General features: G+C 38.1%; 2 protein-coding genes across 11 annotated transcripts; both read left to right on the top strand.

Moving 5' to 3' along the window:
* Positions 1-29,987: 29,987 nt before the first annotated feature.
* LOC134220506 (transient receptor potential cation channel protein painless) lies at positions 29,988-34,061 on the top strand. 4 transcript variants are annotated; one of them, XM_062699580.1, is made up of 7 exons: positions 29,988-30,176; positions 30,259-30,377; positions 30,531-30,716; positions 30,928-32,794; positions 32,866-32,996; positions 33,055-33,155; positions 33,222-34,061. In XM_062699580.1, exons 2-7 carry the CDS (start codon positions 30,330-30,332, stop codon positions 33,634-33,636), a joined length of 2,748 nt encoding a protein of 915 aa, XP_062555564.1. In that variant the 5' UTR covers positions 29,988-30,176; positions 30,259-30,329; the 3' UTR covers positions 33,637-34,061. The 4 variants fall into 4 exon arrangements, with proteins under 4 accessions (XP_062555564.1, XP_062555565.1, XP_062555566.1 ...); XM_062699581.1 differs by having other exon boundaries at positions 29,989-30,120; XM_062699582.1 differs by having other exon boundaries at positions 30,013-30,120; positions 30,191-30,377.
* Positions 34,062-43,453: 9,392 nt separating this feature from the next.
* LOC134220505 (voltage-dependent T-type calcium channel subunit alpha-1G) lies at positions 43,454-111,514 on the top strand. Of its 7 annotated transcripts, XM_062699578.1 has the most exons (28): positions 43,454-43,577; positions 47,348-47,809; positions 52,500-52,609; positions 52,676-52,907; positions 53,934-54,105; positions 54,731-54,790; positions 61,586-61,707; positions 61,773-61,927; positions 61,990-62,082; positions 62,461-62,702; positions 63,970-64,324; positions 64,378-64,417; positions 64,484-64,554; positions 65,362-66,065; positions 66,128-66,331; positions 70,572-70,737; positions 92,428-92,583; positions 92,645-92,830; positions 92,889-93,023; positions 93,086-93,539; positions 94,361-94,907; positions 94,968-95,160; positions 95,220-95,369; positions 95,436-95,597; positions 95,658-95,876; positions 95,948-96,140; positions 104,854-105,317; positions 105,383-111,514. In XM_062699578.1, exons 2-28 carry the CDS (start codon positions 47,398-47,400, stop codon positions 106,748-106,750), a joined length of 7,365 nt encoding a protein of 2,454 aa, XP_062555562.1. In that variant the 5' UTR covers positions 43,454-43,577; positions 47,348-47,397; the 3' UTR covers positions 106,751-111,514. The 7 variants fall into 7 exon arrangements, with proteins under 7 accessions (XP_062555562.1, XP_062555558.1, XP_062555556.1 ...); XM_062699574.1 differs by having other exon boundaries at positions 62,461-62,687; positions 64,378-64,554; XM_062699572.1 differs by having other exon boundaries at positions 64,378-64,554.
* Positions 111,515-117,575: the final 6,061 nt, after the last annotated feature.

The raw sequence follows: 117,575 nt of genomic DNA, 5'->3' as shown, positions 1-117,575 counted from the left end.
TACCCCTAAACAACCCAATTGAGGAATCTACTGTATATTGTCGCAAATTGGTACTTGGGATTAGTACCTTTTCCCATAGAGTAGAGTGGGGCAAGAGTACGCACTTAGTTTTCAATCGATCATGTCCCGCATAATTACAAACTGTACATGGATATTTTCCCGTGCGGTCGACAACAGTATCCTTTACTGTTGACAACTGTAAATGAACAATCTCATATAATGTTTTAACAGTTTGTGGTACGGTTATTTGACAAATAACAATATTGTCGCGCTCTTCTCAAACGCTCAGTTCTTCGCGGTGATAACGCGCAAGCAAAGATTGCGCAGCAGCGCGCCCATAAGCTTTTACACAGGGTGCGAGTCTGAGCTGTTAAATTTAATAAGCCGCCGAATGGGGTTGCCATAGTTGAATATCCGCCGTGTGTAAAGTAAATGGGTGCGCTCCGGCGCAATTCAACGGAGGCTGATTGAGATGATCACGATCTGAGTGTTTATCTTGGGATACATAATATGTTGAATGGGTTGTTAAGTTATATGTCACCATAAAAAATCGCCTGTTTTCGCGTGCAAAATTTTCGCTCAACAGTATGATAAAATGTTGACATATAATGCAGGAAATAAAGAACATTTTAGAGACAGCATGTTATATGTTGACATTTATACTAAGGACACACCTGTGGTACTTGTACCATGGTACAAGAGAACAAGAAAATTATTCCAAGACTATCTTTAATAAAGACAATAATTGGTATGGTACTCATTTCAAGATTCTTGTACCATGGTACTTGTACCACCAGTGTGTCATTAGTATTAGTGATGATGTCGAGCAGTTATGGTTGAATCGATCGAAAAGTATTCGATAACCGCAACGTAAACTGTGAAGCTATATCTTACATCGTAGTAATGATTCTGACCATATAACATGTTGTTTTTTATTATGCGGGGTGGCCTTTATGAAGCAAGCTTCTGCATATCAAATCAATGTCGATGATTCATGTACTCTTCCCATATGCTACCCAAGGGAAAAAATATTGAAATTATTGAGATTCGTTTTTGTAGAACCCTTATTGCAAGACAAGTGAAAAACGCACTCTTACCCCACCGGTGGGGCAAGAGTGCGCATCGGGTGGGGTAAGGGTACGAATTTATCCAATCATGTGCTTTAAGTAAATATTAACACAAATAAGAATGAATCGCCTACTTTGAGCGTGCCTACAGCGGCACACTAGGAGTTAACTTTCTGAAATCATTATGGCGAAAGGCATCTAAGGTTCGATTTCTCAAAATTCAGCGAAAAAATATTTGGTAGGCGTAGTAGCAGACACCTTCCTACGTAACCGGTACCAAATAGTTTTTCATGAAAAGTTTCTATTTTCGAGAAAACCCGCGTTAGATGTCTTTCACCATACAAATTTCTGGTGGTTAACTCATGCCGGCTATTTTGCGCATATACTATAGCGCCTAGATGTGGCAGCGGCGAGTAGAAAATCAGTCACTGCCAATAATTCATTAATAACATTTAATAGATTATAATGAAAGTATATTAGCGAATATTTAAAGATTACGTAACTCTTAAAGGAGGAGGGAGTCAAAGAAATATGATCTTTCATACGAAAAACCATTGTTATTTTTATAGAAAAAAAAACTGCAAAGGTAAAAATATATTAGGTTTCGCGTGGCGTAAACAAAGGAATTTTCCCTAAAGAAAGTCCACCAATCACGTAACGTAAAATTTGGCCATTTCATCACCCCTCCCTCCTATCTTACACTTTTTGTATGAATCTTCTAAAAATTGTATGGATCGTCATACATCTCGCAACCCCTCCCAGCTAAACGTTGCGTAATTTATGGGTAATTATTTTGATTCAATGAAATTATCATTTAGATTAAATTGTGTTTTCGCACTATACTCGGGTGTACAACAATCCTAATACAATTTCATTATTTCGCTTCAGTGCTTTGTTCGCTAAGTCCTTTCTAACATCAAATAACTTCAACTTATCCTTAAAACTTGTGATAATGTTCGATGTATGTCCTTTTTTTTTTAGTTGAGGATCTTTACGCTTTAGAAGTAGTCTTATTTCGGCGGGAGATACGGGTTTGACATCAGAACTTGAAGATTCACATGCGTACTCTTGCCCCACCCGTGCCTGCGTACTTTTACCCCACAGCCCCAAAATCTATTCAGGTAATGGTTTTGACTTCTTGGCAAACCAACCGGATTGGTGTTCTGCACCATAAAGTACTTTATACAATAGGTTATCGAAGTGGTATAATGTTCACCTGATTGAACGTATATATGGTAATGGAATACTAGTTGCGCAAACACAATTATTTTTAGCAAAATTACCAAAAAGTTATCTGTCGGAGGCCTCCATTTTTGTTTCACGCTAAATTTTTATAAGCTGAACTGCTTCTCACAACTTCTGTTTCAAAACTGAGCTCTCGTCACTTCTTCGTTCGTCAACACACGTTATGTCGACAGTATCGACTCGACAATACAATTACAATCCTTCAAGAATTGCTCTTAGAGTTCCTCAAATAATTCCTCTGATAACTCTTTCAGAGGAAGGTCTCCATGCAGCAAATTTATTTACTTTCATCAACCAAGGTCGGTGGCTTGCGCATCAATTTGACCACCGCCATTGTCTACGATTCGGATTGAAGTTCTCACTACAATATATATATAAAATGTAATATATGTCGGAGGCCTCCATTTTTGTTTCACGCTAAATTTTTATAAGCTGAACTGCTACTCACAACTTCTGTTTCAAAACTGAGCTCTCGTCACTTCTTCGTTCGTCAACACACGTTATGTCCCAGGTTATGTCGACAATATCGACTCGACAATACAATTACTCTCTCGAGAGAGAGAAAGAGATCTCACTCATTCTTTTCTTCTTGCTTCAAACCGATGAATGTAAAAGCTCAATTATAAGCTTTTCATTTCAACCAAACCAATGATATAACGTACTAGAGCACATTGGTTCATTTGAACTTTTACTACACTAGAAATATGTCCGTTTTTGTATTATAACAATTTTGATGTATTTGCTATTATTTCCTTGTTGTTTATTCAAATCGTTCACAATTACACATGATTAATAGTTGGCCAGAATACCTGTTAAACTGATGCAGTGCTGCTAGTTTATCTTTTTTTATTACTTCAAAAAATCGAAAACGTACTCTTACCCCACGCGCACTCTTGCCCCACTCTACTCTACAGTAGCAGTTGTAAACCTGGCCACGTACTTACAATCACGGAAGGAAGGGAAGGAATGTTAGTTGAAATCACCGTGAACGTCCACCCGTTCTGGGGTGTTGGCGTCCACACGCCTGGGCCAGCTCACCTTGGTGTTATCTCAGGGTCGGCTTTAGACCACGGAAAACTGGACAACCCTATACTCACCTGCCAACCGATCGAGCGAACAATGGATAGGCCTCTACCTAGATGAGGTGTAGGGTCTTGCCCTAATAGTATCAGAGATCAAAGTAGGGACTGATATAGATGATGAGGAGGCAGTTAGTTTCCGACACCGAGAGCGAGTAGGTGGTTTGTGACAGGCTGTGTGAAGTGAAATAAAGCCAAGTGAAATCCCTATCCGAGTGATATAAATATCCTGTTTCATCATCCGAATATCCTACAATTGGCGACGAGGATAACGGTAAGGAGTAAATTCGTTTAAATAATGAAAAAAAAAATGAATTGTGAAGAAAGACACAGAGAAAGAAATGTGTATATTAATGGTAAATTGGATGATGCGCTAATGAATTACAAAATTGGAAATCAACATCTTTTCGTATCGTAAAGCATTATAGTACATTGCATTTTCTGTGTGCTTAACCTTGCTTAACTAAGTGTAAAAATTTATTTTTCGACTAGCATTGGAATATGCCTATGGAATATAATTCCCGATGAAATCAGTTCGTTTTATGAATTATTAAATCGTTTCCATAACGACACGTTTTGCTACAACGGAATTCTGATGTTACCATAGCGACACGTGTTACTGCACGGCATGCTTTGATAAAATCAACAAAGTTCAAATTTAAAATTGGTATGCCTCTCTCGCGTATTCGTTCCACTCAGAAAGCTTTCTTTATTCCATGGTTGCCATGCATTGCGATGCGTATGTTTAATACGCGACAGTTACTAGCGCGCGGGGTGCTGTTTGTTAGTGAGATACCATGACGGTGACGGTTCTATGGAGAGTGAGTGATTGGGAAAATAGCAGGACGGTCGCGGTGATGGCATATACGTACCGACGCTGCTCTAACCACATGTTGAGAAGCTGGTACTTTCAATATGGTGCACGAACTTTTGCGTGGGAGGGAACTCCAGTCCAGCTAGGCAAATAAGTACACGTTTCATTGAGAAACAGCGGGAGCTCAAATAAAAGGTTTATGTTTGTATGTGTTTACATGTAAGACCGTTAGGTGAGTTAAAAAAAAGGTAAGTGATTTGAGGATTGCTGTGTGTCATCAAATGAATGAAAAAAGCAAGAAGTTGAGGTATGGCGAATTTATTATTTGGATGATAATAAAGATTATTGAAGGATTATTAGATATGGTATTCTATGGAATAATATACGAAAGATTCTAATTGAATAATTGATCAAGTGTGTAATAATATAATAATCATACTCCTATGAAAATCGTAGTTAGTACATGTATCTACTCCTACTGTAAATAAAATGAGTATAAAAGGACATTGAATAAATTATAAATTGATAAATAAAGTTTTAAACGAGTTATTTTTTGACGTAAACTACGTCTAAGGGATCGTTCAAAAATTACGTCCATCGTTTTTCGGCATTTTCAACCCCCCCCCCCCCCTCCTGTCACAAACTGTCACAAATAATTGACCCCCTCCCTCCCCCCTGTACGTACATGTCTCATTTTTATTTTAGCGATTACTGTGGTTTATCTTTTTCGTACACTATTTTCACAATAACATAGTGAGTTATGTCCCTTACTAACAGTTTGAATGTTTTTAAAATGCAAGTTGTTTCTAAAATGCTTTCAGTATTTTTTTCTTGTGGACGGACGTCACATAAGACGAACCCCCCTCCCTCCCCCTGTCACAAACTGTCACAAAACTCTGACCCCCCTCCCCCCCTCAAACCTTGGACGTAATTTTTGAACGGCCCCTAAGGGGAAGACTCTGATACAGGGTGACAAATGAAAATTTCCAAATCCGAGACCGTCACGAAATCATGTAAGATTTTGAACGTTAATAGCGCATTCATCTTTCGATGGATTTTTGAGATTTATATATCAATCGACTCGGAAACTCTCCACCAATTTTCCAGTTATATTGAAACATTTTATTATCAACGTTAAAGTAGGGTATTGGACCATTTTAGCAGCACGTCTTTTTCCCGTTCGCAACGTGAGTCTCATTCGGCCGTCGTTCAGTGTAGTTGGTTTTTGGGCTCTTCTTTTTGTGCGGTGCTTCGCACCAGTTTGCCAGGGCCAAAGGGCCAAAGCAGTGACCGCAGTCGGCGATATACATGCAAGCGCATATTGTCGGCGTAGCACCAACTTAGAATTCGGAAGTCCGGACTTCCGAACCGAACTTTCTTCCGAAGTTTTATCTGTCAAACTAATGGATGCGTTGTTTAGCGCATCTTTAGGGGAATCCAGCGCACTACTTCCGAAGTTGGGAAACTTGCCTGTATCTGGAGAAAAATTCAACTTCGGTATAAAAAGCGGTATAAATTTATTCCGGATACACAATATTTGTGCAAAGATAGGATGATCGATTGTTAGCAAAGGCAATGCAATGTCATAATGCGATAATCGCAATGCAAATGAACAAACATGTTCGATTCAAAGATAACTTAGGAAAATGGTAAGCCATTTTATGATAAACTGCAAATTGTGAATTATATGTTTATTATTAAATATGCGCCAAAATCAAAAGATTTCAATTTTAATTCAGGAAGTTTGAATGCACTTCAGATACTCTGTGGGTACAATCGTGCGGGGCTTATTGTATACGGCTATAGCTTCGGAACGCATACTTTATTGAAACAAGCTATAGGTTACAATAGAACTATTACTTTCTTGCTCCCGGATCTAAGATTCTTGCAATCATATTGATAATATGGTTGCACGAATATGTTATCCATAATGCCATTGCCTGATAGTGGGAGTTAGATTGTAATAAAATAGCACAAATACCCTATTCCCGTCCGCAGCGTTTACTACTCTGGCGCATCTCAACCGAATGGCTTGGTTTTTGGTACCGTTCTGACTCAAATCCCGAATATGACTCATATTCCGAATACTGACGTTTTAGCGCCCTAAAACTAAAACTGTCATTGGTTTTCCGCACTGAGGATCAAGATAACAAACGAATTCAAACTCCTGTGGAGAAAATTACACGAATGAAGTTAAAATGGGCTTTTAAAAGCTAAAGTTCGGAATATGAGTCATGTTCAGATTTTTTTTTGTCAAAACGGTACATGGCTAGTATTTATTGATTTCTAGTTGACGCAACCGGGTTTTATCGACTCGCGCTTCTTTGTCGGACTCAACAATACGACTATCCCTTCTCTGCCAACTATTCCTGGTCACTCCAAATAACAGAAGGCGGAGATTCTGCCAAAGGTCCAAGGCTCGTATTCTTCCACCAGTGACGACTCGATGCTCTGACTACCATTGGACAGAGGTACCTGTTTGTCCGTAGCCAGAGCAGAGATTCTTCTGTCTGTCGTAAAATCGCTAAATCGTGGCACACGCACTCACCAGTATACACCCCCAGCAACAAACATATTGCACATAGATCACAGTAACTTATATATGCCCGAATTCTCTCACAATATGGTTACTTCAACAAGATTGGCTCAACGTGTGCTGCTTGGGATATCATAACCAAGTAACGCTAGTGAGTTATTTTTGTTTCAGAATAGTATTATTTAATAAACATACTCCACTATATCTACCTATATATTACTACAAATAAACTAGAATAGTGGGCGAAAATTTGGAATGAAACTGAATCCCTACTAATTTTACTCTAAGTCGAATGCAACAGTTGGAATTGCGAAAAGCATTATTACCACTTGGGGTTTTAAAGTTAAAATTTTAAGTTATCGTACCGTCGTCGGGGATACAACGGGTCAAATGGGGGTGAGAATGGGTCACTGTTTCAACTACATAGAATGCTTGTAGAATAGATTTAATGTATCTGAGAACAATAAAACTGAGTGACCTTTTTGAACGATTTTGTTATCCGACCTCTAGACTGTCGGTGATGGCTCGGACGTCACCCCTGACTACGGTATCCAACATTTTTTTATATTTTAAGTTATGGTAATTTTGTTCTAAACCAGTGACATAAGTAATCGAATAAATTATCTTAAAATATGACTACATTCCTCAATGCACCAGACTGTTCTACGTAGTTTACGTTGGGCGGTCGTGTCTTGTACATAACCTTTCAGATTTTTTTTTTAAGCTTCGAAGAACATTTAGTGTTCTAAGGTGCTTGAACCAGTAGCGTCCTGAGAACCAGTAGCGTTCTAGGATTATAGTTGGAACTAGTAAGAGTACAGGATTGTGTTCTTGAACCAGTAGCGTTCTGAGAATAGGAGTGACTGGCGTTCAAGAATTGCGTATGAAGTTAATTTGGCAATAGCCAGAAACGTTTCAAAGATTCGGGACCAGGGTGCTAAGAGTGGAGAACCAATAGCAACCCAAGATTGTGTTTATGACATCGAGAACCAGTAGCGTTCTAAGGATTTAGAACCAGTAGCGTTCTAAGGATTAAGAACCAGTAGCGTTCTAAGGATTTAGAACCAGTAGCGTTCTAAGCATTTAGAACCAGTAGCGTTCTAAGGATTAAGAACCAGTAGCGTTCTAAGGATTTAGAACCAGTAGCGTTCTAAGGATTTAGAACCAGTAGCGTTCTAAGGATTTAGAACCAGTAGCGTTCTAAGGATTAAGAACCAGTAGCGTTCTAAGGATTTAGAACCAGTAGCGTTCTAAGCATTTAGAACCAGTAGCGTTCTAAGGATTTAGAACCAGTAGCGTTCTAAGGATTTAGAACCAGTAGCATTCTAAGGATTTAGAACCAGTAGCGTTTTAAGGATTTAAAACCAGTAGCGTTCTAAGTATTTTAGTATTATACGTATTCAGAACCAGTATCGTTCTAGAAATATGAAACAGAGGATTAAGAACCAGTATCGTTCTAAGGAGTGTTGAAAAAAAATGTTTGGAACCAGTAGCGTTCTAGCAGTAAACATTTTTTGGCATTAAGAGGAATGAGAACAAATCACGTTCTTGGAATATAGAACCAGTACACTGAGAGCAGCTTTACAGTTAAAATTACCATTTTGTAGGGTTAAATTAAATACACAACGCCACTAGATTTGTGCAGACTACATGCCACGTTTGTATCAACTTAAATAAGTTTTTGTTTTTACCATGGCCTCAAAAGCAATTACAGCAGGGAAAATTACCATGCTTCATATTTATTTCAACTATAACTCATTTTTAAAAGAGACATGGTTAATCGTTTACAATAAAAATAACTTGTAGTCGTTTGAACTAATTTGGGATGGTATATACGAAATAATGTTTGAATTCAGCCACATAATAATTAGTTTATTTGCATTCAGTTTTTTAGTTACAAGTTGCATTTCATTGAACGGAGGGGAATGACACAAGTTTTTTTGTTCCGATCCGAAGATTCCAAAAAATACGGCATAATCCGGAAGCAAAAACGTTTTTCACTTAATTTCTGGAAGAAGTAACGGCAACTTCACCGGCAAAGTACCGCCACCAGGAATGTAAGAGGCGACTAGCTCAAGGGTCAGGGTCGACGCACCATGCTTCGGAGGAGTCACGATGTCTCTTTAACTAGGGAAACTTAGGCGGACCTTTAGTAGTTACTAAGGGTATCTCTCAGCATAAAATGGAATATGGGAAAAAGATTTACTTAGGCATACGTATATTTAAAGAGATAAGATACATTTAAAGGGGGGGTTTGTAAAGGGGGGTTCGTTGCGGCCGTTCGGGAACTGATGGAGCTCATGCAGCATAGTCAGGAGAGAGAGAGAGAGAATCCAGAAGCTTCGTACCTTGAATCACCGGCATACATTTTTCCTCGATCCAAATGGACATAATTCGGTCAATTTCCCGACGTTCCACGCGCTCGCATACGGGGAAAAATCGCAACCATGAAAAATAGTGTGTGAAGTAGACCTGTTGTTTCCAAGTTGTTGGTAACAGGAACTAACGCATGCAGGGTCAGATTTTGGTGATGCTTATGTCCTTTTCAACCTTGGAAAATTGGTCGGGATTGTCGATTCTCAGCTGCATTTCTGTTAAAACAGCGACATCGTCATCGATGAGAAGCAAAATTGGTTTCGGGAAGCTCAATCTGTAATCAAGTCCAAAATGAAAACAATATAGTTTTCATCACTTTATAAATACTTACCATTGATTAAGCACAAACCTAGTTAGTGTTTCCAGGATATTTAGAATATGAGATTCATTATTTCGCGCATTATTAATAAACAAACTGTCGCTTAGTTAATTTGCTCCCAAAACATAGCACAGCACCACAGCACAAAATATGGCTGCTTTGACGACCAACATCGAGAAAATTTTCTTCACCATGCTGTGTTATTATTTTGAACATGCGCGTGGTAAAATTAACAACAGTGATGTTATTTTGTCAAAATAATCATTTATCATGACAACATTTAGAAATAGTAATTTTGAATAGAATATCATGGTTAAAACTACCCCAACATTTATTTCAGTGTAGCGTTCTAGAAATATAGAACCAGAGGCGTTCTAAGGATTTGGAACTAGGAGGGAAAAAAAAGTATTTCGAACCAGTAGCGTTCTAGAAATATAGAACCAAAGGAGTCTAAGGATTTGGAACTAGGAGGGGAAAAAAAAGTATTTCGAACCAGTAGCGTTCTTGGAATAAACAAATTTTGGCATTAAGAAGATTGAGAACAAGTAGCGTGCTTTGAATATGGAACCAGTAGCGTTCTAAGGGTTTAAGAACCAGTAGCGTTCTAAGCATATATAAAAGACTAGTACCGTTTTAGAAAAAAATAACTGTTGTGAAACATAAAGACTACGATTGGGGTTTGCTAACTTTTCTAATGAAGCAATGTTTTCAGTCTGTTTTTTGTTTATCACATTTCAGTCATTGCATTGGAGTTAAGCCATTTCAAAGACTATTTCCAAAGCAACAACTATATTTCGGACAGGTTTCAAGAACCATCTGTGGGCTTATATCAAGGATTTAGAGATTAAATGGGACTTTGAAAATAAAGTATTTGGTTTTCTTCATTGCAATTTTATTACCCAGTTATACCTGAGACACAATATATAAACGATTTCTGAAAAAAAAAAACAGTATTAAGAATCTAGAATCTAAATTGTAGTAGTCATCATCCGATACCATTTCATACAACATAAAACAAGAATAGCGCAATACGAAGTTTTGATTTTCCAGTTGAAGGTCGACCACATGTTTCAAATAAAGAGTAGATGATACATATGTAACATAGTGGAAATTTTTGTGTATAATACTGTTACAGATGGAAGAAGCGCGTCAAATACCTGCGTTCCGCTGGGAAATTATCGATAAAAACAAACTTTCTCGAGAATGGGAGGCTTGGAAGTGGTCTCTGGAGTGTTATTACGAAGCCTATAAGCCTTATAAGGTATAAATGACCAGAAAATGAAACGAGCCAAACTGCTTCATTTGGGTGGGGTCGAGCTGCAGAGAATTTTCCGTAGTATCCCTGGGCATGCTAAAACACCATTGGTAGCATTAGAGCCAAAGGTGTATGATTTGGCGATCGAACTACTGGATGCGTACTTTCAAGCAGGTAGACAGGATGTGATTGAGCGTCGAAAGCTCCGCAAGCTAAAGCAAGAAGAAAACGAAAAGTTTTCGCACTATGTCATACGCGTGCGCTACAGGCATTGAATTGTGGTTTCGATAAGCATTCAGCGGAGGTCACAATTTATCTCATCTATGTCATAGTGGGGAATTGCCGTTCCGATGAGCTCCGAAAGTCTATACTCAAGCGAGATCGTACCATCAGTGAAATTGAGAAAATTGCTGCAACAATTGAAGATACGGATCAACAGATGAAGGAGCTAAAGGACGGTGAAAAGGCAACTCGAGCTGTATATGAAGTACTGAGAGCAGAACCATCTAGACCAGCACAGGAGAGGGTCCCAGAAATCGACCGTAGAACGTATCGTGGACAACCATCCGGGACATCATATAAGCGTAAACGGCCAGGACAACTTTTTTCGAGGACACTTTGCAGTTCTTGTGGAAAGGTGGGACATTCAGCTAAATCACAGGACTGTCCAGCACGTGGTCGAATGTGTCGTCGATGTCGTGAGTTGGGTCATTTCGAATCTGTCTATAAGCGTCAGAAACCAACATCAGGAACTACAAGGAAACCAGGAAGGATCTACAATGTCGAAAATGGGACAACATCGAATAGAGGAGAGTACGGAAGAGAAGGAGACCATTCCAGCACAAACGAAAGTATATTACGCATTCTATGGAGGAAATGACAGCAATGTATTGAGTGGAACTATTGGAGGTGTTGCGGTGAACGTTTTGATTGACTCTGGTGCCGAGGAAAACCTGATTCGGCTGGAAACATGGGAGATTCTAAAGAGGATGAAGGTGACGGTATTGGCTTCGACAGAGGCATCGTCACGTGTTTTGAAAGGGTACGGAAGCGATAAGCCCCTTGATGTGGTTGGTACGTTCAAGGCTGAAGTATCAATTGGACGTAGAAAGGCTATGGCGGAGTTTTTCGTCGTTAAAGGAGGACAGAAAGATATCTTAGGTGATGCGACTGCTAAAAAGCTGGGAATGTTGAAATTCGGAATAGAGGTCAACAACGTGAGGGCAGAAAGTAAGCCGTTCAGTAAAATTAATGGTGTCAAAGCGTATATCACATTGAATCCAGAGGCACGGCCGGTATTTCAGCCACTACGTAGGGTACCAATACCAATGGAGGAAGCAGTAAATCGAAAGCTGGAAGATTTACTAAAGCGCGACATCATCGAAGTCAAACAAGGTCCGGCCACCTGGGTTTCTCCTTTAGTGATAGTGGGACAAGCCTCAGGGGAACCTAGGATTTGTTTGGACCTGAGAAGAGTCAATGAAGCGGTAGTTCGGGAGCACTTTCCAATGCCAGTAGTAGACGAGTATCTAGCAAGATTGGGCAAGGGAAAGATATGGAGCAAACTAGATATCCGTGAAGCGTTTCACCAGATTGAGCTGGATGAAGATTCTCGAGATGTGACAACTTTTATCACTAACAAAGGATTATTCAGATTCAAACGATTGGCGTTTGGACTTGTCACAGCTCCCGAGATATTCCAAAGAATAATGGAGGAAATACTCTCAGGCTGCGTAGGGACATACTGGTACCTGGATGACGTGATTTATGAAGGAGAAAGGGAAGGTGTATGCGGATTCGAAACGAAAGGCGAACGAAAGTGCAATCCAAACTGATGACAGAGTCATAATGAAAAGAAAGAAGAAGAATAACAAGTTGGATACAGATTTCTCAGCAGAAGAGTTCAAAATCATAAGGAAAGTAGGAGGGGATGTAACTGTTGAATCCGTTGAATCAGGGAAGGAAAATAGGCGTAACGTAGCTCATTTAAAATAAGATTGCATCAGCGAAGAAGAAAACAGAGGAAAGTCAAGGAAATCACGATAAACGTACTAGAGTAGAACCAAGTAGATTTAAAGATTTTATCCCATATTAAGCAAATAAAGGTTAAGGGGGGTTGTAGGGTCTTGCCCTAATAGTATCAGAGATCAAAGTAGGGACTGATATAGATGATGAGGAGGCAGTTAGTTTCCGACACCGAGACCGAGAGCGAGTGGGTGGTTTGTGACAGGCTGTGTGAAGTGAAATAAAGGGCAGCCCTTACTTTGCACCGTTCAATGTGGAAAAACGATCCATAAAAGAATGAAAAACGATCCATAAATAACATCTGAATGTTCCATAAAACGCTACCATAAATCCATAAAATAGTTCGAGAGATTCCATAAAAAATATTTTTATGATCCATAAAACTTTGAAAAATGATCCATAAAAACTATAAATTGATCCATAAAATTTCAAATTTGCGCAATTTATATCCTGATGATGATCCATAATTTCAGCCATATGATCCATAATTTTGGTCATATGATCCATAATTTTGATAATGTGATCCATAATACTTGGAAAGAAGGCCAATGAAACTATATTAATTGATCCACACATTTTATAAAATCTATGGATCATTTATCAAAATTTATGGATCATATCACCAAAACTATGGATCATTTGAACAAAGTTATGTATCAAATGGCCAGAATTATGGATCATATGACTAAAATTATGGATCATATTATTGAAATTATGGATCATCATCACGATAAAAAAAATGCGCAAATTTGAAGTTTTATGGATCAAAATATAGTTTTTTATGGATCATTTGTCATATTTTCATGGGAAATTGTAGAGAATTGTATTGTTTTGCTTGACCATGTTAATGGAACATATTTCCCAATTAATTGCTAAATTTTAGCTTAGTTATGGATCGAAAAATTATTCTTTATGGAATCTCATTAACTATTTTATGGATTTATGGTAGCATTTTAAGGAACATTCAGATGTTATTTATGGATCGTTTTCCAGTTTTTTATGGATCCGTCTTTATCGTTTATATGCAAAAGTATGTTTTGCCGAAATAAAGCCAAGTGAAATCCCTATCCGAGTTATATAAATATCCTGTTTCATCATCCGAATATCCTACATGAGGGTTGCATTTGTTTTATAACCAAGCTAAGAACAAAAGGGGTTTATTTTTGTATTTTAAATTTATTAATTTCTAATGAGACTGGGGAGATTACTACTTGGTGTTGATTGTCGTTGGGGCCCGTTCTGTTGCGTCAGATGTTGGAAGGAAGGGGAGGGTTATTGCATACCTTGCATACTTGGAGCACGTGTTAGAGCGTTGAGATGGTATAAGCGTCGCGTCACTCGGGAACCGACGCCGACTCCGATGCTCGTTGCTGACGGTGCTGCGGCGACGTTGCTCAGATGACTTCCCCTCAAATTTGGAATCTCGCCGCCGAGTGACCAATTGGGAATTGTGACCGTTCTTGGGTACGTCTCCACTGAAGAGATGTGTACCGCCGCGAGGGGTGTATGCTTACTTGATACTTGATACTTGATGGGCTACAGCTCTTCGATGAGCCTACGCCGAATGGAGTATCCTTCTCCACTGGACTCGATCCTGGGCCAATCGCTTCCAGTCGCCCTGAACATTGAGCGCCCTCAGGTCCTCTTCAACTGCAAAAAGCCATCGTGTCCACGAAGCCTGCGGCCTCTTCCGGGTTCTCTACTAAATATTATCTTCGCTTGACGTTCTTCCGGCATACGAACAACGTGACCAGCCCACCGTAGTCTGCCGTGTTGTATAAGCTTAATAATATCCAGCCCTTTATACACCTGGTACAATTCGTGATTCATGCGACGCCGCCAGATACCGTTCTCCTGTTTACCGCCGAGTATTGTCCGCAGCACCTTACGCTCAAACACTCCGAGAGCTCTCCGATCAGCCTCCTTTAACGTCCATGTCTCATGGCCGTATAAAGCCACCGGAAGAATCAGAGTAGTATACAGCGCGAGTTTTGTTTTCGTTTGCAGACTACGGGACTTAAGCTGGTTACGAAGTCCGTAATAAGCCCCTTTTGCAGCTACAATACGCCTTTTACCTCGCGGGTAACATCATTATCGCACGTCACTAATGTTCCAAGATACACAAATTCTTCTACCACTTCAAATTTTTCACCATCCAGCACTATTTCGCTACCACCACCACTAATGAACCCACGTTGATTGCCAGCGACCATGTACTTCGTTTTGCTGGTATTGATCGTGAGTCCAATCCTCGCTGTCTCCCTCTTAAAAGGCGCAAAAGCCTCTTCCACGGCACGGCGATCAATTCCGATAATATCGATATCGTCCGCAAATCCCAGGAGCATATGCGATTTTGTGATAATGGTACCGCTTCTTTGCACACCAGCTCTCCTAATCGCTCCCTCGAGCGCTATATTGAACAGTAGGTTCGAGAGTGCATCACCCTGCTTTAATCCATCTAAGGTAACAAATGACGTCGATATTTCATCCGCAACCCTTACACTTGATTTCGATCCGTCCAACGTTATACGAATCAGCCGTATCAGTTTCGCCGGAAAACCATGTTCAAGCATAATTTGCCATAATTCATTCCGTTTCACTGAATCGTACGCCGCCTTGAAATCAATAAACAGATGATGTGTCTGCAAGTTGTACTCCCGGAATTTATCAAGGATTTGTCTCAGGGTAAACATTTGATCCGTCGTTGATCGGCCCTCACGAAAACCTGCTTGGTATTCGCCGACGAAGGACTCTTCAAGGGGTCTCAATCTGTTGAACAGAATACGGGACATAATTTTGTACGCCGAATTAAGGAGGGTTATTCCTCGGTAATTGGCGCACTCCAGTCTGTGCCCTTTCTTAAAGAGAGGGCAAATGAGGCCGTCCAACCAGCTAGCAGGCATTTTCTCGTCTTCCCATATTTTCGACATTATATGGTGCAGAACTTCATAAAGCTGCTCACTGCCATGTTTGAGAAGTTCAGCCGGGAGCTGGTTCTTCCCCGCAGCCTTATTGTTTTTTAGCTCTTTGACAGCTTTTTTAGTCTCATCTAGTGTAGGTGACTCCACAGCTTGTCCATCGTCGCTAATATTTATTCTGTTCACCGATGCACCCTCACTTCCTCCATTCAACAAAGTCTCGAAGTGTTGCTTCCACCTGGCAGCCACTTCAGTTTTATCTGTCAGCAAATTCCCTTGTTGGTCGTTGCACATGACGGGAGATGGCGCTGTCTTTCTCCGCACGCCATTGACAGACTCATAAAACCTCCGCATATCGTTCTGCTCCATTTTTTTCTGCGCCTCACTAATAACTTGTTCTTCGTACTCTTTTTTCTTCCTGCGGTGGGTTCGTTTTTCGGCTGCTCTTGCTTCCTTGTACCGATCTCTATTCGATCGGGTACCTGACACCAACATCCGGCTTCTGGCAACGTTCTTCTCGTCTGTCACTCTCTGACACTCCACATCGAACCAACCCGCCCTGCGTCGCCTCTGTGCAGTGCCTACCACTTCTCGTGCTGTTGTGCCCACCGCTCCATGGATCGACTCCCATAGATCGTTGATGTTGTCGCTAACGTTGATTGCACTTATCCGTTCGTCGAGCTTCTGGGTACTCAGCCGATACTCCTTCCGCCGACAATCGCTGGATATTGTAACGCATCGTTCGCTGTGATCTTTCGTTCGATACAGTTGACAACCGTGATCGAATTTTACTTACAACGAGGTAGTGATCAGAGTCAATGTTCGGCCCTCTGAATGTCCGCACATCGATAACATCCGAGAAATGGCGCCCATCCACCAGAACATGGTCTATCTGGTTGCAAGTTTCACCATTTGGGTGTCTCCAGGTGTGCTTTCGGATGTTCTTTCGTGCAAAGTAGGTGCTACTGATGGCCATCCCTCTGGCAGCAGCAAAATTTTCTAGCCGTAGGCCGTTGTCATTGGTAGCGGAGTGAAGGCTCTCCCTACCGATTATGGGACGGAAAAAGACCTCTCTACCGACCTGAGCGTTAGCGTCTCCGATAACAATTTTCACGTCATGCTTTGGGCACTCTCCATAGGCTTTATCAAGACATTCATAAAACGTGTCCTTCACGTCGTCGGATTTATCGTTTGTCGGTGCGTAAACGTTGATTAGGCTGTAATTGAAGAATTTGCCCCGTATCCTCAACACACAGATTCGTTCGCTAATGGGTTTCCACCGCATCACTCGCTTCATCTGCTTGCCCATCACTACGAAACCAACTCCATGCTCTGCTTTTTCACCGCCGCTGTGATAGATGTTATACTTGAATGCAGTATTGGTCGTGGGGTCCACGGATCGGAATTCACGTTCTCCGGATCTAGGCCATCGAACTTCTGGAATAGCAGCCACGTTCACTCCAACCTTCTGCAGTTCACGAGCCAGAAGGCTCACTCGTCCAGGTTCATTTAGGGTCCTGACATTCCAGGTACCGAGTTTCCAATCATAGTCCTTATTTCGTTGCCGAGTCGGTTGCCAAAAATAACGTTCTCTTTTTCTTCTATCTCCATTTTTCGTGGTATTTGAGAGGCTTCAGTAAGCTACCTTACCGGGGTCGCGTTACCTACATCGCGATGATGGGGCTGCCACCTTAGGTATTGCTGACGCGATACAGCATTTCGTTAATCAGCCGCTGGGTACCAGGCAGACGCTGTTTGAGCCGCAACAGACGCTCGAGGCGTACCTTCTCACTCTAGCTGATGTCAGAAGGACAACAGTGCCCAGGCTGCACTACCAGCTAAGTACACAACCCTTGGCTGGCGGTCTTTTGTCATCGGACGACCCGTGGAAGCGTGAGATAGGGACTTGTGGGGACCAGAGCTCTGTTGGGCGCTCCTTCCTTGATGTTAACCCACCATTTTGCAGCCAGGTGTATGCACCTTGTGCAATTTGGTCGAGAGCGAAATCCCAGTAGTCGTTTGCGGTAGACTACGGAATCGGTTTTGTCGGGATGTTGAAAAACCGGGGGCACGCTAGGAAGCGACGTGGCGTGTACCGGAGCGTCCCGTCCCGTTGAGCTTACACGTAGAAACCGCGGTTCTGCACTATTTTGACGTGTGGCAGACCGCGGACCTCGTACATCGAGTACTAAAAGCTTCACTCGGCACTTTTTGAGGAATTCTCCTCCGAAAATCTACGCGCTCAACTTTTTTTGAAATGCCACCTGGCAAAAACCGAATATCACTTGGACCAACTACGAGGAACATTTTTTTTTAAATTACGTTATGTTGCTTCCTTATCCCGAACAATGCTGATCCTCTCCCTTCGAAGTAGAGCTACTCATCCCATCCATTCCAAAAAACTTTTCTTCTCCCATTCTCCACCATGCTCCCCCTCTCCCTGAGTCCTTCGTTTCACTATTCTCCCGGATCTGGTGTTGCAGCATCCCCAGTTTGCTCCCTTTTTGCGAGGGGTCTAACAAAGTCTCCATGGGTGAATTTAAATTTTCGTGCTGCTGATGAGGGTAAAGGAGCTTTAAACCAAGACCAAATGTAAACTCGTAAAATAAAAGCACACATTACTGGAATTTTTCGCCTTTCATCATCGGTCATGTAAAATTGTCCTCTAAACAGCCATATTTTATGACAATATATTGCTTTCGCCATCCATCTGGCATTGCTATGTGCTCCTGGTGGCGAAAATTTAATTCTTTTCACACCAAGAAATGCTAAAGATAAATTTAGCAACTCTTTATAGTCTTGTCGTTGCTGTTGAATATTGAGTTGGTTTTTCAAAAATTCAATCAAATGTTGTGTTTCATCACCAAGGATCTCAATAATGTTTTCGTCTACCATATTTTCATCAAAGGATTGATCCATAGTAGGCCATGTCGATTTAAATTTTATAAAAATACTTGAAGAGGGGCCTTTTGAAGGAAATAGTTTTTCCCAAGCTGCTGTCATCAAAACTTCGGCAATATGATGCCTACACGCCAGCCATAAAAGATCTCTGCCAATCCGCTTCTCGATTAGGGTACAAGCGCCTTTTTTGATTCCTGTATCTGCTGCTGTTGTATCAAATCCCATTGCACAGATGCGATCGCTTAGTTCCCATGCATTCATCAATTTGCAAACTTCGTTTGCCTGTCTTTCACCAGTTCCAGAAGACAATTTTGGGACTCTAAGCAGCTGAACATTTGCTCCAGACAGTGGCGTAGCCAGAAAATTGGTCTAGGGGGGGTTTTCCGAACGGAAAAAAAATTTCTTCTGAAAATTTTGTCTCTGGGGGGGGTTTTATGTCCAAAACCACCCCCGTGGCTACGCCACTGGCTCCAGAAGATACCAAAACTGGCAATCTTTCTACTTTGTCAGTACCTGAAAAGAAAAAAAATCAGATAGATTCTTTAAAAAAAAAAGTTAAAAATATGTTACAAATAGCTTCTTTAAAAAAAAAACAAATATTACCAAATGTAATCTAAAATTGTAGGAAAGAAATTTCAAATAACAAAAAAAAAAACAATCGATTACTTCAAATCATGCTTAGTTAGAAGATATCAAAAAATCATAACACAGAATAACACATTTCAATGCTATAAAAAATACTCAAATATATTACCTGTGAGATCTTTTTTTTTTTTACCAGTTCATTTATTTGGTAGGCTCAGTCGTGTGTGACACTTTGCGGAGCCGCAATTCTCAAGTATGATATTTTTACATGGTACAGTCGACTCTCTACATCTCGATGTTCTATATCTCGATATCTCTCCCTATGTCGATGGTTTTCTCGGTCCCTTCAATCTACATACCTTTGGGCATTCTACATCTCGATAATCTCCCTATCTCCATATCCCTCTATCTCGATGTGTTCTGATCATATTTTGTTCTGGATTCACTCTCCTTATGTCGATATGTTCAAATTTTTAGCTACTAGACCATCTTTGGACAATAACAAACAGATCAACAACAAGAAATAACATTTGTTTTATTGTCGTTTTTCATAGCAACGAGCTTTTTTGAATCTAGTATCCATTCCAATTTTCCTTCCATTCCTCGATCTCTCCCTATCTCGATGGTCCCTTGAATATCGAGATGTGGAGAGGCGACTGTATATCATCTTATCTTAACAGTTAGTTGGGAGGGACATAGACCATAATACTCGTGGCGACTCAAGGTTAAAAAACTTAATACAGGACGGACGGGGTAGGGACTTGGGTTTAGGCTATTTCAGCTGCTCATCCGGGCGTTTGACGTTGAACGTTGAAAACGATTTTGCGTGGCGTCGTGCTCGATTTTGGTTCGTCAGGGAGCATCTTCCGGATGGCCAGAGCTTCGGGGACATGATACAGAGAAACAGAATCGGACAAGAAAAAAAAACTGAGAAAGAGAAGAATATAGGCATTAAACTTTGATGTCAGCCAAGCAAAGGAAGGCATAGATGGCCTGCATATATATCACACCGCGATCTCCCAAAAAACCTCTTATATCCCGGAAGGGTTGTTTACCTCGGGCCACAAGGGTATCCAATAGCTGCTCTCTGGAGGCGTCATTTTCCGAGCAATACCAAACTACGTGATCGATGTCATCGTAACCGGCTCCGCACCTACATAGGTTGCTATCGACCAGGTTTATTCTGTAGAGATGTGTGTTTAGTGAATAGTGATTGGACATAAGCCTCGACATCGTGCGAATGAAGCCTCGACTTAAGTCCTCACCTCTGAACCACGCTCGCGCAGAAACTTTAGGAACTATGGAAAATAGCCACCGTCCAAGTTCATTGTGTGACCAAATCATTTGCCAATTTTGAAGCGTACTCTGACGGACTAATGGGAAAAACTCGTTATTCGAGATTTGTCTATCATAAACTTCACCTTCCTGTGCGCCCACCTTTGCTAGCGAGTTCGCCTTGATTAGGCAATGGGATGGGACCCATACAAGGGTAATCTTGAATGATCTTTCGACCAAATCACGCATCTGCTCTCTTATAGTTGTAAGAAAGTAAGATGCGTGCTTAACAGGTTTCATCGACCGGAGTGCCTCGATAGAACTAAGACTATCCGAGAAGATGAAATAATGGTCTACGGGCTGATTGGAAATTATCCCCAAAGCGAAGTTAATTGCTGCCAGCTCAGCAACATAAACCGAACACGGTTCCTGAAGTTTTCGGAAGGTGGTGGAACTTACGTTGAAAACACCGAAGCCAGTGGATCCGTTAATGCGAGAACCATCAGTGAAATATCTGTTATTGCAATTGACATGTTCATATTTTTCAGAAAAAATGGAAGGGATAGATATTTGTCGAAGATGATCTGGTATTCCTTGAATAGCGTGTTTCATGGACAGATCGTATTCAATTGAGGAACTGTCGTTGACGAAGTGAACTCGAGGTGGATTATAACATGGAAGACAGAGATCTGACGATATGTAGTTGAGATAGACTCGCAGGTATCTTGAACGATGAGCCAGTTCAAGCATATTATCGAAGTTTTCTAATACAAGTGTGTTACTTGTTCCACATTTGATCAGTATTCTAAGTGAGAGCTCCCAGTAACGCTGCTAGGAGTGACTCCAGCAAGCACCTCCAGGCTCATGTTATGCGTTGAATGCATACAGCCAAGAGCAATACGCAAACAGCGATATTGAATTCGTTCCAATTTGATTAGGTGGAACTCAGCTGCTGAGAGGAAGCAGAAAGAGCCATACTGTAAAACAGAGAGAATAGTCGTTTTATATAGTTTGATGAGGTCTTCCGGGTGAGCGCCCCACCAAGTTCCGGAGATAGAACGGAGAAAATGGATCCTTTTTCGGCATTTCTCTAACAAATAATCAATATGGGTTTTCCAGGTACACTTGGAATCAAACCAGACCCCAAGGTATTTAGAAGATAAAGATTGGTTTTTGTCATCATTCAACAGCTTTAGTTTCAGTTGAGCTGGGTACCGCTTCTTAGTAAACACTACCAATTGAGTTTTTTTGCGGAGAGAACTCGATCCCTAAATGTCTGGCCCAAACAGTCAGGTTATTTAGGGAATTTCGCAATGGTCTTTGCAGGACATTTGCACATGAACCTCATAGGGAGATCACGGCATCATCTGCAAGTTGTCTAAGCGTGCATTGTCCTTCCAAAAAATTGCCAATATCTTTAACATAGAAATTGTAAGGCAAGGGACTTAAACATGAACCTTGGGGAAGGCCCATGTACCTATTTCTGGAAGTTGTCAGAGTGCCGAGAGTAAAGTTCATATGTTTTACTGACAACAAATTGTACAAGAAATTATTCAAAATAACGGGTAATCCACTACTGTGCAAATTTTCCGACAGTACTTCTATGGAAACTGAATCAAAAGCGCCCTCAATATCCAAAAATACTGAAGCCAGTTGTTCCTTGTGCGCATAGGCCAGCTGTATATCTGAACAGAGCAACGCTAGACAGTCATTTGTTCCTTTACCTTTTCGAAAACCGAATTGAGTATTTGAAAGGATCATTTTCTCCAATAATTTCCTCATGCACGATAGCATGGCAATCGGTCGGTATGAATTGTGATCAGACACTGGTTTCCCAGGCTTTTGAATAGCTATTACTTTGACCTGTCGCCTTTCTGGGGGCACAATGTTGTACTCCATGAAACAGTTGTACAGGTCAAGTAATCGTCTTTTAGCGATAGCTGGGAGGCTTTTAAGAAGATTGATTTTGATATTATCGCATCCCGGAGAAGAATTGCTTGATGAAAGAAGAGACATAGAAAGTTCCAGCATTGAGAATGGTCCACCCAAAGAACCGGGATCAGTGACTGATTCTCGAAATAGCGGTTCTGCTGGTACGGAATCTGGGCAGACCTTTTTTGCGAAGTTGAATATCCATCGATTGGAGTATTCTTCACTCTCATTGGTGGAAATTCGGTTCCGCATGTTGCGGGCCGTTTTCCAAAGTGTTGTCATTGAGGTTTCTCGCGATAGTCCCTCGACAAAACATCGCCAGTAGCTACGCTTTTTAGCCTTGAGAAGATTTTTGAGCTTTTTTTCAAGCCTCAAATACTCTTCGAAAAGCTCAGACCTTCCGTGTTTACGGAAAGCCTTGAAGGCATCAGATTTCTCGGAATACAACTTAGTACATTCATCATCCCATCCAGGAGTGGCTGGTCTTCTTATGACAGATGTACTTGGAACGCGTCGTTTCTGAGCTTCTAGTGCGCTTTTATGAATCAATTACCAATTTTTTCCACCGATGCAAATTTTTGCCAGTCAATGTTTTTCGTGAGGTCGAAAGGAACATTAACTGGCACTGATCGTTGATAGCCGCTTTTGATTGAGGTGACTATCGGCATGTGGTCACTACCATGGGGATCTAGGATTACCTTCCACGTGCAATCTAATGATAGTGAATTAGAGCATAAAGACAGATCTATTCGACTTTCCTGACCTTGAGGTCCTATTCGAGTTACTTCGCCTGTGTTCAAAATATTCAAGTTGAAATCGTCACACAAATCATAGAAAATAGGCGCTCTGTTATCGTCTCTAGTTTCGCCCCATGCAATACCATGTGCATTCATATCACCCAGTATTAAAACTGGGGATGATAAAAGAGAGACTGCTCTCCAAAGATGCCGACGATTAAGTGAGGCATTTGGGGGAATATACACTGAAGCTATGCAAAGGTCTTTATTCTTTACATTTACTTGGCAAGCGACGATTTCTAAACCATTAACAGTCGGAATGGGAATTCTGTAGAAAGTGTGACATTTTTGATTCCCAAAAGAACGCCACCATAATGATCATTCCGATCTTGGCGAAAATGTTAAAATCGTGGAAGTTGATTTCATCTTCAGAAGAAAGCCATGTTTCACAGAGTGCAAATATATCGCAATCGGAGTTGCGAATTAAAAACTTAAACACGTCCAATTTATGTTTCAGACTGTGACAGTTCCACTGCAGCACAGTGATTGTATCTTGTATGGCCGTATTATCCATCGAAAGATACAAGTCCTGCAAGAAGGGCCATGTAACAGTCAATTGCTTCAGATAACTTTCAACTGTTGGAATAAAGAGGTCAATGATTGGCCTCAATGAATTCGGAATATTGAATAAGTTCAAAATACGATCCACAAGGTCCTTAAAGGATATCAATCCTCGCTTGGACGAGATTCTTTTCTTGGAAGTGCGAGTAGCAGTTTTCTGCTCAGAGATATTCCTTGACTGATGTTTCTTTGTAACATCAGTTTTAGGCAATGGCGGGAATGTCTTACTGCAACATGGGTCAAAAGGAGCAGTATAGACAGGTTGCTTCGGAATTTTAAATAATCCCCCATTACCATCAGATTTAGGCAAGCTTCTAGGGATGATTTTTGTTTTCTTACGGCGCAATCCCGGGGAAGACAGTTTCTTCCTCTTTTCGGGTACGTGTACCTCCGCAGAATCATCTATATCGGCTACGTCAGAGTCCGATTCGTCTATGGAAATGACATCATAAAAATCACTTACTTGAACGGCAGCTGAAATAGCAGCCGTTGCGGATGTGTCTTGCGACTTCACCATTTCTGCATACGACTGCTTAGAGCGCTGTACTAACGAGCGCTTAACTTTTTGGGTGCGCTTTTTGTACACCGGGCATTCTTGCAAACCATGGGGAGGGTCCATGCCACAATAAGCGCACTTTGTAACTTGTTGTTGGCAGGACTCCTCCCTATGCTTTTCAAAACATTTGCCACAACGGGGCTTGTTGTCGCAAAACTCGGCAGTGTGCCCCAACTGTTTGCAGTTGGTACAATTGAAAACTCTGGGTACAAACAGACACACCGGAAACAACATATTTTCGATATCTACGTATTTTGGGAGTATCGAACCGGCAAACGTTACCCGTAGCGAACCTGACTTCGAAAATACTTTTTTACCATCTACCATAGCTGCTGAATGCAATTCCTTGCAGTCCAGAATATCCACGGTAGATTGCAGGGCATTCTTTAAACGGCCTTTTCCTGCAAGTACATCCTTGCAAGTCAGGCTCGCTGCGTTAATTACGCCTTCAATCTCGACCTCCCGCGAGGGGACGTAAACAAAATATTCCACATTATAGTTCTGGTCTTTTGCGATAGCATTTGCATCCTGGTATGTAGGTGCGGTGACACGTAGTTTGTTCCGATTGATCTGATGAAAATCAGTTTTCGGAAAACGACGCGTCAAGTCACGTTTGATTCCTAAAAAATCAATACTTTTCACTTTCTGCCGAAAGTAAACAACCCAGGGACCAGGTGATGTGGCCTGGTAAAATCGCGTGCGAACGACATTGTCTTTGGGAGGCGTTCCGCCTCCACTCACTTCGTCCATGTATCAAAGATAAAAAAAAACTTAAATAAATTTATTTAAGAAATTTTTTTTTTGGACCAGGCTAATGCCCACTCTTTCTGCACTGTCCGATTCTTTCTGTCGAGAAAAAAGTGTACCCAACTCCACCGCATGCAAACAATACAAAGCGAATAGGTACTTAGGGTCTGTCTCATTTGGAGAATTAAACTTAAAAGTGACAGTTCGAAAATTAAAAAATCACCCCGTTATAAGAATGGCTGGTGCTACCCAACAATTCCAATAGGACATCGATGGAAAATGATTCGATATCTGTCAAAAGTAATCTTGCTCTGCGAGCAGGGTTATTTGGTAATTATTGAAATGTTACTTTTAAGTTTAATTTCAGTTTAATTATCCAATTGAGACAGACCTTAGCCGTTTTGTTGCTGCCTTTGTAGGTGCCGTCGTACGGGGATGGATGATGCTCTGTCCGAATGCTGATATTCACGGCGCTGTAATGATTACCGGTTGGTAATTTACCAATTACAGCCCGCTTCCTTCTGGTCGCCAGGAATTCACCTTGCAACTTCGGTGCCGTTTATTTGGCAAAGTAAACTTAAAAAAGCACTTGATTGAGTTCCCGTGAGAGATCCAAACTAAATGCGTCTGACTCGGTCCGATGCGACACAGGGAATGACCTGTGAGATCTTGAAGCAGCTTTTCATCCCAATGTACAACAAGTGGTCCATTTAGATCAAAATTGCTTTGGATATTTTGAGTAATCTCTTCGCGATATTCTGCACGGGCCCTTGAGATTGTTTGTCTGCTAACGGTAAAATCGCCTGAAAAACAGATAAAGTTGATAAAGATTTTGTTTTAGTTGCAAGATACTATCAATATAATAAAATTAAACTCAAGGAGAAAGAACAATGCAATGAAAGTACTGTTAAGGAGAACTTACCTAAGTTTAGTCCAGCACTTGTTAAAACCGCAGAAATAACATACATTGCATTTCGGTCGCTTAGTCCAATACGGTCTAGGGTGGCAGTAAGTATAGGAGTCATTATTTTGATTTACTTCGCTCGTAAAACGCTCTACTAGTGGAGGGTTTCTCATCTGGAAGCAAGACATAAAAATATTGACATATAGTAGACGTTACCATCTTATTTGATTATATTCTTACCTCCTCCATCAATAGTAAAAACGCTGGTAGCTGATTGAGATTCCAAGGAAGGCTCTGGTTCCGTTGTTGGTTCTTTTTCGATTTTGCCTTTTTTAACTCTCGCAAAGGCAGATCCAGGCCATCCAACTTCCCTGTTTATCTGTTTATCCTTATCGTTTTTAATCAAATTTAATGCATTTCGTCGAGCAATCCCGGGCAGAAGCCATGAACAAAATAACAAAACATGATATGGACTTGATTGATATAAGAGATAAAAGAACAGGCAACAATATCAAAAGTTTTCACCGAAATATCATTTAAATATCAAGATATGCTATGGATAAGAACAAACTAATGGCACTTGATATCGATCACTTTATTACAAATAGCATATCTTGATATCCTCATGATATTTTAGTGCAAAATATTGATATTGTCGTCTGATCTTTTACCTCTTATATCAATCATGTCCATATCTCATTTTGCTATCTTATCAACATTTGATATTATTGAGCTATTTTCGTCTACTCGGGATGTCCAACAATCGATCCAAATTATTAATGAAACTAGACTCTTGCTCTTTCTGTATATCTCCCGCGTGAGAATATTTTTGATAATTGCTCGCATTTTGTTAAATAATTTTAGGAGCTCAACAACAGCATTGTAGTGTTGCATTAGAGAATTCTATATTTCTCCCAAAAAATTTGAAGTTCAGTTACTACAGTTCTAGCAGCTGGTTTTATACTCAAGTGTTGATTTTTCATTATAAAACGCATCCGACCAAGCACATCACCGTTTGAAGGCAACTTTACACCTTTAAAACTTTCAATTGGGACAACAAGTTCCATACTTAATTCTTCCTTAGATTTTGAATCCATTTTATGTATTCCACTTGCACGATCAAATATCACTTCACAAAAGCAAGAAGCACATTTTTCTTGCAGGACCAGTGATTTTGGAGATACAACGATTTGAAGAGTGAAAAATTAGTTACGTTATATCGAGGTATACCTGTAGAAATAAAGAGCTTTTATTTGATTTGTTAATACAACAAATAGGCCTAATGATTTGGGAGTTACAATTTTATGAAAAATAAAATTCCTGAAATGATCGATTTTTCTGAATACCCTATATTGAAATTGGTCACCATAGAGGGGAAATAATAAAATGGGTCCAATATTATTCTATAAGGAACGATCCTACCAAATATAAGGTAATTTTGAGGAATCATATCAATAATGTTGGGACTGGGTGGCTGTATATTTTTATTTGACGCTAACAAAATAAATGGAAGAAGTACTTAATTTATTTCGTGTATTTACATTCACGCTTCGAAAATTGCAGGGAGAGAAGGCGGAGCACTGAATCCCTACCCCAACATAAAAGGACATCTGGATTTGGTTCTAAACTGTAAACAACAGTGTTAATTCTCTACCACATTTTTGATATGGCGAGGCAATTTTTATACACACTTTTGTTTTCGATATTTTATCAAAATTAAACACTCAATCATGCAGCAATATAACGATGTGGTATGCTTGAGATATCTGCTTGATTAAAGGGACTCGAAAAAGAATTTATTTGCAGTAACTAACCGAATATAAAAATGTTCACATTAACGAATGCGCCCTAACACCGGTTCTAAGCTTCGATGCAGAGTACACGAGCTTTGTTCGCCAGTGACAGGCGTATGAGGCCCTTGGAAAATTGAACTCTAAACTATAGCATAAACCAAACTTGACCAAATTTTGAGTTCTTCAATTTATGTCAATTTTGAGTAAATTTTTTTAACGTGTTAGCTCGAAGATAAAACGACGCCAGAAAATTGCGAGATTAAACATCGAACAATATCCCGGATGTGTTTTTCTACTGAAAAAAAGATCCCCCCCCCCCCGTTATTCACCCCCTCCCTCTCTAGCTACACTACTGTACATAGTACGGAAAGTATTTACCAATCGGATAAAAATTCGCGAGATTGCGTGATAATCATGCACACTAACTTTTTCTATTTCAAGCTCGGCAAAATTGGGCACCGCTGTAGCTCAGTTAATTTCAAAACTGAACTTCGGCAGAAAATTTCGTTTATTACTGATTCTCAACAAAATATTTACTGTATCTCGGCAATTTAAACGTCACTTTTACTGAGATCTCGGCAAAAATCATGTTTGCTGAATCATGGCGGTGCCCACCTCGGGAAAATAAACAAAAAATGCTGAGATCTCGGCGAAAGAAATTAAGTGTGTGCATTTAATTTCGCACGGCACCGAATACGCCTGCATCGCCGCCGCAATGGTCGGTGGTACGTTGCTCTCATTTTAAACACCCCTGGGAGACACGCTCGACACCCTCGACTTTGAATGCTTATAACTTGGCCAATTTCAAAGGGATTTACATCCGGTCTTCACCAGTCGCTTCCTTATATAAAAAAAGGCTCTACATTTTGTCCACAACAGGAATCCATCGACTACAGCGCCATCTAGAAGCAAAAAACTGAAACGGTTGCGTTTCCCCATACATTTGGATCAATTTTTCCATACAAACTTTGAGCCATTTGCGCACGCCAACCACTGGACCGAACGAGCTGAAATTTTCAGGGAAGCTTCTGGGACCCCCAAACTGTCATTTAAGGGTGCAAGGTTTGAAATTCAGGATTTCATGCATTTTGGGCCAGTCTACTGGTCCAGACCACCATCATCGATGTGAAGTCACAGGGACTTCACAGCCTGCGGGCTATCCAGGGAAGGAGTCAGCTAGCACTCCTGCTCCCACCTGTCTCCGTCACTGCGGGACGCGAGCAACAATCCCTGTCAATAGATCTGCTTCCACAATCCGCCATCCAAAGAATCGCCTATACAGTCCACTTTTGAAAGATCCAACACAATGGAATAATGTATCTTGTGTCGATTGATATGCAACAGTTGGCCTTCCACGCCTTTAAAAAAAAATGGTTTTGCAGTGAACCCTTCGTTTTGCAGTGAACTGCTACTACTACAGTCTCTTTAAAACATTCCAATTTGAATCAAAATATCTCTCATAAGGGGTCTCAAGTAGCCTTGCGAGCAAAGGCGTAGCATTGCCAATCCGGAGATAGCGAGTTCGATTCGCGGTCCGGTCTAGGATGTTTTCGGGTTGGGCATAGTGTATCCATATTGTAATTGCCACACAAGATGCATACCAAAGATTTTAAAGTACAAGATAGTCCACTCTTCATTTTTTTCATACGAGTCGCTGGCGAACAACCTTTCCGTAGTGCAGCGCCAACTGGTGAATAGAAGTCTAACTATTTTAGTAAAAATGATCAATGTAACCTTGAATTTAACTGTCCTATTGTCAACAACAAACATGTTGATTATAGACAGAACTCGAATAGATAAAGATTTATCAACGATTCTGATTCATCGATGTATTTCGGTAACGAGCTAATAATTAAAGCAAATGGAACAGATGCCAGGACCTCAGACAAGGATCGGCTCTGAAGACCCTCTGAATTGCCCTTACAAGTGTTCGACTGTTGCCACTTTCCACTATATGCAGAGCTTCAACCTCCCCTAAAATAACCCGAATGTTACATTAAAACATTGTATTCCCTCTATGTGGCATCCAAATAATATAATCTAGTAAACAACGGTTTGAAATTAGTTTTGGCAAAATTTTGTATTTTTCTGACCATTGTGCACTGCTTTCGATTCATCAAAAAATGTTGCCTGATACCAAACACAGCACTATCAACTATAGTTTTCTACATGTAGTGCAAAGCGTGAAGGGAAGCAAGCCGTACTTCCGAATTAATGAATGAATGGCCAGTATATGTTATCCATGTGGGTCGAACTCATACCAACTCGCGTGCTCATACAAGTGACAACATTCACAGTTTTAGTATAGCATGGACAGAGACACGAAGTACATTTAGTAGCTTGCGTTGTCGTACTGCAATCGCCAGCTTAAGTCCAGATTTAATCTCCAGATTGTTAAGTCACAGTCTGATCTATTTTTGCCTTAATACAACTGTGTGAGTCGAAAAATAAGTTATTTCATTAGCATTTTGTGACTTACGTCTCTGAGTTGGTAATTAATTACAGTGCATTCTGTTTGGAACCCTGATTGCCGCGTCATGACTCATAGAAAACATTTCGATCTTCTTTGGTAGGCTTCCGGACCAGAGGTGTAAATCGTTCCAAACCGGTTTTTCCGCGTCAATTGTGAGACTTTCAGGCTATAATGAACGCAGCAAATAACATCCACCTTTTGTGCATTGCTGATCCACAGGTATGATTGATAACCGCTAATCTAAACTGAGGGTAGACCCTCACTAATAATGTTTACTATGAGGAAAACTATTTCTATTTCGAAGAAGACACGCCCCATCCCAAGCGACTCACTTTGCTTTTATGGCGTATCATCGTTTTCCCTTCTTTTCAGCGGGCACTGGCTGCTAGTCTATCCGAGGGAAACATTAAACATTTTCAGTACGCTCTGAGCTGCGGAGCTGATCCAAATTTGACGGACGAACGCACGGGATTCTCAGTATTCGAACAAGCTTGCCAGCGAAGCGGTAGTGCAGAATTCATTCAGGAATGTATCAACAATGGAGCAGATGAGCTAGTGGTAATTTTTTTTCTCACGTCGGATTACTAAGAACATAATGATCTCACTTCTGACCTCACGTATGCATGTGTATAAAGGTAAACCTATCTGTTTGTAAACGATCATAGCGATAAACTACACTTTGTTTAGATTAGTATTTGATTATGTTCTTAAAATAGAATTTAAATAGTTCATGCAATGCACTGGCAAAGATTCATTTATGTCGTTTCAGCAAAATAAAAATGGCAAATATCCGATTCACTTTGCAGTATCATCGCTAGATCCCAGCAATATCCAAACATTATTGCGCTCTTCTGCCAGAACCATTGACCTATCATACCAAGACCAAACGCCACTACATATGCTCTTTGAAGTGATTGATCAAAACAATTGGAGCAATACTTTTGAATGCGTTAAAGTTTTGTTGAAGAACGGAGCAGATATCAATATTTGCAATGACGATAATCGTTCACCGATTGGTGTATTTGTGAAAAACTCTAAGAATTGGAGAACCAAATCTGAATTTTGGAGAAAGGATATACTTGAATATTGCTTAAAACAAACCAACGTGGACGTCGATACTTTTCGAAAAGGAGAATTAAGAAAAAAGATAGAAAATTTGTTTCCTGAAACAAAGATACCATCCTACATCATGGAATCTAATTTGGCTGTTCTCATTTCACTGCTGAAGTCACACAAAGATGCGAAATTTGAAGCTGTATACAAACAATATAAAGAAGAAAATCAACATGACCTAATCTCGTGGAAGAAGGATAAAACTGAGCTGGTAAAAGCTGCTGTTCACTCGGGAACCTTAGAATCTGTGAAGAAACTAGTGGAAGATGATTTCGTTTTCGATGCAGATTCTGAACTATCAGATTTGTTGGCTAGATGCTGTAGTTATGGAAATTATGACATTTTAGAGTATTTGTTCACCAAAATTGGGCACACGGACCGGGAGGTTAAACAGATTAATACAAACCCGTTGATAGCATTGGTAGTAAAAGAGATCAATATTCTGAAGGATAAGGACAAGTGTCCGTATTTCAAGTGCCTCAAATGTTTGCTGGCAGATGGCCGTATTGAGATCGATACAACAGACGATAAAGGATTTAGTGCGCTGCATTATGCTGTAAAATATAAAGTAGATGATGCAGTAGATATGTTATTGAAAAATGCTGCATACATTGGCAAACAAAATATGTTCAAGGAGTTGCCAATTTGCGAAATGAGTGCGGAGGTACTTGAGAAGTATCTTGATTCGTGCCTTACTACCAACGAAAAGCGGCCAGGAGACGACGATTATGAAATCAGTATTGACTATTCTTGTCTGGTTCCACCTGAGTACAAGGCCAATTATACCGGTGATAAAACAACGAATGCTAACGCATTTTCAGATGAAATGTTACCAATTGTATATATGTCAAAGTCATCTGATTTAAAACATTTGCTGAAACATCCAGTGATTTCCAGTTTTATTCTCATTAAATGGTTAAGGCTTAGCTTATACTTCTACATCAACTTTGTGATATGCACACTATTCTTCCTATGTTTCACCTGGTACGTTGTGGGATGTTATGGACAAGACAACGTTGATCGATTTCTCAAAGAATCGCTTAGAATACTGTCGTTGGCGGGTACGACTTACATGGCTTTACGCGAACTCGGACAAATGATGTTACATGCAAGGCAGTACTTCACTTCATTGGAAAATTGGATGGAAATTGTTCTAATCGTTGCATCATACACTGTTCTGCTGAAGGAATTTGGAGATGACTTCCGACGAGTCATATCTGCAGTAGTTATTCTTCTGTCGGCAGTCGAATTCACCTTACTGGTTGGATCCCTTCCTGTGCTCTCAATATCAACACATATGGTGATGCTGAAAACGGTGTCTAAAAATTTTCTCAAAAGTTTGATTCTATACTCCATTGTGTTGATTTCTTTTGCATTCTGCTTTTACACTTTATTCAATGTAAGTAGCGCAAAGAATAATACTGGGACATATTCCACCGCTACTGAGAAAGAATCTGAAGACAAGTTCAATAAATTTGCTGACATCAGAACATCATTACTGAAAACTGTTGTGATGTTAACAGGTAAAATAAAACAAAAGGCAAATCCGATATTAATAATTCAATAACATGAATACGTTTCTTGCCATTTTTAGGAGAATTCGAAGCTGCAAACATAGAATTTGACACCAACAGTACCAGCTACCTCATTTTCGTACTATTTATATTCTTCGTAGCCATTGTGATCTTCAATCTAATGAACGGTTTGGCTGTTAGTGATACTGCGGTAAGTTCATAATCCAAATGTAAATTAGCTTCATAAACTAGAAAATTATCAATTACAGGCAATCAAAGCTGAGGCGGAACTGATAGGACTGTCGCAGAAAGTAGAAGTAATTTATAAGTATGAGAACGCGCTAAAAACAAATGGAATCGACGGATTCATGTATGTGTTAATTTTTGTAAATGATGTTTAGAAAATATTTACTCTAACAAAAATGTTTCATTTCAGTACAAAATCCATATTCAGCATTTTCCCAACGACATTCCTCCAGTTATTCCCGGAGTATCTTCCCATGCACTATGTGATAGTGACACCTAATCAATCGAATGCTATTTTCATTCCACGACCGTTTCATAACATTGATTCAGCATCCCGTATTGACGTGGAAAGCCATATCGAACTGTTACCCCTCAACAAACAGCCGGAGGAAAAGATTCGCCTCACTATTGGATGCTGCGTTTTACCCGCGTGCTCCCGCATGGACGCCAAAATCATGAAATATGCCAAGGAAATTTTACACTCCCGCAATAGGAAAAGCCGTACCGTGGATAGGATGCAACCTATGGAGGCTCGTTTAAACAAGATAGAGCGAGACGTAGGAAAAATATTGGAATATTTGAGTCAATCGCAAACTATGAAATAGTAGTTGAATCCTAAATGATTTGATTAGTTTAACCAACTGCTAGAATTTCATGCTTTCCCGAGTAGGTCAAATTAATAGATTCACATCATGTTATGTTATTGAGTTCAATAATTTTCCTAACAAAGGCTGTTTTGAACTTGATTCAGAGTGCTGTTAGAGTAACTAAGATTTCTAACAAAATTTCGAAACAGTATCAGTGTTGTTATATTTTTGTGAAGAAAAAAAGTCGAATCGAATTATTATAATTCAGTTATATCAATGGTTGTAATTAATAACCGAAGCGGTTACAATTGTGTTACAATTTTGTTTAGCATCCTCACTGAGATTAATTACACGTTATTCTAACTATTTCAACTAATTTTGTTAAGATGATTTTAAATTTTATTTAAAAAATATTTACACATAAAGCAATTCTAAATTCACAACACTGTTCTATGAATTAAATCATTATCACATTCAATATTAAACTAAACTTCTCTAACTGTTCCTGGTGGCTGACTCAGTAAACATAAGTTCAATTTCAGCGTGAATTCCAGTTCATGACTCAGTATTCGATAATTATTCAATGTAAATTTCGTACTAAGACGTATGAATCAGGTAATTAACTCTATTCTGCGCTTTTAGCGCTTCGCACTAACTAATACACAATAATACACGCAAATGCTGTGGAGAGACGACACGAGACTCTCACAAAGCAGCAAACAGTTTGCGGCAGAAGAAGACTTGTTGAAAAACGTTGTGGTTTGTTCGGTGCTTTCAATTCGACTGGGTAAAACGGGTAACCCCTGAATTACAACGGAAAATTGTTGGGAATTTGTTTAGATTTTCCTTTAAGGTATACTTGCGAAAATCCACAGAAATATGCGAAATCCAAAAGAAATTCTTCGGAATTTCCAGAAAAAACTTTGGATTTTTTTTTTAATTTTCAATATTTTCTTTAGGAATTTTTTTCGATCAAAGGGAAATTCTTTTAAATTTTCATGAAAAATTGATTAGAATTTTCATGGAAAATAGTTCGAAATTGCCATGACAAATTCTTCGGTATGTACCGTACTGTGCCCTTTTTCAGTCAGCGTAAATTCCGTTCACGAAAAACCAAATATATATCTACATACATCATAAATCTAATAGCCCTGTTTGTCTGTCCGGTAACTAGTCAACCAGACGCAACACGCGGGGAAATTCTCACAAAAACTAAAATATTCGACACTTCAATTCTTTTTTTCAATCAGTTGCAGAAAACAAAAACAACCATAGACAACCAGACACAGCATTTGATGAAAAAACACAGACAACAGACGTTGAAAATTTTTATTGAAAAGAAAAACACTTGCCACGGGCGCTGCTGCGTCCACAATTATTTAAACTAGTCTATACATAAACATGAATTTCTGCTTGTCATAAGACGAGTTTGTACAATCCCATTGAATTCCACCACTTAATTGTATCTTGACAGATGCGTATTTCGACCTCAACAGTAAGGCCGTCTTCAGTGTCTCGTACTTGACTTAGTGACGACTTAGTTGACTAAGTTGACGACTTAGTCGAGTCAAGTACGAGACACTGAAGACGGCCTTACTGTTGAGGTCGAAATACGTATCTGTCTAGATACAATTAAGTGGTGGAATTCAATGGGATTGTACAAACTCGTCTTATGACAAGTGAATACATTCCACTGAAAAGCTCAAAATAATTTTCTTAAATGAATTTCTGTCTGTCTAAACCTTATAGACTTGGAAACCACTGAACCGATCGGCGCGAAAATTTGTATGGGGTCGTTCAAAAATGATGTCACAGGTTGTAGGGGGGAGGGAGTCTAAGATTTTGTGACAGTGCATGTACTAGGTATACAAAAAAGCGTGACAGAGGGGGGGGAGGGGGTCTAGAAATCCCAAAAAGCAGTGGAAGTCATATTTGAATCGCCCCTATGCAATGGTTTTTGGGGTTGGGGAAGTTTCTTAAGATGGTCCGAGACCCCTCCCCGCTGTAGAAGGGTCCATACAAATTTCTGCATAACTCGAGAATTAATCAAGCTAATGAAATCAAATTTGGCATGTGGAGGTTTTTAAAGCCAAGATTTTTTTCTACACGAACAGAAAATTGATTAGGGGGAATGACGGCTTTGGCAGGTTTTGTTCTATTATTGTTAGAGGGTTTTTTTATGACTGATTATGCTCAAATTTGGCCTAAACATTCTTTGTATATCAAAGAATATTGTGGCCAAATTTCATAAAATTTGGTCGACAAAAACTCCCCTGACAATAATAGAACAAAACCTGCCAAAGCCGTCTTTTCCCCTGTTTTAAACCAAAAAAAAAATGATTGTTGCTTTAAAAACGCTATATTTTATTGAATACAAGCTGTATGTACCCGGCCTTGCTCGGAATTGCCAGTTTGATTCGCAGTTTTATTCACAATCGGAAAATGAATAAAACAATTGGTCAACAGGATAATTGTGTCTTCTTATTGATACTTCATCATTTGATTAAAAAAGGCAGATTACATTTGAAAACATTGACTGATTTTGAAGTAGGTATCTAACGCATAATCGCTTTATTCCGGGCAAACGTATATTTCTAGAAGGAAAAACATCCACCGATGTCTTAATGCGGGCAAACGTCTATTTTTAAAGAAGGCATCACATTCACCATCCAGGAGGAAGAAGAAGATTAATCATTGCTTTTCACTGGACAAACCATGATTTCGATGAAGGGTTGAGTTAATCGATAACTAAACAAAACCTCCCCCCCATACCCTCTTCATTTCTATCCCTAACCCACTATCGTCGTCTCCTTAATATAAAGAATGTGTGTTCTAAATTTGGTTGAAATTGGGCCAAGGGGTTTAGAAGTTACACTGAGTTGATCAATCACTAAGCAATATCCTTCCCCCTTTTTGAGCATCCCCAACCCCCCATCGTCTTCTCCTTAAAACAAAGATTATGTGTTTCGAATTTGGTGGAAATCGGTCAAGGGGTTTAAAAGTTAAACTAAATTGCCCTGACACCAAACCCCCTAATTTTTCAGAGGACCATTCCTCCTTATTCCCGGTGGACCATGGTGCACAGTTTCACTTAGAGTCCCGCGCTGGCACTCGGACGATGATCAGCCGCTCCTAAGGTGCCTGCCAGAGTAGACGCGTCTACGCGACGCCGCGCGAAAATTGCACGCAAAGGAATAACAGTCAATAATAAGGAGCTGTCAAATCGTATGGACGCTTCGTTTCGCTTCGCACTTCGCGTCTACTCTGGCCGCACCCTAACATGGAGAACAGACGCTGTTGTGAGCCGATCCTGACATGGAGAACAAACGCTCAGTAAGATATGCATCTCCAGAGGAGCAAACCTTCCCTGTCAGCATACGACCATAGTTCCCACCGGGATTGGTTACCCGATCTTCCCTAAGGTTGCTCGTATCCCGGCCAGCACCACCCAGCATTTGCCGTGCCAATAAAGTAAAGTATGTGTGTTCCAAATTTGGATGAAATCGGTCAACGGGTTCAGAAGTTATGCTGGAACATACATACAAACATCAGGGTTTGAATCTATAGGAGAATGAGGAAATCTCTCACTTATCATGTCTGTATACACTCTCGATAGGTAGTATACCGTGAGGGATGTCTTTTAGTATTGTCTATCCGGAATAAATTTATACCGCTTTTTATACCGAACGCATCAACCAACGCATCAATTAGTTTGACAAATAAAACTTCGGAAGAAAGTTCGGTTCGGAAGTCCCGACTTCCGAATACTAATTTGGTGCTACGCCGACAATAGCTATTACGGTAATGAACGGATTGGGGGGGCTACAACCCATGATTTTTTTTTTTTTTTTTTTTTTTTTTTTTAATAGGGCCCTTTTGCGGGGGGGGGGTGGTTCACCGGTTCTGATGATGCATTTCAACTTGTTTTACACAACTGTGCAAATATGGTCCCCAACATGAAATGTACAAGAACAACGCGTTTTATCAAACTCCATCGGTAGGGCCGCCTATCCGAATAAGTTTTTTTTTTCAACTTGTATACAAATGCGATAGTTTTGTTCTCATGACTTGTAATGATTTGAAAGGTTTTTGCCTCTCTTTTATCGTTGTTCGTTATCTATTGAGAGCGATTTCTGCAATCCTCGACAAACGCACAATCTTCTACTGCAATCTTCTAAAAAGATTAAGGCCCAAATTACCGTAATCCAGTCATTGACAAGAAAACAGCCACGTGCTTGTACCACCCCCAGGAAAAAATCCGCCCACTGAGGAGAAAATGTATTCCCCAGCTGAATCGGGGAAGCACTCTTGATTTAAAACTACATCAACATATAGTGGTGACTTCAATACATCCGTGGGATGCTTCATTTGGATGAATTTCGTAATATTATTTGAAAAAACTGCCTTTTGCAGAAAATATTGCAAAGTTGAAAAAATATTTTCCAGGAGGGGAAACCGTCGATTTACTCTCACGCTCTCTTATACTTTGCAGATACTCGAAAATCATCGTTCAGTGTTGCGTGTTGATTTGTTCTATATGTTATGCTTGTTTTCTCGAATATGTCCGTAAACATCAAGCAATAATCTATGAAAATGATGTTTTTCATGCTATATATTGACACTAAATATTAGATGTGAGCTAGAACTGTAAAAACGCAAGCATTCATAAGCAACGCAGGTTATTTATTTTTTCATAATTCAAGTGTTGATAATGTAATGTAATGCTAAAATAATAATGTAATGTTAAAACGGCATCACTTTTCATGTACACAGAGAGAAGACCGATCATATGGTCATGTAAACAATCCATTGAATCTGGACGAACATTTGAGAAGGTAGTCAACTGCATCATAATTTTACATTCATGTAAAATGCATGTAGGAAATTGTGTAATTAGGAGAAGGATGCACAACAAATCAATCTCAGATACATGTTTGAGGTTGTTTATGCGTATCACTATAATCTGTGCGCTGTACATGTATTGAAAAGGACATTAATATTTTGTGGAAATATATAGAGTTTTATACCTTTTGAAATGTTTGTGTACTTTGTACAAAATCAGATCTAAGCGAATGAGTAGGCTCTCCGCAAAAAAAAGAAGCGAACAGCAAGAAAAAGAAGTCGATTTGATGTATGACATTTGAACCTTAAGCAGAACTATCAACGAATTCACCCGACGTAAAAATATTTGAAATGAAAACCATTTGAGGCTTGCTCATGACTTTAAACTACCGGGAAAAGATATTAGGTTTATTTTAATTCAATGGATTTCCAGCAAAATAGTCGTTTCTAAATTTATCATTAAAGTGGAAAGTGAATATTTTGAGCAATTAAATAATTGTGTGACATTGAAAACGATTTAAATGTATCAAATAAACCCAAAATTTGTGATTTTCACTTGCCTTTGAGATTTAATATACATTAGGAAAGTGGGACATTTTTGTACAACATTTTCGATAGAGCCATTTCAACTAATTTTAGAATGTTGTCTAGTGAAAAATAACTTCGACACTTACATAACATTGATTTCATTGTAAAAAGTATTGTACGGTTAATTCCCTAAAGGTGTATTTTACATTCTGAAATTTATCTCCCGCATGAAAAAGAGCAATGGTTATAACGTTTGTGGTTATAACTATGGGGTATTTTTCCGTTTACAGTGCAAATAATCTATTTGTTCTACAACAGGACAAGTGGTTCTGTCTTGTGTTTGGTTATTTTCAAACTTCGCATCAGATTTACAGATTTTCAGATGAATAAAGTGCCCATTCCGTTCTATTACAAATATACAACACTGCGCATATAAAAACGTTTCGTTCGAAGTACTGATTTATGGAATCATTTGTGTTCTAAACAGAGAAATATTCATTCGAAAAGTGAATAAAGATTTGGCAATCTTCTGGAATCGACAACAAAATTCCTATAGTTTTGGGAACCGAGGACAATGTTTGTGGAACGACCATGGTTTTGGATATATTTCGGGAAGTACTGGGGTAACCTCCCTCCTGGAAGAATTGATCACTTACAGATCGGTTTCAAAATTCATCTTGCGACATGTCAAACTTCAGGATTTTGCAAAACAAGTACACTGGGGTACATTTAGGTGATTTTAGATCGAATTGCCCAGGGGGCAGCAGGGACAGCAGGAACAGCATGATGTCCAAGGGCTTGACGACCCCTCCCCAGCTGTCTGCGAGTCAGGGAGAACTGCCTAGGGCGTGGTGGGATTTAGCAGTGGGCTCTGCTAAAATCCCTCCCAAAAAACCACAAGTGCCCGTAAGCGGACTCTATCAAAGCGACTGTGTGCCGCTTCAAAAGCACAAGCCCAGGGAGGGAGTGCCAACTGGCATGTGGAGTGTCCCTACTTCGGTAGGGTAGTGCGTGAGCTGCTTCGGCAGGGAGTGAGTGATCTGTTTGTGCTGAGGCAGGAGTGTCATAGCGAGTCGCCGCCGCTATGGCCACCTCGAAGCGCAGCAGAAGTCTGAGTATGGACTGCACATGCTAAGGTAAGAGTGTCGTAGCGTAGTATCGTTGATTAGTCCCCACATACCGCTATCGACACCTGCACGGCATGGCAGTGGAGTGTTAGAATAAGTTGTGGAGTGTACCTACTTCGGTAGGGTAGCGCGTGAGCTGCTTCGGCAGGGAGTGAGTGATCTGGTTGTGCTGAGGCAGGAGTGTCATAGCGTGTCTCCGCCGCTATTGTCACCTCAAAGCGCAGCAGAAGTCTGAGTATGGACTGCACATGCTGAGGCAGGAGTCGAGGTATCCCATCGACACCTCGAGGCATTGCAGTGGAGTGTTAGAGTGAGCACCCGAAAAAGGGTCACATGGAGCGAATGGTCTTTGGAGAAGCTGCTTCGGCGGCAGGGTAGCAGTGGGTTGTACCCACACACCTACAGTTGTGCACATGTGGTGCATGGGGAGTGTCCCTGCTTCGGCAGGGTAGCGTATGGTCTGCTTCGGCAGTGGTGTGATTGATCTGCTTGTGCTGAGGCAGAGTGTCGTAGCGCAATATCTGTAGGCCCAGGCAGTTACCGCTATTGACACCTCGAGGCATGGCAGCGGAGCGTCCGGGAGAGCATCCAAGTAAGACTCAAATGGAGTGAATGGGGTGCGAGCACCCAAGTCAGTCTCGCGTGGGACGAGTGCCTGTGTGAGCGATAATGAGTGAGTACGCTTAGTACTGCCGTCCCCCCAGAAGTAGTACTGCGAGGTAGTTCCTGGGGGAAACGATGGTGGAGCCCAAGGGAGTTTAGTCGGTATTACCGGTATGGTCGAGTCCGACACTCCAGTACACTTCCGTGTGGTAGTTTGGCAACTACAATGCACGTGTACTGGGTTAGTGTGTAAATGCATTCTCCCTTGTAAAAAAAAAAAAAAAAGATCGAATTGCCCACCCTCCGGGTACTTCCAGGGCCTGGTTCCCTTGCGAAAGTGGTCACTTTTCGTTCAATCTTGGAACCCATCTTGCGACATGTCGAACTCCATGATTTTGCAAAACAAGTACACTGGAGTACATTTTAGCGGTTCCACCGGAGAGTACCCTTCTCGTTGTTGCCAGTACGGTTTCGTTCGTGGTCTGTCGATTGCGTCAATGAAAGCCCCGCCAAAGGTACATTGATAATCTTCCAAAAGCCTAGTACCGTCAACTGGGGGGAAGATGATCATTGAGGTGAGGATGATCATTTGATGTGTCAGTCAAAAGTGCCAGATTTTTATATGAAACGGTAGTCAACAATATTCTCCGTTCAAGTAATGTTACGGCTAGGTAGAAATCCGAGTTTTTGATTATAATCATGAAAATGTATTTTGTGGAAGAAAGAGAGAGATAGTCAAAAAATGACGCTATTTTCGTTTCAAATATTGACTTCGTAGACTTCTTTACGTAGTAAATTCAACATTCATACAAATAACCTAGCGTATTTTGACTACTAGGTCATAATGATTTTAGTAGAGCTGTCTTGATCAACTTCACCCCAAACCAGATTACACAAAAAATGTGTGATAATTAATTTATTTTAATAAATGCGAACGCATTTCAGAAAACTAAAGTTGTTGATTATTGCAACGGTATAGCAGTACATGTTTTGAAAATATTTGTTTCGATTTAAAATGTAAACACACATTGTTATTGCATGTTTTGTCTTAAAAATGATCATCTTCCCCCCAGTTGACGGTACCTAATATGCTGCTCGTTCAACTAGAGCAGTCCAGGAAAATTTGATGCAATTACTGAAAAAAACTATCAAACAATGCACGCCAGAGCCACACTAGCGCGCGCACTGAAAATACGTCGGCCTCCTGTTCATGTAGCTCTGGCATGCATTTTTTGACAGTTTGACATGACATTTAGAAAATTCAAATATCCCTCTATTGATCGCACTTACTAAACTAATATTCTAAAGATTAGATGGTGTAAAATCAAATAGCAGAATTCTGTTTTGCAAAAAGTGTATTACAACACTGATCGGAAGGAATATTTTTCCGTAAGAAAAAGTGACAGTTACATTTACTTTATATACCAAAAAAACGTCATTAACGTTGCAAAACTTGCATTACTTGCCAGCTCCAGGAATAACAGAAGCGAAATCATTCCTTTGCCATTCTTCCTATCTATTTGCACAGTACTTTAGAAGTCCGTTTGTTTGAGAAATTGCATATGTGACATTTTTGGCTAAACTGAGATTTTTATATATTCTGAATCCTCGTTCAAAAATACGTATTCTGGCAAAAATAAGAAAAAAAATGTTTAGGAAGTAAAATGGATATATGCAGTTTCTTAAACAAATAATTCATATATAGATTTGAAGCTTTCCCCATTACAAAATGCACGTTCTAGCGAATAACAATAACCGCCTCATTTCGCCACGTGGCTACCAAATTCTTAAAATAGATTACGGTAGCATTTTTATGGCTGTTTGTTTTCCCTATGCGGCTATCTGATACTCACTTCTGTTGCAAATACACATAATCGCATGAGCAATACCTTTATTTTTTATTGAATTATTTCTTATAATTTTCATTAACTTCATGACATTAAAAGATTGCCTCAAATTTTGTTCCGAATTGCTCAGCGCGATATTTTGAATTTTTTGCCCGGTATTTTCATAGTCCTTAATGCACTTGAAAAAAGATGAGCTTTACAAAAAACAGAAACAGCGTTTTTAATAAATAACTTTAGTCCTGCAAAAATATCGGGGTGCTGTTTACAAAATACGTAACGCTGTAGGGGAGGGAGTCAGATCATGCGTTTCGGTTCATACAAATAAAATCAAAAAGTTGAAAGGTGCGAAACGAAACTGCCGATCCTTTCAAATTAATTGCAAAAACTTGGCTGAATCTCCCGCTGAATGCAACTTGCAACGGACATCATCCCCATTCATCAAAATTCTTTAAAATGAGTGCCACACGATAAAGGGGGCTTCAGAGGTTCGTGTACGTAAAAACAAAAAATCTAACTGACCTCAACAGAGAAACTAAAATATGTGGAATCAATAAATGGTTTAATGAAAAACGGTATGAAATCGGAAATATTAGGATTGCAAAAATTATAGGCTAATGAGAAATAGATATAGCACATACCCACTGAACACCGGCCACGTGCTATGAGAGCTAAGTACTAGACATGCATTCCCCGCTCATCATATGGTGAGTAATATAAACGGCTGGACACATGTAAACAAACCCCTCAAATATTGCGAACCAGTCGCTTCGGCATTCAGCTGTTGCTTCCTTTCGGCAAAAAACACGTTTGTTTATATTTATTACGCATGCGTTCCGATTAATCGGAAAAATTCGTCTATAATTCGTCTTTTGCATTTTCCAGTCTACTTTCAGTGTTCAGGTTTTATGCAGCATCAGAAACCAAGTCCAAAATTGAAGCCTCAAAATTATTTAACTTATTCAACTAGAACTACAATTTATAGTGCCCTAACAATATTTTATCGTCTATGCAGGTGAGAGCATGTGAAAACTGATTACGAGAAGCAAAATCTATCCTTTAAATTTGGATTTGAAAAATGCAATTGAACGCCCAAGGTGAGAGCCATCTTGGATTTCCCAATCAAGTTCAATTTTCCACAATTATCTCATGACTACCAGCGAAGATTATATTTCTCTGGTTACCTGAAGAAAAAAATGGTTAGCTCAAGTTCAACGGATCCCTTGTGATTAAAATATTAATAAAAATGTATCAATTACAATTACAAAATGTAGAAAATTCAATTGAAGGATTAATATTCTCGATCGGGACGCTACACAAGGAAATAGCTTCACAAAGATCAACAATCAGATGGGGTGGTTTGATTTGCATGCAATGGGCAATGAAAAATCCAGCAGTACGTGGCCTTGAAAATTAGCTTAACAATCCAATCAAAATGAAAGCTGATGGGACTGAAAAAAATGTTGATAAACGTTAAATCATTGGTTAGTGGGTCGGTTCTCAGAAGCACATAGCAATTTTAAAATGGTCACGACTTTTTTTGTCGCTTGAAATTGTAATCTATGCAACAAGTTGAAAATAGGTGAGTTTTTTCAGCACGAGTAGATTTATTTCGCTGAAATCGAGCACTTTTTTCTTTGATGTGTTTCCATACGGAAAAGTAGGTCGTTTTAATACTCAAATCTCGCACTGTAGAACCAGGTACATATTATGACATGGAATTGCAAAATAGTTGTTTGCGCAACACATATTGTACTATGGAGAACTTGTGAAATGCTTATCGGACTATTGTTTCTACATGAATAACGTTATTTTTTAAATAACTATAAATATATGACTAAAATACATACACTGGAGTCGGTTTTCACGCGGGAGATACCTACCGCGTCAAAAGTTAATTTTTTGCAGTTTTTACGTCTTTTCCGTCCTCTAATAAACGTGTAATGAAAACTTTTTGAAAATTCCGCGTAAAAAAACGACTGCATTGAACAACTCCTTCAGCCGCTACACCAGGTGCAGTGTGGCACTTCCGACGGCAATGTGCTAATTGGTGGACTAGGCCACAACGTTGGAGCTAGAAAAAAATCGATATTTTTTACATGTTGGGTACCGAACTGTCAAATCGTTATGTATTTTCCTACATTGACATTTAGCACCCTATCCTCCTTGGAAACTTCTTAGGAAACGAAATGCGTATCTGCTTGTTGATACATAAAAAAGTTAATAGTGGAAGTAAATGGAAGAATAATAGTCTTTTAACCTTGTAGCATTTCCCCTAAGACGCTCTAAAATAATTAATCACCCTATCCTCGCCAGCAAAAGGTGGTCCGGATAGCGACAATCTTTATCTTGTAACTAAAATATCTTTTGGCAATAGGGTATCTGTACCCTTAGTGGTTTTAATGAGATTTATCATAAACTAGTTTATTTGTGGACGCAGTAGCGCCCGTGGCATTATATATATATATATATATATATATATATATAAACGGTTCATTAACTCATGTTTTAAAAATATCAAAATTTTCAACGTCTATTGTCTGTGATTTTTTCTTTAAATGCTGTATCTGGTTGTCTTAGGTTGTTACTGGTTTTGTTTTCTGCATCTGATAGTAAAAAGAATAGTAGTGTCAAATAGGGACACGGCAGATATCTTCGTCTGTTCGTCATAGTCTCGAAAACCAATAAAAGAGACGCTTTTTTGTAAAACTCATACGTACCAAATCGTAAGCTCAGGAGAAACGTACTGCTATAGTGGAGTTCTAGCGAATGTATGTTGCTTTCGTTGGTTTTAGCCCCTACGACGATGGACGGAAATACCTGCCGTGTCCCTATTTTGTTTTTTGTGAGAATTTCCTTGCGTGCTGCGTCTGGTTGGCTAGTCACCGGACAGACAAACAGGGCCATTATATATACCATTTACGATGGTTTCAGTTGGTGCGTCGTGCTTTAGTTTAGTTTTTGTAGTCTTCATTAACGAGACTTTCAGCCCGAGGCTGGCACGCCTCGAGGTATTAAGGACATAGTTGGAAGAGTACCACGATGGCCGCCAATATGGCACCGGACCTTCCACGGACCAACCCCACACCTCCCGCACTCCTCTCCCATCAACATTCGAATGCATCGAACAGCATCGAACGAAAGTTTAATATTCAAATTACTAACCTGCTCACAGCATATTTATTCACTTCCCGTGATAATGAACATGTTTATCCAAAGAGTCCCATGCATTTCGGCTCGAATAATATCATAAATCAGCAGTTTCGTGCCAATTTATTAGCCGTTCGCGATTTGGTGGGCTTATCACTGCACTTCACTTCTTCTCAAAGGGCACTGAAAAAATCAAGTTTTCACTCACTTCTCCGTACATGAGGAGCCCGAAATGTTGATGGAATGCAAATTAAACATCACTTTTCGAAATCAGTCACTTGTTTAAACCGAAAACTTAATATAAACTGCTATTTTTGCCCGAAAAAAAAACGATTAAATCTCGGGTACCACAGCCAGATAGGGGAAGCCTTCGGCTACCTGTTGGTGGTGTTGGTTTGCGTGGGAGTGCTATCAGATTGGACAAATCGACGTTTGAATCTTTGTTTACAAAATCACATACGTCCTTTTGAATAAGTACCCGAGAAATACTGATCGCGGAGCGAATGTAAACAACGGCACCGGCAGCAGCAAACTAATAATTAGGGTGGCTCAAAAAATAATTTTGCTCCCGCTCAGTCGATTGTGATTTATAATTTGGGTGTCATCCGATGGTTTGGGCTAGTTTGAATAGAGGCTTACCGTGCACAAGTCGTTTCAGGCTTGTATGACAGTTTATATGGCGAGATTGAATTTAACATTATTCTGATTGTGGTGCTTCGTCATTGGGCCCTGGCGAGGGGGGAGACCATATGACTGGGTGAAATATTCAAGAGCTTCAACTCCATAGACAATCCATATTGAATGGTCGTTCCAATAGTTGCGAGTCGATTTTAATCGAGGTTGCGAATCTTTAGCATGATAATTAGGCTTCTCAGAAGGCATCAGTGAAACGTGCAATTCAACAAAATACCCAGAATTTGTCTGTGATATCTATCTCACCAGGGGCAGATACTGCTAGTCTAGTCTAGTCTACACTATCGCACCAGGGGCAGATGCTTCATACAAAAAGGGTGACATGGGGGTGAATGGGGTATAAAATGCTATTTTTGCGTTACGTAATTAATGAATCTTTTCTGCGGTGCGGTTTTCTTTCAGGGAAGTCTCTGGAATGTTGCTTTCAGCTATGTGGATTCTCTTTTCGCCAGCGTATGGAGGGGAGGCACTGTAGCCAGTGTAATAAAAGGTTTAGTTTCCATACTAGTTTTCATACAAACTTGAACCGGCATGCGCTCAACCACTTTTTGTTCAAATCGGTTTTTGGAGGACACTCGGAGCATGGGACGGAATCGAGTGAGCGTGGTGGTGCTGGGTCGTTTTTTGAACCACCCTACTAATATTCTTTGTTTTTTTAATACGACACCAATACTACTACAGTATATGACAGTTTTTATTGTACAAATACTTTCAAAGCTTTGTTTTGGTACTCAACCCACCTTCACCTTAAAGTTATTTTTTACCACCATTAAAGGAACAGTGTACCTTATTGGACTTTATTGCAAATCAAGATTCCGGAAATGTTTGATCTATGAAAAACTACCCGCAAATGAAATACATAATTAGACAAAAACTTTGTCGCCCTGCTCTTGATTCTTAGATAAAAATTAGGATCTCATACATATTCTTCTTTTTCTACAGAACAACTCTCGACTATGTGACTGATAACAAAGCAGTGAAAGCCTATCAGAATGTTGAACGCCTATTCCGAATCACAATCGGATATTGATAATGAACAAACTATCGGAACTAAACAAAACCCACGACAAACCATCAACCGCCGCCCGGACAAGCGCAGCTCGCTGGTTAGGCGAAATGCTTCCGAGAAGAACAATAGAAGGCAAAGCGTCAACAGCGTGTACAACGAGGGTCAGTTCAGCGAGTCTTGCAGCATGCGAAAGAAGGGAAACAAGTCCGTTGGGTCGGCTTCCTCCTCGACCGGAACGGTGGAATCTTCAGGGAGCAGCTGTAGCGATGGTGACACGTCATCGTCCTACGGTGAACCCAACCTTCCCTATCCCGGATTTGCGGAATACTCGCTCAAGTATCTCAGCCAGGACACGAAACCGAGAATATGGTGCCTGCAGTTGATAACCAATCCATATCCTTTTCAATATTCTCTACTAAGCAAAGGTTAAATTACTGATTTTGGCATAATCAAATCTTATGTTTGCACAAGAAAGGCGAAGAAGGAAAGAAGACACAAGAGTACCTATAAGGTTTCTTATTTGAAAGTACATATTGTACGGAAAATACCAAAACACATTTATCATTTTGCCAAATGACTTCATTACCACAATGAATACAATCCATTTCTTTGGTATATATGATAATGATATATTAGGGTGATGTTATTTTTTAGAAATTTCCAATGTTGAGGCTACCGGACGTCTAGGACTATACTGCGAAGGACTTTCATCTTTCAAAGCACCTTTCCTCCTCGCCCTCCTTAGCCGTGCGGTAAGACGCGCGGCTTTAAAGCAAGCCCATGCTGAGGGTGGCTGGGTTCGATTCCCGGTGCCGGTCTAGGCAATTTTCGGATTGGAAATTGTCTCGACCTCCCTGGGCATAAAAGTATTGTCGTGTTAGCCATGATATACGAATGCAAAAATGGTAACCTGGCTTAGAAACCTCGCAGTTAATAACTGTGGAAGTGCTTAATGAACACTAAGCTGAAAGGTGGCTCTGTCCCAGTTTGGGGATGTAATTCCAATAAGAAAAAGAAGAAGCACATTTCCTCCATAATAACAGCTACAATATGAAAGTGTTGGTAAAAAATGGCAGGTTATTTTTTATTATTTCTCTAGATAAAAATCTATATACATATCTATATCTTCTCTCTTTTTCTATATACATAAAAATTAATGTCTGTCTGTCTGACCCTTATAGTCTCGGAACCTACTGAACCGATCGGCGTAAAAATTTGTATGCAGAGGTTTTCGGGCCGGGGAAGATTCTTAAGATGGTTCGAGACCCCTTCCCTCTTTGGAAAGGTGTGGCTCCCATACAAATGAAACACCAATTTCATCATAACTCGAGAAAAATTCTTTGCTTCATTAGCAAATGGAACCAAATCTGGCATGTGGAGGTTTTTGTTGACATAGAAAGGTGAGGGACCCTTATACAAATGACACAACCATTTCTGCATAACTCGAGAACTAATTAAGCAAATGGATTCAAGATTCAAAATTCGGTATGTGGAGGTTTTTAAAGACAAGAAATATATATATATCATGGTTCGAAACCCCTCTCTGCTCTAGAAGTTTTGACGTTTACTCTGCCTTTCTAATCGCAAACATTCAAACTCATATTGTGAATACAAAATTAATGTTTGTGATAACTAATTAATTTTGGGCGACCCTATCAAAAAATGGCAGGTTATTCTTTATTATTTCTCTAGATCAAAATCTATATACATATCCATATCTTCTATCTTCTTCTATATACATAAAAATGAATTTCTGTCTGTCTGACCCTTAGGGAAGATCCATAAAGTACGTCACGCAAAAAATGGCGATTTTCAACCCCCCCTCCCCCCTTCGTCACGTTTTTTGTAACAAACCCCTAAAATTTTTGTATGGATCGTCACGCTGCTCAAAACCCCCCCTCCCCCCTAGAGGCGTGACGTACTTTGTGGACGGCCCCTTATAGTCTCGGAAACTACTGAACCGATCGGCTTAAAAATTGATATGCAGAGGTTTTCGGGGCTGGGGAAGATTCTTAAGATGGTTCGAGACCCCTTCCCTCTTTGGAAAGGTGTGGCTCCCATACAAATGAAACACCAATTTCATCATAACTCGAGAAAAAATCTTTGCTTCATTAGCAAATGGAACCAAATCTGGCATGTGGAGGTTTTTGTTGACAAGATGGGCTCACACCTCTCCCGCCATAGAAAGGGGAGGGACCCTTATACAAATGACACAACCATTTCTGCATAACTCGAGAACGAATTGAGCAAATGGATTCAAATTCGGTATGTGGAGGTTTTTAAAGACAAGAAATAAATATATATCATGGTTCGAGACCCCTCTCTGCTCTAGAAGTTTTGACGTTTACTCTGCCTTTCTAATCGCAAACATTCAAACTCATATTGTGAATACAAAATTAATGTTTGTTATAACTTGGAAGGGATCAATGGTGCGAACGTTTAGAGGTAAACTAATTGATTTCGCCGCCTCCAAGAATATGGCCATTCGCAGCACCTACTTCCAACACAGCCTCCCGTATCGGTACACCTGGAGATCACCACTGCAGACAGAATCACAAATCGACCACGTTCTGATTGTTGGACGGCACTTCTCCGACATTATCGACGTCAGGACATATCGTGGCGCTAACATCGACTCTGACCACTGTCTGGTGATGGTTAAACTGCGCCCAAAACTATCCGTCATCAACAATGTTCGGTACCGACGACCGCCGCGGTACGACCTAGAGCGACTGAAGCAACCTGATGTCGCCACTGCATACGCGCAGCATCTCGAGGCAGCGTTGCCGGAAGAGGGTGAGCTCGATGGGGCCCCTCTTGAGGACTGCTGGAATACAGTCAAAGCAGCCATTAACGACGCAGCGGAGAACAACGTCGGGTATGTGGGACGAAGTCGACGAAACGATTGGTTCGACGAAGAATGCAGACAGATTCTGGAGCAGAAGGACGCAGCACGGGCGGTCGCGCTGCAGCAAGGTACCCGGCAGAACGTGGAACGTTATAGACGGAAGCGGAGACAGCAGACCCGCCTTTTTCAGGAGAAGAAACGCCGCCTGGAAGAAGCGGAGTGTGAGGAGATGGAACAGCTGTGCCGTTCTCAAGATACACGCAAGTTCTATCAGAAGCTCAATGCATCCCGCAAAGGCTTCGTGCCGCGAGCCGAAATGTGCCGGGATAAGGATGGGAGCATCTTGACGGACGAACGTGTGATGATCGAAAGGTGGAAGCAGCACTACGAGGAACATCTGAATGGCGCTGAGAGTACAGGCAGTGAAAGTCAAGGCAGCGGAGGAGATGACTACGTCAGTTCAGTGGACGTAGGGAAGGGAAGTTAAGGAAGCCATCCAACAGCTAAAGACCAATAAAGCAGCTGGTAAGGATGGTATCGGAGCTGAGCTCATCAATATGGCCCCGGTGCTGGCCACTTGCCTGCACAAACTGATAGTCAGAATCTGGGAAACCGAACAGCTTCCGGAGGAGTGGAAGGAAGGGGTTATATGCCCCATCTACAAGAAAGGCGGCAAACTGGAGTGTGAGAACTATCGAGCGATCACCATCCTTAATGCCGCCTACAAAGTGATATCCCAGATCATCTTCCGTCGTCTGTCACCATTAGTGAACGAGTTCGTGGGAAGTTATCAAGCCGGCTTCGTTGACGGCCGCTCGACAACGGACCAGATCTTTACTGTACGGCAAATCCTCCAAAAATGCCGTGAATACCAGGTCCCAACGCACCATCTGTTCGTTGATTTCAAGGCGGCATACGACAGTATAGACCGCGTAGAGCTATGGAAAATTATGGACGAGAACAGCTTCCCTGGGAAGCTTACCAGACTGATCAAAGCAACGGTGGATGGTGTGCAAAACTGTGTGAAGATTTCGGGCGAACACTCCAGTTCGTTCGAATCGCGCCGGGGACTTAATCAAGGTGATGGACTTTCGTGCCTGTTGTTCAACATTGCGCTAGAAGGTGTCATGCGGAGAGCCAGTGTAACAGCCGGGGTACGATTTTCAACAGATCCAGTCAATTTATTTGCTTCGCGGATGACATGGACATTGTCGGCCGAACATTTGCAAAGGTGGCAGAACTGTACACCCGCCTGAAACGTGAAGCAACAAAAGTTGGACTGGTGGTGAATGCGTCAAAGACAAAGTACATGCTTGTCGGCGGAACCGAGCGCGACAGCGCCCGCCTGGGAAGCAGTGTTACGATAGACAGGGATACCTTCGAGGTGGTCGAGGAATTCGTCTACCTCGGATCCTTGCTAACGGCTGACAACAACGTTAGTCGTGAAATACGAAGGCGCATCATCTGTTGAAGTCGGGCCGCCTAATACGGGCTCCAGAAGAAACTGCGGTCGAAAAAGATTCGCCACCGCACCAAATGTGTCATGTACAAGACGCTTATAAGACCGGTTGTCCTCTACGGACATGAAACATGGACAATGCTCGAGGAGGACTTGCAAGCACTTGGAGTATTCGAGAGACGGGTGCTTAGGACCATCTTTGGCGGTGTGCAAGAAGACGGTGTGTGGCGGCGAAGAATGAACCATGAGCTCGCCCAGCTCTACGGCGAACCCAGTATTCAGAAGGTAGCTAAAGCCGGAAGGGTACGATGGGCAGGACATGTTGCAAGAATGCCGGACAGCAACCCTGCAAAGATGGTGTTCGCTTCCGATCCGGCAGGTACGAGACGGCGTGGAGCGCAGCGAGCGAGATGGGCAGACCAGGTGCAAAACGACTTGGCGAGCGTGGGGCGTATCCGAGGATGGAGAGATGCGGCCTCGAACCGTGCATTGTGGCGTCAAATTGTTGATTCAGTGTTATCTGTTTAGATGTTAACTAAATAAATGAAAATGAACTAATTAATTTTGGGCGAGACGAAGTTCGACGGGTCTGTCAGTAACTTATAAGAATATACTGACTTATCTTTGAGATTAATAAAACAGAATTTTCAGGAAACATTTGGAACGAAAAAATGATCTTTCGCTCATATTGCAAAAGCCTTGTGTGTAATTTAAACTCGCCTCAATAAAAGGGAAAAAATGGTTATTTTCCTAATTATCCTTAACCTGATGTATACATGGTTTGAACGAGTCTCTATGCTGGTTATCCTGCTAAACTGTGTGACGCTGGGAATGTATCAACCATGCGTAGATGATGCCTGTGTAACAAATCGTTGTAAGATATTACAGGTAAGAGCAGCTTCAATGCCAAATGCTTCAATAATTGACTTATTTTTTTTTTTCTAAATATTCTAGATATTCGATGATATCATATTCGCCTTCTTTTCCCTCGAAATGACAATCAAAATCGTAGCGATGGGCGCATGGGGGAAAGGAACCTATCTGGCTGATTCCTGGAACAGGCTGGATTTCTTCATTGTTTTGGCTGGAGCTTTGGAATACTGTCTTCAAGTGGAAAACTTGAATTTAACTGCTATTAGAACTATCCGTGTACTTAGGCCATTGCGGGCAATCAATCGAATACCGAGTGAGTATCCTCCTACAATCATGAGTCGCACACAACCATTAATCGCATTGGTAAAGAAAGAGCTCCAGCTGGCAAAATAGTATTCTGTCTTAGAAAAAGTACTGCTTTTATTGAAGTAGGGCGCTGCATTGAACATCATAGAAAACAACGTTGAAAACGAGTTTCATATTATTTTGAAATTTTGTTCATTTTTTAAATCTGCACCATTGGGCGCCCTCAAATATTTTGGCTCCGAGCCCCCACCATTCTTGTAGACAATCATAAAAAATGCACTTTAATTGTATCTATGCCTGTAGCAAATAGTACTCTAACGATGAATTCGCAAACTACGCTCCGTAAAATAAAAATTTTACCCATTAGTATGGGCTAGTAAATGGATTCTAAAAAGCATAAATATTATATTTTAATTAGGCCGTTACAAGTATTTTTATAAAAATATGTTCTGGTGCTCGTCGAAAATTAAAAAAAAATTAACAATTTAATCAAATCCGGAATCTCAACAAAATTGTTAAAAGATGTTTTGTCACTTTTGGTTTTTGTAATATATGCTACCGTAATGTATTGTATCAAGATTTTTTGATCAAGGGGGAGGAATAATTTTATGAAAATATTTGCATCTGCTTTACTGAATAATTTTGAAGCCTATTATAATAATAATAATAATAATAATATCAAAAGTAAATTTTAAACAGTAGGGTAATGAACACCCACCATTTGTCTAGTCCGATTATATATGACGATTCCAAATTTTAAAGATTTTTAGTTCAGACAACCGCGTTATAACATTTTGTACGAATTATCGACAACCCGAGTAGCACATTTGCCATTGACATGTTTCTCAAATCTATTCAAGGTAATTTTCAGATGTATTAATCGCTGGAACCAGATCCGTCAAAATTATGCTACTAAGAAATGTGATATGACAAATCACAAACCCATAATATAAACTTAGTATAAACATCGACTAAGTGCAACGCGACAATTTTTGGCATAGCTAACTAATGCTTTCATTCTATTGTTCTGCAGGTATGCGAATACTTGTCATGCTATTGCTAGACACCTTGCCTATGCTCGGTAATGTATTGCTATTGTGTTTTTTCGTATTCTTCATCTTTGGGATAGTGGGTGTACAGCTGTGGGAGGGTATCTTGCGCCAGCGCTGTGTCATAAAGCTTCCAGATAATGTATCGGCCCCAGAGTAAGTAGAGCACATGTATTGTTTTCCTCCCTAGAACGTTAGTCGATGTTTTTATTTCCTTTTCTGGTTCAGAACTGTACATTTTTGCTTCCACAAAAAAATCTATATTCCATATAAACAGAATGAATCTGAATTTTTGAAATGTATAATAGGTTTGTTCATTATATACTATGCTTGTTTCCCTTGTTTGAGTATACGATAAAGATCTACATTCGTGGTATTGTAGATAGAATAACTATGCGCTTCGTCTTCATTCAACTACACTGAAATTTAGAGATTCCACCGGGTAGAGACAAGTAGCAACTCAAAACCATTAAATTTTTGCCATAAATAATTGTTCAAACTCAAAAATCCAGATTTTACTGCATGATTACTTTTAAATCATGTATAGTATTGTAATCAGAAATCTTAGTTCAAATAGATAGCTAGTTTGAGCTAATTATGCAGGATTAACAGGTTTGAAAATCGTGTATGCAAATGAGAAGAATATGATAAGAGTTTTTGAGTATTTGATTAGTGGTTTAAAGTTAGCTATTTTTCATGCTTGAAATATTCTGCGCTGAAAGTCTTATCTTTTCATTATTAAATTTTGTACATAGTTTGTATTCTTGAAATTTCTTTGTAGCACATTTACACAACGTAACCTTTACTATAGAATTGAGACCCAAAGTGAAAGGAGATCTGAGTAACGATTTGTTTCTTGCCTAATAGATCTGACAAAAGCTTAGTTAATTAATTTAATAAGTCTTTATTAACCAATGCAGTGAATGATGCTTAACTAATAGTATTCGTTAACGATCGGGCATCCTTTTCTATCACTTCATAATATTCACTTTATCAACTCGCACTGTTATTGATAGCAACATAGTAACTGTTAAAATGTTGTAAGTTCAAAAAAGAGGTTCTCTTGGTTCACCCTCTCTTAGCTTGCCTAGTTTGACAATTTTTTTGGATTTCTGCCAAGAGGTCTGAAGTAATCGCTTTTCAGTGATGGAAATCTAATCCCTCCGAGCGGGAAGAAGACAAATTAATACTCGCGAACACAGCAAGTTCTTCGTACCCGCGAACACGAGTTCACGAGAGGAGGACCATTTGGACAGTACCCCCATTCCCGTCTTCAACGCTTATTATTCGGAATTATTTCAACCAAATCACTTGGCTTTCAGCACATGATTAGTATCCAAGATTTTGTAGCATGTATAGATGGGCAATCCGCCATTGGTAGCAACCGCTGCACTAGGCACGGTGCCCCCGGATCAGAGAAACTACTGGTATGACGGCGAATGTGAGCAGTTAGTGGAAGAGAAGAATGCAGCATGGGCGAGATTGCTGCAACACCGCACGAGGGCGAACGAGGCACGATATAAACAGGCGCGGAACAGACAAAACTCGATTTTCCGGAGGAAAAAGCGCCAGCAGGAAGATCGAGACCGCGAAGAAACGGAGCAACTGTACCGCGCTAATAACACACGAAAGTTCTATGAGAAGTTAAACCGTTCACGTAAGGGCCACGTACCACAGCCTGATATGTGTAAGGACATAAACGGGAACCTTCTTACGAACAAGCGTGAGGTGATCCAAAGGTGGCGGCAGCACTACGAAGAGCACCTGAATGGCGATGTGGCAGACGAAGATGGCGGTATGGTGATGGACCTGGGAGAACGCGCGCAGGACATAATTCTACCGGCTCCGGATTTCCAGGAAATCCAGGAGGAGATTGGCCGGCTGAAGAACAACAAAGCCCCTGGGGTTGACCAACTACCAGGAGAGCTATTTAAACACGGTGGTGAGGCACTGGCTAGAGCGCTGCACTGGGTCATTACCAAGATTTGGGAGGAGGAAGTTTTGCCGCAGGAGTGGATGGAAGGTGTCGTGTGTCCCATCTACAAAAAGGGCGATAAGCTGGATTGTAGCAACTACCGCGCAATCACATTTCTGAACGCCGCCTACAAGGTACTCTCCCAAATTTTATGCCGTCGACTAGCACCAACTGCAAGGGAGTTCGTGGGGCAGTACCAGGCGGGTTTTATGGGCGAACGCTTCACCACGGACCAGGTGTTCGCCATTCGCCAAGTACTGCAAAAATGCCGCGAATACAACGTGCCCACACATCATCTGTTCATCGACTTCAAAGCCGCATATGATACAATCGATCGGGACCAGCTATGGCAGCTAATGCACGAACACGGTTTTCCGGATAAACTGACACGATTGATCAAAGCGACGATGGATCGGGTGATGTGCGTAGTTCGAGTTTCAGGGGCATTCTCGAGTCCCTTCGAAACCCGCAGAGGGTTACGGCAAGGTGATGGTCTTTCGTGTTTGCTATTCAACATCGCTTTGGAAGGGGTAATACGAAGAGCAGGGATTAACACGAGTGGTACAATTTTCAATAAGTCCGTCCAGCTATTTGGTTTCGCCGACGACATAGATATTATGGCACGTAACTTTGAGAAGATGGAGGAAGCCTTCATCAGACTGAAGAGGGAAGCTAAGCGGATCGGACTAGTCATCAACACGTCGAAGACGAAGTACATGATAGGCAGAGGTTCAAGGGAAGACAATGTGAGCCACCCACCGCGAGTTTGCATCGGTGGTGACGAAATCGAGGTGGTAGAAGAATTTGTGTACTTGGGCTCACTGGTGACTGCCGAAAATGACACCAGCAGAGAAATTCGGAGACGCATAGTGGCTGGAAATCGTACGTACTTTGGACTCCGCAAGACGCTCCGATCGAATAGAGTTCGCCGCCGTACCAAACTGACAATCTACAAAACGCTAATTAGACCGGTAGTCCTCTACGGACACGAGACCTGGACGATGCTCGTGGAGGACCAACGCGCACTGGGACCATCCATCCATCCCAACCATCCATCCATCCATCGTTCACACCGCGAAAATCGGACGACTGCGATGGGCCGGGCACGTAGTCAGAATGTCGGACAGTAACCCGGTGAAAATGGTTCTCGACAACGATCCGACGGGCACAAGAAGGCGAGGTGCGCAGCGGGAAAGGTGGATCGATCAGGTGGAAGATGACTTGCGGACCCTCCGTAGACTGCGTGGTAGGCGACGTGTAGCCATGGACCGAGCCGAATGGAGAAGACTCTTAAATACCGCACAGGCCACTTCGGCCTTAGTCTGAATAAATAAATAAATAAATAGATGGGCAAAACGGATCACATTGTTGAGCGAATCAGATCTGGGTCATTCAGTCTCCGGATCTTTCATACGGAACGGATCTTTGGAGCAAAACTTAAGGAACAGGGTCCGTAATGTTAACTCAATCTCAGAAGCACAGGATGCTCTCTCACGAACATTTTCGGGGAGAAATCCCTTTTCGGGAAAGAAAAACAGCCTGGAGAGTGATTTTTCGCTCACTTCGATTGCCGCCAAACGTTGGTTTGCTCTTTTTCTTTTATATTCTCGTGAAAAGTGACTGAGTGGTAAAAGTGAGTGTCCTTGTACGATCAAAATATCACAAGTCAGTCGAAAAGCCGCTTGGTGCGGTTTGGCTGAACCCCGACCATTTGAAAGTCTGACTGAATTTTCCCTATAGCAGACCCCGATGTGCTTTACTACAGGTGTGGCCCAAACCCTCAAGTAGTATTTGTTCAACGAAAATTCGCTCTTTTGAGAGAGAAACTCTCAGCTGGGTTGCCGAAGATGGCCGAAAGCAACCGAATGTGACGTCACGTCTGGCATACTCAGTACAATTTTTATAACAGACGTGACGTTTCACTCCGCCTGCCCACTGTGGGTGGCATTGTTTACATTATTTTTCCGACTACTACAGACTTAGAGGACTTTGGCCCACACCTTTACTGAAGCACATCGAGTAGACCCCCTGTGGTCTCCAGATATCCTTTCGAGCAAAGGCGTAGAATTGCCAGTTCCTTGTTAGTTAGTTCGATTCTCGGTCCTGTCTTGTTTTCGGGTGGGAAACATTCTTTACTCTATGTTTACATACTAATTTCCAATGCATGTAATCAAATTATCAGTTAAGTTAGGTTATCCCGATGGAATTTCATAGAAAAATGCAAATATGGGAGGAGGGTTCACTAGATAATTAGCTTATCTGGTGAGCTGTTTCTTTGAAAAAGTGAGCTACGAATCATTCACTCGCTTCAAAGATCTGGATCTTTTCAACGGTTACGGATCTGAACGCCATATTTAGTAGCATTTGGTTGGAACGTGGGTGAGTAATAAACGTTGGGGACATTGATGGGGGTGCTATCTAATTGGTCCTTCTTCCTATGCTGCGTTAGTGGTAGTGGTCTAATAAGTGTAGACGTGTGGCAATTATTTCCAACCCTGATATGTCATTATTGCAAGAGAAAGTAAGCAAAGAGAGCCACACTTCATCCTCTTAGTTCTCTTTTTTTAAACGTGCAATATATTTAAAGAACATGCAAGAATTGTATGACCCAATCAATGAGTAGCAATATTTTTATAATATTTCTTGGAAAACAAATTAAATTAAATATAGACAGCCGTGACAAAAAACTTTTTTTTGCAAAGTTGCTTAATTTGGCATGATTCGATGATTTTAAAATTTTGAATTGAAATCTTATTTTAGAAGAAACGCAACCATCGTGTAAAAATGATCGACTGAATATTGTTGTTTTACGCATACTTGTTCCAAATTCAATTAAAAACAAATGCCAGGACTTTTAGAAACAATTCATCACTAGACTATTCAGATTTTTTAAATATACTAATGTTCCTTTCTCAAATAGAATTCATGAAACTCATTATTGAAAATTAAATGATTGTTTGTTGTTTTTAACGCAAATCACTACCGCTATGTACCGTAGGGTATCGAAATCCGTATTATACTATATGTATGTGAAATACTTTATTATTCCGTTAATGTTTTCTACGATCGATATATGTTTCTCCACGCGATTGAAGTGGTTGGATCGAAGTGCAATCGTTCATAATGAAGAGGCTAGGTTTAAAAGATCGAAGCAGAAATTATTATTCCATTAAATGCACCAGGAAAGAGCCAAATTTACACAACGTTCCAAATTAGAAGTTAAACAACGGATCAAACAGACTTGATGTAGTTTTTAATGATTTTCCAAACAAAGTTGAGTATCTTTAAGAGTTATCGAAAAATATACATCAATATTATGGACAATTATGCGTAAACACAAAAGTGGTAGCTAAAAAAGTAGTGACACACCTTCAGTTCATAAGTAACACGGTTTCAATTGCTAGAAAAAAAGTGAATATTTCGAAGTGTTTTATTGATACCGCTAGAGGCTCAAATATAATTAGTTATATGTCATGTTATTGTTTAACTAAAAATTATTTAAATGTCGAAATTCTTATTACTCAATTGTAAACTCAGCGACATTCTGTACCGCTATTTCTTGACAATTAGAAAGAAAAAAACTACCCAATCACTACAAATCATTAGGCTGTTTTCCAGACAACACAAAAAAGGCATCCATGAACAAATGAATATTATTCAACATGGAACACGTACAGCACATACTAATCAATTACAGAAAGCCATATTCGATGTGAAACTTGTTGAACCTTACGATTTGATCGATGACGAGCTTTCCTTTTCAATGTAAAGAAAGCATAACTTCAAAACGGCCATTTAATGGGAGGACTTTACTTTGGTTATTTAAATACTTTTGATTTGAAGAATATTCTATTCTTTTATTGATCAAAAGCTTCGCTGTAACGTTACGTAAACATTACTTACTTTATTCAGTTTTTATTTCTATTCGTAACTGTTATCTGGATCGAAAAAAAGTAATAGTACTACTCAAATTCACCAAACAATCCCAATAATTGCCGTCTATTGCAGGATAATTCCAGATGAATACAGAGTCCGAGTTCGTGTTAATTCGTAAGAATTCAATATTACATTCGTCGGTGACATTTTTCTTGTAACAGTGTCTTCTTAGATACAATGTTTAGATGTGTTCTACCAACTATCATAATTCTTTTTCGTACGTCTTCAGACCATCTATAAAGTAGTTTTTTAAATTCAAATTCAACGCATTCAACTAGTGTAGAAACAGTAAATGTCGTATTGTTGTGAACGAATTTTAGTTGTTTCTATTGTATCAACCATCAGGCATAATTCGAACCTTGACTGTTATTTTTTATTTTGTTTACATTTTTGTTTCTCATGAGGATTTGGTCCGCTATGTATTTTGAAGGTACAACAAGGATGGCTCACGCATGGTAACACTTTCAGGAAACACTGTCAATTCATATTTCAAACTTCCAAATAGCTTCAACTCGATATTATTTAAAATACATATACTTTAGTACACTTCTGAATAAGTTACTTATATTTGTTTGAGTGAGAAAATTATGTAAGATTAAGAAAAAAAATCAATTCTGCGAGTTATACTTCATGCAATGGCAGTTTTTGTTAGATCTGGTTGATGTGCTTACCTAGGCTCAACGAAAATCATCGTGTGCTTCAGAGTCACGATCAGTAGAGACTATCATCAGCATCATACAGCTTCTATCTAAAATACAAGAAAGGCAAAAAAGAACACTAATTCACATTATCACTGTTAACCAGATTTCTATTTCGTCGATACATAAGATTCATATTTTAGTTGTATCGATTTACTACTGTATGTACAAAGCTTCATTAGAATTATTCAACATATGTACTATGTTAAATTTTTATGATCAGGCAAAGGTTGATTTATTTGTAATCCTTGTGATACTTTCTCACGGTCTGATCATTCTGATTCTGATACTTCTTAATTTAATCACCGGATGTTATTCTATACCATAAACAAAAAGTCTTACTTTCCGAATTTGATAGAAATTTTATGAAAAACGTAGTTGATTGTATATAGAAAACTTTTTCTCCATTTACTCAACTCCTGAAAATTGGTCTTCGATATTCCGCATTTCAATAGAAACGAAAATACTTAACACACCGCTGAAAACTTTGGAGTAAATGTTTTTGGAACTTGTTTAGACAAATGTCTGCACCTGTCATGAGACGAATCGAATTCTGCTTTACAAATTAATGTTGGCGAGGGAGCGTTTACTAGAACTAGATAATGGTGAAGGAATGTTTTCACTGAGACTAAATTTTCAAATAGATAATTTTATGTAAAATTTTGTTTAAATTATTTTCAATTACGTGATATAGTTGTTTTTTTTTCGTCAAGTTTATTAACTGCAATGTGTTCTTGTCAGAGTATACTAAATATCTTATTAATACATCCTTACACTCTAATACGGTGTTCATTATTTCTAAAACTAGACTTATTTTATTGGAAACTGAATTCCTGTAAAACTTTTGCTGGTATACGACTAGCTACAGCTGAAACTAACCGCTTCAGATCTGGAATGTCCATACTATTACATTTACTATCTACCATTTAGACTAAACCTCAATTGCATGGCAGAACAATTTTTGCCTTAGTGTTTAGGTGTGTAATAAAGGGATAGAACATTGAGCTCATGATTTATTTATCAACAGCATATCATTTTATTACGAGTTTTCGAAGGAACAAGACTACATCTGCTCGAAGCCCGACGACTCTGGTATGCATCTGTGCAACAACCTTCCACCATATAGGATAGGACCACTTGTTTGCAATGGTGAAAATCGAACATCCCAGTTAATTCCATTTCCACTTGATAGCAACATATGCTTTCTTTTACAGCCTCTGCCATGCCATTTTCAAACAATATACCTTCGTCAAGATCTTGTGTTAATTGGAATCAGTATTACACCAATTGTACGCAGCTAGGAAACAATCCATTCCAAGGAACGATCTCCTTCGACAACATTGGACTGGCCTGGGTTGCTATATTTTTGGTACTTTTGGGCACTTTGAAATTGATTTTATTGTGGAAATATCATGCGTTCTTCTTTGGTAGGTTATTTCACTGGAAGGCTGGACTGACATAATGTACTATGTTCAAGATGCTCACAGTTTTTGGGATTGGATATATTTCGTTTTGCTAATTGTGGTAAGTGATTAAATAACATTTTGTTATATACTCAATTGCAACTTCTCCAAAGTGAATGAATTCAATAATATTAGTTTAATTGATAAATCCCTTTTGAGACTTTTAGATTAAGCCCGCAGTACACTGTTTGTCGTGTTGACAAATATTTGTCAAGTTTATCCGGACATCCATCAGACTGATTGGAAATCGACTTGGATTTCAGGCTGACTAGACAAATATTTGTCATTATGACAAACAGTGTACTGAGGGCTTTAGTGTTTTTTGCTCAGACAAATGAATGAAATAGAAATGCCACAAATTGAAAGCTTTCCAAATTACTAAATATTAAAACCCAGATTAAATTGGAACGATAGGCAAACACAAAAATCTCTCTTTCAGATTGGATCATTCTTCATGATAAACCTCTGCCTAGTCGTAATTGCAACACAATTTTCCGAAACCAAAAAACGTGAAATGGAGCGTATGCGCCAGGAAAGAGCCAGATTTACATCAACGTCCACTTTGGCATCCAGTACGAATAACTCCGAACCGACAACTTGCTACGCAGAAATCGTCAAATACATTGCCCATCTGTATCGGAGACTAAAGCGCCGCATCATTAAGAAGTTACGACAGTATAAGTATGAATGTCTCGTTGTTATTACATTTCTCGCACTTTCCTGACCTATCCATAGCATGACTAATTTGATCTCGTAGCTCAGTCAGTGACTGTTCGATTTAGTATGAAGCGTATTTACTAAAACACAGTTTTATCAAAAACTATAAAGGCATTTAAATCATTACATTCATAAACATGCGACGAAAATAGATCTACATAATAACTGGTCGCAGTGGCAAACCCGAAAAAGAATTAAAACAAAAATGCGACTAAAACAATCATCAATTTTCATTTTTACACATCGTAGCAAATTGATATTAACATTGGATGAACCAGATTAAACCCATACTTTAGGCGCAGTCCATTAATAATTCCGTTGCTTGCAATAAGCTTTAAGATCATAGATTAAAGTATATTTAAAGTGAGAATTATGTGCTTACTTGCCGTAATCTAAAAAACCTAAAATATGTCATTACTATAGTTTGACATTTATAATTGACAATGAAGTAAAAAAAAATCGACAAAAGCGAAGATTTTTCCATCTAGCGGTATTGATACTAGACTTGATAAAAAAAACCCAACCAGAGAGGTGAATGACAAATTTCAATACAACTCTGCATAAAAACCTTACAGAAACTGTAATAATAATTTGGCATATACATTTTTGGAAGATTTTAATACAATCGTTGTATTGAATTTTACAGTTTTGTATTATTTTAATACGGTAACTGCATAAAAATATTTATTTATTGTATTAAAATGTTGCAGTTGCTTTAATTCTATTAAGATCTGTTTTTTTTTTGTGTGAGAGAAGACAAACATGAGAAGGGTCTAATCCAACGTTTATGGGTCACATCATCTGTGTACAATGCTTAACATCACAAACTAACACCCAACACTCATTCATCGTAGTAACGTTGAGAAGCGTATGCAAACAGATAGACCATGCAGAAGATGGTTGGGTTTAAATCCCTATCCGGCCTTATTAGCATTCGCGGAAAAATCTTATTATTTATCTCCCTTATCAATAACTCATAAACTGATTCAAAAACTCTACCAGAAATAGATCAGCTATAATGTGTTTCGATCTGCTACGTTATTATTCTCATTAATAGTTATTAGATATTTCGTCATTCTGGTTTGTGTTAAAGCATGCAAGTTACATTCAAATATTTCATCAAAAAAGCTAATTTCTGACAACCGTTGTTCCTCAACCTCTGATTCGCACTTTTCGATTGACAAAATGGGCCGGCTCACCGCAACATTCACATTAAACCATTTATTTCCAGATATCAATACCAACATCGGAAAGAAGGATTGTTACCCCATACTCCGGAAACCCTAACATTGTCTCCAAACAAAATTAAAGCTCACCATCCCAAATGTCCGAAACTGAATTCATTGGCCACCACTGCTGTTCAAAAAAACAATCAAGATTCAAATACTTCTTGTGCCATAATTCCAAGGCTGCCAAGAAGCTCACCCTGCACTGTTGGAACTGACAAGCAAATGTCGTCACCCGACGTATCGGAAATGGTTTCCGTTGAAAACATCAAAAATAACGCTCTTAATAACTGCTCAAATTATGTGAACCCTGATGAAAAGCAGAAAATTGTTTTACTGAAGATCCCTAATAGTGAAAACGTATGTACGCGCCACAAATTGATTAGTTTCTATCTAAATAACAATACTTTCAGAATCAGTCATCTTCGAATTCCTTGAGTCCAACGTCCTCAGGTAGAAGAAGATCATCTGTTATGTTTAATGAATATGTTATACATCATACGCCTCCAACTATTCCAGCACCAACCACAGATAAAAATGTATATTGCTTGGAAAAAATGACCCAAACTAGCGATAGTGGAATTTGGCAGGTGACTTAAAAAAGATTTTGATTTGCATGTTCATAGATTAGTGCTAATTAAAATTATTGTTTTCTATTTTCAAATTTGACCTCCCTAGCAACAATTTTGTTTCTGTAGCAATTATTACCATAATTAGGTATACAACACTGCAATAAAACCAGTATGAAATTATAATGCTAGAGTAAATGATCCAATAGTGGAGGAACTAAGCACGTTCCAACATTTATTGTGTCCTAAAATGACAACTCCAATTATTGGTACATTGTTCCAATAGTTGCGGATTTTTTTTTAATTCGTGTTGCGAATCCCATTGTTTTCTAACGGGACTCACAACTATAAGAACACTACAACAACTATTGGAGAACAGGTATTTTGTAAGGTATTTTGAAGCTATTAATGCTGTTTTCACTTGGTATGTATTTTGACATATCAATTTATTATTGGGTTGCTGTGTTTGTTTTTTTTTTCCGCATTCTGTATTACCGCAACTATACAAACACCCTTGACTTTCGGATCATTTGCCCTATTGGAGCAAGAAATAGATTTTATTATGAAAATATTTTTTTTGTTACACATGTGTCAGAAAATCAAAAATGCAGCGTCTCAGACATATTGTACGTTTCAGCGTTCTATGGAATCATTTCCGTTGTAAAACAAATAACTAATATTTTATATTTAGATTTTTATTAAAGAGATGTTGTACGAAGATAGTTCAGTGGATTGAATTAAATTTAATAATATTAAATTCCAAACAATCTATTGTTACTCTAGTAGAGTCAAGTTCTATAAAAATAGTGACTAAACCATACATTCCAGGTCAGCCTACCACAATCCATCCAAACCATGGCAACGGTTTTCAACGACTACTCAGAACTGTGCATGACGGACGCTATGACATGCCAAGAGCTGCTAGCGTTTTCGGTTGCTTTCTCGGCGGCTTTACCGACCGGACACACTACGCTGGAATCATTCTATTCGACTCTAACTAGAAATCGAACAGGCCAAAGCAATAACAAAAATTCGTCAATTACAAACTTACGTGGATACAGCGCAGAAAACGTTTCCCAGAAATCTCCACCGAATGTAGCAAGAAACTTGTCGCAAAATGTATCCAATATCAATAACATTAACAATGAGGAATTCGCCTGTTGCTACGATCTTTACCAAAACATTGGATTAGAAGAGCCTAAGCCAAAGCGCTCAAGACCTTTCAGATGTGTGACTGGAACCTACAAGGCGGTCAGGAGATTTCTGCACTGCATCAGGGTATACATCAAACGATTGGTGGAACATAAATATTTTCAGCAAGGCATATTGCTGGCAATTTTAATTAACACACTATCAATGGGCATCGAATACCACAATCAACCAGAAGAGCTGACGGCCATTGTGGAGACAAGTAATATAGCTTTCTCTGCCATATTCGCTGTTGAAATGGTACTAAAAGTGATTGCAGAGGGACCATTTGGTTATGTTGCAAACGGTTTCAACGTTTTCGATGGAGTCATTGTTATACTGAGGTGAGCAAACTCTGGAGGAATCAAACAGAATCGAATCATTATGCTATATTTTCTCATTACAGTGTTGTAGAACTTGGCCAGGCATACCTAGGCGAAGGTCAAGGTAGTTCAGGGTTGAGTGTGCTACGGACATTTCGTCTGCTTCGCATCTTAAAGTTAGTACGTTTCATGCCGAACCTTCGACGCCAACTGTTTGTAATGTTAAGAACTATGGACAATGTCGCCATCTTCTTCTCCCTACTGATATTGTTCATATTCATATTCAGGTAAGATTGCATTGTGTACCGATATCAACGAAACATATTAAATACCGTACTAAAACAAAACCAGATAAATAGAATCCTAATATTTAGAAACACTTAACAAACACGATAACATGAAAGAAGAAATTACAAACATTTAGCTTCAAACTTCACTGGAAAATTAACACATCAAAACATGCAATTGGTAGATGTTCAAGCATTTTAATATACCATCAATTCCAAACGCCCAAGCAACATAATTTCCACGACTGTCTATTCCAATTGACAACAAATTTTCAAACAAAACATCTCTATCAATATTTTCTAAGTATCCTTGGAATGAACCTATTTGGCTGCAAATTCTGCGAACAAAATGACGCGGCCAATGGTGAAGTCGAGTGTGATAGGAAAAATTTTGACAGCTTATTATGGGCCTTGGTGACAGTTTTTCAGGTACAACAATTGACGTTTCCAACTCTAATTTGATATGTTTCGCTTCCATTGTACATGCTCATGTATTATATAACAATTCCTATTGAAATGCACCAGTTCAATTTCAACAATTTCATGGTTGAAAAGTTATGTTAAACTCCAGTCATTTACAGTATGCCACCACCTTGATTTGTTGCATTATTTTATGTTGTCTACCCGATCGAAATTGTAGCCATACAAATTTAACAAAATTTGAATTCATTCTCGCATAGAAAGGTTGCGTTTTATACAATGTGTGACGTTTGAAAACACATATTCATACTTCTTGTGTTTTGTAATGGTTTAATCCTTAGTTCGACGTGCTTGTTTCCCTTATCATTATTTATTCTTGATTATTTATGGTTGTTTGTTATATTGAACATATGGGAAATGCTTCGTTACTGTCACGTTTTATTTTTAATGTTTACCTGACTAAAATGAATGGGAGCGCATACGTATGACATATGATTGCAAAATTGGCTTCTCAAAAATTAAACTTTATTTACTGTTTACTAATATCTTCATGAATTCGCTATTCAATTCTTATATAATAAGGTTTCAAATTTAAATATTTTCTGAAGGTAAGTTATGGAAACGGCTACCGTTAACCGGTGTAATTCTTGTTTTACAAAATGCTCAATTGTACTTCAAAGCAACGTTGAATTATAAAACCACTATGACAACTTTCACAGGACAAAATACATTGATACTAACAGTAACAAATAAAACAAGGGAAGCAAACAAGCTTTTCCTAATTAGAAAAACGTCACAAATAATCCTATCGTCAATGAATGGTTTTTAATATGTCTGCGAAAGTAAAAATGCCCATAAACCAAGTATATAATTGGTAAACCATACCTGCCCTATTATACCCAACATAAGTGATATATTTGATGCATTTATCATAAAATCAAATATTGCAGTTCCACAGTACTGTTTTTTAACTATGTTAGTTGAGAAATTTTACGAAGGTTTGGCCTATTAAATTTTGAAAACAACTACTTTGTTCTGTTTTATGTTTTAATTTAATATTACGGCTCTTTTTGGGCTTCTTTCTATTTGGGTAACCTATTATGGAAAAACTAAGCGTCATGCCTAAGCCACAACATTTTTTCAAAGGTTACTGAATATGCTATCTTGTTTTTAAGTAGGCAAATAGCTGAAGAACATTGTTACGGTATTGCGTTAACTCATTATAAGAAAAGTAATGCCAAAGACAAATAAGGCTTCGACAATGGTTGTTACAGCTAAGAAATGTTATGATTATATACTTGGATCGAACAACTGTTTTCTTATAAAAGATTCTTTATCCTGAATCGATTATTTTCGTACTATTACAACAATAATTTTTTAACCTAGTATACGATAGGAATCCAATAAAGATTTTTTTTTTTAATATTTATTAAAACTTTATTTTATTTTAAATTTTTCCATTTCAGCGAAGCGTTTGTCAGTCGAATTTTAACAAAATAATTTCCATCTCTTGGCAATGAAAAATCATTCTAGTTTGATCTCGATACAGGTCTATATGTTGGAAATTGTTGGTCCCCGTCTCAATATTTTTTCAAATTCGAAAACGATGATTTTGCTGAGTCATTTGAAAATCGATATAGAAGGGGTTTGTAAAATTGTTAGAAGATACAGCACTCTCCAGGAATTCTATTGCCCAACGCTCACATATCACAGCTAAGCTAAGCGCCGGGTTTGGCCATAGCTCTTAATTTAGCCAATTTTGCCAAAAATTTAAAAGCAAAAGTCTCCCAAACATCCTGGAACGGACCGAGAATTAAACTCATCATCGCCAGATAGGCAATCCTACGCCTTTGCTCGCAAGGCTAACTGGAGACCCAATGAACTACCAGAACTGTAAACAAAGTTATAATACAATCATTGGATTACTTACTTTATACCTTGTAATTTGGGAAATTTGTTATTCAAAAATCTACGGTCTTGCGTATTGGTTTACTAAATTCAAGCCTTTGAAAAAAAGACAAAAGCACGTGGTTTCAATGAGGCTATGAGGCTCTGTTATACACAGATAAAAAAATGATTTTTTTTCTGTGTTCCGAAATTTATCAAATAAGTCCAATCAAGGAGTGCATTCGAATTGTTTTTTTTTGGGTATTGAAATTATTACATATCTTAAATCTCGCTTAACTTTTCAAAAGGACCTAAGTAACATTTTTTTAATGATTTAATTTGAGTACTGCAATCAAAAGCTTTCATGTTGTTCTGTTGATTGCGCTATTCAAATTAATTCATGAAATAAATGTTACTTAGGTCCTTTTGAAAAGTTAAGCGAGAAATCTCGCTTAACTTTTCAAAAGGTCCTAAGTAACATTTTTTTCATGAATTAATTTAAGTACTGCAACCAAAAGCTTTTATGTTGTTCTATTGATTGCGCTATTCAAATTAATTCATGAAAAAAATGTTACTTAGGACCTTTTGAAAAGTTAAGCGAGAAATCTATTATAAAAACTGAGCCTGGATCCAAAACTTCATGAATTTCGGTTTTCGGAAACTAATTTGAATCAATTTCGAAAAAAAAAACTCAAAAATTTCGCGTGTTGAGCACCCTAACTTGATTTTTTTATGGGACGAGCTGTCAACCTATGTATGAGCTAACTGCCAAGCAGTCAAATTTCCAGAAAGTTTTAAAATAGATTTTAAACATCGAATTTAGGGTCTGTGAGTGGGAAAAAAATAAATAAAAATCAACATGTTTTTAAACCTAAAAACCCAATTGGAAACATATTCCTTGTCGTTATACGATTAACAATATAGATACATAGGAGTCCCAACAAATATGCGTATGACGGCAGTAGAGGGGGCAAAATCCAAATCCAAATTAGCATAACTTTGCTTAAAGAAATCCATTTTCGGTTAATCTGGAACCGTCAGACGCATAAATTCTTCTAGTGTCTTGTCATTATCCTAATTCTTAGATCGTTTCTTGGACACCAGAGATGCATACACTTTCTGCATAGTTCTTCCTGTCTTCAGAAAAGAGATGAATATCTTTCAATGAGATGAAAAAAGAATAAATTCGCTCCAAATGTAATATTTCATATATTGTTGTTTGCACCAAATGATCTTAATTCAAATTGTGAAAGAGAATTTGCCGATGCATCTCCAAGAGGCACTATGTTTTAATTCGGTTAGTTAGTTAGTTAGTTGCTATTAGAAATGAGCTTGGAAACTCCTAAAAAATAATGACTTAAACAAAAAAATCTTGCAATTATTGTATAAAATACAGATAATGTTTTAAAATAATACAGAAATGTGAGATTTCAATACAATGGTTGTATTAAAAATTTCGAAATTATATATGCCAAAATTGTATACAGTTTCTGTTATAAAATCTGCCATCCGCTAGTTGTGTATAGTGAAGGTAATCAAAACATAGGATTATTATTCAATAAGCGCATACTGATTCATGAAACAAGTTTACAGATTGCAAACATTGGAAAGTTTTTTTTCTCAAGGTATCAACATCCTTGCAGATTTAAAACGCGAGATTGTACAATATTTGGCTTTTCTTTTTCTAGAAACTTGATTTCTTGATTTCTAGAAAGTTTGACAATTTATAACCTCTTAACGAATGTTTCTAAAACAATTTAGAATAGATCTATATTCAACTAAATACAATCATGAGGAATTACTTAAATTCCATCTAATCTATTGACATTAAATACCACTACCATAAAAACCACCCATAAATTCATTATTTTACAACAACATAGAAACGTTTACACAATACATTCAGCATTATACATTCCAAAATAATTTATAGCATACTTGGCATGTACTTGTTTGGAGGTAAGTTTTGTAAATTTATCGATGAAACTGGACAAGAGAGGGAATGCACTTGTCCCGAAATAGTCTCCAAGCATCCTCTGTGTGAATGTGACCGTAAACATTTCAACAACATTCTATGGGCCACAGTGACGGTTTTCCAAGTAAGTATCGAATGACAAGCTCGTCCCATATCCGCGGCAACAATGTTTTAGGTGTAGTAAGTCGTCATTGCTGTGTCATTCTAATCAACTCAATCAATGTCACCAATATGCTATAAATTTGAGCAATACTGCTTTTGCATGACTATACACTTTGTGCATAAATTCGAACTGTAGTAATATTTGATTGACGTTTGAAGTTGCGTTTCTTTCTTTGGACACGATTGACTTACTTGTTATACATTTTTTTACATTTATCTTGCAATGGGGAAGGGCAAAGTTTGATTGCCATGGGTTTGGGGTCCTTATAACTCAACTTCATTTGATTAACAATATTTATCATTGTTTTCTGTAACTTCGATCATTTTTTTGTTTAAAACACTATTTTCTCACAGAATCAGTCTAATTTTGTTTTTGTCAAACGCTGTTTAAATCTATATTTTGAGAATTAGCTAAGCCTGTTCCAAGAAAATAAACATCTATTCACATGAAACCATTATAAACATGTCTTATGATCACCATTTTCGAAGTTAAAAATAATACAGCCAAAACTGTTGGATTTGCCATATTTTCCACATTAAACCCATTTAAAGTACATTAAACCCCAAAGGGAGCGTCCACAAATGTCGTATCTTTTTTGGGGAGAGGGAGTTTTTGCGATTTCGTGATGAAATGTGACGATTGGGGCAAAGTCTTTGATTTGAGGTAGGGGCTTATGCAATATTACGTAGCTTTTTACAAAAGCTGCCAAAACACTCAAAATTTTGATGTTATTTGATGCGTAGAGTTCATGCTCTGAAATGACGCTAGAGAGTCGCTTGGTTTTTTTTTTCATTTTTTTTTTTTTAGTAAAATTGAAAAAAAACCAAGCGACTCTCTAGCGTCATTTTAGAGCATGAACTCTACGCATCTCGGATCTGTTGATGTCCTAGAAGAAATTGAAAAGAGGTGAGCCATCCAGCCAAAAAGAAAAAAAAATCAAAAAAAGAATTTGCAACAGAGGCATTCCACGGGGGCATGTCAGTCGATCCTGAGCGACCATTTCGAAAATATTTGAAACTCTGCACAGTTTTTCAATTTCATCTAAATCGTCATTTTTCGATATCAAATCTTCATATTGAGTCACGACTAACTTTTCAAAAGGGTGTATGTGAAAATGGTTCAAAAATATTTAAAAAGCTGCACTGCAAAAACGGAATGTTCGATTGTTATGATTTTTTCAGCAAAGTTAGACAACTAAATGGTGATTCTTAAGAAAATGTGCACAGTAAAAAAAAAATTTTTTTGCCTTTAAAAATATCATTTTGTCACAAAAACTCAAATATCTCAAAACCCTATCTTTTTTCGAACGTAATTTTTTTAGGGAAAACGGTCCATTATATTAGCTATCTACCATAAAAATTTGGTGATGGTAAACAAAAGTTATGACATTTCAAACATTTCACAATTTTCACATTTAGTAAAAAAAACAATTTTTTTCTGTGTAAGTTATTTCGAGAATTGCAGTTTGATGCAGATTTTATTGTTAAGGGACGTGATTTAAACAAGTTGTTTTCATGATATTTTGATTTAATTATTCATAGCATCTATAAGAAACTTAGACACGATCCAGTGTTGTGATCAAAAGTATTGATAGTGTCATAATTTTCATTGCACGTGACTGGCGAAAAATTCTTTTAATAGTGTTGAAACCTGTTGATAATAACGTTGATAGAAACATATCAGAAATGTTATTTTTAAGACAAAAGCTGCAAAATCAAAGATTTATATACACGTGTACGTCTATAGTTTACCTGCAAAAATATACCTCTTAGAGAATAGACTTTATGATCGGGAGGAAACGAGTATCTTCAACAACAACAAATGCATGATAGGTACATACCATGACAATGCTCACGAAAAAGCAAAAAAATTACTACTACTAAGGTTGTTAAAGATCTTATAGTAATTTTTTTCTTCAGTCAAGCAAATGACACCAAACTAGTCAGTAAAAACTTAAAAGTGATTTTGTTTATTGAAATATTACGAACAACATGAGTAGCCGCTTTCTCAACTGTTGTAGGCCGTTTGATGGAAAAAAGTGTTCAAAAGAGTTACGAAATCTCACCGAAAGCACCATAGATAAACTGAAAGCGACTGGTTATGCTCCAATGTCCACATTGAATACAAATTTACGCATTTGCACGTCCTGCCGTCTAAACGTTGACAAAAGAGCAATCTGTATATCATCGGTTGAGCAGAGCGCAGGAAGTTCGAAAACGACAGCAACTGAGGAATTGCCAGATGTATCGACAACAACTGAGGAATTACCAGAAGTATTAAGGCTCCTCCAGACCTAAGCGATTTCATCGCCGCGACGGCGACAAGTAGTCGCCGCGATTCTATCGCTGGGTCGCTGCAGATAATGTTCTATTTACGCTTCCATACCAACGGCGACCGAATCGCTGTCGCCAAGCGATAGAATCGCGTCGCGACTGTCTTGTCGCGTGTGTTTGGGGGAACCTTTAAGTGCTGAGAGCCTTGCCACCGTACCATCAGCGAAATCTGTTTCAACAAATCAATCGGAAGATGAGTGTATCCAAAAGGTCAACATCGAACGCTTTAACGAGGGCATAGCTGGGATAAAAGTGACTCCGATTAAATGGAGTAAGATGGACTACGTTTATTACCCGGAGAAAAATACCGTGAAATAAACGAAGCTGTACGAAGAAACCTCTTCAAATTAGGACCTGATGATGTGGAAAATACAGACTACGATGAGGTAATTATAAATATGAAGGAAAGGTTCTCGAATGCAGCCACGACAAGGAAAGAAAATTTATTGATTTTGTCGATGCTGCCAAGTTCGTGGTCTATTCAGGATGCCATTGATGAGTTCAAAACCAATAGAAATACAGTAAAAGAGGCAAAACAATTGAAGAATAACTGTCTTTCAACCAAAAATACTAGGTCTAGTACTGCATTAACAGATGAGACAAAAGAAATAGTAGTTCAATATTTTGAAGATGATGAAGTAAGTCGAGCTATGCCTGGTCAAAAAGATTATGTATCAGTAAAAAAAGATGGAAAGCGTCGCAATCCAAAAACGATTAATGATGACGACTTTGAAAGAAGCGTACACACGCTTCAAGGAAATTCACGATAATATTAAAATAGGTTTTTCCTCATTTGCAAGCCTTCGGCCAAGGCAATGTAAGCTTCTTTCCAATTCAGGAACACATAATGTGTGTGTGTGCTCAACCCATGAGAATATTAATCTTATTTTACATAGTTTGAAAAGAATCAATTTAACAAAGGATATTAAAATGTTAACTGGTAGTCTTTTGTGTGAAAATACAACATCAAATTGCTATCTACGATCTTGTTCGGATTGTCCAGAATCTTCATCATTGGAAAATACTTTATTCGCTGAGTTTGAAGAAAAATATATTGATCAGTTATCATTTTAGCAATGGGTGACCACGGATAGGTGTGACATAGAAACTATTGTAAAACCTGTAGATGAGTTTGTGTCATATTTTTGCTTGAAATTAGAAAGTTTAATCCTTCACGATTTCATTAAAACAGAACAATCCAGCTTTTTAAAAAATACGAAAAATACATTACAAAATGGTGATTTTTAGTCATTTGTGATTTTTCTGAAAATTACAGCTTTGTATTGCAAGATGAAGTGCAGTCCCATCACTGGAACGTACAACAAGCTACAATTCATCCATTCGTTATTTATTTTAATGGAAGTACGCAAATTGAACACTTAAGTTTTATTATAATTTCCGAAGATTTAAGACACGATTCAGTATCCGTAAACTTGTTCATTGAAAAATGATTAACTTTTTACGCGTTGATAAGCATAAAGAAGTCAAAAGATATATTTCATGTCTGATGGAGCAGCGTCGCAGTACAAAAATCGTAAGAATTTTTCGAGCCTATGTCAATTTAAATCAATGTACGGAATTGATGCAGAATGGCATTTTTGCTACATCACATGGCAAAGGTCCTTGTGATGCTATTGGAGGAACAATAAAGCGCATGGCCACAAGAGCAAGTTTAGCCAAAGAACGTGAGCATCCAATTAAAACTGCGAAAGAACTTTTGATTGGGCAAATCGTAGAAAAGAAAAGATTTAACCAAATTATCATTTTGTTTTACTACTACTGAAGAGTACGAAATAAAGGCTTCAGAGCTCAGCGAGCAATTTAATAACGCGAAAACGATCCAAGGAACCCAAAAATTTCACTGTTTCATTCCATTGTCGGAAAATAAAATTAAAGCAAAACTATACTCAAACTGTGCTGATAATAATTCAAAAGTGTTCGATATTTTAAAAATTTGAATAAAAATAAATAAAAATAAGTATTAATAAACTGTTTTCATGATATCATAACCCATACCAAAATTCAAACCCAAAACTCTTAGAGTTTCTATAACAACATTGTGTAACTGCCACATTTAATTTAATACTTAGGATAATATTAATTCATTTTTATTTATTTATACATAAAATATTTATACATATAATATACATAATATCGATGAATACATAAATATGGAATATCATACAAACAACTTGTTTAACTCACGCAAGGCCCTTAACAATAAAATCAGCATCAAACTGCGATTCTTGAAAAAAAATACACGGAAATTTTTTTTGTTTACTATATGTGAAAATTGTGAAATGTTTGAAATGTCATAACTTTTTTGTTTATTAGTTTACCATCACCAAATATTTATGTTAGATAGCTAATATAATGGACTGTTTGCCCTAAATAATTACATTCGAAAAAAGATAGGGTTTTGAGATATTTGAGTTTGGTTGACAAAAATGATATTTTTAAAGGCAAAAAATTTTTTTTTTTACTGTGCACATTTTCTTAAGAATCACCATTTAGTTGTCTAACTTTGCTGAAAAAATCATAACAATCGAACATTCTGTTTTTGCTGTGCAGCTTTTTAAATATTTTTTAACCATTTTCACATACACCCTTTTGAAAAGTTAGTCGTGACTCAATTTGATATCGTGATTTGATATCGAAAAATGACGATTTAGATGAAATTGAAAAACTGTGCAAAGTTTTAACTCAATAGAAAATCATGAATTAAAAATTTTCTTAAATTTTGATGCTGTTGCTTGGAATCACTCAACACAAACTCTTGCCTCGTTGTGGAGTGAAGAGTGAACTGCTATTGGGCTTTGAATATATCGAGCCTGATCCTTGGCCTGATCAGTCATAATTGACAACTTTGATTGAAAATGATTTGAAGGCATATTTTTAGTAGTCAATACTTTCTACAAGTTGCAAAGTGCCTCTACGAAAAGGGTTACAAACCAGATCGTAGCAATCTTCTGAACGTTATACCTAGTCGCCACATTTCACAACGAATTCCTTTGTACTGTTTGTACCAGACAGATTTCGGATTAAAAGCCCAAAATCCGGAAGATCCTGGGAACAAGAACTTTACATCCTTATTTGTCACTAATTCACTGGATGTTACCAAAATTATTCCAAACACGATTCATATCGAAAACATCGAATTTATGCTCAGCTGTATTCAAATAAATCAAGAAGTGAACATGCAAGTTTTACTTTGCTTCGAATGTGATTCAGAAAGCACATTGCCAAATATATGTGACATGTACACTTCCCCCACTGTGTGTGGAAGCCAGACATAACATAACGGCAGGTATTTTCGTCTGTTCGTTATAGTCTCGAAAACCAATAAAAAAGACGCTTTTTTGTAAAACTCATACGTACCAAATCGTAAGCTCAGGAGAAACGTTCTGCTATAGTGGAGTTCTAGCAAATGTACGTTGCTTTCGTTGGTTTTAGCCCCTACGACGAAGGACGGAAATACCTGCCGTGTCCTAACTAACTAAATACTCATCCTACTCGGTTGGCATTGCACAAAACAATGCGTGTGAAAGAGTTGGTTTTGAAAACAGATTGCGGGGGTCGGCTATGTGCCTGGCGTTGGAAATTTGATCTCATCAGTAGCCTTCTGAGCTGCGGAGGACGACGGAGGTCCTTCGTAGCTTAGAAGGAAAAGCACCTGCATGGCGTACTGGTTTCGTGGGATTAAAAGCCACCGAAGGAAGTGGTCACCCGTCCCCATACATTTTTCAAACTAACTCTTTCACATGTTGTGCAATTACGCAAATCGAGTTTCTGACATAGTAATATGTTATTATTGTTGAAGAACATTCTCTGTAGGTAACAATCAGCTTATTTAAAATTTGAAGCGTCTGCCATTCATTTTGTTATAATTTTTAGTGGAGTAATTTTTATTTCAACTACTGTGATATTAGTTAACAATAGAAATCATGGTGTTACGAATACGAGTATTTGCTGAATAAAAAAACGTAGTTTGTGGGATAGCTAATCTGTTTTCAATGAGTATAAGATGTTCATACCAATCATTCAAAGGCATATCATGAATATGAAACATTCTAATAATATTGTGACTATACTTACTGAAATAAAAATAGTGCTCATATTATCTGTAAATATATATAAATATTTTTTTGAATTTGAGTGATATTTGATAGACAAAGCTGTTTGTTCAAATAATAACACCATAGATGTTTATTATTTAGTATTGCATTTTTCCTAATACCTCGAAATTATTTTCAAAAACAAAATCACTCCCGTTCAAATTCAAAATCATCTAACAAACAAATAAAATATTTGTTATAAGCTTGTTTAGTGGAATGTCTTCACTTTTCATCACCCCAATTCTTACCTTCTAAATCCATCACTTTTTAACTTTACAGATACGTCGTCTGTGTTTCGCACGTATGTACATAATCCATCAGTACACAAATATTTGTCAAATCTGACTGATATCTGAGTCGATATCTAAACAGTTTGATAGATGTCTGGATGAACTTGCCTTTATCATTATGACAGAGTCTACTGTGGCGCAGCGAGTAGTTTTCAATTGCGATTGTTGCTGCTTATGTTTCCGACCCAGAAAAGAATTGTTCGTTTCGCTTGAAATAATCAAAGTTGATTTTTTTCTCGGCTAACGATTACGAGAACATGGATCGAGACGATATGCGGAGGTTTTATGTGAGTGTCAAAGGCGCACCGCACAAGGCTGCGCCATTATTACCGGTAATGTACAATGACCGACAGGGAATCTTCTTCTTCTTCTTCTTCTTCTTCTTCTTCTTCTTCTTCTTCTTCTTCTTCTTCTTCTTCTTCTTCTTCTTCTTCTTCTTCTTATTGGCATTACATCCCCCACTGGGACAGAGCCGCCTCCCATATTAGTGTTCATTGAGCACTTCCACAGTTATTAACTGCGAGGTTTCTAAGCCAAGTTACCATTTTTGCATTCGTAAATCATGAGGCAAACACGATGATACTTTTATGCCCAGGGAGGTCGAGACAATTTCCAAACCAAAAATCGCCTAGACCGGCGCCGGGAATCGAACCCAGCCAGCCTCAGCATGGTCTTGCTTTGTACCCGTGCATCTTACCGCACGGCTAAGGAGGGAATCACACATCGATAAAAAGAAACTGATTAGGGAAGTTATACTCCATAATAAATTCCTTGTTAAACAGTTCCAAAATATGGTCCTCTACGAAAAATAAACGAGAACAAAGCTTTTTATCATAGCTTCTGGATGGCGGCTACCTATCCGAGTCTGATTTTTTTTACACTTGTATACAAATTAACTACACTTGTTTTTATACCTTCACGAGTAGTAAAAATAACTTAATAGTACCTAATTCTGTTATTGATAATATGCTAAATACTTCATGCATAACAAACTCTGTTAATTTGTGGTATTTTAACTATTATGTACACTTAGTTCATACAAACTGCTGTTATCGAGGTCGTCACTCCTGCTCGGATTGTAATGATTCTAAAACGTTTCACATCTCTTTTATCGTTATTCTAGTGAGAGTGACTTCTGCAAATTCAGCCTGCGGATGATTGTTGATAAATTCCGGTAGTGCAACTTGCAGACTCACCAACGGTAATGCGCTTCTAATTTGCGGAAGTGCTTTTAGGAGATATGAAGCTCATTAAAATCTATTGCAGGGCAAAAGACGGGGCTGGAGAGGCGAGAATAGGCCATTAACGCTATCAAGACAAAGTACCTACATGGTTGTGGGTAGTGACAGAAGAAGATCTATCAAAAGTAGTGTTGATTATTATTCGGTAATTATTCAGACTATAGCCGGAGTGGCCTGTGTAGTACACAAAAGGTTTCTCCAATCCGCTCGGTTTATGTCTGCACGTCGCTAGACGCTAGTCTACGAATCATTTATCACCTGATCGATCCACCTTGCTCACTATCAGATCGCTCGGAACACACGACATCCTCTATCAACTCCAACAGCAGAACCTCATCCTCCAAAATCTTAAAAATGTGGCCAGTGCCTCACCACTATGTTTAAGTAGCTCTTCTGAAAGTTGATCAACCTTAGGGGCTTTGTTGTGTTAGCCAACAAATCTCCTCCTGTATATATTGGGTAGCCGGAGCTGGAAATACTGTGCGCGTTAAGGTGAAGGTGGGTTGAGTACCAAAACAAAGTTTTGAAGGTATTGGTACAATAAAAACAGTCATATGCTGTAGTAGTATTGGTGTCGTATTTATTAAAAACAAAGTATATTAGTAGGGTAGTTAAAAAAACGACCCAGCTCCACCACGCTCACTCGACTCCGTCCCATGCACTGAGTGTCCTCCAAAAACCGATTTGAACAAAAACTGGTTGAGCGCAAGCCGGTTCAAGTTTGTATGAAATCGTATATGGGGAAACTGAACGTTTTATTCAGGGATTGAACTTATCAATTCATTATCATTTAGTATTCAGCAAAGCAAAGTACCCTTAGACAAAATTGTAGAGGGAAATCATCGCTAGAAGTCCGCCATACAACACTTTTCGGAATTCCCCCTCTGGAATGAGGTATTGGCTGAATACTAAATGATAATGAATTGATAAGTTCAATCCCTACTTTTATTACACTGGCTACAGCGCCTCCCCTCCAAACGCTGTCGAAAAGGGAACCCACATAGCAGAAAGCAACATTCCAGAGACTTCACTGAAAAAAAACCACACCGCAGGAAAGATCCATTGATTACGTAACGCAAAAATAGCATTTTATACCCCACTAACCCCCATGTCACACTTTTTGTATGAAGCATCTGCCCCTGATGCGATAGTGCAAAAGATATCACAGACAAATTCTGGGTATTTTGTTGAACGTTTCACTGATGCCTTCTGGGGAGCCTAATTATCATGCTAAAGATTCGCAACCTAGATTGAAATCGACTCCCAACTATTGGAACGACCATTCAATATGAATTGTCTATGGAGTTGAAACTCTTGAATATTTCATCCAGTAATATGGTCTCCCCCCTCGCCAGCGCCCAATGACGGAGTGCTAGAATCAGAATAATGAAAAACTCAACCTCGCCATATCAACTGTCATTCAAACCTGAAACGACCTGTGCACAGTAAGCCTCTATTCAAACCAGTCCAAACCACCGGATGACACCCAAATTATAAATCATAATCGACTGAGCGTGGCGGAGCAAAATATTTTTTTGGACCACCCTACTTATTAGTTTGCTGCTGCTGCTGCCGGTGTTTACATTCGCTCCACGATCAGTTTTTAATTGTTTTTTTCGGGCAAAAATATCAGTTTATATTAAGTTTTCGGTTTAAACAAGTTACTGATTTCGACAGTGATGGGAAATGTCAAAAAAATGTCATGGCATTGCTATTACCAATTTCGTAATAACTTTTTCCAAAAGTCATTTACAGTTCGGATTTTTTGATCAACATGTAATACTTAAAGGGTCCTAGAACTTTGTCGAACAGATCATTGTTCTAAATACAAAGTGTGAGCCATGAGAGCGAGATTAAAAAAATGTCACGGAATGTCATGACATTAATGTCATCTGACACTAATTCGGCTCTCACGCCGCCAATATCATATTTAGAGAAATAACCTATTAGAAAAAGTTTTCGGGTCATTTGAAGGCTACATGTTTATATGGAAAACATTATTGTAAATGACTTGTGAGAAAAGTTATTAGCAAGTTAGTCCCATGACATCGATAAGACATTTCCCGTCACTGTTTCGAAAAGTGATGTTTAATTTGCATTCCATCAACACTTCGGGCAGCTCAGGTGCGGAGAAGTGAGTAAAAACTTATTTTTTTCAATGCCCTTTGAGAAGAAGTGAAGTGCAGTGATAAACCCACCAAATCGCGAACGGCTATTAAATGCTGATTTATGATATAATTCGAGCCAAAATACCTAGGACTCTTTTGATAAACATGTTCATTATCACGGGAAGTGAATAAATATGCTGTGAACAGGTTAGTAATTTGAATATTAAACTTTTGTTCGATGCTGTTCGATGCATTCGAATGTTGGTGGGAGAGGAGTGCAGGAGGTGTGGGGTTGACCCGCGGAAGGTCCGGTGCCATATTGACTGCCATCGTGGTACTCTTCCAACTATGTCCTTAACCCAGGTTCATCACCAAACCGCTAATTTTGTTTGCCACATCCCAATTCAGGTGCTTTTTGTAGTATCACCTCTGGAACACCCACTCTCGTTCGTAATAAAAGATTCCTGTGGCTGCGAAGTTGGGTCAGGCTTCAAAAGTTATTATTTGTCATTTTTATGAATCATGTAATTTATTATATTTGATTAAAAAAAACTTCCAATTCAGTTTCTACGATAAAGCATTGGGCAACATGCTCCATGTGAGCAGAAAAAAACTGCTTCGCTTTATTTTGAGCACCCGTAATGACAATAGACATCTAAATAACATAAAAACTGACAAAATAATTTGACAATAAAATGACAAAAATGACTTTAAAATATTAGTTACAATTACAGGTCGGACACGATTATCCGGAGTATCGATTTTATTTTCACTCCGGATAATCGAATCACCATAAAAAATCTGCAATTAAATAACGAAAAACTCATGTTTTATTTTACTTGCAGTGGTGTAGTCAGAGATTATTTAGGTAAAATCCTGAATGATCCACCAAACGGCATCGGTGAATTTCTGGTGTATTATGGAAAAATAGTATTTTTGCCATAACTTTTGAGTCCATAGTCCGATCCAACCAATTTTCAATATGAAATGATAATATAGAATACATATAATAACTGTACTATTTACGCGCTTTTTGTACAAAAAATAGTATTGCGGCCATTATTTTTGAACCCAAAGTTTGAACTAGTCAATTTTCAACAGAAAGCAATGAAATAAGTCCATTATCCGATCCATAAAACTTTCAATAGGAACAATGTAAAGGCACCCCCAGAACGAAGCGATTTCATCGCCAAAACGCCGAATACTAGTCGCCGGGATTCTATCGTTGGGTCGCTGCAGGCAATGTTCTATTTAAGCTTCCACACCAACGGCAACAGAATCGCATTCGCCAAGCGGTAGAATCGCGTCGCAATTGTCGCAATGTCTCATCTCGTCTATCGTCGTTAATTATCAATAGAGATCGAAATCTGCGATGCTTGTTATGCACCAAAACACAAATCGTTCTATGGTGACGAGGTCACGTTTTCATCTGTCGAATGAGCGACTTTTTGTTTTGAATGAGCTTTGTCAGTTTTTGAACCACAATATATTGATAAAAATGGAAAATTTAAATATTTTGTCCTAAATCCAACAGCTTAATTGACAAACGATCAAGTAATTGCATGGAAGAAAAAGAGAGGAAACGGGCTACCATGGAAAAGTTCTTGAAGCGGGAAGTTTGTGGACATGTTTGAGAAAATAATTGATTGATGGAATTGAGATTAAATATTTAGAACACTCCTACTTCAGTCCCTCCCATTCCAGCTGGAACCTGTGTCAAAAGGTCGAAGATTAAAAGTTTGAAAGGATAAAAGGTCGAAATGACAAAATGTCGAGAGGACAAAAGCCGAAAGGATAAAAGGTCGACAGGACAAAAGGTCGAAAGGATAAAAAGTGGAAAGGACAAAAGGTCTAAAGGATAAATGGTCGAAGGTCAAAAGGTCTAAAGTCAAAAGTTTGAAAGGACAAAAGGTCGAAATGACAACAGGTCGAAGCAAAAGATTGTAGAAAAAATGACAGAAGGTTGAAGGAAAAAGAGGTTGGAAAAATAAATGGGTCAAAAGGTCGAAAGGACGGAAGATCGAAGAGACAAAAGGTAAACAGAAAAAAGTCGAATAGATTGGAGGTGTCATTTTATTTATTATAGACTGTTCTTACGAGGTATGTCTTAAATTTTTAATAGGCGCTGACCATTAATTTACAAGGTGTGAATCTAATTTGACATATGCTGTGTACATCATTTTTATCAATGTTTTAGTAGCCATGGATTAGTTCTAGATCTGTCATATTTTTATGTTGATGCAGTTAATAGTTTGGAGATTTGTATATTTTCATTTATTCTAATAGGAATCTAATTTTATTTTATTTTAGGGCTTACTTTCATTATGCAGGGCGTTTATTTCACGGCACGTTCCAATCAATGGTATTTTAACAGACGTTCCGAATGATAGTGTATCAAACGAAATCTCAAAATTACAACGTGCGTTTTTTTGAAGACATTTTCAAGAGAAAGTGTTTTTAAATAAAAGTAAAATTATCTCCATATTTTGAATTTCTAAATAAAAATTAAAAATATCTAAATCTGGAATAACTAAAATGTTATTATTAAATCTGTTGAATGATATTAATAACCGTTTTCACTGATAGACAGCCGATGACCACCAACGGTCAAAAATGAGTGATTCGAGTGGCTTCACCCTTCAGGAAAAGCAAAAGTTATTAGTTATTCACCAATCCTAATTTACCTCAGATTTTTATTTGATTTGATTAAGACAAAAAACGCGTTACTTTAAGCCAAAAGAGCCCCGCATAACGGTTTAAACCAGGTTTAAACTACGTGAATCTTATGAAAGCTTCCGAGGTTGCACTCGGAAGACCATGTAATGTGCAATCGCGGCTTATCAATGTTTTCATGTCTCCTGAACGAGATATCCGTACTACATCCGTAGACATCATGTAGATATTTCACAATCTATGATATAACTATTCTATTCTTCATACCGTTCATATATACCGCATGTGAAAATCGAAAAGATTCATCCAGAAGCGATTTCAGGTACCTACCTACAAGAGCGTTTACGAGCTCAAATTCCACCTAAAACAGACAGCATAAAAAATAAGATTTGATGAGAAATATTACCGTTCCGGTATAACACTACAATCGCTAGCAAAATTATGAAAATTCAATGTTTTCATAGAAAATTGAGGGGGGTGATGCAAAGCATTATGGCATCATCGAGTAAAAAGCTGGATTATTTATAGTTTACTTTACCCTATAACACAACACTTTTGTTTTTGCTCAAAATCACTATTTTGTTTTCTAAAACCGATCTGAACACATTTTAGACAATACATTCAAATTGGCGATTTCATCACTTTCACCTTTTCAAAATTTTGTTTTTCAAGTTTAGAATTAATTTTTAACCAGATTTGAACAGGCATTGGATTCTATATTATTTATCAACATAAAACACTTTTTGAAATCTGTATAATTAAAAATTACAAAAAAAATACTACAGTATCCCGTCTAAAGGCGGTCTTGGGCATTAGAGGGTTACTAGTTGACTTCAAAATTAAACACAAACGTTCACAAATCACGTAACAAATTTGGGCAATTCCATACTCCTTCCTACTTTACAGCGTATCGTAACGGTTTCTAATAATGAAAAATTAATTTATTATATTCGTTTATAGTTGCTTAAAACAAATTTTGTAAACAAAAATAAATCATCTTTTGAGCACATAAAAATAAATTTACTATCATTAGAAGATGGTATGTTAAGCTAAAAAATGATATATTTCGAATGATCACTTTGATGAAAATGAGTGAAGATGCGTCGATATTGAAGGGACCATCGACTCATGGAAATATCGAGATGGGGAATAGCAAATATTTGGAAAGCTGTTAAGAGACCATCACGGTAACCCAGAAAATATTGTTTAATACGGCATAATTTGCTACCATAAGTCGATATCGAGTCATAGAACATCGACTCATGGAGATTTGACTGTAAAGGCTAGCAATACTTTGATAGAAATATTGATTTGACAATATAACTCTGAAGAATACCCAATATTGAACAAAAGGAAAATTCTAGAATGAAATGTTATCAGGTGTTGTTGGTATTTCATAGTTGTTGGTATAAAAATGCGAAACTCGAAAGAAAAGGTTATGAATAATAGAAGGAAAAAAATCAACAATGACAATAGGATTCAACACAAATAAATATAAATGTTCGAAACTCGAAAGAAAAACCTACGATTAAAAGGAGGAAAAATTCAACAATAAAATATAATCAAGTAAAACATAAATAAATATAAATATGCGAATTTCGAAAGAACAGCCAGTGATTAAAAGAAGGAAAAATTCAACAATGAAATATTATCAGGTGAAACATAAATAGACATAAATGTGCAAAAGAATGGTTGATTCACACGACGCTTTGCCTATTTTTTCGACCTTTTGACCTTCGAGTTTTTGATCTTTAACTTTTTGATCTTCGACCTTTTGTCCTACAACCGTAATTTTTATCTTTTGTGCTTTCGACCTTTTGTCCTTCGAACTTTTTACTTTCGACCTTTTGTCCTTTGACCTTTCTACTTTAGACCTTTTGCCCTTCGACGTTTTTACTTTTCACCTTTTGTCTTTAGACCTTTTGACTCAGATTTTTTCCCCTGTCATAAGACGAGTTTATACGAGACACTGAAGACGGCCTTACCTTTGAGGTCGAAATACGTATCTGTCAAGATACAATTAAGTGGTGGAATTCAATGGGGATTGTATAAACTCGTCTTATGACAGGTGAAAACATTCCACTAAAAAGCTCAAAATAATTTTCTTATCAGATTTTTTGTTTCGATCTTTTGTCCCTTCGACCTTTTGACCTTCGACCTTTTGACTCAAATTTTGACCTTCAGCCTTTTGTCCTTTCGACCTTTTGACCTTCAACCTTTTGTCGAGCCTTTTGTCCTTCGACCTTTTCACTCAGATTTTTTGTTTTGACCTTTTGACCCTTCGACCTTTTGTTCTTCAACCTTTTAACCTTCGACCTTTTGTCCTTCAACCTTTTGACCTTAGATCTTTTGTCCTACAACCTCCAGCTGCGTTCATGTTTCTTCAAACAATCATATTTTGTATTAATATAATAGTAATATGTATATTCATTTGAATTCATGAATTTGATATAGGGGAAATGACGGCTTTGGCAGGTTTTGCTCTATAATTGTCAGGGGGGGTTTTGTTGACCAAATTTTATGAAATTTACCCACAATATTCTTTGATATGCAAATAATGTTTACGCCAAATTTGAGCATAATTAGTTATAGAAAACCACCTGACAATAATAGAACAAAACCTGCCAAAGCGGTCATTTCTATATATAAAAAACAACACCTTTTTTCAACCTCTCCCACGCCCTAGATACGTCCCATATTGTTAAAATAATCATATTGTATAGTGTAATCACAGATAAACAGACGTAACACTAATGAAATTCCCATCGTCCATCAACTTAACTTGTTTTAAATTCAACTACTTGCGAGTTTTACACCGAGACACTATGGGGAATCTTCATACAAATGGACGGCCAAAAATATTTAAACAATGAAAACTATTTCTATGCAACATATATTCAAGGGCGTAGCCAGGGGGAGCAGGGGGGGCGTCGCCTCCCCTAAATTGTGGAAAGATTGAACGGGCACTGAAATGAATTACCTCAAACATGTGCACTTTACGATCCAATCATATACAGAAATAGGTGGTTGAAATTCAAAAAATTCCCAAAACTTATTAGGGCATCCAGGATCCATAATATATAAAAGTTCAAAACAACTCGAAACATTTCGGGCTCAAAAATTCTCCTTGAAATCCTTCTAGAAGCTCCTCTGGGAACCTCTAAATTCTTCCGGAAAGTTATCCACAAATTCCTCTGAAAATGGTTCGAAAATCCTTCTCATGTAATTGTAATTCCTCCTTATCTAGAAACCCCCCACTAATTTGTTTTAGGAAATTCACGAGGAAATTCCTTGAAGATATCTTTTCTTCTCTCCAAGATTTACTTCTAGATATTTCTTCGGCTATTCTCTCTTCAGGAAGAATCCGGCATTTCCTTCAGGCATGCATTCGAGAGCTCCGTCAAGAATACATACGGAATTTCTTCCCAAAATTCTTCAAGTTTCTTCAAAAATTTATGACGGAAATCCTCCGATTTCCGAATCCTCCGAGCTTTATAATTTCACTTGTAAATCTATAAGAAATTCCTTCGGAAATTCTTCTAGGAACTTCTCCGGGCATTCCTCTCGGAACTCTTCCTTTAATTCCTCCGGGATTACTTCCAGGAAATTTTCCGGGAATACCTCCAAATATTCAATAGCGAAATCATCTAGCATTCCAATCTGGAATTCTTTTCGCAATTACTTCAGAATATCCTTCAAGAAATCCTCTAGAAATATCTTCATGAATTTCTCCTGGAATCCGTCCAAGTATTTCCCCAGAAATTCTTACAGGTATTTTTTCGGGAGTTGCTGCAGGTACTTCTCCAGGAATTCCTTCAGGGATTTTTCCGGGAGATTTTCCGCGGAATGTACTAGAATTCCTTCCGGACTTCACTCGGAATTTACTCGGATATCTGCCAAGAGTTCTTCCAGAAATTTCTTCGGAACAATCCGCAGAGATTTTCTTCAGCAATTCATCTGGGAATACTTTCAGGATTTCATCTGGGAATTTCTGCATTAATTCCTCCTGGTATTTTTCTGGGAATTCCTTTGGATATTTTTTCGGAAATTTCTTTAGGAACTTCTCTAAGATTTATTTCAGGACTTCCATGTGGGAATTCCTCCGGAAGTGCTTGTGGGAGTTCCTCCGGGAGTTCTTCCAGGAGTTTTTCCAAAAAATTCTCCGGTAATACCTCCAGGAACTTTACAGGGAATTCCTGAACGATATTTGGCAAGAATTTCACGGGAAATGGGATTTCGGAAGTTCCTTCAGAAATATTTTTTCTCTTCCTCTAGGGTATTCCACCGGATGTTCCTCTGAAGTTCCACCAGTAATTCCTTCGGGAATTCAATCAGGCTTTCTTCCAGGAATTCATTTAGCATTTATTTAGGCATTTATCTACAAATTCCTCCAGAAGTTCCTCGGAGAATTTCTCTGGGAGTTCTTACGGGAATTCCTCCGGGAGGTTCTTTTAAGAATTCTTCCAGGAGTTCCTCCTGGAATTCTTACGGAAGTTCCTTTGGGAGTTCATCCTAGAATTCTTACGAGAGTTCCTCCAGGATTTCCTCCGGAAATTCTTCCTGTAGTTCTTCAATAAATTCCTCCAAAAGTTCCACCGGAAGTTCCGCCGAGAATTCCTCTGATAATTTCTCCGGAAATTCCTATAGAAAATCCCCCGGGAGTTCCTCCGGAAATTACTCTGGGAGTTCCTCCGGGAGTTCCTTTTCAGAGGAACACCCGGAGAAACTGCAGGTGAAACTCCCGGAGGGATTCTCGTAGAAACTGCTGGTGGATCTCCCGGAGGAATTCCCGAAGGAACTGCCGGAGGAGCTCCCGTAAGATCTCCCGTAAGAACTCCCGGAGGAATTTCAGGAGGAACTCCTAGAAGAATTTCTAGAGGACCTCCCGGATGAGCTCCCAGAGAAACTATCGGAAGAACTTCGGGAGGAATTTCTAGCTTAATTTCTGAAGAAAGCCTAAATGATTTCCTGAAAAAAGCCTGAATAATTTCCTGGAACAGCTTCTGATGAAACTCCCGGAGGAATTTCCGGAGAAACTCCCGGATGAATTGCTGATAGAATTCCCGGAGGAACTCTCAAAGGAATTTTCTGGAAGAATTTCTGAAGAAACTCCCGGGAGAATTTTCAAAGGAACCCCGGGAAACTACCAGAAGCATTCTCGGAAACAAGAGAATTCATCTTATAGACAAATCTCGTCTAGCTGAAACCTTTGTTGGAGTTTGTAGCTGGACTATCATCATCATCAGAGGACCTCCCGGAGAATTCCCTGAGGAGCTCGCAGAGAAATTCTCGGAGGAGCTTCTGGTGGAAAATCTATATAAATTCCTCAAGAAGCCTAAATAAATTCCAATTCTGCCGAAATTCCCGGAAGAATTTTCAGAGGAACTGCCGATAGAACTACCGGAATAATTCTCGAAGGAAATCCTAGAGAAATTCTTGGTGGAAATGCCGGTGGAACTCCTGGAAGAATTCCAGGAGGAATTTCCGGAGAAATCTTGAAGTTACAACCGGAATTCTTTCAGGATTTCATTGCGAATTAATCTAGGAACTCCTCCGAAAATTCCTTTGTTGATTTCACTTTCGGTATAATTTCTGTATAAATTTCCGGTGGAATTCCTGGAGAGATTCTTTGAAATTTTCACAAGAAATTATTCGAAACAATTCACGGAAAATTTTATGGAATTTACACAAGAAATTCGAAGATTTTTCGTGAAATTCTTAGGAATGTTTACTGGCAATTCTGCGGAATTTCCACGGAATTTTCTTATTCTTAAAAAAAAAATGGGAAACAGCACGAAATTATTTGAATTATTACAGGGAATTCTGCAGAACTTATAAAGAAGTTCGTGAAGATTTTCTTGGAGTAAATAATGGTGGAATTTTCGGATCAATTCCCGGCAAAATTTATGGTGGAATTCCTGAAGACACTGCCGAAGAAATTGTTGGAGGCATTCCTAGAGAATCCCTGATAGAATTTCGGATAGAATGCCAGGAGCAATTGTCGAAGGGATTCCTTGAGAAAGCTTGCATATTTATTTTTCTGCCTATTTTATAATAAATATTATTTTAGAGAGGATTTGTTTAGAAATTCAGATGTATGGTTCTAGTTTTCTTAAACTTATGGAAGAAGCAGGATTTTTATAATAATTGTTATAACCGATTTAATATTCTTTCTGAATACTAAGTTCGTTAATATTTTCTCACTTTATTTAAAAATATCTGATGAGCAATAAAGCACGCATTTTTAAATCCATTATTGTTTTAATCATTATTGTTTCGATTTGGTTTATATTTGGTTTCATGTGTTAATATTCATGTGTTTTTATAAAACTACGATTTAGAAGACCAAAAAAGTTGCCCCCCCCCCTTCTCAAAATCCTGGCTACCCCCATGCAAATATTATGTGAAGGAATATTTAAGAACCTTTTTTAACCCTTTAAGGGCCGTTGTTACCCCTTCAAACAATGTAGTACGCGAAAAAAAAAATTCAAATTTTTGGGCATTGTTTTGTTTGTTTCCAATACAGCATGCATAAAATAGCAAACAACCATATTACTAGTAATAATGTTATTCACTTTCTAATCATTACGAGGTATAGAGAATAAAAACCACAATTTTCAAGAAAACTTTGATTGCAGCATTCTCGTAAAAGCGCAAATATGCGCAAGCAAATCACTCACTAAAAGGTGGTACTAGGGTTTTATTTCAATCCTCCCTTTTATAGATGAGGGGACATTTGAGGACATTAGGTTTGCGGGACCATTTTATAGCAAAGAATAATATTAATTAAAGCTTTTCTTCTACAAATTTTTGATATCAATCTTTGGGTGCAAACAAACCAATATATCGAAAAGCTAAGGTTTTAAGCTTTAAAATGGTATATAAAACCTTATATTTGGAGAAAAATTGACTTCATGACATACAAATCAAAGTAAGGAACGATTTTTTTATTTTTATCAGCTTTTTTCACTTCGCCAGCCCATATCTTTTGACTGAATAAACATAGCGCTTCAATATTTTCCGATTCTCTTATCTAGGGTAGGGGAAGGTGGGTAGACTTGATCCCCGGGGAGACTTGATCACCCCCTGTTTTTTCGAGAACTAAAGTAGTTTTGTTCTAGCGTATTTTTTAGTATAGATCCTCTAGACAAATGGCCTTTATGTGGTGAGTTATTTTTTGGATTGACAACCTTGCCAAGCAAAATTTGAACAACTTTTCATAACAATGACCAAATACTTTCGTTTTTTCCCAGCACAAAGCCATAAATATGCTTAATGATCTGCACTGATGAAAATGTCTACACTCCATCAAAGTTTTAGGATATTTGGATTTGAAGTTATTACCTCAATATGGGGACACTTGATCCCCCATTAGTCATCCATACAAAAATTTGGCGAAAAAATTCAAAAAAATATAAATCTGTTCTCAGGCTTCTAATTTTTTGTAGATTTGACAGATTTGATGAAGGGTTGTCAGGAAAAATTATTTATTGCGTAGATATCATAAAAAGGGGATCAAGTCTCCCCAAATTTTAAAATTGCATGTGCTGTCGAATTCAATAACAAAAATCGTTCACGTATACGCACAGCAATTCGAAAATTCCGCGTATTTTGAAGTAAAAATATTTTAAAAATCTGAGAGCACCTTTCTAATTTTATCAAAGCAAGTTCTTGGAGAGGGATCAATTTCCCCCGAATATTTTAAAAGTCGATTTTTGACAGCACTCCAAAAAATCGATTGTGTATCAATAACAACAATAATTTAAGGACTGTCATACATCAGTAAAGTTAAATACTATATTTCTTAGAGAATCTGTGTGGAAATCGCGTATGTTTATTTATTTTTGGCTGTGATACATCGGAAATCAGAAAAGGGGATCAAGTCTACCCAGTCTCCCCTATATATAAATTAGACAAATTGGAGATAGTCAATTTTTCGATTAATGGCCACCCTTTTCCCCATAGAGCGCACGCATCGTTTTCCTTTATATTTGACATCTTACACTAGTGCCCTCTATTGACGTTATCGTACTAAATAACAATTCCGTACGGAAATCATTTTTTTAAATATTTTGGCTGTGCATATGCACACTACAGGTTTCAAAATAGACCTGGATATTGTTCATAAACCTCGTAAATCTTATAGTCCTTGTAAAGAAACTGGTTAGAGTCCTAAGCCGATAAGAAAACAATCGTAAAAAAAACCATATGAAATTTTTTCAAGGAAAACGCTCAAATTTTCAAAATTTTCGTAAGATGTGGTGTTTCTATAAATTGTCGCAGAAGTAAAAAAAAAATATTATCCATTGAAGATATTTCGCAGCTATACCTATTTTTCTTTGAATCTTTGTTGACATGTGGGGCGTTTTAATGGCCAATATATGTAGGTTACTGCGTTAAACTCACAGGTGCTGCATATAATGTACTAACGCAAAAATCCGGTATACTCACAATCATCGGCACACTTATCTTACTGATAGTTTACTATATATTATTCGATTAAATATGATACGAGTATTCGTACATTTAGAAAAAAGTGGTATTAACCATCCTTTGTATGCTGAACATTCGGTACACATTTCTCATCTCATTTATAGAAATTATCATAATCACCATACAGTTTTACTTGTAGTTTCATACGGAACAGCTTCAACCTCATTACAATGCAATGTAGTGTATGTGTTTCGCATCTCAAGATTGTTCTCTGATGTATATAAATGTATCTACCACATGTACTATTTTCCATCGATGTAATTCGTTCAGGATCAATGTGCATTGCCAAACTGGTAATTTGCATGCAGTAGTAAAATTGTGATTATTAGATCCACTGTGTGTTCATATCCCTATCCCAACAATGTTGCACATATATCAATCGTTTCTCACTGATGCAGATCCTCACGCAAGAAGATTGGAACGTGGTCCTGTTCAATGGAATGGAGAAGACAAGTCATTGGGCCGCTCTATACTTTGTAACACTCATGACTTTTGGAAATTATGTATTGTTCAATTTGTTGGTCGCAATCTTGGTTGAAGGTTTTAGCTCGGAGGTAAATTATGGCAATGTGGTAATGCAGACTCAAATATTGAACATTTCACGTAACATCCTAGCGTAACGAGCGAAGAGAACGGGAACAGCGAGAGCTCGTAAAGGCGAAACTAAATGCCGAATCATTGGCAGCGCAAGAACAAGGCAGCGATATTTACGATGATCCCAAGAGTTTTTCAGAATCTACCACCAGTGATAGCTACAATGAGTCAAAGGGGAAATGGTTTAGTGCTGAAGAGCTGCGGAAGGTTAGATTTTTAATTTCTCTGATCAGAAATATGTTGTGATGGTTAAAAACAATTACAGATAAGGGATATAAAATGCAATATTCAGAAGCAACGACTGCTGCAACCTGGATACGATGATATAAATTTATCGATTCCAAAGCTTAATTCGGAGAAAGATGCAATAAACTCAATCGATCTGTATTCTAGTAGAAAGGTATCATGAGCGAACAAATCAACCCGTCCAGTAAGACATAATCGATTTTTGTTGATTCACAGCAAAGGAAATGCGAACCCCTGAAGTTGTACAACATCCATGTAACGGATCCTCCGATTATAACAACTACTGCCGCGACTCCACAAGACTCCCCTAATGCAACTCTTGAGGGCGGTACCAGCTTCAAGGATTGGGAAAATATAGACTTCGAACAGTTGGAAAAAAGTTCCAGCTCTTCGTTGCTCAAGCCCCCACCAATACTGGGATCACTAAAAGCCTTAGATGATCGGTCGTACTTCGAAGGGCTGCCAGTGTTGAATGAAATGCGAAAAAAGTCTGATAAGAGCTCCAGTTCGCAGGGAGAATGCAAGTCGCTTCAAAGTGACCGCGCGATACAATCGATGGAGGGGGCACAAAAATCGGAAACAGTTCGGAAATCAAGTCTTAAATATCGGAAGGAAGCTCCGACTGACGGTGAAATCCTTAACAACGGTAAATGTGTGTCACGTGTTGGAGGTAAGTTTTGTCGATATTGTTGCATGATAGAAATAATAAACTATAGAGGAAGATATTCACTGGCGAAACATCTGTTGGTGAGGATAGAATGGTAACTTTGGCAGTTATGTAACCAACAAGTCTGTGAATAAGAACAATGGGAAATGAATCGAAAATCTTATACTGTCGCGATTCGCATAAGAATCACATGTCAATTTTTGACGAATTTGATTTTCTTCCAGAAATAAGCTTAAAATCATATAAATAATTACCCCATCTTTGAGAAAAACTGATAAAATAATAGGCTTTGTTCTAGAAATTTGAAAATCAAAACCCCCTTTTGTTGTCCCATCTTGCTATTTATTCGCAGAACACTCACATTCCAGATTTTGATACACTTCCGCGCAAAAAATAAATATTATTAATAGCTTTGTAGCAATGTATAAAATAAAGGAAATTACGCCAAATTTTCAGAAAAAAGGCAGGTTTTATTAATTTATTAGAATTTTGTATTTCGCCATGTAAAATGAGTTTGAAAAATTTCACGGAACATTACTTACGGAACATTACTCAAGAAAACTGACATGGGACGCTTATGCGAATAGTGGCAGTAAACCTCTAATGTTTCATGAGATAATCTTGACACCGCCTTACTGTTATTCTCAATATTTGTATCTGCTTAGTTCCAATCTTGTGGTGAAGTTAGTTTTATTTAAACAATCAATTCCTGTATTTTATTTGGAAATATATGTTACACAAATCTAAAAATATGTATGAGATCTCGAAATGTTTACTCCTGTTTAATTTAGTTTTACGGTCTAAAATAGCCAATAATTTTCTAGGAACCACTCCATTTGAAGCACGCAAATTCGATCCATTGTCGCAGAAAAGCAACAGAATACAAAATGATACACAGAGGGATAGACGTAACTCGTCTAGAAGAAGCTCTGTGAGACGATCATCGTCAATTAAAATCGACAGTGGACCCGGGAGCATTGCCAGCAATATAAGTGCACCGTCGTACTCCAAATACATCTACAACGATAAGAATAAATACTATATCGATAGGAAGAGTTCGCTCCGGTTGAGTGACATAAAATCTCCTAACAACGTGCGCCGAATGTCGTCCATAGAACAAACCTACCATAAACATTCAAGGGTAAGTGTACACAATCTGGAATTGAGAAAAATTCAGGAAGAGCTAACGAAAAACAAGCTAAATAATGCGTCGATAGCATCAGTACAAGAAACGCTCCCGGATACGCTTAACACACGGATAAAAAAGAAATCTAAGGGACGCCTAAAGCAGTTCTTTCGCTATGTTACGCCGAACAATTTTGTGGAGGAACGTGATTTGTATACGTTGTATATATTTCCAGAGGACAACAGGTAAATTTCGAACCATTAGATTATCCTATCGAAGGACTAATAGCAAGCATTGAACCCTAGGTTTCGACAAGTTTGTAGTTGGTTTGTAAATCAGAAATGGTTCGACAACGTGATATTGTTATTCATCGCACTGAATTGTATAACATTAGCCATGGAAAGACCAAATATACCGCCAACTTGCACTGAAAGGTATTTCTTGGCAACGGCGAACTACGTTTTCACCGTTGTTTTTGCCGTTGAAATGTTTATTAAGGTAGGTACAAGTGCTACAATTTCTTATTTTTGTTTTCAATGCTGCTTGTTTTATTATAGGTTGTTGCCACAGGGATGTTCTATGGGCGAGACGCATATTTCACATCTGGTTGGAACATCATGGATGGCTCACTTGTTATAATATCTATTATTGATCTTATGATGTCATTGATTAGTGAGTCAAGTCCGAGAATTTTTGGTATATTACGGGTAATTGTGAAGTCATGCATATTACAATCATATTTCTATAAGCAGTTTTTAATTTCAACATGGTAGGTTTTCCGATTGTTACGATCGTTACGACCTCTAAGAGTTATCAACAGAGCACCAGGTTTGAAGTTGGTTGTGCAAACTCTTCTCTCTTCTTTGAGGCCTATCGGGAATATAGTGCTGATTTGCTGCACGTTCTTCATCATATTCGGAATCCTTGGTGTACAGGTAATGAACTCTTTTATTCATATATAGATATGCCACTTAACCCTGGAGCGTGTTATTCAGCTATTCAAAGGAACATTCTACTACTGCGAAGGAGAGAACATCAAAGGCGTCAAGAACAAAACCGAGTGCTTGTCGATCGAAGGAAACGTTTGGGTCAATCGAAAATACAACTTCGACGATCTTGGCAAGGCGTTGATGTCTCTTTTCGTATTGTCCTCCAGAGATGGCTGGGTGAATATAATGTATACGGGGCTTGATGCTGTCGGCGTCGATCAACAGGTAACCGGATTGCCATCGTGTTTAACCATTATTGTTTATTATTGGACATTGACCTTAAACATTTATTCTAGCCAATTGTAAACTACAACGAGTGGCGTTTGTTATATTTCATTGCATTTATTTTACTGGTGGGATTTTTTGTGTTGAACATGTTCGTTGGGGTCGTAGTAGAAAATTTTCATCGTTGCCGTGAAGAACAGGAAAAGGAGGAGAAAATACGTCGCGCAGCCAAACGGGCATTGCAGATGGAAAAGAAAAGGAGAAGTAAGTATAAGACAAGTACAATGGTACAAGTATTTTCAATGTGATATAAACTGGTATCACTAGAATCAAGTAAACTTTATCACTAAACTATATGTTCACTATATGGATTGCTTTTGAATAATAATAGTTTGCATTCACAGGATTGAATTACATACAGATACATAAATTAACTATGAATTATTTTTTTCAACTTTATTTCTGTGATTTTTTATATACTTAATATAAGTTCATTGCATAATTAATTACCAATTATTTTATTGAATGAAATAATATGGAGTGTGAGTTATCAAGGTAGGCTCTAATGTCCAGCATTTCGTGGCACAGCAGAGTATGATTGATTCACACTCTATACAAATCCGCCCAGCCCGTTGTTGGGGGCATAGAGTGTGAAGTTCTCGATATTAAAGAATGTGGGCTCGCTTGGCTGTGGATATAAAATAGTAAAGCACATGTGACGATTGGGCAAATCAAGCATCCGAAAATGTTCAATTTGCAAAAAAAAGACTCGGTACTCGGACTCTGATAGCTTTTCCGCAAACGTGACAAACCTTTGGTGGTCTTATTGTGTAGAGGTTATCACGCCTATCTAGAGAGTAGGAGGTTGAGAGCCGAGTTTTTTTAACTTTAAAAGTGTTAGAGAGTCCAAGTCCTTCCAAGACACGTGGATTTATTTTCGCAAATTGTGTGCATATGCACAGTCAAGATATTTATTTAACAAAAAAATGATTTTCGTACGGTCGAGTTGGCGAATAATATGCAATTAATTTTTGTAGACTTTCAAGCTACGTACCTTCTTTGGCAAAGTTTTTTGACATCTTTCAAAAAATACGCTAACGTACTGAGTCACTTGATTGACGATAAATTGAAGTCGCTAAGAGCTAAAATGTAAAAAAGTACGTTTTCCAATACTAATCCAAAACGATTCAGAAAAACCTTGATCTCACTTGATTGGATGAAGTTTTCGTTTTTCCAAATAACTGTGCCCCACTCTACTCTAATACATAGGGCCATGGTTACTTGGGTATTGACAAATATTTGTCAAGTTTATCCGGAAATCTATCAGACTGATTAGAAATCGACATGGGCTTTAGGCTGACTTGATAAATATTTGTCATTGTGACAAAATAGTGTATTGAGGGCTTTACTATTATTAAAAAGAAGAAGGTTTTAGAAAAAACCCAGATTAATCCACCTAGCAGTGATGATGCCTTTCTCGTGCATTATAAAATATATTGAAAAAATCACTTTAAAAAGGTCAAAAAAGCTCTTTGGGTGAATAGATCACATTTTTTCGATCATTTTTAATATTTTTGCCTTGCCACCATTCAAAAACAATTGTTTTTTGATTTTTTTTCCAAGGGGGACCTGTGGGAAAAAACAATAATTTTTCAATAATTCCGAAAAGCAATGATCGGGCCCATTTTCAATAGCAAACAATTCCCTGTCGATTGCAACTTGTTGCGAGTAAATCGGATAATTCTAAGTTCTAAAACGTGTGTCTACAAAATTTGTACACATACACATACATACACAAAAAAAACAGACGTCACCTCAGTTTGTCGAGCTGAGTAGATCGGTATATAACACTATGGGACTCCGGGCCTTCTATCAAAAGTTTTTTTGGAGCAATCATATAGCCTTTCGGTACAACTTTGTTGTACGAGAAAGGAAAAAATGCATATGTTACAAATATGCGATCGTGGGTAAATAGTACAATAATTAGCGCAGCGGCACGTTTTAAAAAATACATTATAAAATACAATGTGGATTAACTGTCCAGACAGCGCGTCTACAATTGTTTTAGGGCCGATTCCCACGTAGTGTTTTTTCACCAATGTAATATTAAAGTTCAATAAATCTAGTTGTATGTCATACATTGATTTTGCATGCCTTTGTGTAATAATTGTACAAGTACATTTGTGAAAATTAACAACACAATTCACATAAATATCAATGGATAAAAGCCGCATAATATGGAAATAATGAGGTGTATGAAAACGAATGTTATGTTCAAATCACCCAAATGCCCAAACTACACCATTATTCCACCCAAACCACCCAACCCAATAAGCAGTTAGCCTCAATGACACGCCTCTTCTTTCCTTTTAAAGCAGGAAAAAATGGCAGCAAACGTAACGAGCGCACGAGAAAGCATGTACGAATGCGATTTTTATTTCCAACGATGAAATTTTTACAACTGTGTTGATGCGAGCGGATAAAGTCATCGGCTTCGGTCTCTATAGCGCGTGTGTTAGTTTTCGTGTTCCACATTTGAAGCTTTGGAAAGCTTTGCTTGAGAGGTTAGCATCATCAATAAAGCACGAAAGAAGCAACACAAACTTTAATGCTGTCAGTATACACGGTGCGAAATTTATTCATTGAATGTGGAAATGCTACACACTTAATTTGTTTTACTCAATATTGTGCGGTTACTTGCTGAGTTTTTTTACTTTATTAAACTGTTTTTTTTAATCTACAGATTATATTGCCTGGTTTTCTCAAAATTGCACGCGGCGAACCCTTCATAAAAGGTACCGCCGCGCTTTCTGCACCCCGTTTACTTGATTCTTATGGATGAATAGCATTGCGGTGTATCGTTTGTCGCGGCCGTATTGTCAGATTTTCTGGATATGATACACTGCGCGGCGTTTGTAGTGTTCCCAAATGAGTACTTGCACAAAACTTCACGCGGCGAATGACTGTCGAAAGGTACGGCCGCGCCAAACGATACACCGCAATGCTATTCACCCATAAGAATCAAGTAAACGGGGTGCAGAAAGCGCGGCGGTACCTTTCATGAAGGGTTCGCCGCGTGCAATTTTGAGAAAATCGGGCAATACCTTTCGACAGTCATTCGCCGCGTGAAGTTTTGTGCAAGTACCCATTTGGGAACATTACAAACGCCGCGCAGTGTATCATATCCAGAAAATCTGACAATAAAGTGTTCGTGAAAGTAGTCGTTAGATTATTCGCTGTTGGTTTGAGCGAGACAGAGTATATGACAAAAAAATCAACCAGAAACTTGCGGTTTTTGGTTCGAAATGAACGTTTGTCAGCAATGGAATAATCCATCTAGATTTTCTACTAGATGGCTTTTTGCTGTACTATAAATCTCGCATAACTTTTCAAAAGGGCCTAAGTAACATTTTTTAATGAATTAATTTGAGTACTGCAATCAACAGACCAACATGACACCTATTGATTGCAGTATTCAAATTAATTCATGAAAAAATGTTACTTAGGTGCTGAAAAGTTAAGCGAGAATTCATGAAAAAATGTTACTTAGGTCCTTTTGAAAAGTTATGCGAGAAATGTAATAGAAATGCATGAAGCCAAATAGGACTTTTTGGGAACTTGCAAGTGTTTTTATTGTTAAGTTGACTTTTTGTCAATTTATTGGTCAATACTTAAAAGGTGCTGTAAAAAGAAAAGTGCATACTTAGGTTTTCCAAATCTGATGCAGACTATCTTTTGAAAAGGGTCAAACTTGTTTTTATTGATTTTTTCAAATGGATATAATCGATAAACGACGCTTCCTACAAAAAAGTGTTGTATGGGTAACTGTCGCAAAATCATTCAAACTTTCTAATAAAACTTTTTGAAAAACTCTAAATAGAACCCTACACTAAAAAATCAATTTAAAAAAATAAAAGTCAATTTGCAAAAAACCGCTCTTTTTGATTTGGAAGAAATTTTGTCTCAAGATAGGTGATTATATTCCCTACCAACCGTCCATACATCACAAGCCGGGCACTTTTAAGGGAAAAAAGTTTTTCTAACAAAAACTTTTTCTTGACGGAATTGATTTTTTCAGTGTCTTTAAGGAGTGGATTTAACATATGTATACATATATACTCATATTAAGTATTCCTGTACAGTCAGGCAGAGTACAATGTTTTGGTCGTAACTGGTCGCAACTAAAGAAGCTAATAATGGAATATAATATTTTTTTGAAGATCTAAAGCCCTTTTTAATATTACTCTTAATTTAAAAACAAACTATATTTAGTGACTAAATTAGACAATGTATCATAAAAATAGATTTGCTTGGGGTTCTATAACGATGGCTTTCATTGGTTTAGTTTCAGATGAAAATACACTGAAAATAATTCCGACAAGAAAAAGTTTTTGTTAGAAAAACTTTTTTTCCTTAAGAGTGCCCAGCTTGCGATGTATGGACGGTTGGTAGGGAACATAATCACCTATCTTGAGACAAAATTTCATTTGAATAAAAAAGAGCATTTTTTCGCAAATCGACTTTAAAATTTTTAAACTGATTTTTTTCAGTGTAGGGCTCAATTTGGATTGTTTCCGATATTTTCACTAGAAATTTTGACTGATTTTGCGATGGTCACCCATACAACACTTTTTTGTGGGATTCGTCGTTTTTCTATTATATCCATTTGAAAATATTAGCAAAAAAAATTTCAGCTCTTTTCAAAGGATAGTCTAGATTAAATTTGGAAAAACATTTTTGTTTTCATTTCGGATCATCTGGTGATTTTAAATTTCTCATTTTTCATTTCTTACTTCTTACTTTTCACTCCTCACTTCGCACTTCTCACGTCTCACTTTTCACTTCTCACTGCTCACATCGGCCCATAGGGGAAAGAAATGGCAGAAATGACGCTTAACTTTTAAAAAGAACATATGTCACCTTTTTTTCATGAATTAATTTGTGTACCGCAATCAAAAGCTATCATATTGGTCTGTTGATCGCAATATTAAAATTCATTCATGAAAATATGTTTCTTAGGTCATTTTGAAAAAATAAACTAGAATTTTCAGTGTATACACGGAACCGCGAAACAACTCACTTTATGGTTCCTTTCACTCAAATCCGCCCTTGCGTGGAAGAAGCCAAAAATAAGTATAATGCGAAAAAATCCGGTGAGTACTTTGCCTTTACTCCCGTGTTGAATTTTCACCCACTATGAAGTTTCACCAACTCAAACTTATGTTATTTTCACCCACCCGAGACTATGGTGAAAACAACCCAAATTTGGCTTCTTCCACGGAACAGCACCCGTTGGGTCGATGCAGCTCTCTTTGTTTATAATAACATTCATGAGAATGAGTGAGAAAACTACTTACTTTTGAGTTAAAATTTTGAACTTCGTACTCAAAGTTGAGTTCTTTAAACTTTTTTTTTAGGTTCTTTATTTTTTCTGTGTACATGAAATCTTAAAATAGGTACTTTTTAACTCATTAATGGGTTTCTATGTTTCTTTGTGAAGTTTTTTCTTCCGTGTAAGCTGTGTATTCTATGCTGTCAGTGTGCCGGTTTCGAATAAATTGTGTCTTGGGAGAACATAACCTAGAAAATCGATAGCTTATTTGTTACGAAATAATGATGTCTCATAACTCTTTGAATATTTACTATTTTTTGAGAAGTGCCATCATTATGAAACTCAATAGTGAACAAGAAGAAAACATTCCCCATCGAATGCAACTTGTTGTAGCAAAATCGATTCAGGTTTAGTACTAGAAAAATTGGCTAATGTTTCAATGTGCACACACATACGCACACACACACACACGGACACACACACGGACAGACAGACATTTGCTCAGTTTGTCGAGCTGAATCGAATGGTATATAATACTATGGGTCTACAAGAGCTCTATAAAAAGTACGTTTTGGGAGTGAAATGAAAGCCTTTCAGGTACAACTTTGTTGTACGAGAAAGGCAAAAATATTGCCACGTGGTTTAGTTCATGGCGCTTTAAATTCGTTTTTTATGTTAGAATTTTAAAGGTATGATACAGCCTACGAACAATATGTCATTGCGCGCGGCAAACCTAACCTCACTATTTTGACAGGTACTGGTCCTGTTGTTTACGTTTCGGACTTAGAATTTTTTTTATCCAAATTAAATCTGCATATTGCACGATGTTGAAGACATTCTGTACATTCCGCATTCAAATATTGGTAATTATCGATAAGTTTAGGTAATTATCGATCAGAAAATCCAAAGAATCATAGAAGAATCTCAAAATTAAAATAAAGTCGTCTGTAAACAACAGGACCAGTACCTGTCAAAAGTCGTGCGTGACGTCACTGTGCAATGGAGTATAGCGAAATCTAGAAAAAAAAACTTTATAAATTCGCCTAACTATGCCTTTCTCGTCTGGCCAATTTTGACACACACGTACAGACGTCACCTCAGTTCGTCGAGCTGAGTCGATTGGTATATAATACTATGAATCTCCGGGCCTCCTATCAACAGTTCATTTTTGGAGTGATCATATAGCCTTTCGGTACAACTTTGTTGTATCAGAAAGGCAAAAAATCAGTACATTCAAAGTTAATTGCCTATATACCGGGTATTAAGCCACCCGGAGTGGAAATTAATTACTATGTCTGAAACTCGATTATGCATATGTACAACATGTGATAGATTTAGTTCGGAAAAGGTATTGGAGGGTAACCGCCCCTTCGGTGGGCTTTGATCCCACGACCCCAGTACGCTAGACAGGTGCTTTCCTTACTAAGCTACGAAGGACCTCCGTCGTCCTCGGGTCGGGTCGTGTTGGGATCTGACGACCAACTGGCACAACCTCACACAACCCTACTTCATTAAGCGCCGTTGCTGATGAAGCAAGTGTGTAGGAGCCGAACAATACTAAATATTCATCCTACTTGGTTGGCATGTGTACAAAAATACATATGAGAGAATTACTTCGGAAAAATGTATTGCGAGAGTACGGCTGGTACCTGGTGCTAGGAATTTGGTTTCATCAGTACCCGCTAAGCTGCGAAGGACGACAGAGGTCCTTCGTAGCTTAGTAGGGAAAGCACCTGTCTAGCGTACTTGGGTCGTGGGATCAAAGCCCACCGAAGGGGCGGTTACCCTCCAATACCTTTTCCGAACTAACTCTATCACATGTTGTACATGATGCTGGGTCATTAGGCCGAATGGTCATTAGGCCGAACGGTCATTAGGCCGAATGGCCATTAGGCCGAATGAGAACTGGGGAGTGAGAAGTGAGTGCGCAATGAGGAAGAAGTAGCAAGGAAGAAGGAAAAAGGAGGAAGAAGTAAGAAGGAAGAAGGAAAAAGGAAAAAAGAATAAGGAAGAAGGGAGAAGAAAGAAGAAAGAAGAAGAAAGAAGAAAAAACGAAGAAGGAAGGAGGAAGAAGGAAGGAAGAAGAAGAGAGAAAGAAGAAAGAAAAGGGAAGAAGAAAGAAGGAAAAAAGAAGAAGGAAGAATCAAGAAGAAAGAAGGAAAAAGGAAGAAGGAAGAAGGAAGAAAGAAGGAGGAAGAAGGAAGAAGGAAGGAGGAAGGAGGAAGAAGGAAGAAAGAAGAAGGAAGAAGGAAAAAGGAAGAAGGAAGGAGGAATAAGGATGAGGGCAGAAAGAAGAAAGAAGAAGGAAGAAGGAAGAAAGAAGGAAGGAAGAAGAAGGAAGAAAGAAGAAGAAAAAAGGAAGAAAGAAGAAGGAAGAAGAAAGAAGTAAGAAGGAAGAAGGAAGAAGAAAGAAGGAAGAAAGAAGAAGGAAAAAGGAAGAAGGAAAAAGGAAGAAAGAAGAAAGAAGGAGGAAGAAGGAAGAAGGAAGAAGGAAGGTGGAAGGAGGGAGAAGGAAGAAAGAATAAAGAAAAAAGAAGAAGGAAGGAGGAAGAAGGAAGGAGGAAGAAGGAAGGAGGAAGGAGGAAGAAGGAAGGAGGAAGAAGGAAAAAGAAAGAAGAAATTGGAAGAAGGAAGAAGGATGAAGGAAGCAGAAAGAAGGAAGAAAGAAGAAGAAAGAAAGAAGAAGGAAGTAGGAAGAAAGAAGAAGAAGGAAATAGGAAGAAAGAAGAAGAAGGAAGAAAAAAGAAGGAAACGGAAGAAAAAAGAAGGAAACGGAAGAAGAAAGAAGGAATAATGAATAAGGAAGAAGGAAGAAAGAAGAAGAAAGAAAGAAGAAAGAAGAAGGAAGTAGGATGAAAGAAGGAAGAAAAAAGAAGGAAAAAGAAGAAGGAAGAAGGGATAATGAATAAGGAAGAAGGAAGAAGGACGAAAGAAGAAGGGGTAAGGTGAAGGAAGAACTTCTCATTTTTCACTTCTTGCTTCTTTTTGCTAATTCAGCCGTTCGGCCTAATGACCATTCGGCCTAATAACCTTCGGCCAAATGGCCTTCGGCCTAATGGCCTGACACCGTTGTACATATGCATAATCGAATTTCAGACAAAAAATCAGTTATAATAACCCTTCGTTATTTTTGCAAATCATTTTTGCCTTTCTTGTAAACGATTTATGATCGTTCCAAAAACAAACTTTTTATAGAAGGCCTGGAGACCCATAGTGTTATATACCAATCAATTCAGTTCGACGAATTGAGGTGATGTCTGTGGGTGTGAGCAAAAAGCTTATCCGATTTACTCGCATTCGACCTAGAATCCTGTCCCATTGTTTCCTATTAAAAATTGGTCGGATCGGACTATGAGCTCAGAAGTTATGGTCAAAATGCATTTTTTTCATACCAAAATCGGCCGCGTAAAATGCTCTCACTAATTCATCCTTTAACGATTAACTCGCAAAAGATTGCATTCGACGCATAATCCTTTCCCATTATTTCCTATTGGAAATTAGCCAGATCGGACTATGGGCACAAAAGTCATTGCCAAAATAATATAATACTATTTTTATAACACACGAGAAAGGCTCCATCACCGCTAGATGGATTAATTAGGGTTCTACTGTTTACATTCCAAATACTTCTATTTTATTACACAGGAATGCACGAACCGCCATACTACACCAATTATTCACCATTGAGAATGTTTGTCCACAACGTGGTAACATCGAAGTACTTCGACTTGGCAATTGCTGCAGTCATTGGTTTGAACGTGGTGACGATGGCTATGGAATACTACATGATGCCACGGGCATTGGAGTATGCGCTGAAAATTTTCAACTACTTCTTCACAGCAGTGTTCATTCTGGAGGCGGCAATGAAATTAGTTGCGCTGGGCTTTAAAATCTACATGAAGGATAAATGGAACCAACTGGACGTTGCTATAGTCATTTTGTCTATTGTAGGCATTGTGCTGGAAGAACTCGAAACCAACATTATTCCCATTAATCCAACCATCATACGCGTTATGCGAGTACTCAGAATAGCACGGGTGCTAAAATTACTGAAAATGGCTAAAGGCATTAGAGCCCTACTGGATACGGTTATGCAAGCGTTGCCTCAGGTAATTAATCAAAATTTCAATTTCAAGAGATTCAATGAATAATTAACATTTCATGGTTGCCGCAGGTTGGAAATCTGGGACTGCTCTTCTTCCTGTTATTCTTCATATTTGCGGCACTAGGTGTGGAGCTGTTCGGTAGGCTGGAATGCTCGGAAGAAGTACCATGTCAGGGTTTGGGCGAGCATGCACACTTCGCCAACTTCGGCATGGCCTTTTTAACTTTGTTCCGAGTTGCAACTGGTGATAACTGGAATGGAATCATGAAGGATACTCTAAGAGACGATTGCGACGATGCTGCCGACTGTGTTAAAAACTGTTGTGTTAGTACTATAATAGCTCCAATATTTTTCGTAATATTTGTACTGATGGCTCAGTTTGTGTTGGTCAATGTGGTGGTTGCAGTTCTTATGAAGCATCTTGAAGAAAGCCACAAACAGATGGAAGATGAGTTAGATATTGAAACAGAGCTAGAAAGGGAATTCGAACGTGAACAAGAGTTCGAGGAGGAACAAGCATTATGTATGCAACTTGATGATGATCAAAAGCAATTGCAAAAACGGCCTCTCACTAAAGTGTCTTCTTTGCCATCTAACTTTACTTATAGCACTCCAGTAGCGGAGAAAAAATTGAACATTCATCGACGACAAACTATTCAATACATCAATCAGAATTTAAATGTACCACATTCTTATACTAACAGTAATTCTTATGATGAAACTGCTGAAAACGATATCCCAAATGAAGATGATGAATCATTCAATTCTGTCAATGAAAGCTCTAGTACAAAAAATACCAACCAAAAAATCCACATTAACAAATCATTCTTCAGTAAAAACAATGCCGACAAGCGAGCTTCATTGGACGAATTTAGTAAACCGCACAAAATCGTGGAAGAATCGGGAAAGACCGATAAAACAATTCCAACGAAAAGTGCAAACAATTGGAAGGAAAATCTATCCGACCCGTCATCAAAAGAGTCGGAAAGCAATATGAAAGTGTCGTGTTCGACAATCATCCCGTCAAATAAGTCATTGACCAAAACCAGTAAACCCGACTATCGTCAATTAAGTCTCGATCAGGACTCTAAGCATGATAATGTAGTAATTCCCTCCAATAACAGTTCCACTAATTTCCCAACCGCCAATACCCTCAACAACCTGGGTGGCAATAAGTCATCTTTTCTATCCGTACCAAAACTGCAGCCGAAAAGCCGATCAGGCAGCACGAAGCAACTGTTCAAACAGGTGGCTTTGGACGAGGACACTGAGATTAATGAAAGCTCACTGCTGTTGCCTTCCGTATCGAATGCAGTTGGTTCGAGTGGCGATCATTCGTATAATCTGCTGAAGGTAGAAGATGAGAATTACGATGCAGTTAGAAAATCCGAATCTTGTGAGATTTTGAGGATTATCTCTGAAAGACGGAAAATCTAATTTCAATTACGTAGCTCTATCCCTGTTAGTTATAAATCTGTAAAAAGTTTTGAAGTATTCAATTGGAGCTGGTCGTGAAAGTTTTAAAAAATGTGTAGAAATCTGACAACGGAAAAACTTAGTTTTTTGTATTAATTAAATAAATACTCCTAAATTCTACAATTCTCTGAATCATTTGATTGATGGTGCAAAGTCTTATTGGTACTTGTGGTACATTAGCTCACTTAACTTGTATCGAATGACATGTTTGGTTCACAATATTAAACCGGGGCGTGCGCTTAAGATTTTGATTAAGAGAGTTGCCGGTATTTCTGACCTTCTTTTTTTTCAGCATAATTTTTAAAGTTCTTTATAACACATGCTAGCCACTTAGCCATGATTCGAAATGAGATAATATAAATGTACGGTTAATAAGAATTTTTTTAAATGCATACAATGTATGTACCTATGTAGATAAACATCAGTAAATCAGTAAAAAATTCGAATAAATCACGCTTCCAAAGTTGTCGGTGAGTAAACTTAGTTTAAAACATTTGGACATTGTGAACTATTTTATTGTAATATTTGACTATTGGCATCTACATGAAATTCAGAGCAACTGCCTATATACGAATGCGAAAACGACATTCAATAAAGTATAAGATCAATGTTTTCTAAATCGCCTTGAAACTCCAATAGGTGAAACCAAATTTGAAAAAAGAAGACAACAAATGGTGCTTTTAAAAGCATAGAAAAAAAATCTAAACAGAATGTACATTGTAAATGTAAATATTTAAATTGAGATAAAATTCGAAGCACATTACTTCCGTTGTCTTCTCCTTTTCTCAACTTGGATTTCAATATCAGCTATGGATATGCCGGGTTCGATTGATCCCACAGCGCTCATATATTTTGTTTGAAAATTAGAATGGGTGAACACATGTTTGCTCCTGTACTGGAGGATTCAGTATATCGGAAATCGTATGTATTTTAGGATATCTAAAAATCGCATACCATACTTTGAACGCATAACGTTTTTTGCAATATAAAGACAACTGCGAGTTTCTTTTGAAACGCGTGATTCTTCTGCAGAAATCAAACCAAACCACACCAGACCCATATATCAAAGAATCGTTCATGATACGACTCGCGATTAGTAACTTTGTATGAGTTTCACGTGTTCTTCTTTGTTCTTCGCTTATAAAAATGTATTATAAATCAATATGTAAACTAAAATACGCATCTATTGGGTTTGGCGTCAAACTTTTGGATCGAAATCATTTTTCGGCGAATGAGCGAAACGTCGCATTTCTGCCCGAAAAAGTCAAGAACGATGCTCTCCCCGCAGTACCACATGTGAAAGAACTTGTGCATCGCGGCTCAGGGCGCACTACAAAAACACATTAACGGGTCAAAACAGCACTTCAGAGAGATGGATTCTATAATTTCCATCACATCAATTTTATTTGCATTCGACAATGCAATCCAGCAATTTCTGAGTTTTTTTCCTTGGCAAAAAACAATGTTTGATCAATTGTGTATTTTCGTACTGATACACTGAATTAATTCGTCATGAGCTAGGGTATATCCAGGTATTCCCGACAGGCTAATGCGCATCGGCACACCCACTAAAGTAGCATCTTTAATTTTTTTTTCTCAACTTGCTAACTCGTGTCTCGAGTGAAATTAGGGTGGTCAAAAAAAAAATTGAAATTTTTTGGTGTGTCACTCTTTTATTCCGTTTTATTTGATGCTCTGTACAAAATTTCAGCCAACTCGGTCAACGTTTAGGCGGAGCTAAACTAATTGGAAGTTTATATGCGAAAATGTATGGCGGCCCATCATCAAATTTGAAATTATTTTTTTTATACTAATTTGAGCCACCCTAGTGAGCCTACCCTAGTGTGAAAAACAAAAGCCACATGGTTTGGCCGCCGAATACTCCCACTCAATGTTGCGACCACGTGGTCTTTTGCAAATTACATCCCTTTCCCCTGTATGACCACGTGGTCGATGATGTAACTGTGTTTTTCCATACAAATCTTCATACAACATTCAAACGCAATGCAGGGAGACAGCGTTTGCACAGTTGAATGAGACTCCGGATGGTTCCAGGTCGTCTTCCCGCCATCGGCGGTTGTCAAACGCAAGAGACCGACGAAGATTCAATGCAAATACAAAAGCGGAAGAAATTCGCGTATCTTCTATTGACCTGAATTGAATATTAGAAGATCGGCTGCTAAACTCACCGGATGAAGTCATTTCACTAAACACTAAATGAACTTTTGACAAATTTCATAATCACACATACTCATAATAGTTTGGTATTGTTTTGCATGCTCGTTAAACAGCCATCACTGTCGCTTTCCTTCAAAAATACACGTAGATAGCCCTGATTGTAAAACTTGTAGAAAAAGAGTTATTTTGCCCTATTTTTTGGTTTCTCATCATTTTTTTCACTAATTCAGATATTTCGCAACATGTCCTTCATCCATTATTTGAAACTATTTCCTTTGTCTTGAAAAGAAGATAGTAGGCATTTGTTTTAAGTTCCATTTAAACATTAAAAGAAACATGATTTTCAAAGCAACTTATCTGCTATTGTAAACAAGGATTTAAGCATCAATTTGTCAAGCCTGATAGCACTATAAATACTTAGCAAGTTAAGTAAGACTTGCCGCGGTGTTGGTTTGCATGGGTGTGTTACAGATTCGACAACTGAATGTTTGAATCTTCGTGTACAAAAAAAAAATTCTACAAGAAATTTTGTGTCTGAAACTGCAGGTAAACAGATGTAACCAAGATGAATACAGTACTAGGTGTTCCAATGTGCCAAGTTGGTGGAAGAGAAGAAGGCGGGGTGAAAAATTCATTTTCAATGCAAAACGAAAACAGACCGGCTGGCTCTCCCATACTAAAATCCAAGATGGCTGAATCGTGAATTCGGCAGATTGGAACACCTAGTGGTGTACTCATCTTGGATGTAACACTTTGAACATTTTTTAATACATCAACGGTATTGTTTACATCGTATTGGCTGAATTGCGAACCAAATGGCGATAATGAATCAACGCCAACAAAACGATTGGAATGTCGTCGATGGCCGTTTGCCACCTGAAGCATATCTAAACGTTCAACAGGTGAGCGATTGAAAATGTCGAAGTGTTATGTTTGATTGTTTATGAATAAACCGTATGAGGTAAAAGATATTAGAAAAAACATATTCAATTCGAGGCTAATGGAAAAGGTTAAATAAAAATTAGTTAGTTTTAACTAAATTCAAACCCTTTATTAATATTTTGTTTTAATTAAGTTGCATTATTGATTCGTAGAAGTCCTCTCTCTACCTCAACAACCCAGTATCTAATCAATGTAGTTTTTGTGCGTTTGAATGTAAAAAAGACTCAGTAGTTTTGTTTCAAATTGCAACTTTAATCTCTAGCTGTCGTGTGTTCATCAAAACTGACAACCTTTGTATATTGAAAAAACAAAAATGACTGAGCAGCCATCATTAAAACACTAAATGCATCCGTATTCGTAGTATTCACTATAATTGCAAATTCTACTGTGATTATATATTCGTCCTGATTCAAAGTTGAAATGGATTTGAAAATGATTAAAATTTGGAAAAATGGAAAGCGTTCATACCTCAGTTTCATATGACTGCATAATTGAAAAGAATTTCAACGTAGTAAATCTATAGTAATTTTTAAACTTCTCAAGCAATAATATTGTAAACATTTTGGGCTGATTGTGATTTGAATTTCGAATGATATTTCAAATACAAAAATCTGAGAAATAAACAAATTGTTTTGGCGTACGTTGAATTCAGCCTTTGAGTCTTACAAAATTTTGCCCATTTCCTATAAAAACACGATTAATTAGAAGATTAAAAACTGAGAAACTACATCAAGCAGAAATGAAACAAAATTTTGGTATTCAGTCCCCGAGAAAAATCTGCTTGGGATAAATGTATCACATAAAACTGTAAGCCATTCTGAAACAATGGAATTTAAACGTTTGTTAACCTAAAAGTCAAGGTTTATCTTGCATCTTTATCGATTAGCAAGTCTTTATTGGCGAAACAAGACCAATAGTTAGTTAAATAGGGCCAAAGTTTCAAACAACGTTAGAATAAAACAAAATTATTGAATACGAAAATAGAAAATAGGAACAGATTATTTAGAAGAACGAGAGATGGTATATAAGTAAACAGTGTACAGTAGTTTGAATGTAGACTTGATTTAATGTTAGGTCTGACTGAAGTAAGGCATTTTTGGTTTAAAAAAACATGAGGCCAAAGACCACTACGCGATATGTTAACGTGCTAGTAGAGTAGTATGGATCAAATAAATTGTGCCATAAATAAAAAAAAGTATTGTTCAATGATCTTACTGATCTATTCAATTAGGAACAATTATATAACTTTCAAGTGCTATATAAAGGAGATCATCTCTAGAGGTTGTGTAAATAGTAGTAAACTGTGTATCTTGTTTTTACATGTTTATACTTACATTTATTAAATCTTAAGGAGTATAAAGAATGACAATCTCGTAGAAGCCTTTCTATTATTACTACATACAAATTAGGGTTTTAAAATATTAAAAACAAAATTGTTAACATCAGTGATACAGGAACACTCATTGAACCGATTAAAAGTTTATTTCCTCTGATATGTAGACAAAAAACAATGACGATTTCTTATAATTGAACTATATATGTATGGAATGGTTCTCACTCTAATTAAGTTCTATTTTTAGTGAAATAAAATAATTTTTGTTCAACTAGAAAGGACTAAATAGCTTTCTTTTATTTACCGTATGACAAAATAGGAAACATGAAACAAACTTTTTTTTTCGAAACCTTGCAAGGCCTTGGTTAATCTACCTATCGGTGTGGATGCCTTTCATTGGGTTTACCAATAACATATACGATTTCCATTAAAGATAAAAAAAAAAGTTACTTAACATAAGCGCGTTTTTTTGTCTTCTACCCTGCATTGCAATCTTTCCTCCTGTCATTGAAGGAATTTGTTGAGAGCTGATCTTCTAATTCTAACTCGCAACAAATTCAAATTTTTCATAATTGGTGACTTAATGCCAAACACCGTTCATGGAATAATGCTCAAAGCAATTCCAATGGTAAAATTTTATTTGGAGATTGTTCTGCGGGATATTACACTATTCAATATCCCAATGGACCAACTTGTTTTTCTTCTTGTCTAAATCCTTCTACAATTGATTTAGTTTTAACAGATTCAAGTCAGCTGTGTGGCCAATTGGTAACTCATGCTGACTTAGACTCTGATCACCTTCCTGTGTCGTTTGAAACATCACAGGAAGCCATTAGCAATCCAATCAGCTCTACTTTTAATTATCATAGAGCTGATTGGGATTTATATAAAATGTATATCGATAGGAATTTTGATGTTGATATTCCTCTCGATACCAAAAGTCATACAGGTAAACTTCGATATAACGTACATATCGATTTCAAAGTACGTTATATCGAATTGTATGTTATATCGAAGCACGAGTAATCATCCTTATTTTACATTTGTACTTAAATGTTGAACTAACATGTACTTTATGGGCGAACATTATTTTTTTATATAAGGCTCAGCTAGCAGTGTGATTGGAAAAGGAGGCGCCGGGGAATATAACTGAAAGATCTGGATCGTAGTGTGCGTTCACGGACAGAAGCGTTTTTTTTCTCCCTGTCAAATATCCAATGCATAAAAAAAAGAAATAGGGGAAAATACCTATTCTTGGCAGTCTAAGACATTCGCCAAATTGAATGTTAAAAATAATGAATAATTACACTAAAACACAGGTACAGTTGACCTGGTATATATTTGTATGCTCTTTCTTTGATGATTGGTGTTCACTAAATATAACAGCTTTTACCACAAACTCAGTAAATTTAATATAAAGTAACAGGTCAACGTTTCTTCTATTGGCATAGCAATTTCTATTATCAGCAATGAGTTTGCTCTCTTTAGCAACTAGACATGGAAGTAGAAAACTGGTAATGTATTGGTGCCAAATGCTGGTTGTTTATATCCTCCAGTAGTAAAATTGATTCATATTAATCGGCCGCACGCTCATTTCGCGTCACTCAATTTTGGAACAAATTTTATTAATTATCAAAACTGGCTTAAAACAAACCATCAATTTTTAGCCTTGGCATCAATTTTATGTCATGTAGACAGATAGGCAAAAGCATTTAAACACATTGTAAAACAAATTTAACCCTTATGTGGCCAACAAAAAACAGACGTGAATGGCAGATAGGGTACTAGTGTATTCAGTGTGTATATTGACATTTTCATAACTTTTACCATTTTCATCCTATTTGAATAATGTTGGCCATTTTGGAGAAGGGAACTTATATGCTTTTTGTCCGCTGCCAAGATTTACATCTTTTGTCTTTTGTAATGCCTTATGCATCGTACACACCAGTCAAGCAGTTTGACGAACATTGACTCCGCCCCGAGGAAAACGCTTTGGTTGCTGCTTTGTTTGAACGTGTGTGAAGTTGTTCGATCAACCATTTGACAGTTGGCGGTCATGTTGGTCAATCTGATTGGCGGTGTGAACGTTCCATAAGAGTCGTGAGCAAAAATCTATCAACCAGTTTCAAATATACAACTTGCTCTTTGCGGTCCTTACATGATATGTTTGGTTCATAAAAAAAAATCATGGTGGTTGTGTACAAGACACGACCGCTCGACGTAAACTACGTAAAACCAAATCTATACACATAAGAAAGAATTTTTGTCTGGCTGCCCTTATAGATTAGGAAACGGCATGAACATTTGTATGTAGAGGTTTTTGGGAACGATAAAGATTCTTATGATGGTATTAGACCCCTCCTCTTCTGGAGGGGGGACTCCCATACAAATAAAGTACAAATTTCCGCTTTAATCGAAAATTAATCTAAAAAAATTGAATCTAAATCTGCAAATTTCGTCTATTCAACCGTCTTTTAAATAATGTAAAAAATATATAATTAATCAATTTCAGGTAAAACGAAGCTCGTCGGTTCTGGTAGTATAGTATACTAACAATATATTCCACCTCGTAAGTCTTCATATGTTGAATAATGGACAGCACTGTCCTATCCAGCCGCTGGAGCCACCCCATTCTTACACTACGTTTCAGAGTTCAATAATAGATAATACCCTAAAAGTAGGCAATTATTTATGGTTTAAATGCGCTATGTAGGAACAGGAATGGTTATGATTTATTTGATGAGCTTGGAAAGTATTGAAGTTGCAAAAGGAAAGCGGTCCTGTCAGCCACATAAGGGTTAAAATACTACGATGTTACTATCACTTTTGATATAATTCATGGTCTGCGTAAAAAATCTGAAGCATTTGTATTTTACCACTTTTTTTTTTTAATAAATGCCATCGCCAGATATTTTGTTCGTATTTTTGCTAAAATCAATTCACATAGAATTGTGCGTGGTATCTTTTTAGCGTGTGTTTGATATGCTCACAAACACATTCTCTCGCTCTATTCCTTGAGAAGAATCAAACCATCCACCACGGCATACAAAAAACAAGGCAGGCTCATCACGTATGTAAACATTCAGTTTAAATGTAAACATGTGACGTCACTGCTATCTTTGCTCAAGCTGGACAGAGACGATGCTCTACGGTCACATCATGCTTACTTTTGTACTCCAACATGTGGCGATAAAATATGCGTCACATTCGAAGTGTCATTTTTCTAACGAGCCTACCTTGTTTTCTGTATACCGTGACCATCCACTTTACCCTGGCCAGATAACAAAAACCCGAAATATCGTCGCACTCTCTCCCGTCTACGAATCGGCCATACTCGCCTTACCCATAGATACATACTCGAAAAAACCGAACCCCCAATATGCACCACTTGCAATATCCCCCTCACTGTCACCCATATACTATCAGAATGTAACGCTTATGCAACGCAACGCTTGGCTTTAAATTTGAGTAGCACGCCTGAGGAGATTTTATCGCCACCCAACGAAGAGAAACTGATCGAATTCCTGAAGGACACCAACCTGATCGACCAACTGTAAACACCAACAGTTAGGGATGAATGACCGCCTGAGTTAATATCCCTCAAAAACAAACCATCATCATCGCTCTATTCCGAAGTGTGCTGCTGTCAAAGAAAACGAACAGTTCCGATTTTATTTAGTGAAACATAGAGCAAATATTGCATAAATTTGCTCTTTGTGGTGATAATCAAGTGGTGATTTAGTGTAAAAAGTAGTTTACGTACTTAATTTGTCGTGTCATACGCAATAAAGAGGAGAAACAGGCAATCCAAAAAAGTAAGTAACGGTTTGCTTTTCGTGCGCTGCTTTCTTTGGCAATGCAATAATGGCAAGGATTTCGTAGGTGCAAATTTGTTTCGGTGATTAACACATCAAATCTTGCTACTTTTACACAAACAACTTATTCAAATGAAAGCTTAGACTTGCAATTGTGTGATTGAATCAAAATGATGTTCATAAATAGTGTATGTTTGCTGAAAAACGCAAATATTGTTGAGGGTGCCAACAACTGTCGCACCCTGCCAATGCCGTATTCTATCCTATTACAAAAACAAGGAATAATTGTGTCGACTGTTCACTGAAAAAAACTTTGTAGTAGAAATTACAATTTTGTGGTAAAATTAAGAACAGTACCGACGTTTTTCAACCGAAGGGACAAATTGCTTAATTCCATCATAAATGTAGTAAATCTGACTAATATTATTTTCAATTTTACCACAAAAATTGTTATTTAGCATAGACTCAAACAAAATAGTTAATTTTACCACACATTTTTACTATATTTTTAGTAAGAATAACCATGTAAGCGGTGGAATATACTATTTTTATCGTAAAATAGAGCATATTTTAGTTATTTTAAGACGATTGGCACTTCGGTTGAAAAACGTCGGTACTGTTCTCAATATTACCCCTAAAATGGTAGTTTCTACTATAAAATTTTTCTCAGTGTTGTGATAGTTTGTTCTGTGATGCGTGTACCTGAGTGAGAGCCTCATTCAAGAAATCATCACTTTGACTATTCAATAGCTGACGAAAATTATTTCTCCAACGAGCAAGTGGAAGTCCTCTGAAGATAAACTTGAAAAGCTATGGGTAGTTCGTAACGAATTGTGAAGCGGTGTTTTGCAGAACAAGACTCCCGTTGCCAATCACATACTGGGCAGTGCTGGTGACTACGAGGGTGGTGGCAACAGGAAGAAGAATGGATGAGCATTGAAAGCATTGGTGAGCATGTACCAGTTATCAACTTCCATATAATCATGTTTGATTTTAAACTAAATACGTACAGAGCATCGTTTGCTGCTATGGCCGCGGATATTGTGGGAATCCCAGGTATCCGGTTCAAGCTTTAGTTGGCAGCGATGGCTCTTCTCGATCTTCTACTCCCTGAGTAGTTAGTGCGAATAAGGGCGTCCATGTGATGTTTTGCTGCACCTGTTATGGATAGCTAGTGTATCCCTATTCCCTACACTCCCTGAAGACACCTTTCTTGCTTCAGCAGTGATTCCTTTTACAGTACTAGAGTTCATATCAAAAAGGGCACCATTACGGGGCATGAGATAATATCAAATTATTCGTAGTACTACTTGACCAACGCCCCCGGTGGGTGAGGGATAGAGGATGACACACACACATAAGGCTCAGTTAGCAGTGTGAAACAGATTTTGTTGTGAAAATTCCAACAAACTTGTTCGTTGCTAAGAAAAATGACCCGAAGAATTGAATTCTTCATTTTATATCTAGGGTAAAGGATATATTTTGGACCACCCTTACGGGGGCTCTTATTTTGGGCCACCAAGAGGAATTTTCACTTAGCGGTCCAAATTATGAGCCGTCGAACTGGTGGTCCAAATTACCTCCCTTACCCTATATGAAGCACAGGAGGCTAAAGAGGCTAAAAAGCACAGGAAACTCAAGGCTTGCTTTTCGTTGCACCGTTTGCATGAATATTCATTTATTGAGTATCCGCGATCTTCAGTGGATTTAAACTAGGGCACGATAGGGCACGTGACTCGCCAAATTAAATATTTTCACTGAAATTTAATTATATACGCCAACATTATTCTGAACAAAAATTCTGATATGACGCCAATTTTGATCAATTTTATTCTAAATTTTCGATGGAATTTCTAGAAAAGTTCTTGAATAAAAGTCTGGAGAAATGAAGAATTTTTTTAATCTGAAATTCCTTTGATAATTTTTTTCAGAGATTTCTTTCGGAATTCTTTTTTTCAATAAAACCATATAAAATACCTAAATTCTATCCGATATTCTGTAGGATGTACTTTCCAAAAATTTTAATACTTCCTTGATGGTATTTACAACAGCATGTTTGAAGGATTTTTTGACGGAATTTTCAACGAAATAGTCAAAGATTCCCTAAAAGGATTTTCCAAGAAATGCCACATGGTATTTCCAAACTATTTCGCAAAGCAATTCCTAAAAAATCGAAAGAATTCTCCGAAGGATTTTCCACTGGTATTACCGACAAACATTCTAAGGGAATTTCCTCACAGATGTTTATAGAAATTCTGGAAGTTCTGAAGAAAATTCCACAGGAATTTCCATAGAAATTTCTGAAAGAGTTGCTGAAAAAACTGAAGAATGTCCAAAATACTTTCCTTCAGAAAGTTCTGAAAGATTTGCTGTAGAAAGTTCTAAAGGAATTTCTGGAGGACTTTTTACAAAACTTGATTTATTTATTAACGTCTTTTTTCAATTTAGAAATTGAGTTCAACGCTAATATGAATTTCTGAAAGAGGGATTTCCGGTGGAAGTCTTCAAAAAACTCTTA

This window comes from Armigeres subalbatus, chromosome 3, assembly GCF_024139115.2.
Source record: "Armigeres subalbatus isolate Guangzhou_Male chromosome 3, GZ_Asu_2, whole genome shotgun sequence".
In the NCBI taxonomy this organism is placed as follows: Eukaryota; Metazoa; Arthropoda; class Insecta; order Diptera; family Culicidae; genus Armigeres; species Armigeres subalbatus.
Note: the sequence above shows the minus strand (reverse complement) of the source record. Positions and strands in the feature narration are given on the sequence as shown.

Coding starts and splice junctions, on each gene's coding strand:
- LOC134220506 (XM_062699580.1), top strand. CDS start 30,330: ATGAACGCAGCAAATAACATCCACCTTTTGTGCATTGCTGATCCACAG. Junction 30,378..30,530: donor TGTGCATTGCTGATCCACAG/GTATGATTGATA, acceptor CCTTCTTTTCAG/CGGGCACTGGCTGCTAGTCT. Junction 32,997..33,054: donor TGGCTGTTAGTGATACTGCG/GTAAGTTCATAA, acceptor TATCAATTACAG/GCAATCAAAGCTGAGGCGGA.
- LOC134220505 (XM_062699572.1), top strand. CDS start 47,398: ATGTTGAACGCCTATTCCGAATCACAATCGGATATTGATAATGAACAA. Junction 54,106..54,730: donor GATAATGTATCGGCCCCAGA/GTAAGTAGAGCA, acceptor ATTTCTTTGTAG/CACATTTACACAACGTAACC. Junction 94,908..94,967: donor ATATTTCCAGAGGACAACAG/GTAAATTTCGAA, acceptor ATTGAACCCTAG/GTTTCGACAAGTTTGTAGTT.